This window comes from Sciurus vulgaris (genome assembly GCF_902686455.1).
Source record: "Sciurus vulgaris genome assembly, chromosome: 8".
NCBI lineage: Eukaryota > Metazoa > Chordata > Mammalia > Rodentia > Sciuridae > Sciurus > Sciurus vulgaris.
This window is the reverse complement of record NC_136468.1, coordinates 135,866,976-135,988,871: the sequence shown is the minus strand read 5'-3', so window position 1 is coordinate 135,988,871 and position 121,896 is coordinate 135,866,976. Positions and strand designations below refer to the sequence as shown.

Here is a 121,896-nt window from a genome sequence, read left to right as displayed (position 1 = left end):
GGCGCCACTTGAATCTGGAGGCAGGGGTGCCCACCAGTGGGTGCCATCCATCAGTGGACAGTCCCTGGTCCTCGGTCCCCCCGGAATTCAGGGCTTGGGAAAGTTCCTGATTTTATTTTCCTCACCAATGACTCTCCCCAGGCTTTGGAGGTGAGGAGGGGCTGACGAGACCACCCAAAGGAACAACCCAAACCTAGAGCCCCAGCCTCCGAGGTGGATCCGAGCTGCTGATTCCCGCTCCTGCTCCACGGCGTCCTGGGCTCCCGCCAGCCTCAGGCTTCAGCCAGGCCCCTGCGACTTCCCCAGCCTCTGCCCCCTGCCCTTCCCTTTGGGCCACGCCCCAGCCTGACTTGAACACAGCGCCTTCACCCGTGCTGGCCCTCCCGCCTGGACCGCCCTTCCAGGGTCTCCTTTTGCTCACAGGGATGATGTCCCTGGGGACCAGGCCCTCTGCCTGGGGTTCCAAAGCACTTAGTCTTGTCTCCTGTTTTGTAAAAAAACAATTTATGCCTGGTGTGGTGGTGCACGCCTGTCTTCCCAGGGACTCGGGAGGCTGAGGCAGGAGGATCAAAATTAGAGGCCAGCCTCAGCAAAAGCCAGGCCCTAAGCAACTCAGCGAGACCCTGTCTCTAAATAAAATATAAAAAGGGCTGGGGATATGGCTCTGTGGTCGAGTGCCCCTGAGTTCAATCTCTGGTATCAAAAAAAAAAAAAAAAAAAAAAAGCAATTCACATAGGAAGAGTCTCCTGTGAGTCAGTAGGTGAGTGTCTGGATGCCCGGGGCTCCTGGAAGCCAGGTTGTGTCTGAGTCTCCTCTGGAACCTGGTTGGCGCAGGGCCTGGTGCACTGTAGATGTGCTGGGCATCTGCTGAGTGGATGAAGGGAGGAAGGGAGGAAGGAAGGAAGGAGGGAAGAGAGGAAGGAAGGAAGGAGGGAAGGGAGGAAGGGAGGAAGGAAGGCGGGAAGGAAGGAAGGAAGGGAGGAGGGAAGGGAGGAAGGAAGGAAGGAAGGAAGGAGGGAAGGGAGGAAGGGAGGAAGGAAGGCGGGAAGAAAGGAAGGAAGGGAGGAGGGAAGGGAGGAAGGAAGGAAGGAGGAGGGAAGGGAGGAAGGAAGGGAGGAGGGAAGGGAGGAAGGAAGGAAGGGAGGAGGGAAGGGAGGAAGGAAGGAAGGAGGAGGGAAGGGAGGAAGGAAGGGAGGAGGAGGGAAGGGAGGAAGGAAGGGAGGAGGGAAGGAAGGAAGGGCAAATGGGTGGATGAGAGCGGGCTGAGGCCCACTGGATTCCTTGGTCAGCGGATATCCGGGGTCATCTGGGGATTGCCAGCAACTCACCTGGGGGACCTAGTGAGACCATTTGAATCCACGTGGCCTCATGTTCCCCCTCTGTGAAATGGGTCTATGCCTCCTGCTCAAGCTACCCGCGCTGGGGTGTTGTGAGGTCACACATCCCAGAAGGTCAGGGTCAGCGGGAGCACACCAGGCTTCCCTCCCAACCGCTCTGAGTGGGGAAGCAGCCTGGAGAGAGGAAGGGCCTGACCCCAGCCGGTGCCGGGACTCGGCTCCCCGCCAGGCCTGGACCCGCCGTGGGGCCTCCCCGAAACACAGCCGGCCTCCACTCTGTACCCCGGGCCTGGAAAACCTGAGTCACGGCTGGAATCCGGGCCGGGGAATTTTCCTTCTGACTTGCACCTCCCTGGCCTTGGCCCCTGTGCAGCGTGGGGGGCGGGCAGGACCCCCGCTCTCAGTGCTGGGAGGAGCCCCCGGGCAGCCCGTCCGTGCGTCCGTCCTCTCCGCCAGCCGGTCGGAGGGCAGGGAGGAAGCCCGCCTGGCCCGCCCGGAGCGGGAGTGCGAGCCGGGGTGGGATTGCGTGTGGCCGCGGCCGCCCCGCCCTCCCCTGTCCCCACCCCAAACCCTCTTAATGAAATCAAGCTGGCCCCGCGGCCGGCGGGAGGAGCAGGCGGAGCGGCCGCCAGCCAGAGCACCGGCGCGGCGACTCTCGGGGCCAGGCGCCCACTCCTCTCCACCGCCCGAGCTCCCAGGCCTGCGCGGACCGGTGAGTCCTGGGGCCCCTGGGTCCTGGGAGCCGGGCCGTCCTGGGGCGCAGGGCCGGCCGTCGAGCGCTGGGCCGGCGTCTCCAGGTGCGCGGTTGGCGCCCGGCGGGGCGCACGTGCGCCCTGGGCGAGCCCCGCGGGTGCCGGGGTGGCCCGAGGGGTGCGTTGGGTCTGAAAGGGGCGCCCGGGGGTTGCTTGCAGGATCGGGGTGAGGGTGGTGGGGACGGGGACCGCCAGGCCTGGGCACGGCTGTGTCTCCGGGAGGAGCCCCGCACGGGTAGTGTGGCCGAGCCGGGGAGCCCAGGGGACGCTCCTGCGCTCTGTGCCTGCCGCGTCTGAGTTGGTGTGCCTGCGTCGCCTGGCCGGATAGTGTGTCCCCGCTGCTGCGTGTGGGCCTGCCTGCGGCCCAGCCCTCAGGAACACCTTCCTTCCAGGTTTCCCCTCCGAGATGCCGGGGTCCCTGTCCTCGGCCGGCCCCAGACTGGTGGGGTGCAGGGCCTCGGCCTGAACCTCCCTCCCCCCAAGGCCACTAATTGAAGCCAGCTTTCCTGGGCCGCCCCTCCCCCTCTGGCCGTCCGTCTCTGGGTGGGGGTGGTGTAGCAGCTCTGGGGCCTCAGCCTCAAGTCTTGGGGTCCCCAGGCCTCAGGGGTGAATTTGTGCATATGCATATTCACAACTGCAAGTGGCTCTTTTAAAACAGCAAAGTCTGAGCCAGACAGTCTCCAAGTGGGGGGACCTGGACCATCTCCGGGCACCGGCTTGCTGACACCTACCATGTGTCAGGCGCTGCTATGCCTTATCCAGGGGGTGTCCCTTATCCCCACTGCACACATGTGGAAGCTGAAGCTCAGAGAGGTGAGCTGCCTGGCCCCAGGACGCACAGCTGGGCATTGCCTCCTGGGCCTTCCGAGCTGCCTCTCTGTTCAGGGCTCTGCTGGTCTTGGCCCTGACTTGCCAGGCCACCCTGGGTGTCTGCGCCCAAGTTTTCTTTTAGATGAAAGGAGAAGGGTGGGGCCTGAGCCCAGCTCCTAAAGGCCTGAGATTCCGAGCCCCCAACCAGCAGGACCCAGAGGTGGCAGTTTCCCAGGAGATGAGGGGCAGCTGGTGGGCAGAGGGATCATTGCTGAGCTGGCCAGTTCTACAGATGAGAAACCGAGGCTCAGAGAGGGCAGGGGCCCCACCCAGGGTCACACAGCCGTCTCCTGCAAACTGGCTGGCTTCACTTAGGCCGTGTCCTCGCTCTTTGTTGTCCCTTTCTCAGAGAGCTGGGAGGAGCTGAGGGCAGCGGGTGCGCTGAGAGTGGGAGTCTCCAGCCTCTGAGGGCCAGAGAGGGTTTCTGTGGCCTCCCTCTTGGTCCTCTGCCCCTAGCTCCCAGGTTCCAGGGGGACGGGAGCATTTCCTCTGCTGCCACCTGTGTGCATGTGTGCTCGCGTGTGCTTGTGCTTGTGCGTCTGTGTTTGGGTCCTGCATTCCTCGGTGGCCACAGCTGAGGAATTTTTACTCAATGGGGTTAAAAAAAAAAAAAAGTTGGTCTTTCCCTGCGTGGCAGGGGAGCCCCTGAGCAAAAGTCCGCATCGGGAGAGGACGATCGTTTGTAGGCAGAACAAGGAGGAATGTTGGCTGATCCTGGAGCATCCTGCTCCTGAAGTCCACCTTTCCTGGGTGAGCAGCCATCCAGGGCCAGGTACTTTAAGAAAGTCATCCAGTCGGGACAGCTTTCTGGGGATCGACCTGCTGCCACCCATTTACAGATGGGGAAAGTGAGGCAGAGCTGGACACGGTGAAGCCAGGATGGCCACCCCTGCCCAGCCGGTTTCCCAGCTGTTCTCAGCTTCAGCTCGAGGCTGCCTGGTGCTCAGCCACCCGTGGTCACAACACCCTCTGTGGCGAGAAGCTCCAGTTGGCACCGTTAAAAGTCTCTCCTGGGGCTTGAGGGAGGTGGCTGGCAGGGCAGAGACCCCCAAGCTCAGGGGTCTGGAGGGACCTCTGCAGCGAGGAGGGGCTCCCAGTGCCCCATGGAGCGTCTCCGCTCCTCGGCCCGGTTGGGAAGTGTCGCCTCTCGGTCAGGTCGGTCGGGGCCAGACGGGTGTGCAGGGTGTGGGGCTCCGGGTCGGACGGAGGAAGGTTCTAATCCCGGCCCGGCCACAGGCCAAACGCGTGTCCTCGGACAAGCCAGTGGAATAGGAGGCGGGCTCAGCTGTGTGAGGTCACCAGCTCCTTTTAAATGAGCCCTGAGGGCTGGGGATGTGGCGCAGGGTCAGGGTTTTTGCCTGCGGGCACGAGGCCCTGGTGTCTGTCCCTGGCCCTGCAAAAAGAAGAAGAAAAACAGCCAATGAGACTTTTGCTTTTTTTTTTTTAATGCCCTAGAATTATCGTTATTATTATCAGTAGTAGTATTTACTTATTTATTTTTTGCCATTGGAGCTGGTTTGGCCAAATTTGTATCGGTGCAGATGGCCTCGGAATCTTGTTCCCTGGCGGTCGATTCAACCAACTGCAGATAGGAAATAGTTAAAAAAAAAAAAAAATCAGCACAGCAATGAAAAAATACGGTAGAACAACTCTGTGGAAGCACTAACCGGGTCTGGGGTCTACCAGTCATCGGGGTGAGTTGACAGTGTCGGAGGACGTGGGTCGGTCCAGGGACGCACCGTGCCACTTTATGGAAGGAACTTGAGCACCCGAGGGCGAGCAGCCCTGGGCCAGTCGCCCATGGGGACAGAGGGACTGTCAGCCGTAGACCCCGACTCCTCCCTGGTCTCCTGAGTCCTCCGCTCCCTGAGAGGCAGGCAGGGTCGGATGCTGTAACAGTGGCCCAATCTGGAAATGGGACCTGCCGCCAAGGCGTGGGAACCCCGGCCTCCTGGTGCCGTGTGGCCTCGGGCCTGCCCCTTACCCGCTCTGGACCCCCGTTTCCCCAGAGACGACCTGAGATGGGCTCCTGAAGCTTTTCTGTCTGGGGCCTTCTGACCTGAGCCGGCCGGGTCCAGCTCTCCCTGGGCTGGGAAGGCGCCCCGGGGTCTCTGGGGTTGTCTGGGCCCCAGGCCCTGCGCTCAGGGCTGGGAGCCGGTTTAGAAAGCAGCTCCTCCGCCCGCGAGCTCGGCCATGAGGACTTTATTAACCAGGCGGGCTGCCTGGGCCAGATGGGGTCCGGGGCTTCATGCGGGGGAGGGAGGCTGCGCATCTGGTTCCCATCCAGTGGTGGCGGTGGGGCGGGGCGCCCCCAGCTTTGTCTGAGGCCCAGGGGTTTCCCCGTTGGAGCCCGGAGGTATGGGACCGGGTCCTGGGGCCACCAGGGAGGGTTCCCTGGGCAGGGGTGTCCCTCTGCTCCCTCAGTCCCTCAGCGTCTCCCTCGGCCGATCCCACCATTTCTCCTGCACACCTGGATCCAAACCCCAGCTCTTTTAGACAAATCAGTTAATCTCGCTGGGCCTCAGTTTCCTCACCTGGAAAATGGGGATGATCATGATTACCTCCCACTGGCCGGGGACTTAGCAGCAGTAGCACCCAGCACCTGGGTGCTGTGAGTAACTTAGCAGCAGTAGCACCCAGCACCTGGGTGCTGTGAGTAACTTAGCAGCAGTAGCACCCAGCACCTGGGTGCTGTGAGTAACTTAGCAGCAGTAGCACCCAGCACCTGGGTGCTGTGAGTAACTTAGCAGCAGTAGCACCCAGCACCTGGAAGCCATGGATGTGCACACTGTTCATTCACCCGCTTCCGCCCAGGTACATTCATTGAGCACTTGCTGTATACCAGATGTGGTGCTGAGATAAATATGATTCGGCCCCTGCAGTCCTCGGGGCCTGGAGTCACATCCTGACCCTTTCCTTCCTCCTTTCCCTGCAGGTCCCTGGGGCAACATGGCATCCTCAGTGGCCCTCAGCCTCCTCCTCTCTCTGCTGCTGCTCCTGAGGCCCGAGCCCGTAGGGACCCACTCTGTGTCCCTGACGGCTGCCTTCCTGGAGGACGTGGCGGGCAGCGGAGACGCTGAGGGCTCGTCAGCCTCCTCCCCGAGCCTCCCACCGCCCCGGACCCCAGCCCTCAGCCCCACATCCGTGGGACCCCAGCCCACGCCGCTGGGGGGCCCGTCGCCTCCCACCAACTTCCTGGATGGGATCGTGGACTTCTTCCGCCAGTACGTGATGCTGATCGCCGTGGTGGGCTCCCTGGCCTTCCTGCTGATGTTCATCGTCTGCGCGGCCCTCATCACCCGGCAGAAGCACAAGGCCACCGCCTACTACCCGTCGTCCTTCCCCAAGAAGAAGTACGTGGACCAGAGCGACCGGGCTGGCGGCCCCCGCGTCTTCAGCGAGGTCCCCGACCGGGCTCCCGACGGCCGACCTGAGGAGGCCCTGGACTCCTCCCAGCAGCTCCAGGCCGACATCCTGGCCGCCACCCAGAACCTCAAGTCCCCCACCAGGGCTGCCCCAGGCAGCGGGGAGGGGGCCAGGCTGGTGGAGAGCAGGCCGGAGGAGCCGGGCGGCCAGGAGGTGGCCCTGGGGGCCCAGGAGGCCGGGGCACACGGGACCCCTGCAGAGGAACCAGAGGTCCCCAGGGAGCCGTGCCTGGCGGGGGCCGAGGCGGCTCTGGCAGCCAGCGAGGGCCAAGGGGAGCCTGAGGGGTCTTTGTCCTTAGCCCAGGAAGCCCAGGGCGCGGCGGGTCCCCCTGAAAACACCTGTGCTTGCGGCAGCGTCTCCCCCAGCGACTAAGGCTCCGGAGCTGCTGGCCTTGACCGTCAGGCGCCCCGTGGTCACTTCCTCGGACCCCCAGAGCCATCCCCACTGCGCCCTGCTCTGCACTGGTGGGGAGGCTGCCTGGGGTCCCCGGTCACCAGGTTCCAGCAGTGGTCAGGCCTCGCAGCCCCGGGGGCCCCACCCCAAGCACGGTTCCTCGCGGGAGGTGGAGGACATCCGTGTCCCCGTTAGAAAACGGCCCGTGGGATCAGCCGCATCGATTGAGCGACGCGGGGCCGGGGTCTCTCAGGAGGGAGCGAACCCGGCTGCCTTTCTGTCGGGGCAGCAAAGAGACAGATACAGATGGACTGGAAGTTTCGCAAGGGGTCAGGAGGCCGCACGGACCCGCCACGCAGACCCACCACGCGGCAGCATCTCAGGAGGGTCTGCTCGTCGCCTCTCCTGGGCCCTGGGTATTCCCGGTGTCCCTGCTCAGAGCCACGGGGGCGGAGGTGGACCTGATGACCCCGGCGACTTCTGAGAGGGACCCCGGCGTAGATCATGGCAGGGCCTCAAGAGAGTCTTTCCCAAACAGGGTTCCCTGGGGTGCCCCTTGGAAACAAGAGGTCAAGGTCAAGTGAGTTGAGGCAGCTGCCTCTCTCCCCAGCCCCACCTGAGGGTCCCCGGGTTCTGACAAGTCCCCCGCAAACAGTCGGATTGGGTCTGGGCTTTTGCTTGGCCTTGGCTTTTCCAAGTTTTTATTTTCGTTTTTTACAGCTATAAAGTACGATCCTGTAGCCCCCCACTCTGGAAAATACGGTTTTAAATTTTCCCGAGGTGCCCCCTGTTTCTAGTTGGTCCAGAGTGGGGGGGCGCAGGGTGTGGGGACTCAAGTCCCATTAAAGTTGCCCCTGCAGCCTCCCTTCCCGTCGGACCCCCAGAGCAGCCTGGAAGGTGGGGTTCCACATTCCAGTTTCCGACGCCCAGCCCGGAGCAGGGGCCCACCTGCCCCCGCTCCCTGGTGGCCTGGCAGCCTGTCTCTGCAGCTTCCTCGGACCTCCCTCGGCTGGGGGCTGGGCCCTGTCCTGTCTGGGCAGCCTGGGGTCCCCTGCCTCGCCCCCGGCCTCCGCCCAGCCTGCACGCAGCATAATAAACCTTGGTTCCGGCCGAGGCGCACTGGCTTTCTGGGTTGGCCGTGAGTCTGCTGGGAAGGGGCCGTTGGTGGGCTGGGTGACTCTGCGCAGGGGGACACATGGGCCAGGCGCTAGAGGCTGGCGGGGCAGACGTGTGGGACAGAGAGGGCAGAATGGGCGCTCCTGGGTTGGGGCGGGGGCTCACGTCCCCTGAAGTGGCACCCTGGCCACACAGACCCTGGTTCTGCGACTGGCCGGGCGGCTGGGACCATCTCCCGGTTCCTGAGGCCGCAGGGGCCGTCCTGGGAGCCCCGGGTGGCTCATGCCCTGAGGGTGGTTGGGCTCCGGGAAGGGTCTCAGGACAATGCCACCCCCTCTGCAGGCCCTCCAGCCCGGCTGGGCCTCTCTCCCCACACTCCTGGCTGCTTCTCGCCCCGCGATGACAGGTTCCTATGGGGACTTCTCCCGCTCTGCCCTGGTCCTGGGAGCTGCCAGCTGGAATCCAGATGTGGCTGGGCTGGAAGCAAGTCTGGGTCCCCAGGGCGCTGGGGAGGGAGGCCGTGGCCTGCAGTGCCTCCCCGCTAACGCCCCACGTCCGAAGGGAGGGCCCTGGTTTGGGTTTCCTAACACACAATGGCTTCTGTCCTGCTCGGTGGGGAAGGGCCCTCCCTCCCGGCCCTCCCGGCCCTCCCTCCCGGCCCCTCCCGGCCCTCCCGGCCCTCCAGCTGCAGCCAAGGCGCACATGCGCAGCCTGAGTACCTGTGTGCTGTGTGGCTCTGGCTAAGTGGCTCCGCCTCTCTGCGCCCAGGGGCTCTCTCCCTGTCCCTGAGCTTCTGTGGCTGGGGAGGGCATCAGGCTTCCCTGAGACAGACCCAAGGGAGACTTCGGGGCCACCAGCTCCAACAGCAGCCCCCAAGAACGCTCAGCCAGGCCCTCGAGAGGGGGCGGCTGTGGCCTTAGGCTTCTGGAGTCCCCTGAGACGGGCTGGGCTGGCTTGAGGCGCTGACTGGAACCCCAGGGCAGGAGTCAAAGTCTCGCTGGTCTCTGGGCGTTTCCAGCTGCTGTCCCTCCTGCCCTTGGACACCTCGCTTCTACTCAGAGGTCCCCTCCTCTGGGTTTCTCCCCTGACAGCCCCACCCAGCTGTCTTCCACCGTCCCTGGACTCAGCGATGACAGTGGTCACAGTGAACAGCCTCTGTCACGGGCCAGCTCCCGTTTCAAGCACTGGACGTCTGAACTCACTGAGGTTCACAGCCGTGGGCCCTGGTCATTATCCGGGCATCCCAAATGGGGACACTGAGACCCAGGGCAGTGCTGTCAGGTGCCCACTCGGCCAGTTTGGCGCCTCGGCAGCCCCATGGGAGTATCTGGTCCACGCCGAGGGTGGACGATGGACGGAGGTCCCGGGCGGCAGCCGGGCTCCACCTCTGCTCCCTGCCCCTCCCACCTGCTCCCACATCTGTACGGGGTTACCCAGAAGAGGCCTTTGGTGGGTGTACAGCTGGCTGGCTGGGGCCGCCAGGGAGCTGGGAGGGGGACCTGGCTGGTGGGTGTGGGCCGGGCTGTCCAGGGGTGGAAGGGGCTTGAGGGTAGGGGAGGTGGCCCCACTGATCCCGGGCCCAGAGTCTGCCAGGGCTCAAACAGGCCCCCGCTGTCCCAGGGATTGTAAAACTGCACCTCGTCTGGAATTGGGCAATTGTCGCTGCTAAGGTGCAAAGGCCACGAGGAGAGGGGCCCGAGATCCGTCCCCTGGAGCCTCCCTGGCACTCGACATGGTACCCGCACACAGTCGGTGTTCTGTATGTGCGCACTCAAGGGCGTAGGCTGGAGGAAGGCCAGCCTGCCTGCTTACCCATAAGCCTGCCTGGCGCTCACCACGCTCCCTGCGGACACCTGAGCAACGCCGTCACCCTCAGTCACAGCGAGGAAACAGGCTCAGAGGGGTTCAGTGACTTGCCTGAGGTCACACAGCCCAGCAGAGCTGGGATTTGGACCCAGGGCTGAACCTACCACCTCATTTTAAATCATTTCTACGATCTGAAGCACAAGCCCCTCTGGGGATGGGGTGGGGACATGAGTTTAGTGTCCAGTACTTTCCACTGTGGCTCCTACTTCCTGATTCCACCCTGGTCAGTCCTCCTTCCTCTGAAGGTGCCTTGGTCCGAGCTTCCTTGGTTCTCATAGAGGTTTGCGGTCGGCGGATCGTCTCCAGTTGGGATTAAGTAACCCTCTGGGTTCTGAGGTGGCCTAGGAGAAAGTAACAGGTTCATTGACTCTTTGCCAACCATGACTATTTAATGAGCACCTACTATGTGCCAGATGTTGGGGACACATTGAAAACAGATCTGAGGCTGTGTTCTGGTGGAGGAGATGACAAGTCAAAGAATTGTCCAGAGGCCACCGCATGATCAGTAATAGGAATAACGCCATTTATAAATTGCCTGGTGCTGATGGAGAGATTTGGTCCTGCCTCACTGAGATACGCTGGGTACGCGGTAAAAAGCACATTCTTCAAGTGTAGAAGCTGATGATTCTCCACATACGTGTATCCCACGAAACCTTCACAACCGAGATAACCAACACACCTGTCGTCTCCAAAAGTTTCTTCGGAGCCCTCTGAAATCCCTCCTCACGCCTCCTATCCTTCCTCCTCCCTCCTGCAGCCTCAGGCCATCTTGATCTGCTTTCTGTCTCTATGACTCTTTTCTATTCATTTTTATTTTTTGTACTGGGGATTGAACCCTGGGGCACCTAACCACTGAGCCACCTCCGCAGCCCTTCTTCATATTTTATTTAGAGACAGGACCTTGCTGAGTTGCATTGGGCCTCGCTAAGTTGCTGAGGCTGGCTTTGAACTGGAGATCCTCCTGCCTCAGCCTCCTGCGCTGTGGGATTACAGGCGTGAGCCTCCGCGCCCAGCTTTATTTGTATTCTTTGGGTTTTTATATAAATGGAGTCATACAGCATGTTTGCATTTTTGCCTGACTGCTCTCACTCCACGTATTTTGATGTTTATTTTTGTTATCGTACGCATCAATAGCTCAGTCCTTGCTATTGCCGAGTAGAATCCCACTGTGTGACATGGCATGATTTTGCTTATTGTTCACCTGGATGGACGTTTGGGTCGTTTTCAGTTTGAGGCCACGGAAAACAAACCTGTGATTAGCTATTGGTGGTTTTGTTTCTTCCTCAAAAATTCCTTTTTTTAAAATTTTTTTAAAAAATTTTTTAAAGGTGCTGGAGATGAGCCGGGTGGTGGTGGGTGACAATTGTGTTGGGCACAACTGTCATTCCAGCGGCTAGGGAGACTGAGGCAGGAGGATCTCAAGTTCAAAGCCAGCTTCAGCCACTCAGCAAGACCCTGTCCCTGAATAAAACATAAAAAAGGGCTGGGGACTTGGCTCAGTGGTTTAGACCCCCGGGTTCAATCCTCGGTTAAAAAGTGCTGCGGTGGAACCTAGGGTCTCGCACACGTTGGGCCAGCTGTCTCCCGCTGAGCTACATTCTGGCCCCCTCACAACTTTCTTGACGAGATGGTCAGTATTTCACCCCATTTTATAGGAGGGGGAGAAAATGGAGATTCAGAGAGGTGAAGTAATTTACCCAAGATCACACAGCCAGGAGTTGGCTCATGGAGCCTCAGACCGCGGGAACGTTGAGCTGAAGCGACTTCAGGGGGCTCACCCGGGGCCCCTCTGTGGGGTCATCTGCAGCGGGACAGGGATCGGCCGTTTCTTCTGGAGGTTTTAGTTTCAGGATTCAGAAATAGCAGGAGGATTTGGCGCTGGCTCCGGCGGGAGGGTCCATCCCAGCTGCTCCGTACCCCCAGGACGGCCCAGGTCTTATGGCGGCAGCTGCAAAGTCAAAAATAGGCTGCTTGTAAATCTCCAGAGGCCCCAGGTGACCCCACAGTGCTGCAGCCACACCTGGGGCCCTGGGAGGCGGGAGGGCCGGGCCTGGGGTGGTCACTGCGGTTTCTCCCTTAGGATTTGGGGAGCCAGACTCAATTGAAGAGGCCTGAGGGGGAGGAGGGACTGGGGACAGAAAAAGGCAAGAGGGAGATGGGATACAGGGCCACAACCCCGGCCCGCCTCCTCGGGCCCCGCACAGAAGGCGTGAGGCTCACACCTACGGGTGTGCAGGGCAGTGTGGCTCGGTGGAGAGGCGTGCAGGCCTCCATGCCCCGGGTTGGAGCCCCAGTTCTGCCCTTTCCCGGCTGTGTGACCCTGGGCAAGTCACTGAACCTCTCTGGGCCCGGGTTTCCTCATCTGTGAAATGGGAATAATGGTGGCAGCTACCTCGAAAGGTTGATGGGAGTTGAGTCCGTTCACTTAAAGTGCTCAGAGCGGGCCCTCCCGTGGGGGCTCCGTGAACAGCGGGCGGCCTTGGCGGCGCCCAAGGGAGAGCAAAGAGGACGTCCCCTGTCTCTAAAGGCCCTGGTCCTCTAGAGACGGCTCTTCTGTCCAGGTCGAGTCTAAAGCTTCGGAATCATAAGACCAGCGAGTCTGAGAGGTTTCCCGGCGTTTCTTGGGCGTCGGAGCAGAGGGTCCTGGAAACAGTGGTGACGTTGGAACGGTGCCCACAGCCAGGGGACCCCCCAGGGGTGGGGTCAGGGGTCACATCTCACTGTTCCTGCGGTGACCGCACCAGATTGTAGATGTCATCGGGTCCCTGTGGCTGGAGGGGTGGGTGGGGGAGTCCAGAGGCCTGGGCTGCTTCCCGGCAGCGGAGGCCGGGTCCATCTCCAGGGGCCTGGGCTACGTCCCAGGCACATGGACCCTGGGTGGGAAGGTCCTCCAGGTACGGTGGCCGCAGAGCACCAGGCGGGCATCTGCCTCAGGTTCCCAGGGACGGGGTTCAAATCCCTGCGTTCGACTCCCACACCCAGGCCGTGTGACCTCAGGCAGCGTCTGCCCCTCTCAGAGCGTCACCTCTGACACCGCGCAGGTCCTGACCTGCAGGGGGCGCCAGGAGGCCCCCGGATCCGCTGCTCCTTCAGACCCTGCTGGTCAGATCCTGGTCGGGCTGGGCACCTAGTAGGTGCTCAGTAAATGCTGAGAAGGGAGCGTGAAGAAGGCTGGGCCCTTGCAGGAGAGCTGGAGGGACGGTGACACCGGGGGACTTTGACACCTCCTCTGACCTGCCCCGGTGAGTCATGACGCGAGGGTCTCCAGGGAATCCCCTCTGCCCCCTGAGTCTTTCCTCAGCGTCTGAACCTCTGCACTAGGGGCTTATCCCTTCTTGAGCACCACTGTGCGCCAGGCAGGGCACTTAGCGCTCTCTTTACATGGGTTCCTTGCAAGGCCGAGGGAGGAACTGACATGACCCGCTTGTTGCAGGGAGAGACAGAGAAGCTCAGAGAGGTCAAGTGACTTGCCCCAGGTCACACAGCCAGAAAGTCTCTGAGCTGAGCTTTGACTGTCCTGGGGCTGTTGGGCTCCATGGCCAGTGCTGCAATCCCAGCAATGAACGAACACACACCGCAGAGTGCACTGGGGTCAGGGACTCAAGGCCAGTGCGTCCAGACTTCCCCAGGGCCCCGCAGCTCAGCTGGGGACAGCCGGTGTCTTCACAGCTGCGGGTGCTGCGTCCGTCCTTGGAGGTCTGCAGGAGGAAGGGCGCCAGGAGCTCTGACCACAGCCAGCTGCCGGGTCAGGCCCTTCCTGTCTGCTCACAGACTCGGCCTGCTTCATGCCCCGGAGGGAACACACGTGGGGTGGCACGCTGGAGTTCGGCGCCCTGCACGTCCCCTGCGGGAGGGGAGGCCCTGAGGCGGCCATCCTAGGCGGCTGGTGGGTGACCAAGCTGCGTCTGCTGGACTCTGGTTGCTCTTTCTCCAGCCCACCATGCTGCACATGGGGAGATGCTGAGGGTCTGGGGTCTGGAGTCCAGGCCCACAGCCTGGGATTGTCCAGGGACATGAACATGAAGGTGGGGTCCCTGCAGTCACTGGCCCTGATCTGGGAGCCCCAGGGGGAAGGTTTTGCTTTGCCTCCTCCTTGGCTGTGCCACCTGGGGCAAGTTGCTTGCCCTTTCTGGGCCTCAGCTTGCATCTCCAACAAAGCAAAGGTTGGTCCTGAAATGGAGCCAGCAGGTGTGTCCCGAACTGTGTTCCCGTGTGAGGTGTTGTTGTTAATCTGGGGGTGAGGTTGCAGGATGCTGTTTTCCCCTAAATAGAAGGAGTCACAAGAAGGTCTTAGGAGAAACCACTCTTTATTCTTCCCAGAGAGATCAAATTGCTCCCCTCCTCAATTTTAAGAGATCCTTAGAAAAAAATCTCCTAAGACCTTTGGTTCCCTTTCTCCATCATCCAACAATCCTGCATCCTCAGTAAGTCCTTTTTTGTATCTAACCTAAATCAAGCACAGTGTGCCCAAAGGCCAATTTCCCCACGGCTTGGGAGAAAGGCTGATTAAAAACACTCTGGAGTCCTTCCACCAACAGGAGGACAGCACGTCTGTGCCCAGCCTGATTCCTTGCACTGTCAGACTCGGGTAGGTTTGGAGGGTCCTTTGGTGGTCTCTACTAATGTGCTTGTTCTTGCCTTTCACAAGAGGTTTTTTTTTTTTTTTTTTTTTTTTTTTTTTTTTCAGGAGCCAGCCTACAGCAATACCTGTGTGGGCGCCAAGGTGGATGGAGAGGATGTCCTGCCAGCATTATTTAGAATAAGTGCAAAACAGGAAACCGCTCTTGCTCATTGCTGTGGGAGTGTTGAAGAAACAGAGGACCCATGCGGAAAGGCTCGGGGCTTTGACCTTGAATAAGGCTATCAGAGAGAATTTGTTTAGGGTTAAGGGCCTGGAAGGGAAATACACTTGATAGTTCACAATTTGCTTCTCTCTCTCTCTTTTTTTTCCCCCGTATGGGGGATTGAACTCAGGGGCACTTATCCACTGAGCCACATCCCCAGCCTTTTTTTGTATTTTATTTAGAGTCAGGGTCCCACTGAGTTGCTTAGGGTCTCGCTGAGTTGCTGAGGCTGGCTTTGAACTCGTGATCCTCCTGCCTCAGCCTCTGGCACAATTCACTTTCCACATAAGTGATTTCATGTGAAAAATTGCTGCTAGCTGGATGCTGTAGTGCAGGCTTGTCATCCCAGGGACTCGGGAGGCTGAGGCAGGAGGATCTCGAGTTCAAAGCCAGCCTCAGCAACTTAGCGAGGCCCTGAGCAACTCAGTGAGACCTGTCTCTAAATAAAACACAAAAAGGCCTGGGGATGGGGCTCACTGGTTAAGCACTCCTGGGTTCAATCTTTGGTACCCCCCCAAAAAAAAAAAATCTCTGCGGAGTTGATTGGATCAGTTCCATTTCGCGAGCGAGGACCGGTCTCTGCTCAGCACACGGTTGCTGAATGCAGAGGCGGGAGACTTGCCGAGATCACAGGCGCGGCTGGTGGACGGGGAGGAGGGCCCAGCCTGGGCGTGGCCCGGGGCCCCGCTTCCGCGTGGGCGGGTCTGCTTGCCCGAGGGGCGGAGCCTCCAGCTCCCGCGGGCTGCCCTGAGGCGGTGCACAGGTCTTGGCTCCCGGGCGGTGGTCCTCCCTGGTACCCAGCCAGCTGGGGTTCCTCGGGTCAGGTGTGGCCACCGGAGCGGCGTGTGCTCCCCGAGGGAGGTCGCGGGCGGCGGAGCGGAGGCCCTTCCGCCTGGCTTCCTGCGTCCTGCCCAGCCTGCCTTCGCCCACACGAGGAGCGCTCCTGCCGGCGTGGCCAGGTCGGGGCGGACACGCGCCGCGCGGCAGAGGTGCCGCCGGGCGACTCGTGCCGGTGGTCACCCGCTCCACGACCGCCCTGCCAGCGCAGTCCGCCCTCGCGCACTGTGGGTCTGCCAGCCGAGCTGTAGGCGGCCCGCGCTCGCTGCTGGGGTTCTGGTCCCCCGCTGCGCTCCACAGAGGATTCCGGTGCTTGCTGGAGCCGCTCTTGTGCTGTGGCGTGTCTGTGATTTTCAGCCTTCCGGCCGCTGCACCCTCGGGGAAGGTGACCGCCCAGAGGGGCCTGCAGCCGGGTCCACCTGACTCTTCATCCCACAGACAGCAATGGCAGGTGGCCCGAGTGCCCGAAGCCGCTTCACCGCTTCCTTCCCCTGCGCCTCACAGCAGTTATTTGGTGGGGCTCTTAGGGCAATTGCCAGAGCGATACCCTATCAGACTGGGTATTGAGAGCTGGCTGCGGTGGGAGAGATGGTGGCGGTGGTGATCCCGGAAGTGGTGATGGTGGAAGCAGTGGTGCTGAAAGTGATGGTTGTGGTGGTGGAGGTGACAGCACTGAAGGAGATGATGGTAGAGGGGAAGTGATGGCAGTAATGGTGGTGACAGGGGTGGAGGTGATGGTGGTGGAGGAGATGGTGGAGGAGCTGATGATGGTGGAGGTGATGGTGGAGGTGATGGAGAAGGTGACGGTGGTGGAGGTGACACAGTGGTAGAGACGATAGTGGTGGAGGTGATGGTGGTGGAGGAGGTGGTGGGGGAGCTGATGGTGGTGGAGGTGACAGTGGTGGAGGAGATGGTGGAGGAGATGGTGGAGGAGCTGATGATGGTGGAGGTGATGGTGGAGGAGCTGATGATGGTGGAGGTAATGGTGGAGGTGATGGAGAAGGTGACTGGTGGAGGTGACACAGGGGGGTAGAGATGATGGTGGTGGAGGTGATGGTGGTGGAGGAGGTGGTGGGGGAGCTGATGGTGGTGGAGGTGATGGTGGTAGAGGTGACAGTGGAGGAAGTGATAGTGGAGGTGACAGTGATGGAGATGATGGTGGAGGTGATGGAGAAGGTGATGGTGGTGGAGGTGACAGTGGTGGAGATGATGGTGGTGGAGGTGATGGTGGAGATTACAGGGGAGGAGGTGATGGTGGTGGGGATGATGTTGGTGGAGGTGATGTTGGTGGAGGTGATGGTGGTGGAGGTGATAGTTGAGGAGGTGACAGTGGTGGAGGTGATAGTGGAGGAGGTGACAGTGGTGGAAGTGATAGTGGAGGAGGTGACAGTGTGGTTGTGGAGGGGGTGGTAGAGGCGGAGGTGAAGGTCATGGAGGTCTTCCTAGAGGTACTGCTCATCAGCATCCTTATCTCGATCCTGATATTAATGAGCATATTTCCAAAGCTTTGTCAGAGCCCAGATGTTTGCTGTGGTTTTCTGGTGAGTGTCCTTCATCAAGTTGAGGAAATGTCTTTCTTTTCTGAGATTGCCAGGATTTTGTGTCAGCCCTGGGCACTGAAGTCTGTCCACTGCTTTCCAGTCTCTACTGGAACAATACCGCGGGCCACTGGATGAGAACAGCCTTGGGCAGCGGCAGGGACCCTCCTCGCGTCCCCTGGCCCTGCCTGTCTTTCGCCCTCTAAGATGCAGACCCCGCGCAGGCCTGGGAGCCGGGCATCAAGTACAAGCCAGCTCCCTTCATGCTGGGTCAGCACTTTGCTGGGCTGTCTTCTGCTGCTGTTTCCGGTCCTAATCCCAGGGGGACACGGCTTCCCCCAGTTGTTCCAGACAGAGCTGAGACATTCTGAGGTTGGATTATAATGCTGGTGGCAGACAGTCAGGAGGGGACCTTGAGGCCTCCATTCCTCCCCAGGATGCTGGGGTGGCGGGGGCCGGGCTGGCAGTGTGCGGTGGGGGAGGGATTTTTTCAGGGGGTGGTTTGGTTTGGGGAGAGGGGAGAAGGGCCGGTTGCTAGGCAGGATCGGCAGAGATGAATCATGGTCTGGCGGGACCTGGTTATTGGCTACAGTGGGAGTTACCCGAGCCTGTGGAATCTTCTTGTTTGAGCTGGAAGGGAACATTGCTGCCGGGGTCCAAGTGCCTCATTCTGCAGACAAACTACAAGCAGAGAGGGAGAGAGAGTCGCCCAGGGGCTGGGAATGGGTGTCTTGCTCCTGAGCTTTGTCCAGGGCCCTGACCAGGGGCGAGAGCCATGGTGGGCAGGAACCCCCACCACAGAGCAGCTCCTATTATGCCAAGCTTCAGAGAGACTTGGTGTCAATCGCTCCGACGTGCTCTTCCACAGTGAGTTAGATCCAGAGTGTCAGGCATGTGGAGCAAACACATAGTGACTTGTGTCTCACCTTGGCCAAGGTGGTCCTGAACCTGCCTGGGAGATGACATTTAGGTGAGACCCAACTGGAGCATGCAGCCTTGTAAAGCTCCGGGGAAGAGGGTTCTAGACAGTGTGATGAGCAAGTGCAAAGGCCCTGAGGTAGGAACGAGCTGGGTGCGTTTGAGGGACAGCAGAGGAGGCTTGGTGGGACAGGTTTGGGCTGAGTGAGGCCAGAGGTATGCAGAGCCTGGATGAGTCAGACCTTGGAGGCCAGGGAGACAGATTGGGATGGAAGCTGTTGCTCAGTGTAAGGCTGGGGCTGGCCAGATCCTGACTTCCTCTCTCTGTGCCAGGGCTTGTCCTATGGAGGAATGGGCATTTAGGAAGCGCCTACTACGTACCTGGTTGCACTGGGCACTTTCTCCATGGAATCTCATTTGAATCCTGCAGGTAACCTCTCTGGGGTTTTCCAAACAGGAGAAATGAAAGGGCCAAGGCTGCTCATGACCCTCAGCGCAGGCCTCCCCGTCGCAGGCTGTCTCCCTTGAGGCTCTGAGCTCAGTTGCTGGACCAGGAAAGGTCCTTTGTTTTAGCTCCCTTGAAAACAGTGGGAAAGGTCAAGAGGAGACTCAGACCCCGGCGGCTGCCCAAGCAGGCTTTGCCAGGAAGCTGGGCCATGCTGTCCACAGCCTTTTGGGGGTTAGAGAGGATAAGCACCCCCTCGTTGGGAGGTAGTCCCCAGGGGCCCTGCTGTTGTGGGAAAGTGAGCAAGAGTCTATGGCTGAGGGGCCAAGGGGACAGTTCGAGGCACCCCCTAAAGCCCTTTGCCCCAGACGGCGAGCCCCGTGGATGCCTGGGATTCCCGGGATTGATTCAGTGCTGGTGAGCATCGCCCTGCTCCTCTGCTTGGAAACTGAACATCTCTTTGGGAAAAAGAGTGCGAAGATAAAGTCCTGAACCCAAGCCTGATGAATTTACAGAGCCTGAGGGCTAGAGGTCCCGCCGCAGGGGTGGAGAGTCGAATTCTGAGCTCGTCACCTGGTGGACTGAGGCCTTTGTCAGGCCATGGGGCTGCCCTCCTCCTCCCTCTGCCCAGTCCACAGAGGTGGGTCGCAGGCGCGCTCTTGGTGAATGCCCTGCATGCTGATCTCCATCTCAGGGGTGGCTTCCTGGGGAATTCCATCTGTACCAGTGATGGTGATGATGACAATGATGATGAGGGTGGTGATGATGATGGTGATAATGGTGGTGGTGGTGTTGGTGATGGTGATGGTGTTGGTGATGGTGATGGTGGTGGTGGTGGTGGTGGTGATGGTGGTGATGGTGATGGTGGTGGTGGTGATGGTGGTGGTGATGGTGCTGTTGGTGATGGTGATGGTGGTGATGGTGGTGGTGGTGGTGGTGGTGATGGTGGTGGTGATGGTGGTGGTGATGTTGGTGTTGGTGTTGGTGGTGGTGATGGTGGCGTTGGTGATGGTGATGGTGGTGATGGTGATGGTGTTGGTGTTGGTGTTGGTGATGGTGGTGGTGATGGTGCTGTTGGTGATGGTGATGGTGGTGATGGTGGTGGTGGTGGTGATGGTGGCGTTGGTGATGGTGATGGTGGTGATGGTGATGGTGTTGGTGTTGGTGATGGTGGTGGTGATGGTGGTGTTGGTGTTGGTGATGGTGGTGGTGTTGGTGGTGTTGGTGGTGGTGGTGGTGATGGTGGTGATGGTGATGGTGGTGGTGGTGGTGATGGTGGTGGTGGTGGTGATGGTGGTGATGGTGATGGTGGTGGTGGTGGTGATGGTGGTGGTGGTGGTGATGGTGGTGTTGGTGTTGGTGTTGGTGATGGTGGTGGTGGTGTTGGTGGTGGTGGTGGTGGTGATGGTGGTGGTGGTGGTGATGGTGACGATGATGATGGTGGTGGTGATGTTGGTGATGGTGGTGGTGGTGGTGGTGTTGGTGGTGATGGTGATGGTGGTGGTGATGGTGGTGGTGGTGGTGATGGTGACGATGATGATGATGGTGGTGGTGTTGGTGATGGTGATGGTGTTGGTGATGGTGATGGTGGTGGTGGTGGTGATGGTGACGATGATGATGATGGTGGTGGTGTTGGTGATGGTGATGGTGTTGGTGATGGTGATGGTGGTGGTGGTGGTGATGGTGACGATGATGATGATGGTGGTGGTGATGTTGGTGATGGTGGTGGTGTTGGTGGTGTTGGTGGTGATTGCATTACTATTCAGGCTACATGATAAAATACCAGACTATGTGGCTTAGATGATAGAGATTAATTTCCTCACAATTTTGGAGGCTGGAAAGTTCAAGATCAAGGCTCCTGCAGGCTGTTTCTGATGAGGACTCTTTCCTGGTGTGCAGATGATTGCTCCGTCCGCCCTTGGCCTTCCCTTTAAGAGTGTACGGAGAGGTTCACCAGTCCTATTGGATTAGGGTCACGTTCTTGACCTCATTTCACCTTAATTACCTCCTGGAGAACTTAATCTCCAAATACAGCTGCCTTGTGGATTATGGATCTGACTCGTGGATTTTGGGAAACACAATTCAGTGCCTAACAGTGTCCGATGACAATGACCATGGCAGCGAGTTGATGACTGTGATCATGAAGATGATGGGGACCCTGACGGTGAGGATGAGGACCAAGGTGGCGGGCATGCGGTGGTGACAGCTCATGTGTGTCGGGCGCTTACTGCCTGTGGGCTGCTGTGCTTTCCCCCTTGCACGGGACGGTCACCTGGCCCTACAGCAATCCTGTGACTTAGACGCTGCTGCTCTCCTGAGCTTGGGAAGGGGGAGCCCGGCTCAGGTAAGTACTTGCCTAAGTATCTGCCGTGGACAGATCACCAGAGTGGGGATGAGAATCAGAGTCCCCGTTGCTTAGCATTCTGTGTCTGTGGGATATTCACAGCACTCCGGGTTTCTGTGAAGAGGAACGAGGTGACCTATATAAAGCACCCAGCACCTGTGCCTGGCGTCCCGTCAGGCTGAAGTGTTACCCGTAATGATGGAACCGCCATAATGACAATGAACGCTTTTTATGTGCTCTACAGGCGTTACCTCCGCTCCCAGGCACCCCACCAGGCTGGGTAGTCACTATTACCATTCCTATGTGGCTCTGGGAGGGGGTCTCTTGTGCAGGGCCACAGCGGCAGCCAGCATCGGATCCAGTCCTGCAAGTGCGCTGTTTAATGCCCAGCTGTTGCCTGTCTGCGTGGAGATGGTTCCCTGGGGGAGGGTGGGCCTTGAGAGGCTGGCTGATGTCACTTTGGAGGGTGAGGAAAGCAAGCCCAGGCCACCAAGCGCCCCTGGTGGGGCTGTGCTCCACATCCACCTTCTGGTTGGGTTGGAGCTTCTCTGTGGGGGTCCCCCGCTTCCCCAAGACTCAGTGCGACCTCGCGGTCTTCTGTCCTGTCCTGTGATGAACACGGTGTCTGGCCTCGCCTCAAGTCCAGGGGCCTCAAAGGTGCCCTTGTTTGCTTGGCGTTTTAAGAAAACCCGCCACAGAGACACGTGGCTTTTACAGGCAATACTAAGTGTGAGCTTTTAACACCGCCCATTTCAATGTGGTCCCAAGTGGCCCAAATCCAGGACTAACAACTAGGAGAGGCGAGAGCAGGGAGGAGGCGGTCCTGGCAGCGGTGCGGTGCTTTGAGGTAGCAGAGCGCTCAGCCACCGCCTCCTTGCTGGGTGTCCTGGGCAAGTCGTTTCACCTCTCTGCGCCTGTTTTCCGACCACCCGCTTCTCCGCATCCATGTAGCTGCCCACTTGCCCACCCAGCCCTGGTGATGCCGGGCCCAGGCCCCACCTCCAGAGCTCAGATTCAGACGACTGAGTCACGGCCAGGATGGGGTGAGGGCCGCGGCGCTTGGCAGCAGCACGGGGCTCGCTGTGTGGATGAACAGGAGTCCCGGCTGGGCCCTGGGTGCCCGGCCAGTGGGCAGTGGGGCAGCAGCTTGGGCTTTGGGCCACGCAGCCCAAGCCAGCTGGTGTGCGAGAGTCGGTTGACCTCTTTTTGAAAAGCTTTAATCGGTGCACTATGGTCGTGCCTAACGGCGGGGCTCTTTTGCCACACTCCTGCGCGTGGAGCGGTTTGCTCTGTTCCAATCCTCTGCACTTCAGCTTTCCCTCAGTCGGCCTCTCCGCCAGGGTCCTGTTTGAAAGAACGTCCACCTGAGAGGGCTAAAGAGAAGTAAGGGATCCGGGTGCAGGTGGTGCACGCCGCCATCTCAACCTGAAGCCAGGCGTGGTGGGGGGGCGGCTCAGGAGGCTGAGGCGGGAGGATGGGAGTTTAGGTCGACCTGGGCAGCACAGTGAGACCCTGTCTCAAAATCAAAAGGGCTGGAGAGGCAGGTCCGTGGTGGAGCCTGGGGTTCAGTCTCGTGCTGGCAGAATCCCAGCTTGAGCCGGATGGAGGGCACACGATGCCCTCGTGTGGCTCCAACGAGATGTGTCTGGGAGAGGGACTCTTCAGGAGGACCCTCTGAAGAACATGCCGTCTCTTGTGGCTGCACCGTGCCGCCTGGCTGTGCCGTGCTGGGCGGGTAACACGGTTCTGCTGTCCACGCTACCTCGGAGGTGCGGAACGAGTGCTGTTCGGTGCTCAGCGGAACACAGATGTCGTTTTAAAAATCACGGAGGTGGGGACTGCGGCACTGCCACTTGTGAGGAAGGGAGCGGCCGCCCGGCTTAGAGGGCCTGCCACCCAGGTCCACCGGGTTCTTTTCCTTTTTCCTTTGACATTGTGCACAAATGGGCACGACTTTCGTTCCTCTGGCTGTCCACGAGTTCCACCGTTCCTGTGATGCTGCCTGTGCACAGGGTGATAACGGGTCTCGTCCTAGTCCCTCCCTGCCCCTCAGTTTCCCCTGCACAACCCATCCTTCCTCCATTCGTGCCTCCCTGCCCACTACCCCGGGTTCTAACTGAGTGTCTTATGGACCTGGGCTGCGGGCTCCTCCGGACCGTGGAGGGAACAGCCTCTGAAGTTCTGTTCTCTCCACTAGAACCCAGAGCACTTCACACATCTTTTTTTTTTTTTTTAATAAAGGAGGTGTATTTAAAGGCAGCCAGTCCGTCTGAATGAAAAGTCACCGTCAGAAAGACAAACTCATCTTACTTCATCAGTTCACTGTGGTGATCTTTCAATGAGTTGTCACTTGAGAGCAGAGCCTCCTTTGAGATTTGTGACTTTGGGTAGCTCAGGATGGAGGGAGCCGAGGGCAGGAGGGGCAGTGGGCAGGATCGCCTGTCATCCACGCCTGAGCCAGGGACGGCTAAGAACCCTCCTGGCACCGCTCAGTATTGCTACCTGAGCAAGATGAGTGGACAGGGCTCCTCCCTGTGGCCAGGCCCACCTGCCTCCACAACCACCCAGCAGGCTCTGGAGACCTGCTGAGACCCAAACAGAGCCCGAACCTGGAGATCTGCAGCATAGACTCATTCCCTAAGGGCTCTTTGCGCATTCGGTCCCCAGGTTAATGGTGCTGCCTCAGCCAATGTTTCTCAGATTTCAGTTTTTTTGCAGTGCTGGGGATGGACCCAGGGCTCTTGTGCGCTAGGCAAGTGCTCTACCACCGAGGCACGTCCCCAGTCGTTTCTGGTATCAGAGACCATGAGACGATTAAACGACTGTCAAGACTCAGCCTATTACTTTGCACAGAGCAAACAACCTTTCCCTCACTTCTGTTTCATAAAGCACCATGGCTCTGGAAGAATCCGATACAGCCTGAATTTACTGGCCAGCCTGCTGGGAAAGCTGCATGGCATTGTGGCCCAGGGCCTGGACATTCAGGGTGACGAAGGGACCAAGAGATAAGGCTCGCCACAGAAAACCCACTGTCGTACATTCTTTGTCTTTATTACACACACATATCTACACATGCAGCTGTTTTATGTATAATTATTTCTATCAAATAATCCGACTAAGGCATTCTATTGTAAATCTTCCCTAAAATAGATTTAGGTAAAATTAGGTATTTTATGCGTATCACAGGCTTCAAAACTTAAGACTTCGTTGCCGATTTCAGTTCCGAGGCCATACATATAATTAAAAATATGCATTAAGTGCATTAAGGCAACAAAAGTGAGCTGAAAGAAATCACAGGGCTCAGGACAATTAAAGGGTGTATTTTGCTTGCATCAGTCACAATGTGAATGGCAAATACTGTGCGGACCTCGCAGGGCTTTCCTCTGGTATCTCCAGGTGTGCGCGGGGCAGCGTGAGCAGCCGAGGCGCCTCGGAGCTGCCGCGAGGGCTCACTTCTCTGCCTCTCCTTTCGTGGGTTCTTGTTTCAGTTTGTAATCGGCAAGTGCAGCCTTGATTGCATCTTCTGCCAGCACTACAAGCACGGAAGGAAGAGAGCCTGTTTATAGACCCTGAAGGGCACAGGTGTTGGGGGGCCTTAGCAGTGACCCAGCCAGGTGGCCATCAGGTGTCGGGGTGAGAGGCCAGCTACTTCCCATGGTGACTCCTGTGGGTGGCTCTGCAAACAGACTGGGCTTGACATGCCTGGGACAAGAGGCTAGTTCCTCGGCCTTCTGGAATCTACTTTCTTTTCTAAACTGGGATAGTTGAGCTTTCCTTGCTGGGAGAGTGGATTTACAGGAAGTGTCTCATACTTGGGACACAACAGATGTTCTGTCTGTGTCCATGGAGTTTAGACTAAATGTAGCTGAGGCTGGTCAAGGCTAGCCGGCCTGAAATCAGTCATGCTGGGCTGCACATCACCCTTTTGTGATCTGTTTGAAAGCTTTTATTCAAGAATTGATATTAAAAGACCATAGGGAAGATAAAAATCAAGAGCGAGGAGCGACAGGAGAGAGCATCAGCTAAGGGTCTTGTTGCTAGAAGGCCAAACTAAAAGGCTGAGGTCAGGCTGAGGCCGTGGCTGAGGTCAGGTGGAGCGCTTGCCTCGCACAGGTGAGGCACTGGGTTCGATTCTCAGCACCACATGTGAATAAATAAAATAAGGGGCCATTGACAACTTTAAAAAAAAAAAAATGGCTGTGACTGTGTGTTCAGTTCACAGGTAACGGCTTTCTTAGTGAGCACGCACAATCCCAGCTGGAGTGGGAAGAACTCTCGGCAGGCAGCCCAGCACCCGGCCCTCCCGGGAGCCTCGCCCTGGCAGCGGCTGCTCTGTGCCGTTTCTAACTCGTTGTTGGTAAGCCCTGGCAGTGTGTTAGCGCTATTTACTGTTCCTTATCCCCTCCTTCCTTGAGAAGGTTGGGAGAGGATGGGACCCGCACTGGATCTGACCTAGCGAGGGAACTGGAAAGCCAGTGTCAATCTGAAGGCACGTGGCTTTCTCAGGACAGTGGAGGGGATTTGGTACAACTGGGCTTAGTCACTCCACACAGCCAGATGCAGGCCTGACAGGAGAGAGACCTAGACAGGAAATGATGAGACACAGGATGCACAGGACGTTGTCGAAAGCTGAGTTTTCTCCTCTGTTGGTCCTAACTTTGCTACAACATGGTGGGAACACCACAGTGATCAAAGATGGGGCTTGAATCACGGTTCTCCCACTGTGAGCTGTGTGACCTGGGTGCCTCCACCTGAGGGTACTGATACCTACTGTGGACTCGGGGATGTCTGAGGTTTTGTAACGATGCCCAGCAAGTGCTTGGTGCGGCTCCCAGTGCACACCACCTCCTGCCACGCCTCTCAAGGCCCCGGGCTGAGAGACCCTGGGGCTCTAACCCTCTGAACTGTAAAGACAGATTCCATGAGCTCTGATTCTCTGGTGCTTGTACAGATGGGCTCCATGACCTAAAAGGACTCTGTCACAAATACAAGTGGAAATGACCGCCAAGTATCCCTGCTGGACATGTGGACATGTGGAGAGCAGACTCACTGGAGCAGTGCAGTTTCACGGGGGGAAGGCAGAGCTCCTTGGCGATGTCTGTGTTTTTGATGGTCAAGGCCTCTTCCACCTGAGAGGCAGAAGGGGAAGATAAGCAGTTTAGTGACGACTTTATGAGGGTAGACAATAAAAAGGGCAGGCCCACGAGGCCCCCAAGGCAGGGTGGGGGGGCAATTTCTGCTTAATAACTGAGAATGGGACTGCCGGCCTTCTCGGGACTCCACTGTGAGCCAGAGCTGCAGCGGGGACCCTCAAATCTGATGTACACACACCTGCACTGCTTGTCTGGGTGAGCACAGAAGCCAAGGCCCCCACCAGCCAGTAGACCCCGAGAGGCGTCTCTGAGGGATCTGCTCAAGGTCAGCAACAGGCCTCTTTTTTAAAAGGCGGTCATTTTCTATGTGCTTATGCAGGGCTTTGGCTGAGAGCTCAGGTCAGACTCATGCTCTGCCTGAAGTCGAGAATCTCCTCCGGATAGGCTGACGAGGATGCCTGTGGCCGGGGAAGGAGCCCTGGGAAGACTGGAGGCAGGCAGATCCTGCTCAAGAGGAACAAGGCCCCACTGCAGAGAGAGAAGCCACACATCCCTAGCAGCCAGACTCTTTGGCTGGTCCTAGAAACGCAGATGGGAAGATCTAGGGGTTAAAGAAGGGGCCCCTGAAGGCCAGGGCCTTCGAGTGCATTTGCCTTGTCTCATTTCCCCTTTCCCTGAAAACAGTTCTTGACCAATCACTTTAGAGCCACCTCCTGCTAGAAAGGATTAGGCCTGTGCTTTCCTGGCCTACAGGAACCTGCCAGCCAAAAGGCCCAGAAGCACAGGAAGCAGGTGGCACGGGGCCTGGCGGCTGCTTTGCTGGAGAGCGGGCTCGTGTGTCGGGCATGCTCTTCTGTGACTCGGCTCCCGGAACCAGGCCCCTGCAGCACACTGCAGGTTGGTTTTGGTGCAGGGCTTTAACGGCAACTGGATTTTAGAAAGTCCAGCCCTTCACAGACCATTGCAGCTGCTGCGCAAAGAAGATTTGGTGGAGGGGATGCAAAAGATATTTTGGCCCTTTCTTGTCTTTCGAGGGCCTGTCGAGCAGTCACCGGGATCACTGCCCTGATTTGTTTACTGTGCTTCACTCTTGCTGTGTTCTTGGTTCTTAAATACCTCTTTTAACACAGGCTAGTTTATCTCCCAATCTTTGTAAACCACCTGGAGTCCTTCCTGAAACAGGATGGGAGGAAATAAACAAGAAGATAACTACTTCACAACACCCTGTTGGCCTCAGAGTCCTAAGAAATTACCAGAACATCAGCAGCCTTTGAGAGAGTCAAGGGTTTCTTTTCACTTCTGTTTTGTTGGAATGGACAGGCAAGGGACATTTTTTTCTACAAAATTAACAAAACACCACTCAAACCCCCAAATAAAAATGATCAACAACAACAAATACTCCCAAACACTTAACAAAATAGTCCATAATGTGAGGAATGTAATCAACATCTGGATGGGGAGAAATCAGAATAAAAATTTTTGGGTATTTTGAAGAAATCATGGTTACTTTCTTTTTTTGACCCACTAGACTCTTTGAGAGCCAGGGTTGCAGAGAACATGACTGGATTCTAACAAATGTGTGAGCAACTTTACCGTCTTCCCTTTCACCCACTCAGTGGCCAGCGAGCTGGAGGCGATCGCAGAGCCACAGCCAAATGTCTTAAACCTGGCATCCACAATCTTCCCCTTTTCATCCACTTGAATCTAGAAAAGAGACAAGAATTAAGTGGTGAATCTGTTGGCCACCTTCTGGAAACCCAGGAGCTGGGCACTCAGGAGTTCATTGATGCCTTCTTCACGAGCCCTGGGCTTGCTGTCTACACTGGAAGTTCATCAGCCACTTTGCTTAGTTTCAAAGAGCTCAGTGATGAAAACTGAAACTTAGAACAACTACATAGGCCTAGCTGGTAAAGATCACCTGGAAAACTATCCTAGTTTTCTTTCCAAACTCAGTCTGCCTTTTTTCCTTTTTTTTTTTTAAGCTATGAAGTCCTATTTGGGGAAGCTTGCTTATGTGTTTCCTTAAACACTCAAGAATCTGCAACCAAAGTCTCTGGTTAATACTTTTTTCTTGGGCACCAAATTGTACTTCGTGATTCTCTCTCAAGATTTTTCTGTTTTCCAAGACAGGTATGAAGACCTCTGGCAAGTCTACCCACTATAAAGGAGGAGACTATGGATAAAGCTATGGTGTACCCAAAGTGCAATCCACTACCTTCATGTTACTTTCAATTTGGGGAGATATTTCATTTACTGCATTTATTAATCTCATTGGGGACTGCAAAATCCACACGATGCTTCATTTAGCTGAAGGTGGAATTTAAACTGATACAGTGAGTAGTAAAGTTTTCTACTTCAGAAAATGGCTGCATACCATACTAGCGGAACTAGGATTAAGTCCCTGTTCTAAAAACGTGTAACAGACTCATCCCATCTCAACTGAATGAAGGAGGTCAAAAGAAATGATATATGTGCAAATGCTTTATCAGCTATGAAACACTGTGTAAGCAAAAGAGAATCCTATTATTGCCATTAAAGATGAACCGGCTGGTACCTGTAATTTCATAACATCACCACACGCTGGAGCACCCACCAATCCAGTTCCAACATTTTTTGATGTCTTGTCAAGGGATCCTACATTTCTAGGATTTTCATAATGATCCACAACCTGAAATGACAGGGTTGCGAGGAGTCATGATCACTCTCCTCATCTGGTCTACCTTGATGTCAGCAACCTGTAGCTGAACAGGAGGGTCAACACTCATGTCCATGCCATTTGTGACCCACACTCTTTTTGTACCTCCTCCCCTACCTTTAGAGATTAGAGATACTGTAGGAGATTAAAAAAATAAATCAATGAAGTCATGTCTTAGTTCCACAGGGTTTCCAACCACAATCAATCACTTGACTTGTACACATCTATACCAACAGACTGAGGCTCAAACAGTGTTTGTGTTATTTTCCAGTAAAATCCGATCTCAAAGGATAATGATTACTTAAAAATTCTAAAAATAACAGTGGTCCAGGAATGAAAGGCTTTCTTAGAAACATCAAGGTGACAGATACAGAAGGAACACGGCTACCGAATGAATCCGTCTGTGTTTATTTAAAACTGCGCCATTGCTCAAGTTCGGGCCCTGAACATCCTGGTGCAGCAGCGCGCCCTGGTGCCCAAAAGCTGGCCATCCAGGAGGTCAACAAAACACACCCCCCGGTGCGGGAGGAGAGAAGCCCTCGGCTAAAGTGCTGAAGCCAAAACAAGAATAAATATTCCACCCTGGCACAGACAATCCTTCAATAACCTTGAGGTTTGCCTGCCAGTTGGCAATAAGTACCTCGATCTTCTAATCGTCCCCTACTTTCCTGTGGACCAAGGATTTTGACTCCAGGTTCCCAGGACCCACAAGGTGGTCTTACCAGGACGTTTTGCTCCACGTTCATGCACGGCCTTCTGGTTCCCGAATGAGTCTCTTGTTATGGGGCTTTTACACCCCAAAAGGCAAGGGGGCTGCAAACGATGCATCTATCCCTCCTCCCCCGCACCCAAACCCCAAACAAACAACTGACATGCTTCCTGGTCACCGGCCTGACTCCTCCGGAGGCTCTGAGCTCCGATACAACAGCATCGCCAGAAACGGTCCCCCGTGTTGGGCCGACGTGGCCACCACTCCGCACACGGTGTCTCTAGCAGGGAAGGCCGGGCCCCCCACCCTGCCCATCCGGGGAAGCAGAGCAGCAGGCGGCCGTGGCTCGCGCCGGGCACCGAGCCTGGGCAGCGGCAGGCTGGTCTCCCCGGACTCGGGACAGCCAGAGAAACGGGACCCTCCCTCCCGGTCCGTGGCACGTTTACAGCTGGGACGCAGGAGGTCGCGGCCGCGTCGTCGGGAGCTGTTATTGGTACCGGAGCTGCGGACAGTGTCACGGCGCGGCCGGGAAAGGGCGTCCAGGCCGAGGCACCGGAGCCGGCCTCCCTTCCCAGCCGAGGGACACGTCGGGCGCCGGGCCGCCTGGGTCCCTTCAGTGGTCCGCGCGGCCCCTGCCCACCCGTACCTTCTTGTGATAGAGCCGGGCCGGGGCTGACAGCTCCCGAGCGGGCAAGCGCGGGCTCCGGAGCAGCAGGGCCGACGCCGCTCGCCTCAGACGGCCCGCTCCAGCCGCTGCCATCTTGCCGGCTCGCGCCTGCGCCGGACCAGAGCTACCGGGACGGGAGGGGCGCGCCCGCCGAGTCGCTCTGACGTCACCGCGCTTTGCGCCTGCGCCCTCCTGCTCTGCGGTCTGGCCCCGCCTTGGCCACGCCTCTGGGAGGGCGCGGACGGGTCGTGTAGTCCGAAGGTCTGAAGTCGAAGGGGGCTTGTCCTGGGTAGTGGATTCCGCACGAGAATTCTCAGGCTGCTGCAGTACTGGACCCAAGTCCACGTTCAAGTTACCCACCGCTGAAACGCGGCGCAGAGGACTATCGAGTCCGCCTTTCCTAACCCTATTTTTCAGTGAAGGAAACCGAAGTTCAGAACTGTTTAGTAACTTGTCCAAGGTCGCTCAAAGACTTAGGTTCGCTTGGGATTTGGGGTAGAATCTGGATTCAGCTCCTTACTAGCTCTGTAACCCTAGGTGAATGACGTCAGATCGCCAAGCCTGAATCTTCTCTTTTGTACTAATTCAGTGTTTTCTTCCATCATCGCAAATATGAGTACCTACTGTGTGTCAAGGTGCTCTGCGAGACCCCGGGGAATCCTACGGAAAGCTATTCTTGCCACAAAGTTTGATAATGAGGGGTAAAGGCAATAAATAGACAAACACCAATACTTCCCTACTTCAAAAAATGGGAATCTTAATCAAGGAGAAAAGGAGCACCATGATTTGATTAAAAGAAAAGGTATATATGTGTTTAATATTCCTATAAAATTACAGTAACCAGTCACGATTTACACGACAGTGCACGGCAATTAACAGTTTCTAAAGCAATGCTTATTAATTTATTAATATTGTCTTGCAAAATATGATCTTATAAAACCGGCAAATTCACATGGGTATTTAACGCCTACTAGGTACCAGGCATTACATAAGGGGGAGGAATCTCTTTGGGAAACGGATTTTTTTCATGAATAGTACAGCCGATCCTTCCCTGAAGACTTTTTTTTTTTTTTTTTTCTCTGCATTTGAGGCTTAGTTGCTGGGACTGAATCATGTGCCAGGGCGCACTAGGTATTAAGTAAAGCATTTGTTCTAACAATCATTTTGACCTCCTCAAGATGGTGTAAAACCCTTAACTACATACATCACGCTCCCTCTATAACTTCCTCTGTGACCTTCACTTCCCGTCCAAAGACCCAACTTCTGTCCGAGGTTGTGACGGAACACGCGGCTACTTAATTGATTGTTTTCTGACAGGGGCTTTTACAGATATATAAAAACAATACGAATTGCCTGTATTTCGTAATTTTCCAGTCACTCAAGGCTCCCAGTTTCTCTGTCGGTGGCAAGAAAGCGGGGTTTTGGTCAGGCGAACGCCTTAGGCAGCTTCTATTTCAGCGGGTCTTCGGCGGCCCAGGGAAGACCCGGGAGTCGCTGGAAACGCAAGATGGCGACAGCGACCGCAGCTTCGGCTTCGGAGCCGGAGGCCGAGCCCGCGGCTGGGCCCAAGGCTGAGGGGGAGGAAGATGAAGTCAAGGCGGCTAGGACGAGGAGGAAAGTGCTCTCGCGGGCTGTAGCCGCTGCGACGTACAAGACCATGGGGCCAGGGTGGGACCAGCAGGAGGAAGGTGTGAGCGAGAGCGACGGGGACGAGGAGTACGCCATGGCTTCCTCCGCGGAGAGCTCCGCCGGGGACTACGAGTGGGAGTACGACGAGGAGGAGGAGAAGAACCAGCTGGAGATCGAGCGGCTGGAGGAGCAGGTGGGCTCGGGCGCGCGGCGGGCTCCTGCCCCCAGGCTCCCGGGCCCCGGGCCGTCTCCTGGGTCCTCGAGCGGCCATAAAACCGCCAAGGCCGCGAAGCCGCTGTTCACCAATGTGGCGTGTGTGGCTTGGGCGGTGCGGGTCCAGTGCTTTGCAAGCGTGGTCCCATTGAGTCCTCTCCGGGACCCCGAGAGGGAAGTAGGGTTAGCCCGGTTTTAGGGGAGGAAACTGAGGCTCGTGGAATCTCAAGGCAGCAATTCCTGCAAGTGTTGCCTGTGCTCTTAAAACAACCCCGGGACTCGGGGTCTTTACCACACATTTAAGGTGGGCTGGACAGTCGAAATAAAAGCTTACTTGGCAGAGTTGTATTTTCCTGTAGGATTAACGACGATGACGAAATTCGTTATAGGAGGGAAAAATATTGACGCAAGATCCTAGTAGGAAGGGAAAGGGGTTTCGTGTCTGCAAGGCTAAAACTCCTCCACTCCTGCGTGTCCTTGGGCGAGTTTTTTAAGCCCTGCAGGTTGGGAGCAACAGGTTTTGCATTGTGTAATTGTCACTTAGTACAGAGTAGCAGTGTGGTTTCTGATCTGTGACCTTGTGAGGTGGTGAAATCTCCTGTATAATCCGGGGTCCTAGAAGAAAATAAATGGTAAATTCAAGTTAGCATGATTTGGGATCAATAAAGGGACGACTGTGTTTATAAAGGAGTGAACTGGGGAACCGGGGGCGAAGGCTTAGCACACCCCGCGGCTGGTATCAGCAGGACCTGTGTCTCCTTTAGTCCCGAAGAGGCGAGGGGAGTGATTGCCCGGATAAGTGAGTGGCCAGGGCACCTGGAGAGCTGTTGACGCCTTTGGTCGGGGTAGAGATGCCATGAACGCCCTGCTTTCCTCCTTCCAAACCTCTGCTGGTGTCTCCTGTTAGGCAAACCCAGCTGGGAACCAGAGAGCCAGGAAGCCCCAAAATGTCTTGTACTTTGTGTGTGTCGGGGGGTGTCACAGGACAGGGAGGAGAGGAAAGAGCAATTTGGAGGTGCTGAACCCAAAGAGATTAGAGCATGTTCTCATTTTACAGATGAAGAAATTAGACTCATAACAAATGATGAAATTATTTTATTAAAGTCACTCATAATGGAATTTGAAATCTTCAGAGTTACCTGAGGACCAAATGCCACACTGGGTGTGCTGTTGTCGTTCAGTGGTGTGAGGTTGTGACTGATCCAGGTTACTCACTAAACTTGGCTGAGAGTTTCCCTGTAGTGCCCCCTGTGGCACCGATACTTTTGTTGAGTTATGCAATAGTGATATCCGTTGTTATGGTTTGTCCAGCTTGTCATCCCATCTGATTGTTAAAGGAACCATCTGGCGCAGGCGCTAGCACGGCGAAGCACGTTTGGTCTTATTCATTCAGCAAATACAGTGACATGGGGTGCCAGACGACTGTGCCCTGTCCTTACTGAAATAGTTACCATTCTGTGCGATGGGAGAAATGGAATCACCTGTTCCAGAAGGAAGGGGAGGTTGGAACCAGAGAAGTCCTTGATGAGGCTGCTCAGTGACGCGAAGGGAGGGGTCAGAGCAGAGGTCTTCTGGCTACCGGTGCCCTGTAGCTGCCTGCTTCACCTCAGCTCACGAGGGTGGCGTGGAGCTCCGAAGGTGACCACGCAAGACGGGACCTGGCAAGTGATGGTGATTGGACCTAATCCTCTTTGTACTGGGTTTAGAAACGGACTTGTGGTTTTTCTCAATCCCTCCCACTTCATCCTAACCTGTGTCATCCCATGGCCTCTAGTTCCAGCTGTCACTGCCCTTAGGGTGAAGCCTGATTGATGACTTCCAAGTAGACTGTGAAAAGCTCAGCCCCGTTGTATTTGTAAGTTAGTTTCGTGAAAGCTGTCTGTTGAAGTGTATCTGTCCATTAACCAAAGCACGGATTTTCCATTATTTGTGCCACTAAAAGTGGCATCTCATGGTGCCTTAGGCGGATTTGTCCAAGCAGCCTGGTGCAGGACAGGCTGCCGCTTTGCAGGCCTTCCCGATAGCAGCGGGAGGACGTTGGGCAGGGCGCTTCCGCTGCTGAACCTGGTGTGTGCTTCCTCGTTGGTAAAGTGAATGTGTAAGTCTCCATAGGGTGGCTGGGGCCTTGAAGGACACAGTGCCTCCAAAGCTCTGGCACAGTTGGGCACATAGTAGGTGTTGTCCCGCCTTTGCCTTCATTGTGCAGTGGTGGCCTTTCCACCAGGCCTCTCATTTCTCGTTCCCATTCTAGGTGCAGATAGGTGTGGGTCTTTTTCACACTGGCGGGGAGTTGGAAATCAGCAGGTTATTTTGTGCATTGATTGGCTAAGCCACCTTCTTCTTCTTTTTTTTTTTTTAAGCATCTTATGTCTTTAATGGTGTTCTGAGCCTGGAATAGACCAGCATATGTGTTCTTTTGTTAGTGCTGATAGAACTAAGAGAAAACGTTACAGTGCATGTCTGCATACATTTGCCGTGCGTACTTTCAGAGTACTTCTTAGTACTCCCTGTAAGCACTGTCCTCAGTTTGGCCTACAAGTAAGTTGTTCAGACCAAAAGCCACCTTAGAGGCAGTGTCCCCAGTGGCCTTTCTACTCACGGTGTTGCTGTGAGGGGCACTTACGCAGCCGTTCCTGACGCCATCAGGGACTCCCCCACTCCTTTTCATGGCCCCAGGCACATCTGGGCTCAGGTGCCTTGACAGCTTGAACGTTCTTTGGTGAAGAAAGCGTGTCTTTACTAACTGCACATTGCCATGTTTTGTGTGACACACTTGACAAGCTTGGTTTTGAAACATCAGTGTGTCTTGATAACTCACATCAAAACCAGAGCTTGACTCTGGCTCCTTCATGGCACAGATAAGGAAACCGAGGACCTGCAGGAATTGGATCACTTGTGCCCTCACCTGGACCAGAGCCTTTTCAGGCCATCACGTGATCATGGGATGGATTGAGCTTGTTGTGATTTATGAATCATGAGCAGAATATTGCCTGAGTCTCAAGGTTTTTTAAAGTGATTGATTGTGTTCTTATTTGTGACTGATTTTCTTTGTTAATGCCTTTTTTGAAGGTTGTTTGATAAAAGCAGCTTCCCTCACATGTAAGTGTTTTTCTAACTCCTCGTTTTCAAACTGGGGGTCAGTGTTGTGGGTCGTGGATGCACATTAGCAGATACAGTCAGTCACCTCTGTCATGTGTTTTTTTGTCCACGTCGATCTGTGTCTGGGCTCTTGCTGCTGTTCCCTGGGTCATTTATCCTGTGCAGTTCTGCAGTCTAACTTCTTGTTGCTGAGACTGACTGATGGAAGAGAAATCCTTCTATCTGTTTTGATGTGTTTTGGTTTTTCCACATAATTTTAGATACATGTGTCAAGGTCTGTTGGGTTTTTTATTTGAATTGTGTTGAACTTTTGGATTATTTACACTTCATGCCCTTGCTATATTGATTCTTGAATCTAGGAATGGTGTATAACTTCATTTATCTAAGTCTTTATAATATTTTTCAATAAGATTTAAAAACATTTCTCAGTATGGCTCTCAGACATCTTTCATTAGGTATATTCCTTGGTGCTTTGTAGTTTGTCATATGCTGGTCTATTTCGAATTATATTTTAAAACTTACCTGTTTATACGAATATGATTATTTTATTGTGGTAGAAAACAAAGCATTTTAAAATGTTCAGTTCGATTGTGTTACATGTATTCATGTTGTAAAACAGATTTCCAGAACTTTCTCATCTAACTGATCTGCAGCCTAACCCATTAAGCAGCCACTTTGGGTTTGGAGCCTCTTTGTCTCCCCCCATCCCTGGGAGACTGTCCTGCTTTGTTTCTATGAACTCGACCCCTTTAGACACTGCACATAAGTGGAATCAGACAGTGTTGTTCTTTGTGTGTGATTGATTTGCACATTGCTTTCATTTTCACTTTGCTAATCATGTTTATAATTTCTAATAGTTTATTTGTAGATTAACTGGTTTATTCTTCAGTCATATCATGTATAATTCTTATCCCTTTCTCTCCTTACGTTACTTTTTTCTCATTGTCTGTTTCAGCCTCAGCTCTCTAGCATAGGGTTGAATGAAAGGTGATACAGGAATCTTTGTGTTGTTTTTAAAAGAATTTCTTCTACTATTTCTTCATTAGGTACATTGATTGTAGATTTTCGTAAATATTTTTGTTAGGTTAAGGAGGTGCTGTTCTATTTCTGGTTTGCTGATTTAAAATTTTTAATCATGAATGGGCATTTTTATCAAATGTCTTTGAAGCCAGAATTAAAGACAGGTGGTTAGTGTCTTTAATTCCAGTTGAATTGAGACAATGGAGGTCAATCTGAGCCTGGGAAGTTGGAAACTCTCCCTGGGAGATTGGCGTGTTCGGTCTCCAGACCTTGGATACAGACCCTCCCAAAAAGGTTGTTAGTGACTTTGCAGCTCCTGAGCAGACAGAGCTACCCTCCCACGCCCCTGCCCCGGGCTGCGCTCCCTTGCAGCCACCTGCTCCCCGCTGGCCATCCACTGGCTTCTCCTGGGTCTCCCGGGTGGCAGGAAGGAGAGAGGCGGAGAGCAGAACAGTGGAAACTGCAGTCTAAACAGGGCAGGGCGCTCTCACTTCTGGGGACAGCAGGACACCAGCCCTGGCCCTTTTTCCCTCCAGGAGGGTCTGCATTCCTTCATCCGCCTGCCTCGGCCTGCTGCCCGGTGTTCAGGCTCCAGCAGTGGAGGAAGCAGGACTTGTCACCCATAACCGGCGGCATCATTTTTTCTGCATTGAGATCATCACACTTTTTCTGTCGAATCTGCTTGCATGGAAATCACGGTCATTGCTTATCGCATGCAGAACGACCTTGTCGTTTCAAGAATGTCACGGGATCATGACAGCGCGTGATCTTTTGGAATTAACTTGTATTCACTCAGTAAGACTCCCTGGCTGTTCCTCGGAGTTGTGAGGATAATACTTATTTCTTTTTATGACTGAGTAGTACTCCAGGCTGTGGATGTGTCTCAGCTGCCACGGCCCAGGTGGTTTCGGTTGGGCTGTTAGGAGCCGTGGCCAGGCACTCGGGTACAGGTGTTGGCGTGGGGGCCTTTTGTCTCTCTGGGGAGGTAGCCAAGAGTGCGCTTGGTGCCATACGGTAGTTGCACGTTGGCTTTCCTAAGGAGCTGCTGAACTGTTTTCCCGTCTTATCTTCCAAGCAGCGCGTGAGGTTGTGAGCCATTCAGGTGTTTTGGGGTCTTCCCTGGCGTTTGATGTCGTCTCTGTGTGTGAACCATCCCCGCAGCTGCGCAGTTCTATTTAGTGTGGCTTTTAGGTTTGCACGTCCTCTATGGCATGGCGTCTAGAGCCGTGGTGTTCCAGGGTGCTTACTTGCTCTCTGCAGGGCCTCTTGGGTGAAATGTCGTTTTGCCTATTTCCTAACTGGATGCTAGGAGAGTTCTAACTATTGGGTTTGGAGTTACATCTGTTAGATGTGATTCGTAGTTCACTGCAGACACCTCCCCGCTTCTGTAGCTTCTCTTTTCATCCTCTTAAGAATGCCTTTTATAGAGGCAAAGTTTTAATTTCGAAGGGGTCCAATTTATCAATTTTTCCTTTCACGAGTTATGCTTTTGGCGTCAAGTCTAGGAACTCTGCTTAGCTATAGGTCTGACGATTTTCTTCTATGTCTTTTTTAAAGATTTTATAATTTCATGTTTTCCGTTTAAACCTGAGATCCATTTTGAGTTAATCTTTGTGTAGGCTGTGAGGATTAGGTCAAGTTTTGGGTTTTGCCTGTAGATAACCACTTGCTCTACCATTTATTGAAAAGGCCCCCTTTCTTCCATTGAATTGTTTTTTCATCTTGGTCAAGAATTATTGGGATGTATTTGTGTGGGTCTGTCACTAGGTTCTGTCCCCCCCGTTGACCTGTGTCTCTTGCCAGTCTTAGGATGTCATGGCCTCCTGGCTTTAGCATCAAGTAGAAGGAGTCTTCTCACTTGGTTTTTAAGACCAGTAGCTTTTCTAAGACCTGTGCTCTTCCATATGAATTTCAGAGTAAGATTCATATTATCTATAAATAAAACCTTGCTGGGGTTTTGATAGGAGTGTCATTCGGTACGTAAGTCACCCTGAGGGAGTTTATTTCTTGGCACGGTCGTCTTCCTGTCCACACACACAGGGTGCCTCTCCATTTTCTTAAGGCCTTTGATTTCTTTCATCAGCATTTCGTAATTTTCAACATATAGGTTCTTTACATGCTTCAGGTTTATACTTAAGGATTGACATTTTTGGAGTGAATGTAAATGATGTTTTTAAAGTTTCTACATGTTTACCATTTCAGGTATATTTATATGTTGCTTGGTGGTGTTGAGTTCTCATGTCTTCTTACTGATTTTCCGTCTAGTAATTGCTAGAAGAGAGTGTTAAAAGTCCTCAAATGAAATTGGGGTTGTGTCTCTTCTTTCGGCTCTGCCAGTTTGACTTCATGTAATTCAAGGTGTTGGTGTTTGGCACTTACTCATTTAGGATCATGAGCCCTGCCTGGTAGCGTGCCAGAGCTACGAGGTTCTTTTTATGTTTATGTCCCTTTTTTTCCCTTTTGTTTTTGGGGCCGAGGTCTTTTTTGCCCTGATGGTACGGTGATTGAACAGGGTGTTGTACCACTGGGCTCCAGTCCCAGAGCTTTTTACTTGGAGTAAGGGTCTCTTTGGTCGCTGAGGCTGGCCTCATGTGGTGATCTTCCTGCCTCGGCCCCTGAGTCCCTGGGAGTACAGGCTTGTACTCTGGTCCTCTTCTGCCTTTTAATTAATATCTGTAGATGTTTACATTTAAAGTAATTGACTGATGTGCTAGGAATAAAACCCGCTGTTTTTAGTCTTGTTGGCTTCCTGTTTCCCATTCTTGTTTCTCTTGTCTCGTCTTCCTGTGGGTCATGTGAGTATTTTAAGAAGACCGTCTTGATTTGTTTGTAATGGGTCGTAGCGGGTTTTGTGGTCCGGTAGTGGTCGCTTTCAGTGCCATTTCAGGGAGGTGTGGAAAGCTTCCCTTTTGGTCCTTTTTTTCACGCCACTTTTCACTGTCACTGCGCTAACATATTTGGTTTATTTCCTCATCACACACTGGTTAGAAGACTCCCGAGGAGACGGGGACCAGGGGACGTGTCGTTCACTCCTCCCTCCTTCCTGAGCGCCAGCACACCTCCTTTTCTCATTTCCTTCCTGTCGGAAGACCTTCCTTTGGCTGCTCTTCGAGGGTAGGTCTGCGAAAGACTTTCTTCAAGTCTTTGTCTCAGACATACGATAGCTTTAAAAAGTTTTAATTTGTTTGCACTTTTGAAAGTTTCAAATGTGAAAATAAATCTGTCACTCAGCTTGAGCAGATACCGGCTGTTGGGGAGAAACCCAGCGCTGGTGTGTGGGACCGGCTGCTGAGGAAGCACGCGGGGCCAGGAGGGCTCGGGGTGCACTTTACTGGGGACTTCTGGACAGGAGTGTTTCTTGGTAGTTGGATCCCTGCACCCCAAGGCAGGAGGAAGGTGCGTACACGCTGAGCTAGACAGAGGAGGTCCGTGGCATCCAGTGTACCTGGGCTCTCTCAAAAACTATCAGCGGGTCTCATCAGTTAGGAACTAGTCCAGGTGTGCATGGCGGGCACGGAGTGCTTGGCTGACTGTCTTACCATCTTTGTCTTCTAGGGGTTGATGGGCAAAGTGACCAAGGTGGCTGTAGTCATGTTGGATCTCCACACCAGCCTGTTATCATTCTTATTTCTTTAATAGAAATTTCCATCTTTTTTTGTTTAGTAAAATAAAAGAGCCCTAATAATGCAGCTGGCATGTACTAAGTTGCCTTTTTAAATCCTCAGAAGAGCGTACGAGCTAAAAAACTAACAGTATGCTCATTTTATAGATGAGGAAATGCAGGCTAAGGAACCTTAATAACTTGCCTCAGAACACATCTTGTTTGTTTCATTAGAATGTCGCCTTTATTTCAGCAAGAACCCAAGTGTCTTCTTTTTATAAAAAAAATTTTTAGTCGTAGATGGCAGACTACCTTTATTTTATTTATTTATTATGCTGAGAATTGAACCCAGTGCCTCACACATGCTAGGCAAGGGCTCCACCACTGAGCCGCAATCCCGGTGTCTTCTAACAGGAATGGGAAGACTGGCAGGGCCATGAATATCACAGAGATGCCTCTTCTGTGCTTTGTCTTCTTCCTGAGGGCAGATACTGTAGAGCCGTTTCAGCGACTGTCCCAGGTGGCACACTTACCTGGCTTCAGGTACACTACACGTGTGCTTGGTCATGGGTGGTGACATGAGGATAGCATTTTAAATTTCGACTTGTGCCTTTTCCCTCCAGCTGTCTATCAACGTCTATGACTACAACTGCCACGTGGACCTCATCAGGCTGCTGCGGCTGGAGGGGGAGCTGACCAGAGTGAGGGTGGCCCGCCAGAAGATGAGCGAGATCTTCCCCTTGACTGAGGGTATGGCTCTGTGGCACGGCTGCTCTGAGGAGCGGAGAGTTGGGAAGTGTGTTTAGCACTGAAAACGGGACGTGCTCCTTACAGAAAGTTTGTCACGTGTAGTATTGTGAGAAGAAGAAAGCCCGTCTTTCAGAGTCAGTGAGTTTTAGCTTATCGTCTTGTAGTTTTTACTAAACATGGTGTAATCAGATGATATAGATTCGCATTTCGAATCTTGATCTCTGTCTTTTTTTTGGGTACCGGGGATTGAACTCAGGGGCACTCAACCTCTGAGCCACATCCCCAGCCCTATTTTGTATATTTTTTTGGAGACAGGGTCTTGCTAAGTTGCTTAGTGCTTCTCCAAGTTGCTGAGGCTGGCTTTGAACTCTCCATCCTCTGCCTTACCCTTCCAAGCCGCTGGGATTATAGGCATGTGCCATTGTGGCCTGGCTTGAATGTTGATTTCTTTATCCCAATACTGGGACAAAATTTTTCTATGTGATTGAACTTTATCCTGGTCTCCATTTCCCATTCCAGTTTGTATGTGTTTAGCCCATTCTCTAAGAACCAGAAAATTATAAATAATAATTCAACTTTTATAGTTTTCATGCAAATGTGTCATCTTAATTGCTCCTGAGTAGGCAGTTTGCACATATTTGCTTTTTAGAAACATAGTTGCACTGAACCTCTTTGTAGTTAACTCTTTATGAACATTCAAAGTGATCATTTGGGCAGAAGTCAGAAAACCCTGGCCCAAGATCTAGCTCTGTCCCTGTTTTCCTGTTGCAGTGTAACTACGGATTATGAATGCTGAAATCTTATTGCTCAGATGGATTCCTTATGAGAGCTAAGCAAATCATGTGAACAGTCGAAGACTGAACTTAAGTCTTAGAAACTTGTAGTAAAGTGAGGTTAACAGTAGTTTCTGTCTTGCAGCAGTAACAGAACGAGATGAGCCCGGCTGTGTTCAGCACTTAACACATGCCTGACACGGTACATCATTAGGTAGTGCCATTATTATTAATGTTACTGTGTCACCGACTTTATAGGATTGAGGTGAAGATTTATGAGAAAATATACATACAAGTGTTTTGTAAAAATACAAAATGCCCAGCTGGTGTGGGCAGTTATGATTTTGATGACCATCTTATTTGAGAGCATAAAACCTATGTGCTCGGTTCAGGCTTTAAGAATTGAATTTCTGACTGGGCGTGATGCACATGCCTGTCATCCCTGCGACTCAGGAGGCCCAGGTAGAACGATTGCAAATTGGAGGCCAGTCGGTGCAACTTAGTGAGACCCTGTCCTAAAATAAAAATAAATAAAAGGTTTCCATCTTCAGTACCACCAGCTCAACTTCTGTGAAGTGGGCCAGGTTGTGTGATTAAAATGGATAAACGCTGGTCCCCGAGGAAAGCCCAGTCCCAGCCTGTCTGTGGGGAGGTGCTGACGCAGGCGCTGCTGTGTCTCCTAGAGCTCTGGCTGGAGTGGCTGCACGACGAGATCAGCATGGCCCTGGACGGCTTGGACCGCGAGCACGTGTATGCCCTCTTTGAGAAGGCCGTGGAGGACTACATCTGTGAGTTCCCGCTGCCCTGCGCTGCCTCGTGACCTGCTCCTACCCAGGAGGGAGAGCTCAGTCAGCTGTAGGAGGATCTCTGTCCAGTTTTCTTTGTCCCTGTCTTTTGGTGTTCAATGGAGGATGTTTGGTTTTTAAAATAAAAGTAGGAGAAATATTTATAGTAAGAGTAGGTATACTTAACACTCAGCATTTATCTGGCAGGGTAAGGTTTTTTTTTACGCATTGAATAGGTTTTTAGAGGTTTTGGACAAAACACCTTTTTGAAAAATATTAAAACATTAAAAAATCTTTTTGGAGTGAATTAGATTCATAAGAAGTTGCAGAAATACTGTAGAGCTGTCTGTCCTGTGTGTTCCATCTGGTTTCACCCAGTAATCTTATGTCTGCAGTACAGAGTCAAAACCAGGAAGTTGACTTGGGCACAGCGTGTGTGTAGTTCTGTCACATCTTGTCATGGGTAGACGTGTGTGACCCCTCTGCAGTCCAGGCACAGAACCACTCTTTCCTCATTGAGGATCTTGATTTCTTGATCCCAGTCCTATGACACAGATTTTCCATATGATTAAACCTCACCCTGGTCTGTTTCCCATTCCAGCACATATGTGTTTAAGAATGGTGGACACTTTAGCAGAAGCCCTTGCTTATCTTACAGTTCCTTGGTATTTTCTGTGCATGCGTTAAGGACCACGTCAGACAATGTTGTGAACAAATGCATTTAAAAAGCATTTTGAAATAGTCCCAATGAAAATAATAGGTATCTAGTGAACATGAAGTTCTGTCAAATGTGTTTTTAGACGAAGTCCTTGGCCTCTGCCTCGGTGTTGCCCACGAGTCCTCTTGGAATCGCTGGTGGAGTCGGCAGTGTTTGAGGTCCCCGTGTTGCCTGGAGGTCTTTGCCCTCTTCCTGGTGGTCTCAGAGTTCCTGTTAACAGCACTGGTTGTCTTTCTCTGCCCTCTCCAGACCTGGATGTTTTCGGTCCTTCGTGGTTTTGTAGTTATCTCTGCTGTCAGACCTTCACCGTCACTGAGTGTGGATCGCAGTGTGCCTTTCCTTTCCCTCACTTGGTCAGAAAGCCAGATGAATGAGCTGCTTAGATCATGCCTCAAGTGGTTTATTTTTTTGCTTTGTACTTTTCTCATTGGTGCACTATAGTTGTACATGATGATGGGATTTGTTACATATTCAAACATGCACACAGTGTCATTTGGCCAGTATCACTGCCCTGCACCTCCCCTTCCCTTCTCTGAAGGCATCCTGTCATTTTCAGGAGCTTTGTACATGGAGATTGTGTCCGTTGTTTTAAGCATTCAGAAGCCACTTTTGCCTGCTTCTTGGCCTGAGCTGTGTTTTGGACACTTGAAGATGTCCGATGTGGACCTCCATCTCTTGGCATGTGCTCAGTAGAGTTTCTCAAGCTGGGCGGGAGGCCTCTTTGGACCACCGACAGCATATGGCTATGGCCATTTGGCTTTGTGAGGGTTTTGAAAATCAGGTTTTCGGTCTATAGAGGAATCTGGGCAGAATCTGTGAGGCTGTCTTGGAGCCTGGAATCTGGTGATTGTTGTTTTGCTTGCCTCTGTTGTCGCGTGCCATTAGGTTTTCTGAGTTCAAAATGGTATTAATTTGGGGCTGGGGCTGTAGCTCAGTGGCAGAGTGCTTGCCTAGCATGTGTGAGGCACTGGGTTCCATCCTCAGCACTACATAAAATAAATAAGATAAAGGTATTGTGTCCATCTATAGCTAAAAAAATTTAAAAAATACTATTAATTTGGACTGGGGACTTGTAGATCAGCAGTAGAGTGCTTGCCTGGCACTTGGGAGGCACTGGATTTGATCCACAGCACCACATAAAAATAAATAAATAGAGGTATTGTGTCTATCTACAACTAAAACAAATATTTATAAAACGAAACAAAAAAAAAACAAGGTTAGGGTATTACCTCTCACCAACTCTTTTTAGCATAATGCTGGACGCCAGCTAATGCAAGGCAAGACAAGGAAGTAGAAGGTGTATAGATTGGAAAGGAGGAAATGAAATGGTCTTTGTTTTTGGATGGCAAGATGTTAAAAATCCAAAAGAACTGACAAAAACCCCTCTAGGAACTAATAAGCAGTTATAAAAAGGTTGTAGGCTACAAGGCTAATATGCAAAAATCTGTTGCTTTCTTATGTGCCAACAATGGAATTTGAAATTAAAAATATGTTAACATTTTTTTTTAGCATCCCCAAAACAAAATGCTTAGGTGTAAGGTTAACACATTTGTAGAAGTTCTGTAGGAGGAAGATTTAAAACTCAGATGAAACCAAAGAAACAAATAAATGAAGAGGTATTCCTTACCATGGACACGAAGTCTTGAGTATTGTCATGTCCTTTCTTCCCAACATGCTGTGCAGATGCAGTGCAAGCCCAGTGAAAATCCTATCAATTTGTTTTGTGAAAATTGATATTATGATTCTAAAGTTTTTATCATGAGGAAAAAAGACCCAAAATAGCCAACAGCCAGGGGAAGAATAGAGTTGAAAGACCAGCAGTACTCTACTTGAAAACTTACCATAATTCTGTGGTAATCAAGAAAGTGTGGTATTGCTAAATAATAGACCAGTAGATCAGTGTAATAGAATAGAGATCTCAAAAAAATCCACATAAATACAGTCAACTGATCTTTGACAAAGGATCAATAGTAATACAGTGGAGAAAGAAACCTTTTTAAAATTAGTTCATATTAGTTGTATACACATTAGGATTCATGTTGACATAATTGTGAAAGCATGGAATATAAATGGTTCCAATTCCGTCCCCACTACTTACCCTTCCTTCCTCCCTCCCCCGTTCCCTTTCCACTATTCTACTGGAAAAGATAGTTCTTCCAACAAATGGTCCTAGAACAATTGGCCGTCACGTGATCTGAATGAATCTAGATATAGTCCTTACACCCTTCATAAAAGATAACTCAAAATGAATCACAGGCTTCAATGTAAAAGCATGAAATTACAAAACTCCTAGGAGATGACATGGAAAATATGACCCAAGATGACCTGGGATTTGGAGACAGCTTTTTAGATCTAACACCAGAATCATGATCCACAAAAGAAAGAATTGATAAACTGGGTCTCATTCACATTTAACATTTTTGCTCTGTGGAAGGTATTGTCAAGAAAGTGAAAAGAGAAGCTGCAGACTGGGGGAAATACTTCTGAAACACATGCCTGATGATGACTGTTGTTCAAAATATACAAAGAACTTGTAAAATTTAACAATAAGAAAATGAACAACCCAATTTAAAAAGCGGTCCAAAGACCTTAACAGATACCTCAGCAGAGAAGATGCGCTGGTGTCAAGCTTATGAAAAGAGCCTCCATGTCGTAGGTGAGCAGGCAAATGCAGATCCAAACAGCAGCGACACGCACTGCGCTCCTGTTGAGTGGCAGAATCTAGAACTAGCAGCAGCAAATGCTGCTCTCATTTGTTGCCGGTGGAAATGCGAAGGCGCGGCCACGTTGGAGGGTAGTTTTTCATTTCCTTTAAAACTAAACGTACTCCTACCTCATCCAGCATGGTGCTCCTAAGTTAAAAACTTGAGTCCACATGAAAGCTGCCACATGGATGTCTATACAGCTTTATTCATAATTGCCAAAGCAACCAAGATGTCCTTAGGAGGAGGGTTGAGAAGCATACTGGTATATCCAGATACTGACGTACTGTTCAGTCCCAAAAGGAGACGAGCTGTGTAGCCATGACGAGGTGGAGGAGACCGCGCGTGTTACTAAGTGAAGAAGCCAGCTTGAAAAGGCGCCGCACTGTGATTCCAACTATGTGACGTTCTGAAAAAGGCAAAACCACAGAGACGGCGACAAGCTCTGGGGTTCTGAGGGTGAGGGGCGAGGGAAGGATTCGTAGGCAGAGTTCAGAGGAGTTTTAGTAAAACTGCCCTGGGTGATGCCACCGTGGTGGCCACAAGTCCTCAGAGCATTTGTCCATACTCTAGAGTGCACAGCACCAAGGGCGGGCCTGGTGTGAACTGGACTCCGGGCACGACGGCGATTCAGTGGTGACAAGCCTACGTCCGCCTCAGGTCCAGCAGCTCGCGCGGTTCCATTTTATTTCGTAGCCCTGTGGCTCCTCTGCTGTAAGCGGTGCAGGGTGGCTAACACGCTTGGCCGAGTTCTTTGAAATAGGTCCCCAGTGCAGCAGCAAGCCTCGGGGAAGCATGGGAGTGGTCTTCAAACTGGTTTCTTCATCCGCAGAGTGTTTTTATTTCAAAAGTTAGAGGATGGGCCTCTGAAATTGCTTTCAGATCCCTAAAAAGTGACTGAACAGGCCAAGTGTGTACTCCCGGCCTTGACAGGTCACACGGTTTGCGCCATCTGTCTGGTCTTCAAGGCACAGGAGTGCGTCTACACAGGGGTCGATGAGCACGTGGAAAACCAGAAACAAGGCAACCAGGTTGTTCTGTTTGAGCACCGTTAGAGGCCTCTAGTAAGAGGATTCATGCTTTTAATTTTATTCTTTAATTAGAAGACTTAGGAATGAATTGGGCTCAAAAGTTGAAAAATTCTAGGCTTTGGAATTTTTCTGAAGATTGACTTGAATTTGTAACTATTTTCTTTCTTTTTTAAAAGATTTTTTTGGTTGTCGATGGACATTTATTTTATTCATTCATTTATATGCACTGCTGAGGATGGAACCCAGGGCCCCACACGTGCCATGCAAGCGCCCTACCCCTGAGCCACAGCCCCACTCCTGTAACTGTTTTCACTGAAATCCATTTCTGGGTTCTTTCAGTTTTAATAAATAAACATCGTAAGCACAGTCATATTGCATGTGGCCACTTGGCATAGCCTGGTGATGCAGTACATTTTTTTTTTTTTTTTTGCGGTGCTGGGAATTGAACCCAGGGCCCTGTGCTTCTAAGGCAAGATGCAATACATTTCTAATGATTGTACATAGGAATATATTTTAAATTAGGTGAGTTGATGATGCCCCCCCCCTTCTTTTTTGCATGAATGAGCACTTTTTTTGGAGGGCACATTTCTTTTGTTATGCATCAAGCGTTTTTTTTTGTTGTTGTTGTTGTTTTTGGTACTGGGGATTGAACTCAGGGTCACTCGACCACTGAGCCACTTCCCAGCCCTGTTTTGTATGTTTTTTAGAGACAGGGTGTCACTGAGTTGCTTAGTGAGCCTTGCTTTTTTTACTAAGGCTGGATTTGAACTCAAGGTCCTCTTGTCTCAGCCTCCCAATTATAGGTGTGAGCCATCGCACCCGACTATGCATCAGTTTTGATATTTGGATATTTTATGTCTTGAGCTAATTGAATACTTCTCATTTCTAGGTCCTAACATTTGGCTGGAGTATGGCCAGTACTCAGTTGGTGGGATTGGTCAGAAAGGTGGCCTTGAGAAAGTTCGCTCTGTGTTTGAAAGGGCTCTGTCATCTGTCGGTCTGCACATGACCAAAGGACTTGCCATCTGGGAAGCTTACCGAGAGTTTGAAAGTGCCATTGTGGAAGCCGCTCGGGTGAGTGTCCAGGTCGCCAAGACCCAGGCTTGCCTCTGAATGGTCAGGGCCGCCTTTCTAAGTCTCGGAAGTATCACTTTGAAACAGACGTTCAGGATGAGTCTCATAGTGAACATAGTTACCAGAATAGTCCGTGCTAATGTGTTTGTGGATGGACAGTAAAATAAATAAAATTAGTAGTGCTTGTGGAATAGCACGGATGATTTCTTTGACTTAAAAGCAGATGGCTACTATTTTTTTCTGGTATTATAAAACTGCTTTAGTGACATGGTCACAGGTGAATGTGCAAGAATAGCCATTTCACTAAAGAAAACTGTGGGGAAGGAGTTTTACCTCGTACTCCATAATGATTCATTTTTTAGATTTTGGTTTGTAGGATTTTTAGCTACAAGTGTCTCCTCTGTGCTCTGTGTGCACAGTTATCACTGATACGTAGTGGAGCCCTGGGACAGGTCACTGCAGGTTGAGCGTCCCTAATCTGAAAATCTGAAAATGCTGCAAGATGGGAAACATTTTGTGACATGATGTCACAGGTGGTAAATTCCACACCTAATCTGTGTGATGATGGGTCACAGTCAGAACACAGGTGCATGAAAAATACTGTGTAACGTGTGTGTGAAACACACATGAATTTTGTGTTTAGACTTGGGTCCTATCCCCAGGCTAACTCACGGTATATGTGCAAATATTCCAAAATATAAAAAAATCCAAAATTCAAAACACTTGTGTCCCTCTCAGCATCCATGGTTTAAGTAGCTGCAGGTGCTTCCTGGGTACAGCCCTCTTCAGAGGCTTGTGCGTGCCTTCACTCGCCCTGTGTGTCAGACACGATCTCCGAGTGGATTGTGCGCCCGCTGTGCCCTGACCATTCTTGCCACTGTACTTTTACTGAAGTGGAAGTCCTGCCAATGCTTCCCAGGAGCCCAGAGAAGTCTCTGGATGTCTGCTGATTCCCTCCCTCTGTGGCAACAGCTCCCTCTAACAAACCCACGTCAGCCAGCCCTGTGACACTGTGATCCTTGCAGTACTTTGCTTTCATGGAACTGCAGCACTGTGGTCGTTCAGATGCGTTTTCTGTATTATTTTTTGCTCTTCCTGTCCTAAACCCTTAGAGGCAAGATCACATTTATTTTGAACCCCTTTGGGCATTTGACATGATACCTTATGGATAAGACGTCACAGAAATTTTTTTAACTTGAACCAAAAATTTGTTGAGATGTTTTTTGAAGCAGAAAGAACCAAAGTATGCCATTTACTACTAATTTGCTTCTTTAGCCCATAGCTGGCTTCCTTTCCCCTTTTGACCGGGAACAAACCTTTGATTCACAGCTTGAGAAAGTCCACAGTCTTTTCCGACGACAGCTGGCGATCCCACTCTATGGTAAGAGAAACTGGCTTGTCCACAGCCAGCCCTCTGATCTTAAGATGTGCTTTCTGAGTATGTCCTGTAGTTTGACCTTTTCCATCCTGTGAGGCAGATAGGACTGGGGTTCTCATTCTTATTGGACAGTGTCACCCTGGACAATGTCCTTGGTAAAAACCTATCTTGAGTTGTTAATGCCAAGAGGGTTGTGAGAGTCTGCAGGACTGGAAGTCAGACTCCCAGACGCCCCATGAGACCTCTTCCCTGCTTTAAGATGTAGTTGGAGGCTGGAGATAGGGTCTGTGAAAGGAATGGGAAAATGGACACCTGCATTTTCTGGGGAGACTATTGAATGAAAGTTGTGTTTCAAGCATTTTCTTTTCGTGAGCAAGCCTCATCAGCACCTGGGGGATCATGCCTCTGTGGGGTGCTTTGATTCAGAAGTGCAGCTGACTGGGCACACTTCTGTCTGAATTTAAAGCGCCTCCCTTGTGGCTGAATGTTTTGATGAGGTGAGCCTTTGGCTCTGGAGCTCTGAGCATGGGCAGCACTGGAGGGCTTTCCAGCGTGCGGGGCGTTTGCCGCTGTCCTCTCATCTGTCCCCTAGGCACGGTTACATGCTCGGAGCTCTGGGCAACTCTGCGTGAGCCCAGCTGTGATCCCCTCTCAGCTTCATGGTTTAGTTGGATTGTATTGAAGTATTAGAAAGAGCTGCCTAATTGGGTGACACACGTTAGAGGTCAGAACTGAACTGGTTTGTAGATTTGATCTCACACACCAGGGTGAGACAGCAGGCTTAGTGATTAGAGTGAGCGTGGATCCGACTGTCTCGTTCAAAGCCTTATTCTACTGTTCCTGTGGAGAGGTCACTTAGCTCTCTGCTTTGGTTTCTCCATTTGCAAAATGAGGATCACAGTAGACCCTGCCTGGTAGTGTTGTGGGGGCTGAGTGAGGTGACAACTGGGTGGTAGAACCAGCCGAGACGAGACGCTCTGGGCGAGCATGGCTCACGGTTTCACTGACTGACTGACTGACTGGTGGAGTTGTCTGGCATGTTGTTTTGACACAGATTCTGAGGCAAAGTGGGCTCAGCAAAAGGACTCAGATCAGTTAGAGCCGCCCTGGCCACGGATATGGGAGGGGCTCGTGGCACTTGAGTCCTGACTTTTGCTGTGTTCGGGTTGGTGAAACCCAATGCAAGACCCATGGGGCTGAATTGGTCTTTCAATAGATATGGAGGCCACATTTGCAGAGTACGAAGAATGGTCGGAAGACCCCATCCCGGAGTCGGTGATTCAGAGCTATCACAAAGCCCTTCAGCAGCTGGAGAAGTACAAGCCCTATGAAGAAGCGCTGGTGAGTGTCGACTGCTTCCTGCTACGCTTCTCTCCGCAGACCTTCCCTGATTGGTAGTTGCAAGTTAACGGTATCTTTAAACGTTTGTTTTATTGTGAAATATGTAGAGTATGAAATGTGTACCTACAGTTTACATCTAATAATAAAGTGAACGTCCATGTACCCACCACCCAGGTTAAGAAATAGAGCAGTGCAGTACCCTAGACGTCTCCTATGTGCCCCTCTCCGATTGCCTCCTCCCTCTCCCCAGAGGTAATCACTTTCCTGACTTTTGTGATGCTCATTCCCTTGCTTTTCTTTATAGTTTTACAACCTATGAACGTATCCTTAATTAATAAATCTGCTTGATTTTGTTTGCTTTTAAACTTACAATGTACTCATGCTGTATACCTTTCATCCAACATGTTTTTGGGTTTTATGTTGATGAGTGTAGTTACAGCACATTCGTTTTCATTGCTATAAAGTTGCCTGTGTAGACCACAATTCGCTTATCCGGGCGGTGGATAGTTGGGTTATTCCCAGTTTTTTGGTAGGAGGAGCAGTGCTGCTTTGAACATTCTTGTATGTGTCTCTGTACATGAAAGAGTTTCTGTAGAATGTATTGGGCATGAAATTGCTGGATCGCTGGGGATGCCAGAGTATTTTCCGGGTGGTCTGTTTGCACTCCTGCCAGCAGCATCTGGATTATTTGTTCCTGCCGATCTTGTGTATCAGCATACTTACATTTTAGCCAAACTCTGGTAAGTTTGAAATTATAGTTTCAATTTGCATTTTCCTTGATTACTAATGAAGTTGAGCATCTCTTTATATTTATTGACTTTTTTTGGCATTTCCTTTTCTGTGAAGTACCCATGAAAACTCTGACCCCTCCCCTTTTTTTTTTTTTTAAATTGTGGCTGCATCGCCAGTCCCTCCTCTGTCTGCCTATTTTCTGATTGATTCTTGAGAGCCCTGGGTCTTCTCCTTACTGTTGGTTGTATGTATTGCAGTTGCCCCCAGCACTGTCTGTGGCTTATCTTCTACCATCCTTTTTAATGGTATCTTTTGGTGACTAGTTCTTAATTTTAATCTAATTAGACTGGTCATTCTTTCCCCTGTGGCCTGTGCTTCTGTAAGAGTTCTGTACTCAGTCTGTAGTGCACTTCGTTCGCTAGTCTTCTCGTAGTTGTATAGTCTTTATTTCACGTTTAGGCCTTCATCCCCCAGATTGGTTCTGCGTGAGGTGTGAGGCAGTCTGCTTGCATCTTCCAAGGTGGAGAACCCGTGTTAGCACTGACTCCTGTAACTCCCTCACTGGACGTGCAGTCCACCTCTGTCATAGGCTAACGGTTCGCCTGTCCTCTGGTTTGTGTTGCACTGCCGTGAGGACTAGTTTTGTGATGCTTTGGTCTTGGGTTGGATGAGTCCTACCCACCTTGTTCCTGGTATAGAGGGACTTAGCTTTCGTTAGCTGTTGGTGATTCCCTTGAACTTAAGAGTTAGCTTTTTAAATTCTGTGGAGTTTTTAATTGGAATCATATTGAATCTGTAGATTAATTTGAGGAAAAATTTATGTCTTCTGATCTGTGAACATTAAATAGGTCTCTGCTAGTTAGGTCTTTCTGTAAAACTTTCAATTTACAACTTAATCCAATGTCTTAAACATTTTTAGATGTAGTTCTGTTTTTTGTGATACTTTTGAATGGTGTTTTTAAAGATTTTTATATTCTAGTTGCTCTTGGTGTATAAAATGCAATTAATATTTTGTATTCATTTTTTTAATCTACCAAACTTGTTAAATTTTTTTTTAATATGTATGTGGGGGAGTACTAGGGATTAATGCAGGGGTGCTTTACAAACAGTGAGTGATATCCCCAGACCTTTGTATTTTTTATTTTGAGCGGGTCTTTCTAAGTTGCTGAGGCTGGCCTCCAACCTGTGGTTCTCCTGCCTCGGCCTCCTGAGTTGCTGGGATCACACATTTGTGCCACTCTGTCCTGCTAAATTCTTACTGTAGTTTCCAGGGAGGGGGCTGGATGTTTGTGTTGACAGTGTTATTTGCAAATGACATTTTCCCCCATTTCTTGTTCTTAGAACCTTCTGGTGTCATTTACCACTCCTCAGGTTCAGGCGCTTGTTTTCTTGAATTTATCTTACCTTTTGGTTTCACCTGTCAGGCATCATTATTGATAGTGCATTTTGCACTCACATTTATTTGAATCTGCTACTGCATTTCCCGCTTCCTCTGCCCTCAGCTCTCATCTGAGGTCACTTTGCTTTCTCTGGACGTGCAGCCTTAGCCCCCTGCACTGAAGACGGTAGGCAGCAGGTTGCTCTCTGGTCTTGTCTCCTTCTTGGTCCTCCTCTCAGGCTGCAGAGCTGCATGCTGGCAGCTGTGTTCTCAGCTGAACACAGCTCGCTGTCCCTTGCCTTCCGAGATTGTCATTGGGAAGGGAACTGTCCGTCTGCCTCCTGCCTCCTTGGAGCTAATTGTTTTTCCTCTTCCTCTTCCTCCTCCCTCTTTTTCTGCACTGCTGCTGGTGGTGTTGCTGGTGGCGGGATGGAACTCAGGGCCTCACGTGTGCTGGCAAGTGTTCTGCCACTGAGCAGCCCTGTTGTTTAAAGATCTCATTCCTTTGGTTATGTCCTACAGTTTTTGTTGAAACTGTTTGAGGTTTGTTGGGCTCTTGATTCTGTTTTTTAATGGTTCTTGGCATGCTGAGTAAGAGCACAGGCTCTGCGATTAGGAGTCACGGTTCTGCTGCTTGCTCTCTGTCGCTGGGCTGGCGATTAAGCCCGTGTCTCAGTTTCCCTGAAGGCGAGATGCGGATGGCTTGAGGATTGCCTGGGACGTGGTTGTGAGGTCAGATCTTAGTGTGTGGTGACCCATCAGCAGCTTAACCCTCCCTTAGCATACTGCCCTCAATTAGACTTTATCCTTAGTATTTCCCGTTTCTTTGTCAGTTTGTTAATTTTTTAGGAATATTTAAAACTATTGAATCCAGCGGTTTTCATTTTCAATGGCATGCTATTTCTCTGAGTCGTTTGCCTGGTCACTGGAGAGCCGGTGCTGCAGCATTGTGTTTGTGTCCAGCCTGCACCCGCCCCTCCCTTGTCCTTACCTCAAAGGATTTTTTTGTGCTTGTGTTTCACAAAACCTTGTTAAGGAAGGGCTCAGTCAGTTGAATTTTGTTCTGGTCATCAGCGCAGTGCGGCTGAAGGAAAAAAGTAGGTTGAATAAGAGGATGCTGTCTGAAAAGGGTCTGGGCAGGAGCCCGTTCAGCAGGCTCCTCCACCTTTCACCTGTGCCTGTGCTCTCGTGGGGCTGGTGTTTGGCGTGAGCTGCCTGATGTACCAGAAGGTACGGGATTTTTCCAGTTGAGTTGTCTATGCTACTCAGTGAGCTCTGTGGTGGAAAGATGATTGGCGTGGTCAATGGCAGAAATGTTGCTCTTTCAGTCAGTTCCTGATTGGTGACCACTTTAAATTCCTTGTGGTCTAGAAATGTATTTGGTTTTGGAACCTTTGCAACTATTGCCTTGCTGAGGCACTTTGGACCAGATGAGGAAACTAGGACTGTAGTCATCAAAGTGTACATCCTGTCTTGAAGTGGTTCTGAGAGGGAGGATCTGGTGATTCTTATTTGGTATAGCCACTCTTTCCAACATTTATTTTATTTGGAGATGTTTTGTGTTTCCTGACAGTATCAAGTAACTGAATTAAACCTTTGTATGATTTTCCTGTGCTCCAGCTGCAAGCAGAGGCACCGAGGTTGGCAGAATATCAAGCGTACATCGATTTCGAGATGAAGGTGGGCGATCCTGCTCGCATTCAGTTGATCTTTGAGCGTGCCCTTGTCGAGAACTGCCTTGTCCCAGACTTATGGATCCGTTACAGTCAGTACCTAGTAAGATCACTGTTCTGAATTATTTTGTTTTTACCAATTTAGAATATGATATAGGGAATCATTAAGACTGCCAGAAGTTAGTTGCATGTGCTGGGCACAGTGATGCACACACCCCTGTAATCTTAGCCACTTAGGAGGCTGAGGCAGGAGGATCACGAGTTGGAGATAAGCCTAGACAAGTTTGTGAGACCCTGTCTTAGAAAATAAAAGGGCTGGGGATGTAGCTTACTGACAGAACCCTACTAGGTTCAGTCCCCAGCACCTCAGGAAAAGAAAGAAAAAAGAAAACGAAACATGCTGCCTTTCTTCTCCACCTTGCTCAGGGATTTCTTCTCGTGTTTGAAGTTATTTTTATCTTATTTTTTTGGTCCTGGAGATTGAACCCAGGGGCTCTTTGGGTTCAATCTAAGGTATTAAACTATACCCCCAACCCTTTTTATTTTTTATTTTGAGACAGGGTCTTGCTAAGTTGCAGAGGCTAACTTTAAACTTGTGATCTTCCTGCCTCAGCTTCCTGAGTTGCTGAGATTATAGGTGTGTACCACTGTGCCCGGCTTGAAGTTATTTTATTTTTATTTAAAAAAATTTTTAATTTGTTCTGATTTATTGTTCCTGTCAGTAGAATGCATTTATACATTTTGATAGATCATACATAAATGGAGGGTAATCTCTCATTTTTCTGATTCTACATAGTGTAGGATCACATTTGAAATTTTTTTTTTTGGGTGGTGGTAGGGATTGAAGTCGGGGCCTTGTGCATGCTAGGCAAGCACTCTATCAACTGAGCTATATCCCCAGTCCCAAAGTTATTTTAAACTGATCACTAACTGGAAGAAAAATTTACTCAATAGTAGCCCTACTTAATAGGATTTAATAATGGATTGTTCTTTTCTTATAACTTTTTATTATGGACAAAAATTAAACATACAAAAGTAGACAGTGGTAAAATGAAGGCATCTATATCTGTTTTCCATCTTCAACGGTGGTTAACTATTATGGGTCTATTCTGGATTCATCTGTATCTTTATCTGCTTTTCCCTTTTATATTGTATTGAAGCATATCCGAAAATGATATTGCATTGATAAATATTTCAGTATGTATGTACAAAACACAAGGTTCACACCTTAGGATTGGTTGGTGTCTTTTAAGACTCTCTTAACCTATAGGTTCTCTCCATCCACTCCTCTTATCTACTCTCCTGGCAAAAGAGAAACTGGGTCATAAGAGACATTTTAATGGAAATTTCTCGTGTCACTTGATTGTGCTGGCATTGTCTCGTTGATGATGACGTCTTTAGTTTTAAAGTTCTTTTAGTTGTTGACGGGCCTTGTATTTTATTTATTTGTATGTGGTACTGAGACTTGAACCCAGTGCCTCACACATGCTAGGCAAGTGCTCCATCACTGAGCCACAACCCCAGCCTGACGATGAAGTCTCAGGGAGAACATTTTGTCTTCTCACCCTGGAATTCTTTCTTCTAGGACCGACAGCTGAAAGTAAAGGATCTGGTTTTATCTGTACACAGCCGTGCTGTTAGGAACTGCCCCTGGACGGTCGCCCTGTGGAGTCGCTACCTCCTGGCCATGGAGAGACATGGAGCTGATCATCGAGTGATTTCTGGTGCGTGTGGGATGACTTCTAAGTTTTTCCTCCCTCGTGAGAAACTGTTAGGACTGGGAAGTCACTGAGTTAGCATTCCCCAGGGTTTTCTTTGGAATGCTGAGTACTAGTGGCCAAAAGGCTCTGGGTGGAGACGCAATGGCTGTGTTCATGGCTTCTTGGCTCTTCGTAACATGCTACGACTGGTTGTGATTTTTGAAGAAGCCCTGGCCTTTTCTCACATGGGGCTCTCTGGCAGGGCCGTGTGGAGTGCCATCCTGTGGACACCATTCGCGCGCTGCCCTGCGATCTTCCCTTTTGAGCATTTCCTCTAGCTTATTTCACTTTGTTGCATCTTACTACTTTATAAAGTCGTGAAGGTTTTGTAGTCAGTAGAGTTTGATGACCTTATGTGAGCATCTCCTTGAATTGGCTCTGAATCCTGACCTCTTCCATCCTTAGCGACCTTCGAGAAAGCTTTGAATGCTGGCTTCATCCAGGCTCCTGATTACGTGGAGCTCTGGCAGGCGTATCTGGATTACTTGAGGAGAAGGGTTGACTTCAAGCAAGGTACCTCAGTACATGTGCTTCCCTTGGAATTGACCTTTCCCCAGCACGTCCTGGTGAGCTGTCTCAGTTCCCCAAACATGTTGTGGTGTTTGGATGATGCCGCCCAGGCGTTGGTCCCCGCCAGCCCCCTGTACAGTTTTGTGATTTCGGACTGTCACGAGTCAGGCTGTGGACTGTGGAGAGAGAGGCTCCGTAGGTTTCATGTTGCTTCCTGTCGGCCTCTGAAGCCTTCTCTCTCATTTTTCACTTCTGTCTCCTTTATAAACCCCAGATAGTGTAAAATAAGACTGATGTTTTCTTTTAGCTGTCTGGATCTCTGCAGGATCCCCTGCTCCAATTCCGCTCCCCTAAAACAAAAGGCACCCAGAGCAACCCAAACATGTGCTTGTGTAACGTGCGGCAGTGACTTTGAGTGGTGACCTTTGACTGCACTACTCCTTCCTCTCGCTCTCTTGGGGAGACCCACCCGTCTGCCGTGGTTCCCCACATCCCCCCGTGCTCACCTCTGGCTTCTGCCCTCTGTCCACGCGTGTCCTTTGCCCCTCTCTTTCTTCCCTGCTGTGGGACGGATGGGAACTGAGGTGTTATTTGCCTGATGCCAAGTGCATAATCTCCAGGCAGGTGTAGGATTAAATGACACCAAAAAGAGGTGGCAGCCTGTGTGCTTTTGTAAAGTCCTTTCTGCAATTTCCAACAGACTCCAGCAAGGAGCTGGAAGAGCTGCGGTCCGCCTTCACTCGCGCTTTGGAGTACCTGCGGCAGGAGGTCGAGGAGCGTAAGTCCAGCCCGCCTGCCACTTTGCCCAGTCGCGCTGCCCGTTCTTGCCTGTCATACCTGCCCAGCTGAGCAGTGTGCCCCAGAATTTCTTTTTAATTTTCACTAATTCCGTTCTGAAAGGTTTCAACGAGAGTGGAGATCCAAGCTGCGTGATCATGCAGAACTGGGCTAGGATTGAGGTAAAAGCTTTGGACATTTCTTGAGTTTCCTCCATCTTTAAAAGATCTTTATTAATAGTGCTTTGTAATACAGTTGGAATCCCAGTGGGTGCTCTAGGACTGTGAGGATTTGTGGTGTTTACCTCGCGTGGTGAACATTGTTCTTCTCTTGGTGGAAGTGCTGTCTCTGGGCTGCGTGCCACAGATGTCCGAGTGCCGGCTGTTGGCTGGCTTATGTCTTTATCCTCCCTCGTTGCTCATTCATGAGATCAGGTGCTGGGAATCGGATAGAGGTGGTCTCTGCATGGCTGAGGCCTTTCATCCAGTGATGGATGATTTGACAAAAAAATCGGTGGATATAGCGATTGTTATTACTGGTCCAGGAACCCCAAACTGATTGAGACGTGGAGTCTGCCCTCCTGCAGTCGGCTGAATCGTAAACTTCTAATTATGTTTTGTTCTCTGAGGGGGAGTCAGGCCAAAGCAGCTAATATTTGTCAGGTAGTTTTTGTGTAGGAAGTCAGTCTTGTGACCACTTCAAGGATGAGGAACCCAATACTCGGAGAGGTTGGGTAATCTGCTCAGGTCAGGTGACCTATAAAGTGGCAGCACTGGCCTTCGATGCCAGATCAGTCGTTCTTCTATGCACCGCTCCTAATGAAGCACTTGTAGTTAAGCTCAGGGGACGTAGAAAACCAGCGACTCGCCTGTCCTGCTGTGAGCGCTGGAGTTTGCTGCTGTGTTCACCGGAGGAGTAGGCAGGGCCTTTGAGGCTTGCCCCTGTGCAGGGCAGAGCGAGGGCCTTTTGTCGCTGGTGGGAAGTAAACCTGTCTGGAATTCCTGCAGCACCGATAGCCACGGGGGCTTCTCTGCCTGTCTGTTGAAGTGGGCTTCGTGATGGGGACTGGTGTTGGAATGCCAGGTCCTTCCTGACAGCCTGCTGATGCATCGTAGGCTCGACTGTGCAATAACATGCAGAAAGCTCGGGAGCTCTGGGACAGCATCATGACCAGAGGGAACGCCAAGTACGCCAACATGTGGCTGGAGTACTACAACCTGGAGAGGTAACCGGCCTGGCGGGGGCGGGGGACGCTGGTGCTGAGTGTGGCCGACTCCCGCTCGCTCCTTGGGATGGCTCAGTCCTTTGTCTTGTGTCTCATCCGAGGGCAAGGCTAGAGAAGCAGACAGTGTTTTGTGTGGGGGCTGTTCAAGCCACAGATTTCCTTTTTTTTTTTTATTTTTTGTTTTTTATTTTTAGACATGAATATTCTATTTGACTTTTTTGGGAGAGTTTTTAAAAAATTATATTTGATTTTATAAGAAAATAGCACTAAAAAGCAAAGAGAAAATTCAAATTAATTGAAAGCTTCGACTCAAACTTAAGTACTGTTAGTTCCTGTTCGCCTGTTTTTGCGGTACCAGGGGTGGGACCAGGACCTCAGGCCTGCTAGGCAGGGGCTCTGTCCCTGAGCTGCATCTCCAGCCTGTTAATGTTTTGAGACTTTTTGATGCTTAAATTTCTTTAAAATGGAAATGCAGTTAAAGTGCACAAAATTTTCAAACTTTTAAAATTACAAACCTTTAAAAATGTAAGATTTAAAGATGTGCCCAGTAATATTCGTAAATATGGGGAAGGTACCAAGAATATGACCAGCTTTTCTCTTCAATACGTCTTAAACATTGTATGTCAAACATATTTCTGTACTACCTTTTTCCTTTTTTGACTGTTTTATTATTTCCCCTATTTAAAAAAAAAAAATTGTGCTCAAGTTGAAAAAGTACAGAGACAAAAATATATGATAGAAAAATATGTGGTGGAGGCTTGTACCAGGAATGGCCGTTGTTCAAGCTTGTTGACTGTTTCTCTAGATCTCACACCTTTTGGTCTGGGACCCCCTTACTCTGTTAAAACTTGAAGATCCCAAAGAGCTTTTGTTTATGTGAATTATATAAATATTTATCCAATTAGAAAATAAAAAATATTTTTGTTGATCATTAAAAAATAATATCTGTAACATTTAACTCTTTATAGCAGATGTTATTTATACATTTGTTGGAGAAATGATTATTTTCCAAACTCCAAAACAATTTAGTGAGAAAAGTGGTATGGTCTTACCTTTTTGCTGTATCTTCAGTTTGACTTAGTGGAAGACACCTGAATTTTCATGTCTGTTCTGTATCAGTTGTGACTGTTCTCACTGGAGAGTATAAAAGAATTTGGCCTCACATAGATGAGGTTAAAAAAGAAAGGGCTATTTAGTAGCCTTTCAGTTAATTCTAGATGTTCTCCTTCCATACTGTGGCTGAATGCAACAAATAATAGTGTTTTTTTTTTTTTTTTTTTTTTTTTTTTTAAACCAGGGATTGAACACTGGGGTGCTTAACCTCTGAGCCACATCCCAGTCCTTTTATATTTTGAGACAGGGCCTCACTAAGTTGCTGAAGCTGACTTTGAACTTGGGATCCTCCTGTCTTAGTCTCCTGAGTCACTGGGATTACAGGAGTGTACCACCATGACTAGCTTAAGTGATAGGTTCTTTTTTTTTTTTTTTGTACCAGGGATTGGACTCGGGCATTCAACCACTGAGCCACATCTCCAGCCCTATTTCCCTATTTTGTAATTTATTTAGAGACAGGGTTTCACTGAGATGCTAAGCACCTTGCTTTGGCTAAGGCTGGCTTTGAACTTGAGATTCTCCTGCCTCAGCCTCCTGAGTTGCTGGGATTACAGGCATGAGCCTGGCTAGAAGCTCACATTTTATCACTGGCAACAGATGACATCAGTGGTTTTCTCTGGCGTAGCAGACCTATGTCATTAATTTTGGGAAGTAATATGTGAAACGCAGGTCTCCGTAACTGTAGTTTGTCATTCAGCTGTTCCTTCAAGCAAAAAGTGCCCTGTAAAAAGTGACTAACTCAGGTTGCAACTCAAATGATAACGTATACTTTTCTCAGGAGGGGTGCTGTCTGTATATCCCCCATTTTGTCACACAGAATAATAAAAAGGTGTGCCCTACCTTACTTTATATGAGGAGCCACTGTTGCTTTTGCATCCCCCATGCAAATGTCAACACAGCAAAAAAGTCCAGTGACATCTTGGTGTTATTGTAAAAGGACCTCTAACTTTGCAGATGCCTTGAGGGGGTCCTGTTGCCAAGAGGTCTCAGGGGCACATGGATCGTACTTTGGGAACCACACTGATTTTTTTTCTGAGTGTCTTGATACGTACTTACAATATGCATGTACATTTTTAACTTTTAAAAAAAACAAATGAGAACATGACGGTTCTAACTTGCGGCGGATGAATTTCTTTTGTGACTAGTCATGTCTTTTTCCCTGTCAGTACAAAACCATCTGACTTGCGGCATGAACTCCGCCCATCTCCTGATTTAGTGGTTCTCCCCTCTGGTTGGACTCCATGGAATTTCTCAGGGACTTTATCAAGTGACGTAGACTTGCTGGACCTCTGCCCCATGGGTTGCACCTCCAAGTGCTATAGAGATGGAAAACCCAATGGCTGACTGCTGCCCTGTGCAGTTTTTGGGCACCGGCAGGGTGGTTCCCAGAATGCCTCCCCGTGTGACTGGAGACTGGGGGAGGCAGGGGGAAGTGGCTCCTGACAGCCGAGTCCCCTTGGAAACTAGTGTCCAGCAGGACTCCCACCTGGGAGAGCCGCCCCTCCCTCCCTGTGCCTTTGCCTCTCTTTTGGGGTGTGAGCCCCTGGTGGCAGCAGCTCTTTGTGTTTTGCCCTAGGGCCCACGGCGACACGCAGCACTGCCGGAAGGCTCTGCACCGGGCCGTGCAGTGCACCAGCGACTACCCCGAGCACGTCTGTGAGGTGCTGCTCACCATGGAGAGGATGGAAGGTGGGGCCGCAGCCCTCGGGTCTGGTTGTCTGTCAGGACTGCCTGTGGTCATGGCCACTGCCCGGCTGGGGGCGCTGTGTGACTAGACTGTCCCGAGCCTCACCCAGAGTGAGCCCTGTAACTGCTCCGTCTTCAGCTCCAGGCTGTGACGCGGCCCTGCGCAGGGCTGGCATGGTGCGTCATGCTGTCCTTGCATTGCAGGACACTTAGCCGTGTCCCTGGCCTCCACCTGTGGGAGGCTGCAGTGGCCCTCGCCCCACCCAGCCCTGACGACCAGACGTGCCTCCGCCGTCGTCAGGGTGCCTGGGGGCGCCTTGCTCTAGTGCACATCTGCATGGCTGAGGTGCTCGGGAGGCCCAGCTCCACGAGTCCCTGGGTCACAGTGCCAGCAGGGAGACGGGCCATGGTCTGGTTTTGGGGTGTGAGCCCCTCAGTGCTGGAGGTCAGACTCCCACAAAACAATGCTTCAGCGTTCGGGTGGCGCATAACATTCTTCAGTCTTGATATAAACGCCTTGTGGCCTTTTGTACCAGAATGTTTTCATGATCTTTGCATGGAGAGCCTGAAAGAGGTCATGTTCTGGCTTTCAAGTCAGAAAAGGGACAGTCGAAACACCTGTAGGACTGTGTGCATTCCAAACTTGAAGCCCACATGGTTAAATTTTCTTAAAATGGAGGAACTCTCCCGTTCTTCCTGGGATAAGGGAGAGATTGCTTCTGGAGGTGTGGGGAATTGAGACAAGTTTATGGTGTTAAGTCTTTCAAAAATGCAAGGAGTGAACGCCGTGCTTCTCTTCTGTCAAGGTACTTTAGAAGACTGGGATATCGCTGTCCAGAAAACCGAAACCCGGCTGGCTCGCGTGACCGAGCAGAGGGCGAAGGTAACTGAGTGTGGGAGTCCCTGGATCCCTTAGGCTCTGCTTGGTGTGGATGGTTCTTGTCAAACCTTTGAATGTTCATGAGAAACGCATTTCACATATAGGGCATTTATTGTAAAAGACTCGAATCAATAACCTTGTATCTCTTTTTAGATTAACTTAAAATTTTGGCTCTAACAGTAAATACTTTTTCATGTACTGGGGGAATTTTGGCCCTAAAATCAATTGGAATAGATGGAGAAGAACAAAAAGGAGGCTCAGCTGGCCTCTGAGCGGAGCGTGAGCCCCCAGCTTACTTAGGGCCCTGGTACCACAGGCTTGAGATCCAGAACCCTAGGAAGCCAGGGCGACCGGGGGCCACTGGGAATGTTCCTCATCTGGGGGTGACCTCCTGCCCGCCCTTCCATTTCACATCACTCCAGAGCCTGGTGGGGTCTGGGAGCAGCACATCCAGCAGGGCCTCTTCCCTCTCCAGGCTGCAGAGAAGGAGGCAGCCCTCGTGCAGCAGGAGGAGGAGAAGGCCGAGCAGCGGAAGAGGATGCGGGCTGAGAAGAAAGCCTTGAAGAAGAAGAAGAAGGCGAGCGGCGGCGACACACGCAGAGCGGACGAGGAGGAGCAGGGCGAGGTGGAGGAAGGTGGGGCCCCGCCTGCCTTCAGGCTCCCAGGCCTGCCGAGTCGCACAGACAGCAGGGGCTCCTCCCGGCCATACCCCGGGGCCACTTGGCCTGTGTCCTGCAGATCAGGGTGTCGCGTGCCTGCGTTCAGCCAGCAGGGATCAGGACCAGCTGGGCCTGGTGGTACACACCTGTGACGCTGAGGCCATGGAGTGCAAGTTCAAGGCCAGCCTCAGCAACTTGGCAAAGGGCCTGACTTAAAATGTGAAGCAGAAAGGGCTGGGGGTGGGCCCAGTCCCTGGCACCAAAACAAAACCCCCAAACCAAGAGTCAGGACAGCACCATCCATTCCTGCCTTCGTGTCCTGCCCTTGGTGCTAGTGGTGTCCTTTCCAGTAGATGGCTCTAGGTTTGTGCTTAACTGTCCTGTTTCTCGAGTCTCTTTTAGTCTGGAATGTTCCTTTGACTCCCATGACCAGAACACTTGAAGGAGGCCAGTTACTTGTAGAATATTCCTCAGGGTGGGCTTTTCTGTGTCCCCTGTGCTGAGTCAGGAACAGCACCTAAGGGATGTGTCCTTCCTGTTGAATCCCTTCAGGTGCATGTGATTTTGGTCACTTTGGTGATGTGACCATGGTGGTGCCTGCCTGGCTTGCTCTCCTTGTAATAACTTAGTATTTTGATGGCTATTTACCTTACTTTGAGAGGTAGGTAGCCTGTCCCCGGAACTTCAGAGCCACTCCTCTGTCCTGTGGATGTGGATTACTGTTTTCCTCAGCCATGACCTTAGGGTACTAATTACGCTTTCTTCTTGTCCCGGTTTGGGGCTCAGGTGCTCCCTCAAGCAGGCCTCGGTGCCCTTTGACCTGCCCTGGCCCTCTGAGTCCTTCCTTGCAGGCGCGGAGCCCCCCCGAGTTCGTCTCATCCTCCTGTGCCTTGGCCTAGAGCCCCTGTTCTCCAGGTGTGCGTGGTGCTCGGCAGGTGCCAGGTGTTCTCACTGCCGTTGGGGCTTGTGCCCCAGGCCTCTGAGTGGCTCGTGCTAGGGAGCAAGCGTCCATTCACATGGAACTGTGCACGTGTGGCACCCTGGACAGCCTAAGCCCACCCGGGCACCCGCATCCCCCACCGGCTCCACGGGGTTTCCTGCTGACAGTGCCCTGCCCCCGGCACCCTCAGCACGCTCTCGGGTGCCGCCAGTCCCCAGCTCTGTGCCAGCTCCCGCCTGCTGCTCTCCTTGCCCTCTGGGCCGCCCATGCCCGCACTGGTGCTGCCCTGCACAGATGGTGTGCCCAGCACTCAGGCTCCGCGTCCTCTGCCAGGCATTACCAGGTGGCCCTCATACCTGGGTGTCATCTCCTCACCCTGACAGCCACCCCCAGGCTAGGTCCCTGTCACCACCCCATGTGCCCATGTCCACCTCATTGGGTTCCAGTGCCACCCCACTGCTGTGTCCCCACTGCCATGGCCCCCTGCCCAGGTGCCTGGCTTGCTCAGCCCCACTTGATGGTTTTGGGTGGTGGAATTTTCCAGCTAGTGTTTCCAGGCAGGTGTGGGTCAATTTGATTCATTTGTCAGTCAAGGTGAAGAACTGTCCCGAGACAGTGAACGCTGAGCGTTTCCCTCGCGTAGCTGTGGCCGCCAGAGGGAAATGGAAAGCAGCCTGCCATCAGTTGGCCTTTCTTGCACACACTTGGTTCGGGCCTTCAGGAATGACCCAGGGTGGTCCCTGCCCCTCAGAGCCCCCAGGTTACCAGGATGAGGTGAATGGGACTTGGGAGATGCTGTGCTGTGTGGTGGAGGCCAAAGGCACCAGGCTCAGCTTCCTGCCAGGAGGCTTCATGGGCCTGGACGAAGGAGCAGGGACGGCCCGGGAGGAGTCCCTTGGGCAGAGTAGTGAGTGAAGCACGGATGCACGTAAGGGCTATTCTCTGAGCGGCACGGGATTGAGTCTGATCCCAGATGCCAGGCAGAGGGACAGAGGTAGTGGTGGGGCCGGGCCAGGCAGGCCCAGGTGGGCGTGTTGTCGGGTGGAGCACGAGGCTCGGATGCCCTGGGGAAGCAGTGGGGAGTTGATGGAAGGTCTGTGAGCGGAGGCGGACGCTCGCTGGGCTTTGGCCCTTGTCCTCTGCGGGCCACGGTGAGAAGGGTCGAGTGGAGTGTTGGCGAAGGTGCCGAAGGACAGGACACCCAGAGTGTCTCGCAGTCAGGCCCTTCCTTGTGCTTTCCAGCACGTGGTCCCGGAGCTTGTGCCCACCCCGGATGTGGTTTCCCTGCCTCGGTCCCTGTGCTGCCTGGGCTTTGTGGCAGAGGTACTAGAGCCCGCTGGCCTGAGGCGGGGTCCCTCTGACCATGCGCATAGCTAAGAGTGGACAGTGGCACTTACATTACTGCTTCCACTTAAAGTAGCCCACGCACTGGAGGATAATCGGGGCTCAGAAAATCATGGGGCGGGTCAGGAGGGTCACGGAAGCCTTCCCAGGGGCGTGGGGCCTGCCCCTCCACATGTCCGCTGCAGACTGGCCACTCGTGGTGCAGGGGTTTCTGTGCACATGCACATTCGCAGGTTGCTGAAGGACCGAACGGCACGCTGTCTAATTCTCACTGCTTCTCTTTTGAACGCCTGCAGAGCAGCCCTCCAAACGAAGAAGGGTGGAGAACAGTTCGCCCCTGACTGGAGCAGTGCCACACGGGGAGGTGGACAAAGGTCTCTCTGGGACACCTGCACCTGTGGACGTCGGTCCCCCTTCCAAGCAGAAGGAGAAGGCCGCCTCCCTGAAGCGGGACATGCCCAAGGTGCCCCACGACAGCAGCAAGGACAGCATCACCGTCTTCGTCAGCAACCTGCCCTACAGCATGGCGGAGCCCGATGTGAAGCTCAGGCCGCTCTTCGAGGCCTGTGGGGAGGTGGTCGAGATCCGCCCCATCTTCAGCAACCGCGGGGATTTCCGAGGCTATTGCTACGTGGAATTTAAAGAAGAAAACTCTGCCCTGAAGGCCCTGGAGTTGGACCGGAAGAGCGTAGAAGGGAGGCCGATGTTCGTTTCCCCCTGTGTGGATAAGAGCAAGAACCCGGATTTCAAGGTCTGTGGGGAGCACGCCTCTCGGGTGGGGCTGCTCGGCACCCGTCTCCCCTGCAGGGCTCACGTGAAGGCACGCGGCCTCAGTGGGCAGTGCACCTGGCTGGGACTGACCTCACTTGGGCCCTGGCCACTCTGAGCCTGCACTAGTTGACATAACGATAGGAATGGCGCCTTGCCGGGGCCGCCGGGTGGTGGGTGACCAGAGCTCGCTGTTGCTGGTCGTTCTTCTGGCTCCCCACGCCTGACTCTGCAATGGCTGCTTTTATTCCTGCTGTTTTTCAGAGGAGGAATTGAGGCCTGAAGTGACTTGCCAGGCGACTCTGTTACCAGTTCCCATCCCGGCTGGGCTCTGGGCTGCTGGTGGGGCGTGCCTGTGGCGGCAGCATCTGCCTGCTGCAGGGCCTGACCGTGGCTGCTCCTCTCGCCTTCTCCTGCAGGTGTTCAGGTATAGCACTGCCCTGGAGAAACACAAGCTGTTCGTCTCTGGCCTGCCCTTCTCCTGCACCAGAGAGGAACTGGAAGACATCTGTAAGGCTCATGGCACCGTGAAAGACCTCAGGCTGGTCACCAACCGGGCTGGCAAACCCAAGGTCCGTGCTGGTGCAGATGGTTGGTACCTGGTCTTCTGAGGCTGGAGGGGGTTCCTAGCTTGTCTCCTAAGATGGGATGGGAATTGGAAGGAAGGATAAGCTCACTTGGCTGCGCTTCCATTTGAGAATCAGGTTAACCTTATGTAGCTAAATGTACTAAAAATGAAAAAGGCGTTTGGAAAGTGAATTATTAACATTCACGGGGGCCACAGTGCGGGTGCCTGGCTGAGTGGTCTCCATGTGCGCACTCTTCCTCAGCTGGTGCCATGAGTCCCATCCCCCTCAACTAGACTCCTCTTCACCCCTTCCTCTTGCCCCTCCAGGTCCTGCTTTGCCCTTTTGCACGGCATGCATGCGCATGCACACGTGCGTGCATAGGTGTATACGTGTGTGTGTGTGGTTTCTATAATGATGCAATGTGTTTTTTGACACAGTACTTTTATATATTTATGTTTATGTGGTGCTGAGGTTGGAACCTGGTGCCTTGCCTGTACTAGGCAAGCGCTCCACCTTTGAGCCATGATCCTAGCCCGTTTATATATTCTTTTGAGACGGGGTCTTGGTATGTTGGTTAGGCTGGTCTCAGCTGTGTGCTCAAGTGACTCAGCCTCCTGAGTGGCTGGGACCACAGGCGTGTGCACCACGCCTGGCCCTGTGTGCTCCGTTTCAAGTAGCGTTGTTTTAAGCATGATTTTGGATTTCTTTTGAACCTCACCCCCAACCAGGTTGCTGGAAAATTGAAGACTAAAGGGACTGAAGGGCCGCTGGGCCGCTGACCGCCCCGTGCCTGGCCCACCTCTTTGGCACCTCCTGTACTTCTGGTCCGCCTGTCTCTTTCTTCCGGAGCAGGCACGGGGTGTGCTGAACCCAGAAAGGTTCTTCTGATGTGAAAATCAGTAACTGCCACAGGGAAGCAGAGTAGGGCCTGGAGTAAACCTGTAGCCAGGGCAGCGGCGGTGGGGAGGTGACCAGGTAGCGGCCGTCTGCTCTGCCACTTTCCTAAGGAAGCCAGGCTCCCTGACCTGTGTGAGGAGGCTGCGTCCTGGGTCTGCACGGCTGACCGTGGACCTCTTCTCTCCAGGGTCTGGCCTACGTGGAGTATGAAAATGAGTCTCAGGCGTCGCAGGCTGTGATGAAGATGGACGGCATGACCATCAAAGAGAATGTCATCAAAGTGGCGATCAGCAACCCCCCTCAGAGAAAAGTTCCAGAGAAGCCAGAGGCGAGGAGAGCACCAGGTGGTCCCATGATGCCGCGGCAGATGTATGGAGCGTGAGTGTCGCGTGCGCAGCGGGCGGGGCTGGTTCTGGGCAGCACTGCGGTGTGGCTCGGCTGGAGGAGTTCCGGGTCATTCCTGGTGGTCTGGTGAGTCGGGACAGGAAGCCAGGCCCTGCTGCTCCTCCAGCGACCGTGGTGGTTCTGCTGGAGCAAGGTGTCCGGAGCAAGCCCCAGGAGGGCACCTGGGCAGCAGAGCTGGTGTCCGCCAGCTCACCCTCAGGCAGTGATTGTCTTGAAGTCCCCTTTGCCGATGCATCTGTGAAAGGAGCCCGCTGATGTCATCGTGCCGCCATTCTCGTCGTGGCCGTGAGCTCTCAGGGCTGTGCTTTCTCTTCATGGGGACCAGCCAGCAGAGGGGCGCGATTATATGGCAGGGGCCAAAAGATGGCAGCCGTTTCTGTCCCCCAGTGGCTGTTGCACGGGTGGTCTTCGCCCAGTGTGGACAAGGCAGTTTGTTGACATGCTTTTCCTTCGCTAGTCACAATTAAGGACAGAGGATCATCTTATCAGTCCTGCTTTTTATATTTCACCTCTTAATTTTGGTATTTAAGCAGCTGGTTTTTTTTTTCTTTTCTTTTTTATGATTTTATTTTGTGGTGCTGGGGCTGAAACCCAGGAGGCAGATGCTATAAACCGGGCTCCGTCCCCAGTCCTTAACTTGGGGTGCTTTAAAGCTGCCTGGCTTATTTTTACAGTCCGATCAGGAGCCACAAATCCTTGTTCAGAGGGTCTGTTCTGTGTCTTGCAGGCGAGGAAAGGGAAGGACCCAGCTCGCTCTGCTGCCTCGTGCCCTGCAGCGCCCGGGCGCTGCCACTGCTCAGGCTGAGAACGGCCCTGCCCCATGTCCAGCGGTCTCCACCTCTGCGGCCACTGAGGCTCCCAAGATGTCCAACGCTGACTTTGCCAAGTTGCTTCTGAGAAAGTGAACACGATGCTGTGAGAGACAGGAAATGCCTTACTCCAGGCTGGTCAGGCGGACCACCCACCGCCCAGCAGTGCCTGGGCGACGGAGGGCCGTGCCGCACCCACGTGCTCCTGGACTCAACGGGCGTAGACAGAAGGGGAGAGTGTGTTCCACGTGAAGAGGCGTCGAGTGCTCCCTCACATTGAGGGCAGTGGGGGAGGGGTGGCCCCGCAGGGTGGCTGTCCCTACGTACTTTGGTGTCCTGAGAGTGAGGAGCAGAGGTGACACTGGAACATGGCTCTTGAGACCCACTTGTCCCCATGCTTTGGGCCACCTCTGGCCCCTTTTGTAAGACGTTTCTCTCACTTCCCGCACAGCACACATGCCCGTCATGCTCGTGAAAGATGAACAGTGGCAGATGCTAGTGACTCACCAGAATGGCCTATTTTAGTAAGGGGTGGGGAGGGGGAGGCCCCAAAACACATTGGACGGGCTTTTGTTCACGGGGATTGTGTTTTTCTATTATGTATTTGTAAAGGACATGTCAACTGTTAAAAGCAAAATATTTGCGACGTGTTTTCTATGGGAACTCTGCGTGGACCATTTTCTTTTCTGGGCCTGACCTTGGCCTTCAGCCCTCCGGTTTGTTTACGTGCTTCGGTTCCCCATCTGGCTTTGCGTATTAAATGACGTTCTCGGAGCGCCTTGCCGTGGTCCTCAGCTCTGCATCCGGATGGGGCGTTTCGTAGGGGGCTACGAGGCTTTACCTGATAGGTGTGTAAATGGAAGTTTTAAGTCGGGTCTCCTCGTTGCTTCATTTCAGCAGTGATGTGTCTTCAGTCTTGAGCTTAAGGTTTCCGCAGCGTGACACTTCAGCTTTTAAGCTTTTCCCTCCACCTTTCACCAGGCACTTACTGCCGTGAAAGCGGCGCTGCTGTGCGGTGGGGAGGCCCTGTGTGTGTGGAGATCGACTCCTCACCTGTTTTGTGAATCTTAGTTTCTGTGCATCCGTCAGGCTTTCTGACCTTTTTTTAACTTGATATTTTTCTATGGAAAATTTTGACGGATAAAGTAGAACCACGAAATGAAGTCCTGCGTGCCTGGCGTTGAGTGTCGGCCTCCCCCCCCAGGCAGGGCCCCACTCCGCCGTCCTCGCCACCACCTGCTGCCTCACCTTGGGGCTGAGCCAGCATCAGCTCGCTCATCTGACCTGGGAGAGAAGGACCTTAAGGCCAGTTTGGTTTTCACCTTTGGAAACATTAGCCGTGATGCCCCAATGTCCCCAACTACCCACGTTGACTTTAAGTGTCTGTGTCTCTCCCTGGGAACAATCACTGTTATAAGGTCTGAAGGCTTGAACCGCAGGGTCGCCCTCCTTGGTCTTTCTGTTTTGCACAAAACAAACTCCCTTTTCTTGGCCTCACTTCTGATGAAGCTCTGGCAGCAGCTGTTGGCAGTAGGAGCCTGGCTGTGGCCCAGGTGCCTCCTGGGTCCATCCCGTGGTGGCCGCCGTGAGGCCTACCAGCTGGCTAGACGGCTGGGGGCTCGGAGGGAGCCTGTGCCTGCCTGACGCCCCTCCCACTGCAGGTGCCAGCCTGCCTTCCGGCCGCACTCCAGGCTCTGCTCTGCCCGGTGCTGCTGGCCAGAGCTCCACCTCACTTCCGCTCAGCGTGGCTTGTGATGGAAGAGCCTTTGGACACTCGGCAGGACCCTTGTGTTGCTGGCTACTGACTGCCTGGAAGGGGGTTTCCAGGAACACAAGGGGCATCAGAAATCAAGGACTGGTGGTGACGATAAACAGGAAAAACCATTTTGAATCTTAGGAAGAAAAATAAAGGAAATCAGCCCTTCTGCCCATTAGCCTGGGAGGGCAGTGCGTGCAGCTTGCTCTGTCCTGCTTGCCTCTGATGTCACCTCTTGGGTCTGTTTTCCCAGAATGACATGAAGAGCCCCCAGCCTTCATCTTTATGAATGGAAATACCCTTTGAGAAAGACAGCAAGGTTGCAAACATTTATGTAATAAAATACTTTATTAGAACCAGGAATTGGTTAAAATAACATCCTTCACACATGGCTAAAGTGCAATTCTCTTGCTAGAGGACGGAGCACGCGCTCCTGCCAGGCTTCCTTGGTGTGCTTCTAAACCCGTGGGCGCGTGCGGGTGGACTGAGCCGGCACACATCCTTTCACTCATCTTTCCAAACCTCAGAAAACGACTGTGCCATTTATACAAGTGGGTCACTTAAAGCGCTGGCTACTGTCTGCAGGACCCAGTCCTAAACTCAGAGGTAGCACAACGCTGATTCTCCCTGCCATTCAGACGCCGCCCAGGTGCAGTGCAGCGGTAGACCCAGCAGGCTCCATCCCTGGGAGAGGAAGCTGGTGATTTTCAGCCATTCTGAGGCTAACTAGCAGTAGTCCACTTGGCACTTGGGCCGTATGTGATTGAAAGAGAAGAGTCTATTTCTGAACGATGACAGCTGGGAAACCTGGCCACCTTACATATGACACTATCATTTTGCAGGCTGCTAGGAAAGTAAGGCCACTCGGAGGCAGTCTTCCACCTCCTCCAGGGGAGGCTGTGCGAGGTGGGCGGGGCTGAGTGTGAGAGCACATGACGGAGGGACCCATCCTGAATGGGGCAGGGCTGCAGCTCGTTGTCAGAAAAGCTTAATGGGTTGATGTGGCACCTTTCTCAGATACGCACTCTCAAATCTACGGAACTCGGAGAGGGAGGGCAGGGCTGACCTACCCTGCAGCGTGGCACAGTGGGGTGGCAGCCCAGAGGGGGTCAGCCTGGAAGAAACCTCTGGTCCAAGCTGCTGCAAAGGAAGTGCAAGAGAAAGTGACGAACAAAGGGAACCAGGCTGGCCGCCACCTCTCCTGAGTTAGAAAGAGTCTCAGTATGAAAAAATGGCTTTGGAACTCCAGCCTGCAAATTAACTGTGGCCCAAAGAGTCTTCCCGGAGATAAGCAAGTGTCTTAACCAGGGACGGCAGTGCCCGTTTCCTATCTGGGACGTCTGCTCTCCCAGTGAAAGCTGCCACGCTGGTCTCTTGGTAGGGAGCAAAAACCCAAGAAGACAGCTTTCATCACACCTCAGAACTGGGATGGCTTCTCCCCAGGACTGCTGACTTCCCTGTTAAAGTCACAACCGCTCACAGCCACTTTCAGAGAAAGACTTGGCCTCTCCCCGACCTTAGTGCAAATTCTGCTCCAGAACCTGCGTTCTGGCCTCTCAGGAACATCGCTGCTCCTGCCGTGTGCTGGGACCACCACCCAGAGAGCGGCCACCAGCACAGCCACAGTGGACACCACGCATAACTTGCTTGCTCAAAAGAAGTAAATAAATAACTCCGTTGAATTAAATTATCTTAAAGAGCCTAAGGCTTAATAATTTAGTCTTTTTTTTCTCTTTTAACCAAAAAACATTTGGAGGTAAAGAGTGTTTAAAGGTCTCATTTTGCTTTTGGAGATGACTAGGTTTCTGGAAATGCTGAGTTTCTTTGACCCCAGACTTCCTACCTTCCTGTGTCACCAGGAGTTAGGGCTTCACAGGAAGCGTCTCCTGGAACCCAGAATGGTTGGGGTTGGCTTCCGGCAGCGCCACCGAGTACTCAGTCGTGGCAAAGAGCAGGGTGTCCAGGGTGGTCTCGGTACACTTGGCGATGAAGCGGATGAATGGCCGCACGTCACCCTCGTTGGCGACGTCCAGCACGTGGTAATACTCAGACCTCTGCTCCTTGCGGATGGTGATGGGCGGGTAGCCTGCCTGCATCAAGATGAGGTTCATCAGCAGGCGGGAGGTCCTCCCGTTGCCGTCGATGAAGGGGTGGATGTAGACGAGTTTGTAGTGCGCCAGCGCTGCGAACTCCACCGGGTGCAGGCTCGCTGCGTCCTCCGAGTTGAGCCACTGGATGAACTCCTGCATCTGCCTTTCCACCTCCTGGGGATGGGGAGGGACGTGGTGTCCAACCAGCACCTGGGTCGTCCGGAACCTGCCGGCTTCCACTGGATCCACGTACCCCAGCACCCGCCTGTGGATCTCCAGCACGTCACTGGTGGTGACGGAGCCGATGCGGGAGACCAGGGTGGCGTTGATGTACTTCATGGCCGCGTGCATGCCGATGACCTCGTTCTGCTCCTCCAGGCTCTTCCCTGGCACGGCGTAGCGCGTCTCCAGGATGTGCCTGATCTCGGAGAGCGTGAGCGTGTTGCCCTCGATCGCCACCGTGTGGTAGATGTGGTGGTAGTAAGTCTCCTCCATGACCCTGCGCAGCGCCGAGCTCCCCTTGGGGATGGACATGACCTTCTTCACTTTGCTGTCCAGGATGCTGAAGTAGCGCTGGTCGATCTCCTCCACGAGCGGCAGCGTCCTATCCCGGCTGACCAGTGCTTTCTCGTGGAAGGGCGAGATGGTCAGCGCCCTGGTGTACAGGTAATCCGCCCGGATGATGTCCTTGTCCTCTTCCGAGAAGATGCCGAACTCGGTGAGCGCGTCCACGAAGTCTGGGTCCATCTTGAGGGCGTGCAGGAAGAGCTTGTGGGCCTTGCCCCGCTTGCCCTGGCGCTTCATCTCCAGGGCTTGGTTCAAGGCTGCTTTGGCCTCCAGCTTCCCTGCTGGGAGAGAGCCCGCCAGGCCCGGTCAGCGGCGGTGGCAAAGGCTGCTCGGGAGCTGTCCCCGGCAGGTCTCCCAGGGGAACAGGACTGGCCACGACCCCCGCCTCGGGGTGCTGGTCAAGTCTGTGTTCAGCATGTCCCATGCCGTAGCTGCCCACAGCCCTGGGTGTCCCTCGCCACTCTCTGCACCCTGGAGGCACCAGCTGGGCTCCCTCGCCCCTGCCTTCTGCTGGACAGTCACCGCCCCAGCCCCGCTGCCGAGCTGCCGCCATGGAGGGTGCCTCCCCTCCAGGCACGACCCTGACCTGGGGCGTCAGCTGCTCCCACTCACTGGACCCTGGGGACTTCATCATCCCTGAAGCCCCAGCAGTAGGACTTTGCCCCCCAGGGGACATCTGGCAATGCCTGAGGGCATGTCTGGCTGTCACAACTGGGGGGTGTGTGCTGCTGGCCTCTGGTGGCGAAGGCAGCCACGCTGCTCTGTCCCGGTGCACACAGGACACTGGTGGAGGTGTGGACCCACTGTGGATCCCCCTCCTTCTCCAGTCCTGTCCTGGCACAGGTGGCAGCCATAGGCACACCACCTCCGAGTTTCTCTGGTGTCCCCGAGCTCGCTCTTACCCTCGGGTCTCTGCCCAGAGCACGTTCTCCTCCAGCCACACCTACTTAGCGTCGGGTCAGGACTGGGCTCAGGCCTGCCTCCCACAGGGGGCCTTCCCGGTGCATGTCCCCATCACCACACCTGTAACACGGTCTCAGTCACCTGTCGGCTTGCCTGGCTGGTGCTCAGGGCTGACCTGTCACCTCCTGCCCCACCCCTGCACCTGGGACAAGTGGCACTCTAGAGGTAACTATTCAGTGTCTTACCTGGAGACGCCTTGGTCTTGATCACCAGCAGCCCTGCATCCCGGGAGGTGACACTGAGCTCTGTGGACGGGCTGGTGCACTTGGTGACGGCATGCTGCACCCTGTCCAGTTTGCTCCTGAGCAGGAAGAAGCCTTTTAGCACAGCCAAACACTGTTCTTCCATGGTCTCCAGCGGCAGCAGCAGGGCCAGCAGCGACCCCAGCGCCATGCTCAGCAGTGTCACCCATAGGAAACGGCCCCAGACCGGGACCCATTTCTGTTCAGTCACCGCCATCACTGAAGCCATTGGCATGAGCGTCATCTGGACTCCGGTTGGCCCTAGGCACGTGTCAACAGTTGGTGGAGAGAGAATAGGATCTGCAAGGAACCAAGAATTGCAGATGAGGCAGGGTAGTGGACGTGTCCTAGAGAACGTGTGACCTTGGGAGGGGAGACAGGCCTGGCAACTCCCTGAACCTTCAAATTCAGAAGGGACCAGGAGTGGGGGAAGGCAGTGATCTGGAGTGGGAGGGGCCAGGCTGGGAAGACTGGTGATCCCTCCAGGGCAGTGTAACTGGAAAGCCCATCCTTTACTGAGCATTTACTATATGCCAGGGCCTGCACTTAGTAACCCACACGTATCATCTCCTGCAACCTTTACCAGCAACCTGAGGAAGTGAAGTCTGTCCCCCACTGTCTAGATGAGAATACCGAGGCTCACAGAGATGAAGTCCCCTGTCCAAAGTCACCAGTGAGCAACTGATAGCCTTAAGACTTAAATTTAGGGAACTTACCGCTCTAAAGGACCCCTTTCACCACAGATCTGGGTGGCCTCTGAATACCCAGTGTTTGGGACACACACACACACAGATTGGCCATGGCGTTTCTGGGGGCCATTCTTTGATGAACATAACTGGTGGCTTAATTTAATGCCACATTAATTTAATGCCTCTTCCTACCCGCACCCTGATATTCAGCCACGATGCCCACAATGCTGTTCCACTCTCTGGTGTTCCTTTTCTGTCCTGCAGGGATCCCACTAAAATGTCAGGAAGCTGAACATCTCAAGAGGACCCAAGGTCCTGGGCCAGAGTAGGTGACTACTCCACTTCAGTGACAGTGGCTAGTAGTGGGAGTAAAAGGATCAGGCATGCAAGCTAACAATAAGCATTTATTTGCCAACTATGGTGTGCTGGGCCCTGAGCTAGGTGCTGCATAGCAGTATCTCATTTAATCCCCAAACCACCCTATAAAGGAAAAGCCAGCTACCTGTAGCTTCATTTTATAGATCGGAGAAACCAAGGCACTGAGAGGGCCAGTTAAGTTCCTGAAAGTCCACAGGGGGTCAAGAGCCATCAGGAATGAACCCAGGGAGTCTGAGTCCAGAGTCCCCAGGTCTTAGCCTTCAGTTACTGCTAACAGGAGCCTGTGCACCTGCTCTGGGGTGCCCTGGCCCGGGGCTCGGGGCCCCTGACTTCTGAAATGGCTGGGTGTGCTGTGCGGGTACGGCGGGTCTGGGTGGGCTTCCCACAGGCAAGGACAGGCTCCTCCACCCAGCTGAAAAGGCGAAGAAGAGTTCGCCGGGGCCAGCGGTGTGTGGAGAAGCAGCTGCGCGGCGGGAGGCACCACCTCTCAGCCCTCACTTCCCCAGAGGCGGGACGCAGACCCCCGAGAGGCAAAGGGGCTGCTGTCAGGTCACCGCAGAACCGGCCCGTGGAGAATCCCGCCCAGAGCTCGCGGCCCTGAGGCACCCTCAGAGCCCCTCGGGCATGCCCCCTCCTCACCGCGCGCGGTCGCCGGGCCTTCCTGCCACCCTCCCGGCGCTCGCAGCCTCGGCGGCTGCAGTTTCCCGGGACATCCCTCGCCGCCGGTCTGTGGCCCCGCCCTCTGAGGCTCGCCATTGGGCGGCCCGCCTCCCTCGTCGCGACGGATTGGCTTTCTTCACTTGTCAGTCCCTCGAATTTCCGGGTTTCCGCCTCGGCGTCTGCTTCCTCGGTAAAGGCGCGCCGTGGGCCACTCCCATTGGCTGGCCCTTGTGTTGGTCTCGTGCCGGCAGCAGCCAATAAGCAGCGGGAGGGGCGGAGCCTAGGTCGCTGGCGGGAGGAGCGTGAGCGCAGAAGTGAGTGCGGATGGGTGTTTGGGGCGCGCTGCGTGTGAAGGCCAGAAACTCGCATCTGCATCCGCGGATAAGCGCGGCCCTTGGCGCGGGTGCACTCGTCCGGGGCCGGCATGGGATGCGGGTTTCTTCGGGTGTAAACGAGGCTCGCCACTGTTGTCTTGACCAGATAGTCCCCGCTTTTAGCTCCCCATCCCGTGCTGCGCTTTCTTTTCCCTTTCTGTCCTTCTGTGACTCTTCCCTCTTGACTTAATTTGCATCGTCATGAGAACGCCTGGCTGGTTCTTCTGGCTTCCAGAGAGGTGGATTTTTCCATGAAGCAGAGAACTGAAAACTAACTCCATCTTAACCCACAAATACTGAACCTGAACATCTCGGGACGCGCCCCAGAAACGCTTCACTTAGATGTTAGCAGCTCTGATTCTGGAGTCTGCTCAGGTTCAGACTTTGCTATTTACTCTCTGATCTTGAGCAAGTGACTCTGAGCCTTAATTTCCCTATGTGTAAAATGGGACAAACAGCCCACTTTCCTTTTACCCTCAAATTTGGGATTTGCAGAGCAATTGATGCTTTAAGATCAGACCCCCACGTGCTACAGATTCCCCGTGGAAGCCGTACCAGAAGGTGGTTGTGTGTGTCGCCGTTGGTGCCACACAGCCCTGGGTTCACATCCCAGTCCTGCCACTTGCAAACTGAGTTACAGTCAGCAAATGGCTTGACCTTGCTGATCCCCTGTTTGTGTTTCTGTAAACTGGGGATAAGGTGATGGCAGTAACTCTTCCAGGATTTTTTTGAGATTCTGTGCATCTGGTACAGAGCAACTGCTTGGTAAGTGTCAACTCTCACAATTATTTCTAGAAAACACACCAGGAAATTGCTGCTGCTTATCTGAAGAAGGTGCTAGACCTGCAGGCTGCTCCAGCAACTAAGAGGAGATGTTACTGCCCCTTGGGTAGCTTTCATCCTGATTCTAGTTTAGGAGAGCTACTGACTCACAGCACAAAACAAAGTGTCCAGACCCAGGCCAGACTGGGGGGACATTGTGAAACGAAGGACCAAACAGCTTCCACCTTTCCTGTTGGATTCCCTCTTTATGTCAGGTACCTGGCCCCCATTTCCTTCCGTTCCCAACCATCAAACTGGAGTAGGGCACTAAGTAGATGCTCAAGAAATGTTTAACTTGAATCTGAAGGATTCAGGGCAAACTGTATAGTTAGTAAGAAACAAAATCAGAGTAGGACTTATTTTGGCGACTTCTTGTTTTTAAATTTTTGGACGTTGTTCTCTCAGAGTCCTCTGAATTTTGCTTCTGACAGCCCAAGTAGTGGTATCACTGGAAAAACCTTCCCCAGAGTAGTGTCTGCTATGTAACCGGCTTATGGGAGTCAGTTAGTGTAGTGTTGAACAGGAAGGCTCTGGGGTAGACAGGTAGTTCAGGTGCAAGGCTTACCACTGTGAGCAAGTCATCCTCCCGGAACTGGGGATTATAGAGCGAGGGAGCTCTAGCTACATCTAGGCATAAAGTATTATAATCACCACCTTCAAAGACACCCTCCTGCCTCCACTCCTTGGGTTGCCAGTGTAACTTCTTTGATGAGCTTAGCCAGTGGTAATAAACCCAGAGGCAGCTAAGGAGTAAAAGTGCCTGGATGCGAGACAGTAGGGAGAAGTGGGGAGTGCGGTGAATTTGAGAACACAGGCTTCATGCAAAGTGGGCAGCAGCTTCTCATTTGTAGCCCACAATTTACCACATTTATTATTCTGAGGTGTAGTCCAGCAGTGGACAGATTTTCCAGTTTCTCACAAGAAACGTCAGGTCTAGATTCTTGAGTAAATCTCCAGATTTTTAAAAAGTCTCGTCTGCCTGCTGGCTACAGGGGCTGCCAGATCGTAAGCCATGTGTTAGGCTGTTAAGATGGGTTGGAGCTCTCTCTTCTTCTTCTCTTCACATTCATGCTTTCTCTCTCCTCTCCTCACTTTCTCTCTCTCTCCTCCTCGCTTTCATGCTGTCTCCTGCATTTCACTCTCCTGCACGCACGCCCTTTCTCTTTTCCTCTCATTTTCTCTCTTGCCCTGCAGGGAGACACTCTGTCGGTGTGCTTAATAAACTCCCCTATGTTGGGAAAAAAAAAAAAAAAAACAAAAAAGATGGGTTGGAGAAGGTGACAGGGGAAGAATACAGGAAGAAAACACCACAAATGACCATCTCAGCTATGGAGCCTGTTGCTGGTGGTGGACACCAGGGGGCAGTAATTCACCTGTTTGCGCTTCTTTTTATTCAACCTCCTTGTTCGGAGATGACACTCGATTTTTTGTTGAATGCACAAAATATGGTCCCTGAAATGCTATTGAAAAGTTGACTTTCCCGTCTTGAGCATGCTGTCTTAGGTGGAAATGACCTCTTTTTAGGAGGGCTTTCCTAAAAGCTTGCCTAGAACACAGCTGCATGGGAAATGTGTCCATTACACAAGTGAATCAATCAAACAAAAACCCTCCTGTATCTTTAAGAAACAGCTGCCAAGCACTTCTTGCTAGCAGAGGCAGATCCTTTGGCTTAGGGAAAAAACCGGACTCTCCAACTTGAGGTTCCATTGCATTGGGTTGGCTCCGGAATGTCTCAGTCTCAACTTGATGAAAAGGAAATAAACCAACCTGCTCCCAGCTTCCGCTCCCCCCACCCCACCCCCTGGCCTGCCTGGATTCTTTTTTCTCCTTCTAACTTAGTGCTGCTGGGGAGGAGACCCCCGCCACCCCGCAGCCTCTCCCTGAGGAGTTCTCCTGTCTGCTGGGGTCACACCCCGGTTCTGAGGCATTCCCAAGAGACAGGGTCTTAGGGACCCCAGGTGAGTGTCCCTGGGCTGATGACCCATACTGGACCTCAGATTGTTTCCTGTGTCACGTGGTGTCAAGTTCATCTGCACTAATATTTTAGAACTCAGGCACGCAAGTGTGTTCAGAGCAGGTTGCTTGGTGGGAGGGGGAACGATCCTTCTTACTTTCAAAAATTGTACGTGAGTACTTTTTATTGTTAAATAACCAACTAATGTATTTCTTCACAGCAAGACTAGATTGTTACAGATACCCTCGGAGACACATGCAAACATAACATGGGAAGAAAAATACCTGTCTACAGTTTCACTGGAAAATTTTCTACACTCATTTTTTTTTTTGGTACCAGAGATTGAACTCAGGGTCACTGAACCCCTGAGCCACCTCTCCAGCCCCATTTTGTATTTTATTTAGAGACAGGGTCTCACTGAGTTGCTTAGGGCCTCACCGTTACTGAGGCTGGCTTTGAACTTGAGATCCTCCTGCCTCAGCCTCCCGAGCCACTCTATGCACATGTATTTTTAAATGGTGAAATATTTCAGATATACAAAAAAGATAGGTATTACAGTGGGCACCTGTGTGCCTGCCAGCCAGTTTAAGGATAACTAACACCAGTGCACCGATACCCCATGGATCTGCACCCCCACCCTTTTCTCTTGTCCAGAGCTTCCATCTTGAATTTAATGCTTTTATTCCCAAGTACAGCCTTTGATCAGTATGCATATATTTCTAAATAATACATAAGACTTCTACATGTTTGAACACAATTATATATATGCTGTATTATGTTTCTGCATTTTTTGAGTTCAGAATGATATTTTAGAGATTTGTTTTGGGGTTCAGAATTGTATTTTAGAGATTTACGTCCATGCTGACTCCACAGCGTTGGTTAATTTCACAATTCTGTGTAAGTATCCCGTGTACGGTTTATATCCTGCTTAGTCGCTGATGGGCATTTGGATCATTTGTAACCTCCCTCTGTTACAAACAGCCCTGCAGTGAAATTCTTCTAGGATTCTGGGGCTTGTGTGTGGAAGTGTTTCTAGGGCAGAATGTCTCAAAGAATCATGGGAGGAGTTTTTAAAAAGACCTTCAGAGTAGGGCCTTGCTTCAGTCAGTGAAGGCGTCAGTCTCCGATTCTCCTGCAACTGAGCTATAAGTGGAAATCACTGTAGCCACCATGCTATCTCATTATTGAGTGTTTACTGTGTGATTTTTTTTATAATAGTGCTATAAATACATATTATTAGATTTACTTTATGGAAGGCAAAACCGAGGTTCAGAAAAATTAGGTAGATATCTTAAAGTCCCACAGCAAGCCAGCATCACAACCAATCTCCCTGACTCCAGAGCTAGGGTCACGAGACCCCAAGACTTTGGAGATGACAGGTAACATTTTACCTCTTCAGTTACACAGGTGGGAAAACAGGCTGGTAGATAGTAAGGACCAAGGAAGGATAAAGATCTTTCTCTATTGCCAACGTATGCAATAATGCTCTGGGGGTAGGAGGTCAGAACAGGGAGGGAAAATCCTACACAGTCATCTTTTCTTCTCCTGACAGGTTCTGGACATCTAAGGGCACATGTATCTTCCTTTTGTCAGTTATCCATTGCTAAACAACAAATAAACCCAACAGTTTGCATCTTAAAACAACAATAAGCAGCTGGGCGCAGTGACACATGCCTATAATCCCAGGGGCTCGGGAGGCTGAGACAGGAGGATGGTGAGTTCAAAGCCAGCCTCAGCAACGGGAAGGCACTGAGCAGCTCAGTGAGACCCTGTCTCTAGATAAAATACAAAACAGGGCTGGGGAGGTGGCTCAGGGGTGGAGTGCCCCTGAGTTCAATCCCCGCCACCCCCACCCAAAAAAAAAAAAAAAAACGCAGTAAGCATTTACTGCCCACGTATTTTGAATGAAGAATCTGGGAGCAGCTTCGCCGATGGGCCCTAACTGGTGGTCTCCCCTGAGACTCCAGCCAGGATGCAGCTTTCGGAAGAGTCCGGAGTGGCTGCTGTGCCGTATCCCAGGTGGCAGGGCCTTCTGTGCTTGGCGAGGGCGAGTTCCTGGGGCTGCTGGGCCTCCTCCCGATGCGGTGGCCCACTCCTCCCAGGGTGAGTGATCCAGGAGTGCCAGGCCTTGCGTGACTGAACTTGGGAAGTCACACACTGTCACCTTTTTATTCTCCATTGGCCCCAGTGTGTGAACCTCGGCTCAGCGTGGGAGGGGGCGCCTCAGGAGTCCCTGGGGACCATCTTGGAGGCCCCCCCTTCCACCAAGGCCTGGTCCCTCTTAGTCCCAGGGTGAACCCCAGGCCCCCTGCACCTGTGGGCTGTGTCACCAGGGCCCTCGAGCCAGGGGGTGGCCCTGGCCCCCTGCCCTGCCCCAGGTGTGCAAGGCGGGAGCTCCGGGCCCAGTGGCCCAGCAGGTGGAGGATCCACGGCCACGGTGACCTGGCCACCAGCTCAGGTGCTTGCCTGCTGATCAGGGTGATGGCCTCGGAACAGTGCGGCTGATCTCTCTTCCTCCAGCCCCGGGACAGGGACTTGGACCGGCTCCTGGGCCAGGTCGGCGCGGGGCCCCCAGGAACCAGGGCCCGTGCGCCCCTGTGCTTCTGCCTCACCGCGAGGCCAGGTTGCTGGCCGGGTCTGCAGGCAGCCTGGGGAAAGCTCTGGGTGGACGCTCTCTGTTGTCATGGCAACGTGCAGCCTGGGAGCGCCGGGGCCAGGCCAGCTCGCTCTCCTCCTCCAAAGAGAGGGGTTCCCGGCGGGCTTTGGCCGGACACCAGAGGGTCTATCTCGGGAGCTGAAGAGGCGTCCTAGGACAGCATCGTGGGTGGGTGCGCCTGACCGCAGACGGCGACAGCTCCGCAGGTCTTGAGGAACCAGAGAGAGAGGTTTAGAGGCAAGGAGACCAAAAAATAATCAAAATAGATACCAGCTTTATTGAGACACGACCCACCTACCACAGCCCGGCCATTTGGAGCATACGGTTGAGTGATTTTTAGACTGTTCGCTGAGTTGTGAAAGCACGCCTGGATCCGTTCTAGAACATTTCATTACCCCCGAGGGAAGCCCACGGCCTCCAGCAGCCATTTCCGCTTCTCCCCAGCCTCCCTGCCTCCGCCCGGCCGGCTCCTTTCTGGCTGCGTGGGTCTCTCCATTCTGGACGTTTCTGAATGGAGCTCCCGGCTCTGGGCTCTGTTCTTTCGTGACTGGCGTCTTTCAGCACCTGGAGAACAGTTCCTTCCTCGGCGGGCGAGGCTGCAGAATCAGCACGTGGCTCCCTTCCACCACCCTGGCCTGCCTGTTCCTTCCTGAGCCTCCCGCCTGTTCCCAGAGGGTGTTGGGAAAGGGGCCCTTCAGGAGCTGGGGTCGAAGGGAGGCCACCCTGGCACTGAGCCCAGAGGCTTTTGGCAACTTCTTTTTTTCGGCAGACTTAGAATCAGGTGCAGGCGCCGGGCAGGGAGCATCCCATGGGTTAAGATTAGCTCATTTCGAAGCCCACAGAATGGGAGAACATCTCTGCCACCTGCACCTCAGATAGCATGGATCTCTGGGCCATACAAAGAACTCAGAAAACCCGGACACCGAAACAATGAACCCGATCAATATATGGGCTGAGGAACTGAACAGATGCTTCAGAGAAGAAATGTAATCAATCAAAAACCATGGAAAAGTGTTCATCATCCCTAGCAATTAGAGAAATGCAGATCAACCTCATACTGAGAGTCCAGCTCACTCCAATCAGAATGGCAATTATCACGAATGCAAGTAACACCGAATGCTGGCCAGGATGTGGGGGAAAAGGTTCACTCGTACATCTGCCGCTGGGACTGCGAATTTGTGCAAGTACTGTGGAAAGCAGTATGGAGAGTCTTCAGAAAATTTGGAATGGAATCACCATGTGACCCAGCTACCCCATTCCTCGGTTTATACCCAAAGGACTTAAAATCAGCCATAGCACAGTGACACAGCCACATCAATTTATAGCAGCTCAATCAATAAGCTATGGAACAAACCTAGGTGTCCCTAAGCAGATGAATGGATAAAGAAAATGTGGTATGTCTACACAGTGGAATATTACTAAGCCATAAAAACGAAATTATGGCATTTGCCAGTAATTGGATGGAACTGGAGATTATCATGCTAAGTGAAATAAGCCAATCCCCCCAAAAAATGAAGGCCGAATATTTTCTGATATGTGGATGCTGACACACAATAGGTAGGGTTGGGGGAGGGAAGAACAGAAGTTCATTGGATTAGACAAAGGGGAAAAGGGGAAAGGAAGGGGGTAGGAATAGGAAAGACAGTGGAATGAATCGGTATAACTATCCTATGCTCATATAAGAACATAACCAGTGAAACCCCACATCATGTACGACCACAAGAATGGGATCCTAATTAGAGAAAGTTACACTCCATGTATGTATGATATGTCAAAATACGCTCTACTGCCATGTATATCTAAAAAGAACAAATAAAAAAAAAAGAATCTGGTTTCTCTAGGCTCCTCATCTGTATGGGCTCACAGTATCTGCTCTTCTGGGGCTGGTTTATTTTACGGAACGTAGTATCCTCAAATTTCATTTGTGTTGTAGTAAGTGTGAGAATTTCCCTCCTTTTCCAGGCTGAATACTATTCCTTGTGCTTACTTAAAAATGTCCTTAGGTACAGCAGAGAGTCCATCCCAACGTCTGGTGAGTAAGTTGGAAAACTGGTTAGAATAGAGAAACCAGGAAACTTTATATTCTAAAATTTTATCTTATCCTTTAACTTATACTACTAGTATTCTGTATGTTAATTTGTATCCTATGTGTTCATTTTCCAATATTAATGGAATAATTAGTAATCAATGTTGTGTTAATCAAAACCATTACATCTTAGGTTAATTGATTCCTAATAATGGAATAATTGATTGAACTCTCATATCACCTTTCCTGCACAAATCAGGTCCAACTTTCCTCTTTTGATTCATTTTAAATGTAAAGAGAATTTAAAAGTACCGGCAAAGGAAAATACAGAATTCTTCCAGATTGGAATAACCTCTCTCCTCTGCCTCTCTCTTACCCTTACAATTAATTCCTCATCAATTTCTATCTAGGAACTGGCTGTTCTCTAGGCTTTCTAAAACACTCAAAATTCTTTTCTTTTTTTAAAAATATTTTTAGTTGTAGATGGACACTAAAAATATTTTATTTACTTTTATGTGGTGCTGAGGATGGAACCCAGGGTCTCACTACTGTCAGGCAAGTGCTCCACCCCTGAGCCACAACCCCAGCCCTCAAATTAGTTTTCAGAGAACCAACTGTTTCCCCCTGGTATTTTATCCTTCTACTTAACTAAAACACGTAAGTGCGATGGCAGGTCAACTGACGTACACAGGTTTGGGAGCGCACGTCTGATTTTGGTGAGCGTGCAGTTCAGTGACCGGTGGCGTACTTGTCTCTGGGGATGAGTGTGCAGCGGCTCAATCTGATTACATGACACCGGACAAATCCGAGTGGAATGAGATTCTGCTAGTCCTTTTCAGTCGCAAAGACCGTAAAAGACCCAGCAAGACTGAAGGGCTCTGGGGACCTCTGACAACCCTAAGTGGCTGATTCTAAATTTTATCCTTTTCCTAGAAAGGACTTTTGGGGACAATTGGTGGAACTTATGCGTGGCCTGAGGATTGCTTCTTAATAAGTATATGGGTGTCATTTCCTGGTTTCCATGGCTGTGTTGTGGTGCTGAAGGAGAATTCTGGGGAACGTGGGATCTTGGATTGGTCCTGGACCTGACAGAGGACATTAGTGGAAACTAGCGGGAAAGGCTGCGTGTCCGTGATGAGCTCCTCATCCTGCATCAGTATAAATTTCCTGCACTGTGATCGCGTTGTAAGGCCCCCAAAAAGGAAACCCCAACTCTGTCCCATGGATCCACGGCAACCCCAATCAACCGCAGGAGGCGTCACTTGATGCAAACTGCAAGAGGTGTTTATTCCAGCGCGCTGGGACCCGACTCGTGACTCACGCAGGGGTCAAGGAGTCGAGTCCCTAGCAGAAAATCTTGTAGGTTTATAAAGGCAGAGACCACACATCGGGAGGGGTCGCACATGAAAGGGGGAAAAAGGGGGAAAAAAGGAAAAATGGGGAACATAGCTGCTGGGCTTCAACCCCAAGACCCTTGGACTGGGCAGCTCAGGGCAGGGTCTGAGATTCTGCATTTCCTCCCGGCTCCCGGTTGACGGCGATGCCGCCGCTGGCCCCGAGGCCCCGTTTGGGAGCCCTGCGTGGTGGCTGGTGTTAATCAGTATTCGTTTTCTGGGTCGGTGAAACACGCCCATGGCCCCAGGGGTCAGAAGGCCCCAAAAAGTCGTCCCAATGAGCATCTCTCCTTGGGCTTCTCCCTTCCACCCCGGGAGTCTGGAGTTTGGAGGGTCTCCTGGCGAGGAGCCAGGGGCTGAGGTCTGCAACCTGAGGGGGCTGATTTGGTGGTTGTCTGGAGGGAAGGGTGTGGCAGGCAGGGGGAACAGCACATGCGGAGGTCCTGAGGCAGGGAACTGGCTGGTGTATTTATGGACTGGCAAGGAGGCCCAGGTGCCCGGAGAGGGAGAAGGAGGGGAGGATGCGGAGATGTGTCCAGAGAGACGCCGGGTTGGGGCCGGTCAGGGTCTTGCAGACCCCATGGTAAGGGTCCAGCTTTTGTTAGAGTCAGTCGTTGGGGTGACATAGGCAGACTTCACGGGATGAGACTCTGCAGCTTCCTGACCCGGAGGCCCTGTAGGAGAGTCGTGGCCTCTCTGGGCCTCTGTTCAGCCTTCCCTTAAGCGGAGGCAATAACAAGATCTGCGCTACCTTCTGGCCAGCGCTCTTGAGCCCTTGGCCGGAGCAACACAGATCTCAGCCTCTGTCACCACCGACATCATTACTGTCCTGCAGATTGACACGGGCCTGCCGGCCTCACGCCTCTCCCCCAGCTCAGACTCCGGGGCAGCCAAAATGAATCCCCTTCATCTCCAGAAGCACCTCGTGGGCGTCTACTGAGTGCCCAGGGTGCTGCCGGATGGGGGTGAAATCCACAAGAGCGCCCAGGGGTCTCGCGCACCTCCAGGACCGTCCAGCTGCGAGCAGCGGCAGACGCTGCAACCCCAACTCCTCGGAGGCAGAGGCAGGAGGAGCCCAAGTTCAAGGTCAACTTGGGCAACTTAGCAAGACCTTGTCTCAAAATTTAAAAAAAAATTTTTAAAGGGCTGGGTGTCCCTCGTGGTAGAGCACCTGCCTAGCGCTCAGATGGCCCTGGTTCCCTTCCCTGTCCGGGGTCAGGGACCGAGCCTGGGGTGTTCTTTCCTACGTCCCTGCTTCACAGAGCAAGGTCCCGCTCTCCGCAGAGGCCTCTGTCCGCTCCTTCCCCAGGGGCCCGCCTGACCCTCGCTGGGGCGCCCTGAGGATCCCACTGGTGTGGACCTCGAGCCACCTATGGTGACTCCCGGGCACAGCCCCGTCTGCAGCCCGGCACCTGCAGGCCTCCCTGACATTTCAGGTGCGAATGGAACATTCTCCTGCTCGAGGGCAGCCACCTTGTTTGGGGGCTGCTCAGACTCCACGCGGGAGGTCCTCTGGCTGGTTCTCCTGGCCGCCCCCGCCCCTTTCCCAGGGCGCCGGCCTCTCTGCCCGGGAGTCCTTCCAGCTGAACACGGAGGGCCAAGAGGGACGCTTCAGGCGTGGACCAGCAGGCGGGCGTTGGGTGGCCAGAGAAGAACGGACGGTGACAGGAGTCCCCGTGGCTCCTGGGGAGTGGCCACAGCCCCAGAGCAGTCCACTGGGCTCTGTGCAGGGGTCATGTTGAAAGTCCCCCTACTAATCCTCACCTCACAGTACGAGAGCCTGGTTAGAACATTGACTCGGGAGACGGACCCGGGTTCAAATTCGAACTCCACCATGTCTCCGCTGTGTGACTTCAGGCAAATGACTTTACCCCTCTGAGCCTCAGTTTCCCTAGCTGTAAAATGGGACCAACAATAATACCTCCAGCAGCGTCGAACGGGAGGAGAACCCCGGCTGCCTTTTGCTCATCTGGGAATCACCTGTATCATTATTGACTTAACACTTTTCTTGGGATCGACTTTGAAACCAGCGGCTTCGTCCTGAGGTGATGTGTAGGTGGTAACACGGGTGGAATGACTTTTGCTGACATATGTACATCACAACTGGACTTAAAGAGGCACCACCAGAAGTTAAGACCTCATGAGGCCGAAGGGTGTGCGTACGTGTGCGTGTCCCGCTTGCCAGGATGGCCCCGGGATAGTGCCCGGCCCGTAACAGATGCTTAACAATGTTTGTTGAGTGAATGAATGACTTTCCGTCTTCCTCCTCGCTCTAGAAGACGGCGGGATAACACCCAGCTCCCGGCCTGCGCTCTTGTTTGCTCTTGTCGTTATCAGTGTGGAGTCAGGAGCACGGCCGGTCTGGCTGGAGAAGCCTCCACTGCTCGGTCAGCAGCCTTTGGATCCCGATGGCCAGAGCCAGGCCCAGGGAGCCGGGGACATCTTTTGGCCATTTTCGAGCTCTCGGCCAGGGTTGGACTGAGCTGATTTTGACAACTGGAGGAAAGCCGGGGGGTCCTGGAGGAGAGGTTCACAGCGTGCAGAAGGTCGGGGCACGCAGTGGCCGGCTCGGTCCTCAGCCGCAGGAGGAGCGGGCACGGCTCCAGCTGTCCCCCACCAGCAGGCTGCCCTGGCCGTCAGCGGGCCTGCCCGGAGGCTGCGTTTGCTGTGCTTTTCGTTCTCGCTTTGCTGCTACGTCGTCTCCTGTGATCACAGGGCTGACAGCTGGTAAGGATTTGCATATGGCATGAAATTAAGTGGGTTCGTTTTAATGTCTAAACCGAGCAGGGCACGGATTTGCCTGGCGAAAACTCCGTCTCCCTCGCCTCCGTGGGCACATCTGCCCCCGGCACGCTCCTTGAGTGCCTCCCCACTTCGCCCAGGAATAGAGGGCATCGGCTTCCGCCTCTGGAAGTCCAGAAGGGACTCCGCCCCTGGGACTCAAAGCTTCCTGTTTTAGAAGCTTTTCATGTGGAATGAAGCCTCAAGGGAGGCTGCGAAGCTCTCGGTGTTCTAGCCCAGCGTCATGACTTTCTTGCTGTGCTTCCTTGAGCCAGTCACTTTCCCTCTCTGGGCCTCGAGTTCCTCATCTGTTAAATGAGGGATTGGAAGGAGGCCAGCGTCTGTCTTTATTTGGGGTGGGACAGTTTTTCGTTTGGCGAGGTACTGCACTGTGTTAAACGCCTCTGGTCCTTGGCAACAGGCGTCATCAGCGTCCCCAGGTGGTGACAGTGAAGTCCGGCAGTCCGGCCTGCCTAACACAGGGCGCTCACATCCCTACGTCCTTTCCTTTTTTTTTTTTTTTTTTTGGGCAGTACCTCCTGGAATATGTGTTCTTCAGCCACCAGGGCCTGTGTGTACCCGCTGGGGACAGTCTCAGCCTGCAGTTTGCTGTGGACAGCTCTTTCCCCGTGACCAGGAGATGAGTGTGGGATAAATACTCCAGCGCCCTCCTCTCAGACCCCGCCTGGCCTCAGATGAGACCCTCCCGGTCCTCAGAGGGCCCCTGGGGGACTCAGCCAAAGCTGCCCTCTGTGGGACTCTGCCGATTGGGTTGTCATGGGAACGTACCCTCATCAATCACTTGGATACAGATTTTTCTCTTAAGGTCTGTTTCTAGAGACCCCAACCTTTCTCTTAAGGTCTGTTTCTGGAGACCCCAACCTTTCTCTTAAGGTCTGTTTCTGGAGACCCCAACCTTTCTCTTAAGGTCTGTTTCTGGAGACCCCAACCTTTCTCTTAAGGTCTGTTTCTGGAGACCCCAACCTTTCTCTTAAGGTCTGTTACTAGAGACCCCAACCCAGGACAGCCTCCAGGAGGCCCTGTGACTCCCCAGTGACCACCAGACTAGATAACCTCACTGACTTGTGCCTCTTACAAATCTTTGGTGTCTAATTAGTACCAGGTCTTGAGCTGGGTGTGATTGTTAAATTTATTTTATTTTTTGGTACCAGGAATCGAACCCAGAAGTGCTTAACCACTGAGCCACCTCCCCGGCCCTTTTTATTTTATTATTTGGAGACAGGGTCTTGCCAAGGCTGGCTTCGAGCTCACGATCCTCCTGCTTCAGCCTCCGGAGCCGCCGGGATTACAGGGGATTACGGGCCCGCACCGCTGCGCCTGGCTAGTGACTGTTACTTGTAGATGCCAACTTGAATGGGCTAAGGGATGCCCAGATAGCTGGCCAGACGTTATTTCTGGACACGTCTGCCAGGGCGTTTCCAGAAGAGATTAGCGTTCGAATTTCTAGATGAGTAAAGAAGATCTGGTGTCCCCAGCGTGGGCAGGCAGCACGGAGCCCCCTGAACACAAAGGTGGAGGGAAGGGCGCTCTTCTCTTCTGGAGCCGAGAAACCCGTCTTCTGCCTTCAGACGTCCCCGCTCCTGGCTCTCAGGCCCTCTGCCCTGGACGGGGTTTCGCCGCCAGCTCTGCTGCTTCCTGGCCGTCAGCGTGGCCTGCACGCTGACTGGTTTTCCTGACTCTCCAGCCTGCAGGGGGAAGACTTCTTGGCCTCCATACTTGCGTGAACAGATCTCTTCCTTCATAGACGGTCTCTCTGGAGAACTCCGACGAACATGCTGGACGTTCACCGCCGGACATGACGTGGTCTTCCCTGTGGAACTTTCCTAGGGAGGCTGACAGACGAGGGTCAGTGAACTCTGATGATGTGCCAAAGTGGAAGCATCCGGTGTCTAATGGATTAGAAAAGGGGTAGTGGGCTTTATGGGGATAACTGGGAGGGGGCAGAGGGCTTCTCTGAAGAGGGACATCGATGCAGAGAGGGAAGGGCATGAGTGAGCCAGGTTGAGCGGAAGGAAAGCTCTGTCAGGCATGTGCAAAGGCCCTGAGGCCTTCATTTCCACTGAAGGCCAGAGGGTCTGAAGAGCACGCCTGGTGGGCAGGAGAGGGGCCCAGGAAGGGCTGCTTGAGCGGTAGGCAAGGGTGGATGGCGAGCAGCGTGGTGAGGACCTGGGATCTTATTCTAAGGGTGCTGCGCAGCCTCTGCAGGGTTTTAACCGGGAGCGACTTGGTTTCGTCCATAGCTGAAAGGCTCGCTCTGCTCCTGGGTGGAAGAGGGGCTGGAGGGAAGCGGCATCAGCCAGAGTCTGACACAGGTGTTTCCTACAGAGGGCGTTTGATGCAGGGAGGTGACCACACAGTGTTGGGAAAGCTGAGAAGTCATGTAGGGGACAGTGAGGTGACCCAGAAGTGATCAGTGGCAGGACAGATGGGCCCGGTGATGAGGCCCTGTGATTGGAACCGTGGTCATATGATTAGAGCCACCTGGCAGGAAGGAGGACCTGCGGGGACGGAGCGGGTGGAGCCCTTGAGCAGCCGCGGAGGCTGCGTGACGTGCCACCCGAGGCAGATGGACCCAGTTTCTTCTTCCGTCCTTACCTCTAATCTGCTGGTGCGACCCGCCGGTCGAATTTCCCCAGAAACCAGAGGGCCAGGAGCCTGGGAAATACCCTCCTGGGATGCAGAGCGGGGTGGACATTGCGTCTGAGCACGGGCGGACAGACAGCCAGCACCAGCCACGGGACCTGCCGCAAGAGCACAGGGCAGAGATGGTGGTGGCCCCAGCTGCCACTCTGCATCTGGATCCCAGGGGGCTTGAGGACGGTAGCGGGGGAGGGAGGACCCGCACAGGAGGCCAAGTTGTCTTTCCGAAAACGGGAACTTGTGTTTGTTAGGACTTTCTCATGCCTAGTGTCAGCCACGCAAGGGTCAGGGTAAAAAACGTCCCCGGGCTCTCGCCCCACCTCCTGGCTCAGCTTTTCTGCGGGTGTTAGTTTGCATGTTTCAGGGTTCCTCTGGAGAGCAGGAACATGGGCTGGCAGACCCAAATTCCAGCACCGTGACTCCAGAGCCAATGTGCAGTTTTCCTCCTGTTCTAGAAGATTGCCAAGGAAGAGTTCTGGCTGGCCCTGCGTCACATAACTACCCCTGAACCAGCCCGGTCTGTCTGGGGGTGGGGATCTCTATTAGACCATGCCGGTTGCTATGGTAGCTGTGATTGACAGCTCCAGTAGAAGCATAGAGAGTAGAGGAGGGTGGCTCCAAAGCAGAGCACTGACTGGGAAGGCCAAGACTACGGTGTCCCCTACGGCTCCTCCAGGGTTGTTAGCAAGCACAATGGCCTCGAGAAGTGTCAGCAGGATTTTGTGCTTGTTGTAGAGGGAGCAGAAAGGAAAACCCAAGACCGCTTCTCATTCTGCAGGAGACCAAGGAAATAGAGGAAGATCAGGTGGAAGCCGTGACGGTATTAGAGAAGAAAGAGAGTGACCCGCGTCGAGTCCCAGCCTCTTCGAGCAGCGGGCCACCGGGGACCTCGGTGCAGGAGAGGGGTCCTGCCCCTCCTGGACAGGAGAAGCTGCCAGCAGAGGCTGTGCTTCTCGGCTGAATGGACCCACAGCCCCTCCAAGACCCGGGCCTTATCCTTGGGGGGTGGCTTCTTCTTTGACAAGCCATTAGACAGAAGTGACCCCAACCATGAATTGCACAGCCAGCCTCTGCCTGGAAGTCACTCAGCATGGAAGGCCAGTTTGCTGTGGCTTGTGATGGGGCTGCATTTTGGCCATAATGCTCTGACCAGTTCTGAGCAGTCTTCTGGCAACTTCTGTGCAGGTGGCCCCGGCCTGGGTGTCTCCGATGCTGCCACAGGAGACTGCCCCAGGCGCTTACTCAAAAGCTTCGCGTGTGGTCCTTGAGGCCCCAGGGTGGTCCTAACCCAGGGGAGACAGGAAATGGGGGATCAGTCTATCTCTCCCTTCCCTAGATGGAAAGTTCTTAGATGCACTTCACAGGCTCCTCGGCATCCTTCGCAGGTGGCTGGAACCAAATGGATGCTGTACTGTGCTCACTCTTTCTTTTCCCCCATCCACATCCCCATTCTTGCTCCCTAAGATCACGTCCCTATATCAACAACCTGCACAAAAGATACACCTTCAGCGAAACTGCTTCTGGTTTTCACTATTATGCACAGCGCTGCAATGGACATCTTTATTCATCCAACTTCTTAGGTTGTGAAAATAATTCTGGGGAATTAAATTCCCTGAAGTAATTGCTGGGTTAAAGGGTTTGCCTATTTCCTAGCTGGATAGCTATTGCCAAATTGCCTTCCAAAGCCGCTGCAGGAATTTGCATTTCACGTCTTCCCTGATGTTGAATATTATTGACCTTTAAAATTTTTGACAAGCAAATGAGGGAAAAATACCACATCATGGCTTTAATTTATAGATCTTGGATTATTAGTTTAGAGGCCATTTTTATACTTCTGAAATTGCCTGTTTAGGACTTTTCCTCAATTTTCTTCCTGCCATGTTTCTGAATTTTTTTCTTAGGGATTGAAGGAGCTCTTTCTTTTTAAAAACCTCGGTCATGCAGATTACAGATTTTTCTTCTCAGTGTGTTATTCGCGTTATTTTTATAGTTTGTAGATGAAGTGTCCCCCGATAAACTCATCCCTCAATGCAGGGATGCCCAGAGGTGAAAGGATGAGATTACGAGAGTTATCACTCCATCTGTGCACTTATCAATCTGATGGTTTCATAATTTGAGTGGATTACTAAGTGGTAACTGAAGGCAGGTAGGGCATGACTGGAGGATGCTGGGTATTCTGGTCACATTAATGGAAAGCTAACTAACACATAAACTGGTACCAGGAGTAGGACCTTTGCTGTGACTAACCTGACCATGGGTTTCAGAAGCCTTTGGAAGTGGAGTGCAGGAGAAGTTTGAAAGAGTTTCAAAATGCAGACTGGAAAGACTTAGAAGGTCGCAAGTAGAGCTTAGTTCGGAAGCGCCGAAGAGCAGAATGCGGATAGGAAGGTGGACAGTAAGACTGTGCTCATGAGGTTCCAGATGAGAATGAGGACTCAATTAGGGACTGGATGAGAAGCCATATGAGTTACATTCTGGAAAAGAACATGGCTACATTTTACCCATTTTGGAGATTTTCTGTGAGTCTGAATTTAAAGGCGATGGACTACTTAATCTGGTAGAGGAGATTTCAAGGCAGCACAGCATTTGGGCAGTGGTATGGGTATGGCTGGCAGTTTTTAGCCAGGTTTACTGTGAGAATTGGGAGCAGATATCAGAAAGGAAACATTTAAAACATTTTCTGTTTGACCAGAGAAGAAGTACATGTAAAATTGGGACAAAGGAAGACGTAGTTGCTGAAGAGACTAACACCACTAAAGAGGAAATAAGGAGTTTGTACAGACAATAGAAAAGATGTCTTGAGGACATCTCAGAAATGAGCAAGATTACACTCATCACAGCTTCAGTGGTGTAAAAGGGAAAACCCCTTTGAGAGGAGACCCCGGGAGCACGCTGCTTGCATGCAGGGGTGGCCAGGGAGTTGTTCCCTCAGATTGGTTTTCCTGTGCTCAGCTGCCCAAGCATGCAGAGGCTGCTGAGGCATGACCCAAGGGAGCTTGGCTAATGCTCGAGCTGGCAGCGGATCTTGGCTTCATCCATGTGGTGCTGGTTCTGCAGGACTGCAGGGTGCTGGAATTAGGGGGTCATGGAGGCTCCCTCCAAGGTTTCAAAGGAAGGCTTGGGAGGCCAGGTGGGGTGCAGATGGTGGGAAGCCCCTGAGGGGGGGATGCACGAAGCTAGGAACACGAAGCTGAAGCTGTAGGGGAGACCCCCCCAACCAGTCAGGATTCAGAGATGCCAGTAATGAGGAACATCTGCCGAGGAAAGCTACTGGCTGAGGAGAGAGCCAGCCTAAGGGAGAGGCCACATGGATGCATTTTTGGGGGGTTTAGACTGTGCCTTTAATTAGTTGCTAACTTTAAAACACAATGTCACGTACAAGCGCCTATCTCCAGCTTCTCTTGAAATACTTAGACCAGCTGGCAGCCCTGGCCTGCACTTCAGCAAGGCCTCTGGGGGCCGGAGTCACACAGCTGCCTCCCTGAGGGAGAGGGCAAATGTTTTCTGGAGCATTCCATCCCTCGTCTGGTCTGATTCAGTAACTCAGTACCTCTTATCCTCTGCAGGTATTAAGATTTGTGGCTGCTGTTTAAATAAGTACAAATGTAATTGAACAGACAGATTCTGGTCTCTTACTTTTCCCATTTGGAGAGCAAGGTCAGGAGAATCTGGTTTTCTATTCTTTCCCCCCTGTACCCTCCCGCCCCCCGGGCTTCAGATAATTGAATCTGAAAAGGGTTGGAGTGAGGGGGGCAGGTGGGAGTTGGGTGTTGTTTTTGTGGTAGGCTGGCTGCATTTGTGCCCCAGGGAATGTCCTTCCTGTATGGATGCCCCTTCACCCTTTCCCCTTCTGGCTCTGAGCATGACCATGTGATTTGCTTCGGCCAATGAGATTTAGTAAACGCAATGCAGGAAGAGGTTGGAAAAAGCGCTTTTGCACCTCCACTTGATCTCTTGGAGCCGTGCCCATGAGAACATGCCCGGGTTAGCCTGCTGAGGGACATGAAAGACACGGGCATGTGAGAGACAGAAATGAGAGTCCCGTTGTCTCAACTGAGGCCATTGGTCAGCAGCCAGCAGCCAGCAGCCACATGGTTAGTTAAACCCAGCTGGGCCAGAAGAACTTCCATTCAGCTTGTGAGCACCAATAGAAAGAGCGACTTTAAATCATTGTACTTTGGCATGTTTGTTACACAGCTCTATTGTGGCAGTTGATAACTGATGCATTCACGTTTTATACAGACTTCCTCCCTCCCTTTCTTTCGCTTCTCTTCCTTCTTTCCTCCCCCTTCAACCCATATTTGTTGAGCACCTAAGTGCCAGGGGTGCAGTGGTACATGGAACTAGATAGATACCGTCTCTGCTCTCAGGCTTTTTACAATATTGTCCTTAGTTCTACTACACACCTTGGAAGATGGAATTTTGTTGGGACTCATGACACGTTACCTAACTCAGGCTGACTCCTTCCTCCCTGGCGAGTGAGCAGGATCAAGGCCTCAAAGGCGGTTTCAATAGTTAATCATGATAAGTTGGACCACCGTCAGGGATTGGTTAACAATAGTTCCGTGAACGTGATCAGCTCGTGCTTGCCATATAGTCCTACGGGACTCTCACCTGCGTGAACCCCCCATGCCTTGCTGTCCTTTAAGCTGATTGGTTCCCGCCTAGCCCCCACCCTACATAAAAGCTGTGTGACTTCCTCAATAAACGAGATTCCTGCTGTGCCTCGTGCGCTGACAGACCTCCTGGCTCTGGTGTGTTTCCTTTGCCACCGACACTCATCATCCTGCTCGGCCCCGTATTCTCCTCAGGCAGGCCCTGAGGAGGTACATCGGACCTTGTTGCCCGACAGGGAGCAACAGAATTTAAATAAGGAGGTGACAAATTTTGTGATTAGAATGACTCACTGTATTCTAGGTTGACCTGGGATAGTTTTTTTTTTTTTTTTCCCCAGGGTGCTTCATTGCAGTTTCTCATTTCCCATTTTAATTATTCCCTCAACCATGGCAAAAATTGCTACTGGTAGAGACAGCTCTTCCCAGTCATGGAAATCCTTTCAAAATGATGTGGAAACCTGGGGTGTCCTGAAGTAATTTATGCAGAGCAAGCCATTCTTTGTATGCTTTAATAAGGTAGGGAGAGTTTCATGTACTGAAAAGTTTGATATATTGTTATAAATTATGTTTTCGTCTCAGGTCTATGCAAAAAAAAGCACAATATTTCTCTGAGTTTTGTGAAATACACTGTAAATAGAACTGGTGTTTTATTTCTTGGCTGGGCATTTCCTGCAATGATGTAAAGTGGTGTCAACACCCATATCTTAAGGGCAAAATATGAGCTTCTCTCCCTTCTCACCACAGGGAAACTGAACGGAGCTTGCTGGCTTCTCTTCAGGGAAGCAAGGCCTGTTCTAGGGACTGTGTCTGGAGGGATTTGTGGCCCTTATCCTTCTGGATGGCCCATCCGAGTGTAGGTGAGTCTGGGAGTTCCGGGAGTTAGCACCGTTTGACCTGGGCTCCTCCCCGCCCTGTCTTTCCCTTGGGTGTCTTTCCCAAAGGCACACGTCCAAACTAGATTGCTGTAACAAAACACCAGAGACTAGATGGCTTTTCAACAACAGAAATTTCTCGCTCACGTTCTGCAGTCTGGGAAGGCCCAGGCCAAGTTTCTGATAAGGGCCTGTTCATAGAGATCTCTCTCGGTCCTCCCTTTTTCCGTTAGTGCACGTTCATTCAACAGAGTAAGGAGTTTCATTGTGGCATATTTGTTCATGCATATCGTGTATCTTGGTCCCATCCCCCCTACTCACCTTCCTTGCTTCCTCTCCCCTCCCCCACTTCTCCTACAATAGTCTCCACGTCCATTCTTGCCATTTTTTCTAGATGCCACCTCTGAGAGAAGATGCAATCCTCGTGGTTCTGAGTCCTCCTTTGCTTAACATGATGATTTCCAGTTCCATCCGTTTTTCTGCCGATGATATGATTTTCCTCTTTTTTCTGACGGAGCAATTCTCTGTTGTGGCTATATGCCACAATTTCCTGATCCAGCTGCCACTGACGGGCCTCTAGGCTGGTCCCAAAGCTTGGCCCTGTGCATAGTGCCACAGTTAGCCTGGCCTCCAGGTATCCCTAGAGGATGCTGGTGCTCATTCCTTGGATACATACCCGGGAGAAGCAGAGCCGCATAGAGGGGCAGTTCTATTTTTAGTTTATTGGTTGTGGGGAGGGTGCTATACTGATTTGCGGGATGGCAGTATTCATTTGCATTGCCACCAACAGTAGATAAGTGTTCCTCCCCCCACATCCTCTGCAGCACTGGCCATTCCTGTATTCCTGATGATTGACTCTCTGGCAGGGGCAAGATGGAATTTCAATCGCATTTCTATTTGCATACTGGAACATTTTTTCATATAATGATTGGCCATTCACACTTCTTTTGTCTATTTATTGATTCGGTAGTTTGATTATGGGTGCCAATTTTTTTTAATGTTCTTGACCTATTCTGGATATTAATGCTCTGTCAGAAGAGTAGCTGGGAAGATTCTCTCCCGTTCTGTAGGTCTGTCTCTTCACGCAGATAATTGTTTCTTTTGCTGCCCAGAAAGCTTATTAATTGGATGCTGTCCCATTTGTTGAGACTCACTCATATTTCCTGAGCTATTGGAAGCCTCTTTGGGAAGTCCTGGCCCGTGTCCATAGCTTGAAGTGCTTCTCCTGCGTTTTCTTCTAGTGATTTTGAAGTGTCAGGTAGGTCTTACATTTAGGCCTCTGATCCATTTTGAGTTGGCTTTTGTGCAAGGTGAGAGATGGGATCCAGTCTCTTTCTTTTACATGTGGATACCTGGTTTCCCCAGCAGCACATGTGAAAGAAGCTGTCTTCTCTACAACATATGTTTTCGGCACTTTGTGAGAAATCATTTAGCGGGAATGGCTTGGGGTTATTTCTGGGTCTTCTATTATGTATCAGTCTACATGTCTGGCAAGAATCTCACCCCTGGGGGCTCTGTCCCCACAGCTCAGTAACTTCCCAGTGCCTGCCTCCTAACACCATCAGGCTGTGGAGGGGGATTCAACATGGGAATCTGGGAGTGACATGTACATTCAGGCCATAGCAGCAGGTGAACTTGGCTTGCAGACAAATCTCTCTGGGAAGGTGGAAAACGAATCATGTTCCTCTCCTAGCCTGATCCTCCATCTGTAAAGTTACCCAATGAGAATTCCCAGCCACTGTCACCCCAAGATTCCACCAATAAGCTTAAAGTGGAAATCCCTTCCCTGGGTCTGTGTCCCTCTTAGATGCACCTTGGTGACAGAAGACAGCCAGGAATGGGTCTCTCATAGAGGCATTTCAGGCAGTGTGACGGGGAGCGGGGAGGTTATTTTGGTGTGGTGTGTGAAAGTGCTGTTTGATGTCCCTCCAGTGACACACAGACCCGAATGTGCTTGTTGCCTGCAAGTCCAGGAGGGAACTGTGGCCCGGGTGCAGTCACGGGACCGTCTACCACCCTCTTGGCCTCAGTTTTTTCCTGTTCTGTGAGGATGACTTTCCAGCTGTGACATTCTGGAATTTTCTAAAGCTAGTAATGACCTTGCCTATGTGTCAGAGAGTCTAAGGGGGTTTCCCTCCAATTCCTCATCCCTATTTTGGAAGTAGAATCCAGAGTTTGTGAATCAAGATACTTGGGATTGAAAGCCCTTGGAGTGCAGCTCAAATTGACTGAAATAAGGTTAATTTTATGACTCAGGGGACTGAAAAATTCTGAGTCCTGGACTGAGGCCTGGATGAAGCCAGGTGTGCATCGGGGGACACTGGCATTTGGTCTGTTTGTCGCTCATCTCTGCCTTCCTCTCGGCTGACCCACGCTCTCAGGCAGCTTCTCCCCACACAGTGGTGACCACGATGGCCAGCAGGACCACACTTTCATCCTACCTGTTCAGCGATGCTGGCACAAGGGAGGGCCCTGTCCACGGATGGGCGGGGAAATGCCCATGGAGGAATCTCATTGGCTTAGCTTGAGTCACGTGCTCACCCTGGCCCTCTATGATTGGCTAGGCCTGGGTCACGTGCTCACCAGAGTCGGCCCCGCTTCAACACCATCGCCAGAGCCGGCTTGAGCTTCCCTGAAGGCAAAGCGGAGCCTGGAGCCAGAGGAACGGGGAAGGGTGCTAAGCAGAGTCCAGGAGGCTTGTCCATCTCCAGGAAAGGCTGCGACCTTACAGATGGACCTCAGGTGGCCGGTGGCAGTTTTCCTCGGGGTTCCGCGAGGTCGCAGGCACTGCCAGTTCAGTCCTCTTCCTCCCGACCTCGTGCTTTTCAGCGGAGAAACTGAGGCCGAGGAGACAGCCACTGGCCAAAGTCCTGGAGTCCGACGTGGTGGCGCTCTCCTCAGCCTCGGCAGGCCGGCGGCCACTCCTGACCCGTTGATCGCTGCGTCAGCTCTGCTGCTCTGAGCCGCTCAAACCCGGTGCCGCGAGGGAAGGACCTTTGCCAGCAGCGACCCTTCTAAACCCGCGCATCCTGGTAAAGATGTCACTTGTCACTCAGATGCTGTCTGGAGACCAACGGCATCAGCAGTGCCCAGGAGCCGGTCAGAGAAGCAGAACTTCAGGCCCTGCCCTGGATCTACAGACCTGGATCCCGCAGGGGGACAGTCCAGGTGGGGTCCCCAGGCGGATCTGGAGTAGTGCGGGTCTGCACGATGGCCGGCAGGTTTCCGGGCGGCCCTGGCCTTTGGCTAGGTTTGCAATCGGTCCTGAAAAGAGGTCCCCTCCGTTCGACCTCGCACAGAGGCCTTGACCATTCACAGGTATACAGCGTTGAGTGCTGTAGAAGGTTCTCGGTTAGGAAATCTTCCCGGAATTTGAGCTACCTCCTGCCTGCTGCCGTTCAAGCAGCCGCCTTGGCATGCTCGGCCCCACCGGAGACCCTGAGGCCTGGGCCCCGGTGTCTCATGTGCTGGCTTCACTCCCGCGTCCAGCAGGTGGAGGCAGCAGGTCTCCATTCGCTCTTCTCACAGATCCAGCGCGAGGATCCCGCGAGATCCAGGATCTGGCTGTGGGATGCAGAGAACAAACTGCCGCCCTATTTCTTTACTCTGTAATGTGTGTGAAGACCGAAGAGAAGGGTCTCCCCTTTTTCTTCTCTGGACAGGACCCATCGGTGACAGGCTGAGTGACTGCTGTCATTACTGATTTGGCCACCAACAACTCAGGCCTTTGGAAAGGGCTCTGCCAAATGACATTACGATGCTCTGTGAATTCCAGTGAGGGCTCCCAGCGGCTTCTTCTTGGAACCGTTTCTGGCCAACAGGAGGCCACATGGAGTTCCACCAGAGGTTTATGCCTCTGGGTTTAGGAGGTGAGCTTCAGGGCTCTGCGAGCTCTGGGCTGGGAAAGTAAATTGCTTGCCTTTCGGCTCAGGCCTAATCCTGCCGCCAGCCAGGGGATTTATGGGGCCATAAAGATTCGATCCCATTTCTTGCAGAGGCCCCACTATGGCTGCCTGCCTGCGTCCTTGACAGGAAGTATTTTCCAGCAGCTCCAGGCTCAGGGGTTGGTTTGTTCAACAAACACACACCAGGTGCCAACTGTGTGCAGGCCGCTGGGGAGACCGTGGTGAATGAGCAGACCTGGGGTCCTCTGGTTGCCTGCAGCTTCCGGGGGAGACAGGTGTTGCCTGATAATTTCACAACAAATCTGAAATTGCAGACCGTGGTCAGGGAGGGGCCAGGAAGGTTCAAGATGCATGAGAAGGTGTGGGGGGCTAAAGGGTCCCCCTACCCATGTCCATGTCCAACCCCGGGAACTGTGAACATGGCCTGACTTGGAAAAATAGTCTTTGCAGATGTCATTAGTTAAGGATCGTGAGGCGTGATCATCCTGGAGTGCGCGGGTGGCCCCTGAGGGCGGTGACAAGTGTCTGTAAGGGGACAGAGCATGTGAAGACGGAGCCGGATTGCTGCCCCAAGCCGAGGACAGGTGGAGCCACCAGAAGCTGGAAGAGCCAGAGAGGGATTCTTGCCTATAGCCTCCACAGTTGTGAGAGAATAGGTTTTTGTTCCTCAAAGCCACCAAAGGTATGAAGATTTGTTCTTCCAGTCCTAGGGAACTAATGTAGAAGGTGTAATAGGGAATTCTGACCTTACTTGGGAAATCAAAGGAGTCTTTCCTAACAAGTGACTTCTGAGCTAGCAAATATAGGTTCTCTAGGACTTCAGTTGGCAAAAGGGACTGGGCTGACAGAAAGGTGGACAGGGAGGGGAGAAGCAGTCTCTGAAGAAACAGCAGGTGCAAAGGCACTGTGGTAGGAGGATTTGCCCTTGCTCCCTGTCTGGTCTGTCTCAGCCATTCTCCCTTCAACTTCACAGAATTATCAAGCTCTGTCCCACCCCAGGACCTTTGCACTTATGGTTCCTAGCAAACTCTCACCTCCTTCTCTTCTGCATGCCTTCTCTTCTGCCTCTTCTGGGTCTCAGCTTGAAATGGACTTTCTAGGGAAGCTTCCCATGACCTCCCTAACTAAACACATGCCCTCTCTCATTCTTTGTCCCTACAGCAGTTTTTGCCTTCATGGCAGCATGATTGTAATGAACAGAGCTGAGACTGGTTGAGTCCTCAGGATGTCCTAGGCTCCGTGCCCCTTTCTGGGTATCATCTCATTTGATCTCTGTGAACTTGCTGTGAGATGGAAGCCAGTTAGTTGTTGTTAAATCCCCATTTCTCAGGTGGGGAAACTGAGGCAGAGAGAACCTAGGCAATGTGACAAGGAAACGGAACTGGGATTCGGACCCGTTTGGGTCTGTCTCCAGAGCCATTCTCTTGAAAACGATGCCGTGTGGGGACAGGTGGGGACAGTGAGACAGGGAAGGGAAGGAGCAGATGAGAGTGCATCGCCGGGTCTGTTAGCCCTGTGGGCAGCTGGCCTTCCTCCCCCGAGGGGCTCAGGTGACAGGTGGAATAGCATCGCCTGCAAGATGGAGAGCGTGGATGCTCACACGCCACCTCCTGCTAGCCGTTGATGGACAGCTGCCCTGGGGTGCTGCCTCCTCAGTACTCCTGTCTGCTGAGAGTGTGGCAGGAGGGTGGGTCCTCAGCACAGAAGCACAGGGGGTGGACAGCGGGAGGAGGGCCTTCCCGTTGGTCCAGGGAACCAGCTGTTGAGGACATCAACATACCATCAGTTGAGGACAAGGCAGGGCGCTGGTTCCATGCTGTGCCTATTGAAGGTTGTCTCCCTGGAATTTGGATCTGGAGCACAAAGATAAAGAACGATCAGAGTTCATCAACCCCGAGGCCAATCCTCGAAATGTATTGCTTCGTTTCTGCCACTTACCACCTCTCTCTCCTCCACCCCATTCCGGAGCCTGGAGTGCCAGTTTTCCCTTCAGTCCCTTTATTCATTCAGCATGTGCCTAACTGAGCACCTACTGCATTCCCTGCCAATCCATGGCCAGCAACCGAAGGACGCTGATGGACACGGTGGACCCATGACTGTCCATCCCAACATCCCCCCGAGCGGAAAGCGACTCATCTAAACATCAGAAGCAAGTCTGAATCTGCCCCATGACACCAGGTTGCACACGATGTCTCATTTCTTCAGTTTTTGAATCCAGGGTAACCTGGCTCAGTCCTGCCCTGGGCCGAGACCAGGGAGCTCATGTGCATCCCCACACGAGCCTTCTGGACTTCCTCCTGGCTCCCCTTCGCAGGGTTCTGGCATTGTGTACCCCGCCTTTGCTGGATGGGCTCCCTGCCTCCCTGGTGGGCTGGGAGCCTGGGCAGCCAGAACTGGGTGGATCTTGCTCATTTCCGACTTCGCAGCTGTGCTCAGCATAGAGTCGACTCTTTAAAAATATTTCGTGAGTGGCTTTCCTGGAGTTGAGCAGAAGTTCCAGGTTCGCGTCACCCTGCTCTGTGCCCACTCCTCGCTGGGCCTCCGTTTCCCTGTGGCGGAAAGATCATCCATCTCTCAGATCACTTGCTGGGCTGACCTTCCTTCTGCATTCGGGACCCAGGAGAGGCTTGCTCTTCCTGCCCTCTTGCCGTTGGTTGGGTGGCTGTGACTGTTGGCCAGTGAGTTGTGAGTAGACCTGGTGGATGTCACTCCTGGGCAGGAGCGTGGCATTGCCCACAGAGAGAGTCCAGAGCTCTTTCCCTCCCTCGCAGGCGGTGGCGACTGCCAATGTTGGAGGCGTGGCTGGGTCCTGCAAGTGGGGTCCTGTACCACATGTCCTAGTTCAATGGGACACGAGCAACACATAAGCTGGTAGTTGCACGTCGCTCACTTTAGGGGACTGCTTGTTACTGCAGCACAACGTGGCCTGTCCTGCCTGATACAGGTGGTGGGGGATGTGCTGGAGGGCAAGAATGGGAGTCTGGGGACCCTCAAGAAGGCCGGGTCAGGACTCTAGGTGACATGATGGTGCCTGGCTGGGGTGGTAGTGGTGGAGGTGGTCAGCGAGGATGAACTCAGTTCCACGTGGGAGCCAGAGGGGCCATGACTTGATAATGCATGTGAGGGACGAGGGGAGGAGAGCTCATGCTCAGGGTGACCTCTGGATGAACGTCCAGACCACGAAGTGGGCCCGAAGCCCCTCACACAATCCAGAGAGAGAATAAATTCCACTCATCTTTTACAAAATGGGTCTCTGCATTTTCAGGGGGGAAAAGGGTCACGTAAAGTGGCGGGGAAGCTAGGCCTGCCTCTCCACGCCTGGGTGCTTCCTGCTGGTAACCACAATCGACCCAAGCGAGCGGTGGCCAGCTGGCCTCAGGCAGTGGCAGGAAGCGGTCTTTGGCTTGACTCTCTTCCTGGATCTCCCCAGAGAGTCGAGGACACAGAGGCCTCCGTGCTTCACGCCATCCTCAGTGCCTCCCGTAGGTCTGGGCTCAGCGGGAACCCGGCTCTTGAGGACAGCCGCCATGGACGTGGGTTGTCCAGGGGAAGTCGTGTCAGAGGAGGGGAGAGGAGAGCATTTAGTACTGGACGGTCTCACTACAGTGACCAGCTTCTTTGAAAAGGAACAGCACTCTTTTTTTTGGGTACTGAGGATTGAACTCAGGGGCACTCGACCACTGAGCCACCTCCCTGCCCTGTTTAGTATTTTATTTAGAGACAGGGTCTCCCTGAGTTGCTTAGGGCCTCACTTTTGCTGGCTTTGAACTCTCGATCCTCCTGCCTCAGCCTCCTGGGTTGCTGGAATGACAGGCATGTGCCCGGCAGGAATAGCACTCTTTAGACAGGTCAAAGGGGAGGTTCACCTTGAAGATGGGTCCTGGGGACCTGAGGGCCATGGACATAGGGCAAGCCAGCCCGGGGCGTGTGGCCTGCTGCTCCCTTTGGCCAGCTTAGAAGCTGGGTAAGGGTGCCATTCCGGTGGGTCGTGCCCAGCACTTTGCCTCCGGTGTCCGGTGTCCAGCCACTAGCCAGCACGAGTTGATAAACTTATTAAAACTAAATAAAATGAAAAGTTAAATAAAATGAGCAAACGTGGTGGCTTAGTTACACCAAACGCACTTTAGGACCTCGACGGCCCCAGGCGGCTGGTGGCTACCATGTTTGAAAGCACGCTTCTGTGTCCCCTGCACGGGCTGGGGCAGGCTGCTGGGAGATGCGAGATGGGAGCTCTTTAGACAAAAAATCAGGGCTCTCCACTGGCTCTGGCTCAGGAGCCTGCGTGTCCCGGACCCCTGTCCCCTGTCACCCACCCAGCGGCGGAATTGCGCTGTGGACCAGATCTCACGGGACCCCAGAGCGGCTCTCCCTTTCCGGGAGTGTCTGCGCCTCACGGCATCCCCGTGGCTGCTCAGAAGTGGCTCATTTCGCTACATATTTACCGAGCCAGGATAAAGTGCCAGCCACCCTCGGTACTTGCCCACCACCGCCTGCCAGTCACCAATCAAGGGAAGCTTCCCCAGCGGCGAAGGCAGCACTCGTTCCAGCCCCTGCCGAGCTTCCTTGGGCAACCAGGGGTGGCTGCGGGCACCCGGGAACCTGCCACAAGTGACAAGGGAGTGAGGCCAGGCAGATGTGGGCACACCGGCTCCACCCCAGCTTGTTGGCCCTACAGCGGCTCTCCTAGCCCCCAAATCCCTCCCCACAGTTAGGGATTCCTTTAAAACAGAAAGCAGGGCCTGTCCTTCCCCTGGGTGAGTCGTGTCCTTGACGTCCCACTGATTCGGAACGAAGTCTCAATCTCACAAAGACCTCAAGGCCTCGCGTGACCTGGCTGCTCCTCTCCTCTGCCACGTTATCTTCCCTGGCAACCTCTCTGGCCCTCAACACCACCTGGAACGATTTCCGTTCTTTTCTTCCACTTTCCTGGCTGTACATACAGTATGGTAACGACTTGGCCCACGATGCTTTGTGTATCTTGGGACCTCAGTCTTCTCATCTGCAAAGTGGGAACCAGAGAGAAGGATCTTGTAAGGTTACTATAATTAGAAGTGGGGCTGTGAAAAGCACAGAGCAGGCAGCACAAACCGGCTGTTACTACTGAAAAGGAGCAAGTTCGCTGCGAGTCGTTTCTCTCCCCAGAGCCAATGGAGAGATGCCAAGTTGGATGCACTGTCGCTCCCAGTACAGTCGAGGCCCTTCACTGAAAAGAAGGACTAGCTTCTGGAGGAACATAGAAACTCCACCGGGATTGGGACATTAGCCCTGGTACCGTCTGATCCTCTGACGCCATTCATGTTTCTCTGCCCGTCCCTGCAACGTCCTCGTTAGTAAGAGAATCCGGGTCGGGATCACCATTGTGTGTCATTGTCTAGTCCCTTAAGTTTCATTCAGCCCGGAACCTTCCTCAGTCGTCTTTGAATCTCGAGCCGGACACTTTTGAAGGGGACAGGCCCTCGTTGTGTAGACTGTCTCTGGTGCTTAGGGTCCCAAGACCTCCAGGGGGTGCCTGAAACCACTCACTCATTTTTATAAGCTCGTTCTTTGCGTTTTATTGAGTTGGTTATGATCCAAACTATTGTCATTTGTCCCAGGGCTCGGATTGCCTCACTTTGGCTGGGAAGGGCCCTGGAAGCTGGGCTGTGGCCCGGACAGGACCCCTCTGACACCGTGGGCAGCCCTTTGCTTTTTGGCACAGTGAGAAGCTTGGGGTTCATCTCACCCCTTCCCGAGAATGAGCGGTGGCTCGAAGGAGCGCTGACCCAGGGTGGCGGAGACTCTCTGGAGACAAAAGTCTTGGCCTCAGGTGGCTTCCTTGCCGGGTTTCTTGCTGTTGGGGTCTCGCTGCTTCCGGGCCTCGGTGGACACCCGAGGGAACGAGCGTGTGTTCGCGCCTAGGCGTCTCTACCTGTGCACATCCGGGCAGGTTCCAGAATTCTTTCTTTAAACCCCAAACCAGAAGCTTGCATGGAGGGTCCTGATGCTAATCTGCCGCCGTGGGCGTCACTCTGCCTTTCTTCCTGTCCATATTTATTTCTCCCCTCCCCCCCTCTGTTTTGACAGCGAGAAGTCCCTTTATCCTCATTATATGTCGCTGCAGCCCTGGCGTGGGGGCCCTGGGCACCCTGCCCCTTCCTTCCTGTGTGGGTGTCCACGTGCTTCCTGTCCCTTGCTTCCTGTGTGGGTGTCCACGTGCTCATCTTGGTGTGGGCACCTCATCCCGCTTGGGTTTGGAGTTGGCTGTGGGGTCCCTGTGGTCACTGTCATTGTCCTTCCTGGGGGCCACATGGAGTTCATGGGTGCTTCTCTCATTTAGACCCTTCGCCCTGGTCTAGCGGGGTGAGGGGGGGGCTGGTCCTGGAGCCCCCCGGGCGGCGCATGCGTGTTTATTTTCCTTAGGTCGCTTCTGCCCAGCCTCCTCTAAGAGGTCAAAGCAATTAAAAAATCCTTGATGATCACCCAACGCTCAGCCATCAACGGATGGCTGATTCCAAGTACCTGGCCTTTTCTTCTCTCGCGTCCCCCACAGAAATTCGAGTGTGGAAAAGCGAAGCCGCAGCTGAAATGATCCCCACTCGCTTTCTGTAAAGAGGAAAATTAGCTGCTCTGATAATCATGAATATTAATGTAGAGCCAATTTCACTCAATTACCCTGATGATCTATAATTTTGCCTCCGAACTTCATGGAGGCCACTTCAATGACTGAGTGGGGCTGGCGCCTCCGCACATTCACAGGTTTGGCTTGACTCCCTCGTCCCTGTCCCCAGCTTCCATCTGGGCCAGACCCCTGGTCCCTCCCCTCCAGCCCCGTCCCCAGGGTCTCTGAGATGTGTACCCAGGGCCCTATCTGTCCAGTGAAGCTTCACTTTCCCGGCCACACCTAATTGGCTAACGGGGAATTACCTTCCCTCTAAGTCTTTCCCCAGGGAATTTGGGGTTGGGACTAAGGACTCCAGAGGGACACTTTAGGACGAACACGTAGGTCTCAGGACCGTGGGCGACTGTCTGCTATCATAGGCACCGACCAGCCCACGCACAGAGAAACTGGCAGAGGGGACAGAGTAGCAAAGAAGCAGGGTCCCCAGGGCCTCCTGCCCATTCGTCAGGCCTCTCCGGAGCCGGGGGGCCTTGAAACACTTCCATGTCCTTATAACAAAGCCCCCTTCATTTCTAATGTTATTTGGGGGGCGTTTCTGTTACGTGCATCCTCAGAGCTGGCAGATGTGGCTTTGAATCCCAGCTGCGCCCCACACTAGCTGTGGGCCTCTCGGGTCAATTGGTAACTCTCTCCATATTGTGTCCCTTCATCTCAGATGGGGGACAATAGCTGTTTCTGTCTCATTGGATGGTTGTGCAAACTCAAAAAGCCAATAACATTTGCTCAAAACCGGGAATTTTGACTGTAGCTCTGTTATGAGACACGGCCCTATTGTTGAGTAGCACTGTTTGTTCGTTGGTTCATTTATTGGTGAGCTGATGGGTCAATTCAGCCAATGCGCACTGAGTATTTGTGTGTTAGATGCCAGGATGTGGCTATGAAGACATCTTGCCATTCCCAGAACTCGGAAAGATGGCCTCGGGCATGATGTTCAGGGCACCCTGAAGCCACTAGCACGAGTCCTCGAGATATGGCTTGGAGGTGGGGCCTAGGGAAGCCCTGGGTGGTTTAGAGAAATCGTGCAGTTGGTAGGTTTGAATTTTGTTTCCAGCTTGCTGTTTGGACTTGGGAAAGGTGCGTCACCTCTGTGAGCCTGTTTTCCCACCTTAGCAACGCGGGCTGGCCGCAAGCCTGAATGTGCGTCAGAACTGCCGGGGGGATGTGTTCAGAGGCGTCTTCCAGGTCTCTGCCTTGCAGGTTCAATAGAGGCCAGAAGGTGGCTCCGAGGCAGGCGCCCGGAATACACTTCCAGGAAGTTGATGTCGATGGAAATTCCCTTTTTGGTGCCTGAGCTCTTAAACACAGCATCGTCCCCACCTTTAATCCTCTGCCTTCTGTGTAAGTTCAGGAGATGGGACACAAGGTTTTCCTCCTCGCCCAGCCCCGCCCCACCCCCTGGCTCTCCGGGGAGCTGTCCACGGTCCTGAAGGCCGTTCAGTCCTATGGGCTGTATACAGAGGGAGATAAATAAGGTCTCTTTCTGCCCTGGCATCTCCTGCCTTTCCTCTGCTTGCGAGAAGAAGAAAACCATGCTTTTTAAATGTCAAGTTGCCAGCGCACTGGTTTCCATGACAGCAGAGCAGGGGAATGAAAGCCAGGCTGTCACCTACCACGGAATTGAAAGCCACCCTCTTGGAGAACAAATACCGTTTCCAGGAGGCCCTGCTAAATCGGAGGGATTCAGTCATCCTTGAGGGGGAGAGTTGTAGGAAGGAGGAGGCGGGCACGGGGCCCGGTGCCTTAAGGATTTTCAGGGTGGGCAGGGTGCAGAGTAACATCAGGACTGTGGTAGCTACGGAAGGCCTCAAAGGGCCTCTGCTCCTTAAAGTCCGCGGCGGCCACTTTAGAGCCCACAGAGGACCTGCGGTTTGTGTGCAGGAAGCAGCTCGGAGCTCAGGTGGAGAAGCGAAGCCCTCCGCGGGGCTGTGCTTGTCACCCGATGGGGATGCCTACAGCACTGCCTGAGCCGGACCCTTCTCCCCCTCGTTTCAAAATCTACTAGCCCCCTGCCTCCCTGCCTCCCTCCCGCCCAGGATAACCGTGCACACCCGAGAAACCCATCCTGGCTGCGGAGATGGACAGGCTACTCTCTCAGGCCGGGTTTGCTTCCGGAGACAGCACCCTAGACCAGATGGGTGCCTCCGTGGCGAGCGAGTCAGCACCCTTCCACATCCGGGAGGGAAAGGATGTTCCAGTTCGTGCTCTCCTCATTCTGTTGAAGGGAAGGGCAGCACCTATTCCCATAACCCGGGCGGGGGGCTGGTTTCATGCATCACCCATCGTCAAGGCGACCCTAAGAAGTAGGCACAGATGTTACCGCATTTCGTACCTGGAGAAGAGCAGGCTCAGAGAGGCTAGGTAACTTGTCAGGGTCCTCGCTTCTAGGAAACGCCAGGGCTGGCTGGGATCTTCACCCAGGACACCTGTTGCTGCCACTGGACAGTGTTAAGTTCAACAGACCAAGAGCCACAAGAAGTCTCCCAAGGCACGTAGCTTGCTTTAAGCCCAGGGGCAGGACGCTTCTGGGAAACTGCTGTGGCTAATTTCAAAGTTGTTTCCTTATTCAAGAAGACTTTGAACCGGGCATGATTGGCGATGCATACCTGTCGTCCAGCTGCTTGGGAGGTTGAGGCAGGAGGATCTTGAGTTCAAAGTCAGCCTCAGAAAAGTGAGGTGCTATGCATCTCAGTGAGACCCTGTCTCTAAATAAAATACAAAACAGGGCTGGGGATGTGGTTCAGTGGTTGACTCTCCCAGAGTTCAAGCCCTGGGACCAAAAAAAAGAAAAAGAAAAAAAAAAAAAAAAAAAAAAATAAAAAAGAAGATGACTTTGGGATAATGGAAAGGCTCATGGGGTGATGGGCTTTGGGTTGGATTCATTTACAGTGGTGGCCCGGCCCAGGCTGAAGAGCAGCTGGCAGGAGGATGAGCAAAGAGGCCTCTCAGGCACAGGGACGCACCCAGTCTCATGCTCTGCCATCCTGGGAGGACTTGGCAGCATCTTCAGACTTATCTCCTCACACTCCTGTGTGCGGCCCTGTCAGGTTGAGATTTTATCTTTGAAGAGACTCCCGAGGTGTGATGTGATGAAAGAATTCGGGTCATGAAATCAGAAGAGGTTAGGATTGTCAAGTCTCAGATGAACAGGACCTCAGAAACAGTCAAGTCCAATGTGTCCCAAGGTGGTATTATGTGCACCACCAGGGATAGGCAAGATGACACAGGGCTTGTGTTAGTCAGGATAAACTCAGTTATGCTGCTGTAACAAGCAGGCTCGGAAATCGCTGTGGTCTAACCCAACAAAGCTTTAGTCCTACAGGGTGACCCCCCAGGGTGACGGTCCTCCAGGAAACATCTCAAGGACTCAGGCTACTTTGGATTTTTTGATGCTGACATTTCGTTGTGGAGCTTCCAGGCCATGAAGGCAGGAAGAGAAAACATTGACGGTCTGCAATCTGCGGCCACAGACGCAGAATTTACAAACCACTGTTCTGCAATTGGCTTACTTAGCTTTTTGTTATTGGTCAGGGTGTAAAATATAAATATGGGTAAGATTTCAAAAATTAAGATGATTTCACAATATTGTTTATAGAGCTCAAAGATGCGGCTATCACAGGTCCATTGAGGGCCAAAACTACGGCATAAATAAACTAACTTGGATTGAGCATTTTGCAGTAATAAAAAAAAATCTTTGCTTTAAATAAGAGCTGATTTATAAGGAGGAAGCATGAGAGTATCCACCAGCTATGGGCTTGGGACTGCCCGCCTCGTTTTGTTAGCACATCGTAATTATGGACTTTTATTTATCTCTGAATATAAACCAAGACCACTGCCAAAATTCACCTTGTGGTCAGCAGGGGAGAAGGCGCCTTAGTAAGAAGGATGAGGCACCGTGCTGTTCACGGAGGGAGACTGATCTTGTAGAGAACCCCCAGCAGGCTCTTAGGAAGGACTACGCCGCGCACGGGAAAGAGGCAGCTGAAGTCAGAGACACAAAGAGTGTGCACAGGACACACAGCGCACGGAGCCAGATGTGGCTTACACACGCGTCCAGTCCAGTCACACCCAGACACACCCGCAAAGACCAAAGACGCTCAGGCACTCGCCTCTGCTGTGTGACTGGCTGCCCCAAGGCTGAAGAGACCGGAATGCCCCCAGGCCCCCTGGGGACAGCGCGCTAGGCCCAGGGTGTATCCATCAGGGACTGGCAGTGTGGGGGGGTTCAGCCTCCCCACTTCCTGCCCACTGGTGCCCCCTGAGTGTCCCCCAGCCCTGCCCACCTTCCTGCACTCCTCCTTGCCATCCCCCTGGGTGTGGGAGATTCAGGTGCCTGGCTGGTTTGTTTATCCCCAGCTGGGCAGGGCCTGCTTGATGGGGGCAAATTTACCATCCGGGGAGCTGCAGAACCAACATTCTCCGTGACAGAAACAGTTGGATTTGGAGGGACTCGGCCACAGTGGAACTGAACTGGGCCATTGTGCCCTTGTAGAGCAAGGGGAAGGGTTTCTGACACATGGTCAAACAGGCCCACCCCTGCACCAATGTAGACTGTCGAGTCTGCTGTGGCTTCCTGTGCTGTGTGACCCTGAGTTACTTACAGGACCTCTCTGAGCCTCGTTCCCCCATCTGCAAAATGGGACATGATAACAGTACTTCCCTCGCGGGGACATCGTGGATATATGTCATGTAAAGCATTTTAGTATAGGGTCAGACCCCGGGAGACAGTTTGATAAGTGTTGTCTCTTTTTCTCAGATTTATTATAATGCCATGAAAGTCAGGTAAGAGACATCAGCCTGGCTCAGAGAGAAGCATTCAGAAAGATTGACGACTTCAGAGGATCCATGGCCCTCAAGATCCACCTGCCTCATCGGAGATCCAGGATGCTCCAAATACGCCATGACCAGGCATCCTGTGGGCTCATGCCCAGCAGCGGAGGGCAGGTCAGTTTCTGGGCCTGCTGGCCTTTTTGGTTAGTCTGCTCTTACCTGGGTATGTGGGGCTGTGGGCGTGGATGTTACTGGAAGGAGCCCACCCCAGGCTCCTGTCCTCCCCCTCTTCCTTCCTCCCTCCCTCCCTCTCTTCTCAGAGATTTATTGAGCACCTAATATGTCCCGGGCACTTGAACACAGCAGATCTGGCCCCTGCCCAGCCATGTTTGTGTCCTAGCTGGGGAAGACTGGCACTCACCCAGACAAGGACATCTCAGATGATATGACTTCTCCAAAAGAGTAATGCAGGCTGATGGGACAGGAGGGACGGTGGTGGCATTTTAGTTGGGCCCCGGGAGGTTTCTTCAGAGGTGATGTCTGAACTGAGACCTGAAGGAAGAGGAGGAGCCCGCTCTGCAGAGCCCTGGAGGCTGGGAATTCCAGGAGAGGGCATGGCAGGTGCAGTGGAGTGGGGGAGGGGAGGAGGGGGCGGAGGTTCCCCAGGGACGGAGGAGGAGCGAGGCGCGATGCAAATGCAGACAGCTAGCTCTGCCTCATCCACCGGGCTGAGGAATGAGGGTGTCATTTTAAGTATGGCCCAAAGTCATTCTCTGGAAGCTCCAAGCTGGGGAGACACGTGGTCCAAGTTACATTTTAAAAGGAGACCCGTGGAGGGGGTGTTAGCGCGCAGCAGGGAGCTGTGGCTCCAAACCTCCTGGTCCCCGGCCGGTGGACAGAGCAGAGGAGGGCCGGGTTCCCAGCCTGGGTGCAAGGACCAGCCGTGGGACTTGCTGATGGATTGGGTTGGATCTCAATGTCGGTACTGTTCTGTTTCAGCATTAACCTTCCTTGATGATTGACGTCCTGGCTCCGGAGGGAAGGCAGGATGAGCATGCTGGAGACCCCAGTCTCCACTCAAGATGAGCGATGTCAGAGACCCGAGCTACCCACTCGTTAATCGGCTACCCACCAGCTCATTTTCAAAGTCCCTTGTCTATGCATCTGTCACACAGGTGACAAGAGACCAGTGCCTTATTCCTCTGAAATATTTAACAGGAGTCTCCTTGCACACAGGAAGAGGAACAGAATAACTTAGGGCCAGGTAGTACTCCCTGTTTATAAAAGTGATGAGTGCCCGATTTGCAGCTTGTGGAAAAAAATCACAGAGAGATGCACTAGAAACACACACACACACACACACACACACACACACACACACACACATTATGCACCCACATATATATGCAAAATAGCATACTTTGCATATTCTTTGGTAGCTCATCTTTTCAAGTAATAATACACTGTTCGTGTACTGCCATAGCTATAAATAGTCATCTGCATCATTATTTTTTTTCCCAAATGGAAAAATGTCAAATAGCAGAAAACATTAAAAAAAAAAAAGTTGTCTGTCTGAGTCGGTTTCCTGTTGCTATAACAGATGCCATGGACTAAGTAAGTTATAAAGAATAAAGGTTGGGGCCAGGGTTGTGGCTCAGTGGTAGAACACTGGCCTAGCATGCATGAGGCCCCGGGTAGGATCCTCAGCACCACATAAAAAATAAAATAAAGGTATTGTGTCCACCTACAAATAATAATAATAAAAAAAGAATAAAGTTTTATTCAGCTTATGGCTGAGTGCTTGGAAGTTCAAAATTGAGTGACCATATCTGATGAAGGGCCTGCTACTTCTTCATGTGATATTGGGCTGCTCCTGGCAGGACAGCAGGCATGCCAGCCTGGGTCTGTCGTCCCCTCTTTATTTAAGGCCCAGTCTCATGACCTCATCTAACCTAATTACCTCCCAAAGGCCTCACTTGTCCCTCCTCTTAATATCTCCAATGGGGATGACATTCCAACCTGTTTTAGTGGGGACATTCAAACCATAGAAATCTCTCATTATCAGGATCCTCAGGGATAATCACTACCACTGAAAAGTAATTTCTAGGCTTTTTCCCTCTGCATATGCATGCTAGAATAGGCTCCCTCCTGGATCTTGGCTTGCTTTATCCACTCAACACCTGAAGGAATGTCTGGCAGGTAGCTGGGGCTTAGAAAATATTGTCGAATGAATGAAAAATACAAACGCATCTTTAGTAGGGTTCCTTAGACATTTTTTTCCAAAGCCCAGAAAACTCACATGTAGTACATCATATGCTTTTTCTGCTTTTCTGGAAAGGGACTGGAGTTTCCCTTTAAAGGGGACCGTCCTGGATCTGGGCGTGAGCATTTGATGAGCAGAAAATTAGCAAACCAGCCATGGTTCTTGGTGGAGCCTGGAAAGCCGAATGAAAGCCGAAGTTGCAGACGGAGCTGTCCTTTCAGCAGAGAACCTGGTGCAAACCGTGCTTGCAGAATGTGCCCCTGCAGGGTTGGAGAGAGGGACTTCCCACTGGGAGTCAGGCTGCCCCAGGCCTGGACACGCTGGCTTGCTCCTGGGCCATGAGGTGTGCATTCTCATTCAGACCTTTGCTTGTTCCAGTGGGGACCGAGGACCGAGGGTGGCTGCATATTCCCTTCCCCTGTGCTGGAGGAGAGGAGGTAAGTTTGGCACCGAGGACCCTGATCTCCAATTGCTATCGTTTGGATCTGGAGTATCTTCCAACGGTCCAAGTGTTGAAGGCTCAGTCCCTAACCTGTGGCACCACTGGGGTGTGGGAAAACCTTTAGGGGGTAGGACGTGCCCTTGGAGGCGATTTTGGGACCTTAGCCCCTCCTCTTCCTGTCTCTGCTGCCATGAGGTGAATGGGCTTCCACCCTGTGCTTCCGCCATTAGGTACTCTACTCCTGTAAGATTCATGTTTTCTTGTCTATCAAAGTTAAACCTTAATGAGACACTGACATGGTTATTGTAAGTTAAGGTACATCTTAAGTTAGGGAACCCTATGGTCAGAAGGAAGCCATCTTGAAATTAGGGAATCATGTGACCAGAACAGCGCCATTTTAAAATTCCCCAGCCAATTTCCAATCAAAATTGTAGCCCTTCCCTTTTGCCCACCCCAATTTTAAATTAGCTCATCACATAAATCATACCCGCCAAGCTCTTCCTATCAGGGTGAGGGGCAATACCTTGTTAGGGATAAATGTGGGCAGACTGCCTGCCCAGGTGTGCTGGCTCTCTGGATTCCCTTTGGGGAACACACCCTTCTGCAGAAGTACATTTGCCTTGCTGACCGGCTCCCGGGACCGTGTTTGATTTCTTGTGACACCTCATTATTTCTAACACTACCTCAGGCCCAAAGCAAAGGGTCTGAAACCATGAGTCAAAATATACCTTTCCTCCTTTAAGTTGATGAGCTCAGGTTATTCTGTTACAGTGACAAGAAACTGAGGAACACACCCATATTGATCTCCTTCCCAGGGGTGACATACTGGACTCAGTAAGCAAACTGGAAATGTCGCGCTGGGCTGTGCGGTTGTCTCCTCTGGGCTCACTGAGCACTGATCCGTGTCCCCTGGAGGGGAGATGTGCCTGTGGGTCTCCAGGTGATGCATTTGGCCTACTGAAAGGGAAGTCTTCTCTGCTGTCTCTCTTGGTCTGGAGGAGATGGGCAGGAACTCGGAGGAGTGGAGACCCCTAGAACTTCTTCAGGGTTGGGTGAGAAGCCCCATGCTCTATCAGGAGTGCTCAGGCAGGAGCTTCTGAGTAAAGAGCTTCGGGTGTGGGGTCTCTGCAACCTCTCTGAGCAATGGTTGTGCATGAATCTCCGTGGTGTTAAGTACCTCTCCTTTTACCCTGGTGTCTGTAGTAATGCCTCACAGGCTGAGAATCTGTCGACATTTTAAATGCAAATACCTGAAGACCCCAGAAATACCACTGGTAGGAATCTCATCTATAGAAATGTTAGTGTAGCCAGGCATGGTGGCACTCAGGAGATGGAGACAGGTGGACTGCACATTCAAGGCCAGCCTCAGTGACATAGTGAGGCCCTGTCTCAAAATAAAAAATAAAAAGGACTGGGGATGTGGCCCAGTGGTTCAGCACCCTGGGTTCAATCCCCAGTAGACCCCTCCCCACTGATATAATGGTGACGGACACAGAAATATGTATTGACATTCTCTGCAGCGCCGAAATAGCATAAAACTGGACATACGCCTTGTGCCCTCCGTCTTCAGACTCTTACATAAACCTGGGTACATCTGCTGTAGTGTGAGGAGACCTGTATACACGGATGTGGAACTTCTCTGACAAAGGTTGTTGGGGGAAAAATACATAAAGAATGGTTTTAGCCATGCAAGAAAAAAAGAACATAAAAACGTGTTTCTATGTGTAGGTAATTGCACATGAACATGATGTAGGTGTGCTCGCTTAAATAGCTGGGCTCCTTTCTAAAGAGGGCGGCAGGATTATGCGAATGGACTGTAAGTGAGGAATAATGATGATAATTAAAATACCCGGCGACATTTCTCCAGTGCTCGCCCTGGGCCAGGCGCTGTTGAAGGGCTTGACTTGAATCAACTCGTTCAATTCTAATAGAGACCCTAGGATTCTCGGTCTCATTTCACAGACGAGGAATCAAAGGTGCACCTCCAGGGGGCGCTCTGTTCAAGGCACACAGTGGGAGCCGTGGTCCCCAAACTGCACAGCACAGGGCGGGTAACCCAGCGGGGAAGGCAGAAGCGCCTGATGGAAGGAAGAGGTGAACTCAAGATTCTAACCACTGTCCATGATTACCGCCACTTCCCCGTTGAAGACTTATTTTTACACTGGGATTATCTTAATGCATTATGTGTGTGAGATTAAACAGGCAAGAGACCACAGGCTGGGCTCACCTGGCTCTCTGTAAAAGCCCTGGGGTGCATTTGGGAGCAGCCCCTTGGGTTGGGGGTGGGAGCCAGCAGGATGCCAAGGCTAAAAGGCCCCCGGGGGGGCACATTCCTGAGGCTGGGATGATCCCTGGGGAGCTCTCAAAAACAGCTGGAGCTAATTCCCAGCAATTAGGCTGCTGTGAATTTGTTCTTTAATAATTTGGGAGTAAAAAGAAGTTCTTTTTAAGGAGTAAAAGACGTGTATTTATTAGCTGTTCACAAGGGGCTAAGGCCTGGGGCCTGGGGGTTGCATAATAATGCTATAGAGAAAACAAAGGAAGGGTTATCCTAGCCTATTGGTTAAGTGCTTTCTTTTTTAATGTCACGAAATGCGGTAAAGCCTTTGGAAAAAAGATGAGGTGGCTGCTGTTGGCGGGGCGGGCCATCCTGTGGGCGGATTACGCTTTGCATCTCTGATCCCCTTGGGGGCGCCAGCGTCACTGTGTAAACACGCTCTGGCCTGCAGTGGCTCTCAGACTTGAGTGTGTGTCTCATTTGCCGAGGGAGCTTGCGAACATGTAGTCTGGGTTTGCTGCCGCACAAGCAGTTACCCCCAAACCCAGCAGCTGAAAACAACAATGAACGTCCATTGCCTGACATGAGGTTTGAGTCAGGAATGAGGCAACGTCTTGGTTGGTTGGTTGTGGTTCGTGGTCTCCCAGGACCATGCGGTTAAGGTGCTGGTCAGTGCTGGGCGAGGGTTGCAGGGTTCAGCTCTATGGTGGCTCTCTCACGGGGCTGTCAGTCTGTGTTGGCTGATGGCAGAATTTGGTTCCTGGGTATGTGAATTTCCCTAAGTTTGCTTGAGTGTCCGTATAACATGGCAGCTGACTTGTTCCAGGATGGGTGATGTGGGAGAGAGGGCAAATCAGAAGTCATGATTTCTTTTGGGGCCTGGCCTCAAAAGCTACTCAGGCACTTCTGCAACGCCCCGTTGGTTACACAGATTGGCCCTGTTCAGGGTGGAAGGGGCCTCTACCCAAGTGTGTGAAGACCAGGGATGATCCCTGGAGGCCATCTTGGAGGCTGGATCCACAGTTACGGGTTGCACCAGAGTGGGTGGAGCTCAAGGGTCCCCCTTTGATATCAAGTGCCCAGGTGATTCTGTCGTGGGCACTCCAAGTACCACATTTCGAAGACACCAGCGTATGGATCCTTACATCCACCTTTGAATGTGTTTGCAGGATAAATACAGAAGTGGGTTTCCTCCGGGAAGGTTAAGGCTGCTGGCATCTTGCACACACTGCCCCCTCAGAGAGGGACCTCAGTCCACGCTCTGCACACCGAGCCCCGAACACCCTCCAGCCCCTCGACGGTCATTTCTTCTGCCACTCCTGTTTGCCTAATTTTAGGGTGGAGAGTGAACAGGGCGGGGTCGCCCGAAGAAGGGGGACAACTGTATTTTGCGCTTTTTCCCTGAATCAGCCGAACCCCAGGATTGGTGGTGGTGGTGGTGGTGGAGCCGACAGGAAAGAGCAGCACCCCTGCACAGTCACTGGCTGCGTCGTCAGTTCCCCTCAAGGTGGCTGCACATGGACTTGAAGTCGGCTTGGGACGTGGGACGAGGGCGAGGAGGTGAGGGGTGCTCCCGGGGTTATGTCTACACAGCAGAGTTTGGACGCTCCTGAAAATGACCCGCTGGCCCATAAGGACTGGGCAGAACGGCTCAGTGGTTATGGACCCCCGTTTTGAAGTCAGACAGCCTGAGAGGTGGGACCCCCAGCTCTTCCCCGTTTGATCAGGGGAGCTCGTGTTAACTGACCCCTCGGGGCCTCAGTGTCTTTGTCTAGAAAATGGAGGTAATTATGACGATAAGTATATTTAACTTTGAGAAAAAGAGACCCCAACCCATCACGTTCGAGGTCATTTTGAGAATCAGATGATGGCTCTGGGTTGTATGCGCCACTCGGCAGGCTTTTCCCTTCTGGTGACAGCACCCGGGTTCATGGTGCAGCGATGGTCACCCACTCCGAGGCAGTGCGGCTGGGGTAGCCCTATTCCAGCCCGGGAGAGGCAACGTCAGTTGCAGCCAATCGGAGACCTTATTACATCCCCCGGCCACAGTGATTGGTTCAGGGGAGGGGGCGGGGACCCAGCTCGTCCAATCAAGGGGAGGCACGGGGTCCCAGCTCGTCCAATCAGGCTGAATTCCAGAACTTCTACAAGAGAGGCTGATAACCCGGCCTTCTTTCCTGCTGCCGGTGTCCTGAGCCGGTGAGGTGTCAGCCAGGCGCTGCTGTCAGTCATTTCGTCACCTTGGTGGAAACACCTACGTGAGAGTGAAGCCGATGTCGAAACAAACAAACAAACAAAACAAAAACAAAAACAAAAACAAAAAAGAGAGAAAGAGCCAGTCTCATTGCTCTTTTGAGCACCTTCTCCAGCTGCACCTAAATTTCCAAGTTATGGCAGCCAATAAATTCACTTTAGGCTGACGTCAGTCTGAGCGGGGCTTTTAGTACTGGCAAAGCCTTATATAGCATCATGACCGAGGGAAATTCACTCTGGAATGTGAAGGCCTCCGAAGCAGACATGATCTGTATTAAGCTGTCATGCATTTGATATGTTTGAGGAGGATGGAGAAAGTTATATTTTTGTGGGACGCTTTCCCATCCCTGTGGGGAAAAGAACTGTTTTATTTGTTATGCAAAGCCAGGCATCTTGTGACTCCCGAGAAATAATGGACTCTGTTTCTCCAAGCAGGGACATGTTCTAACTTTAGAATAGTATGTCTGTTCTTCTGGGCTGAACATGTACTGAGCCTTTACTCTCCACCAAAATTAGCTTGTTTTCAATTTACAAGAAAAAAAAAAAAAAATCCCCAACGAAATGCTGAATGAATAGAATTTATAGTTCTGGCAGTTTTTTCCATTCCTTTTCTCCTAGATCACTGGTTCTTGCTTCTGGCTTACATTAGAATTTAGTATGAGATGATACTTGATTTAGCATGAAATTTTATGTGACAAGATAATTCATTGAGGTATTAATTTGTGTTTTGTTTTGCTGCAGGAAAAGAAGCAGAAGAGATGGGAGTTATTTGTAAATTCTCCTCTGTGTTGGAGACTGTTAGGGGAGAGGAAAGAGGAAGGATGCTGGGGAGACCTGCAATGCCCAGCGTGACTGCTCCTTGATCAGTGTTTGTTTCCAGCTCTCTTCTGTCTTGCTGGAACCTCAAGGCAACGAGAAGAGTAGTCCTTTGTAGCAGAGGGATTCTCCCAGGCTCCATCAAAACCGCCTCCATAGCCAGTGACCAAAAGACAAAGCTTGTGGATCCGCATCAGGAGAAGCAGGTTCGTGAGCACCTTCTGGGCTGCTGCAGCAGCTCAGGGGCTCAAGTTCTGTGACCTGTCCCGGGACATCACCAAAGATCCCTGAAGTGCAGCCCAGATGAGCTGACCCCATTCCAAGCAGGTTCTCCATTATCGGGGAACCTGACCCTGCTGTTCACCCTTCAGTTGCAGCCCGTGGCCGAGGCTGAAAGCGGGTGAAAGGGAGAAGAATGACTTTGGAGGTGAGAGCAAGGGAGGAAGGGCAAGAATGGAGGCAATGCCTCAACACCAGAGGGGGTGGGGCCTCTCAGTTGCTTCCATCCAGCCCATCCCAGGGTCCACCAGCGGTCAGGAATGGGAGGCGTGGCATGGCGGGGTGTGCTGAAAGAAGTTGGGACATTGGGACCCTCTGCTTCCACAAATATCCCAAACTTCAGGGCTTCTGAAGAGTTGGACAGGGAGCCCACCAGTGAGGCTGTGGGAGGCTGGAGACCAGATCTTGCCTGGGTTTCCCAGCCGGATGCTGAGCGACTCAGATCCTCATGTGCCTTTAGAAGGACTGCCTCAAAATATGGAGGTGGAATTTCTTCCCAACTCCACAGGACGAGGATTCAGAAGTGATTTTAAAAGTGAGCTGGGGTGGTGGCTCAGTGGTAGGGCGCTTGCCTGGCACGTGCGAGGCCCTGGGTTCAATTCTCAGCACCACATGTAAGTAAATAAATAAAATATAAGATCCATCGGACAATTAAAAACTATTGTTTAAAAAGTGAGCATGGCACTCATTGCAGATTTAATTTGCAGGCTGCGTCTGGAAAGCCTAGCTCCCACTGGTTGCATGTGAACTTGGGTCAGGTCCTGGGCCAGCAGTTTAAATTTATGGTATTGTCTTTAACTTTTGGCCCCACTTTAAAACAGTGGTACGTGTGAGAGAGGCAATACTATGCAGACCCTGCCCTGCCTTTACCATCCAGTGGCCGAGTGGCAGTGGCCAGTCCCAGGGCGTAATTCTGCCCTTTCGAGCTAAGGAAGCAGCAGGCTAGTGCTCAGGGAGCCTGGTTAGCATGCCGCCCGAGTCCGCCTCCTTCCCGCTGGCCATCTCTCCGCTGGGCGATAAAGTAATTTAACCAGGGCTGTCCTCCAGGCTGGAGCTCCTGGAGATTGCTCCCCATTTATCACCGAGGAAGAGCCGGGATCCGCAGCCCTGCCTGCCAGCACCGTCTGGGCCGCGCGCCATTGATCTTTGGACGGCCGAGCTCTGCAGCGGGTAAGGGAGCCCCAGTCTGTATGCTGCAGCCGCCGGGGAAGCTGGTCTGCAACCAGTCCTCTGCCTGACTTACTGCCGGAGGGGTGGGTGTTGATGGGCCCCCGGAGGGTTCTTCTGCCTGCAGATGCCTGCTCTGCTGGTTGGTCATTATTCCCTCAACAGAGAAGAGAGGGAGAGGGTGAAGGAAGTACTTTTGAGCACCACTGCAATGGAAAGACGCTTGCTCACATGCAGGGTCTGCAAACGTTCCTGTGAAGGCCCGGATGGTATTTCCAGCTCTGCAAGCCAGATGGTCGCCTGCAGCTTGTCAACCCTGCCGCTTAAGCAGCCAGAGGCAATATACAGAGACCAGTGAGGGGGGCAGGGTTCCAATAAAGCTTTATTTACAAACACAGGAAGTGGGTTGGATTTGGCAGCCAGATGCTGACCCCGGCTTCTGCACCCATTCTCTCTGACCCTCTTTCCTTATAGTGCCTGATTTTCATTTCACCTTTCCCAAGTGTGTCCCCTGTGCTCCTGGGAGACTGACTCCACCCCAGCCATCAGGGGCTGAATTTCATCTGGCTTAAGCCAATCAGCATATTCCATGTCTCTGGATAGTGATTGGTTCAGGATTGGGCATGTGACCTGAGTCAGCCAATAGGAATGAACGTCAGGACTTTTGATTTGTTTTAGAATTTCCTGAAGGTGCCTTTACTTATTTGTCTTTTGCTGTGCTGGGGGTGGAATACAGATCTTGTGTAGGCTAGGCAAGGGCTCTACCATGGCTCCCGCACTCCTTCTTGTGACATTGGGAGGAAGCCGCTCTCGTTTGTGGATTGTGTGGGTTTCAAATGTGAAGGCTGGAACTACTGCAGCTCTTTTGCCTTCCTGAGTGAGCCACCGGTGGATGAAGTCAGCCACAGCGAGGAAGAAACAGGTGAATTAGAAAGGAAGAGTGAGCCCCAAGATTTTGTAATTAAATTTCTTTTTAAAAATGCCAATTGGAGATGAGTTCTATGTAGCAGTAAGGATTTTAATAGACTTTCATGTGCTTTACAAATATCTGATGAATAGCCATAACATCTCTCTGCAGCAGGCCTTCAAATCTCTATTGAGCAAATGTTGAAATTGGGCATGAAAAGATTAATGGGGACACCACCCTGGTTTCCTTTTGCAGGAACCACCCTTTCCCCTCTGAGTTCACATGGATTAGATAGAACTGACTCCTCACCAGAGCTTTCAGGGTGAGAATGGAATTTAGTAGGTTTGGCACCTATATAAAGGTCTTCCTGAAGCAAGCTCTTTGACCTAAGTGTCCCCTTCCCATCTTTTCACACTAAAGCAGGTTTAACTTAGGTTTTACCTACACGTGAAAGACGAGAAACAGGAGCAGAAATGAGAACACAAGGAGAGGAAGAAATTTTCGATGACGTACAAATTCCTGGATCTAGCTGTTCCTGAAACCCAGCCAAGTCTCGACTTTTATAACCGG

The 121,896-nt window shown here is 52.3% G+C and overlaps 4 protein-coding genes across 10 annotated transcripts; 2 read left to right on the top strand and 2 right to left on the bottom strand.

Moving 5' to 3' along the window:
• The first annotated feature begins 1,842 nt into the window (after positions 1-1,842).
• On the top strand, positions 1,843-7,127 carry TMEM119 (transmembrane protein 119). Its single transcript, XM_079151368.1, has 2 exons — positions 1,843-2,135; positions 5,896-7,127. The coding sequence occupies exons 1-2, from the start codon at positions 1,916-1,918 to the stop codon at positions 6,756-6,758; spliced, it is 1,083 nt and encodes a 360-aa protein (XP_079007494.1). The 5' UTR covers positions 1,843-1,915; the 3' UTR covers positions 6,759-7,127.
• A 1,127-nt stretch (positions 7,128-8,254) lies between these two features.
• Positions 8,255-75,519, bottom strand: FICD (FIC domain protein adenylyltransferase). Of its 5 annotated transcripts, none has more exons than XR_013765758.1 (3): positions 73,652-74,414; positions 71,363-72,784; positions 8,255-8,270 (listed from the first exon to the last, which is right to left on the bottom strand). XR_013765758.1 is itself a non-coding variant. In XM_079151364.1 (3 exons), the coding sequence occupies exons 2-3, from the start codon at positions 73,950-73,952 to the stop codon at positions 71,709-71,711; spliced, it is 1,377 nt and encodes a 458-aa protein (XP_079007490.1). In that variant the 5' UTR covers positions 73,953-74,008; positions 75,415-75,519; the 3' UTR covers positions 71,233-71,708. The 5 variants fall into 5 exon arrangements, 4 of the variants coding, with proteins under 4 accessions (XP_079007490.1, XP_079007491.1, XP_079007488.1 ...); XM_079151364.1 differs by lacking the exon at positions 8,255-8,270 and adding an exon at positions 75,415-75,519 and having other exon boundaries at positions 71,233-72,784; positions 73,652-74,008; XM_079151365.1 differs by lacking the exon at positions 8,255-8,270 and adding an exon at positions 74,425-75,092 and having other exon boundaries at positions 71,233-72,784; positions 73,652-74,008.
• ISCU (iron-sulfur cluster assembly enzyme) lies at positions 23,723-29,996 on the bottom strand. Its single transcript, XM_079151465.1, has 5 exons — positions 29,831-29,996; positions 28,335-28,448; positions 27,374-27,484; positions 25,738-25,816; positions 23,723-24,219 (listed from the first exon to the last, which is right to left on the bottom strand). Exons 1-5 carry the CDS (start codon positions 29,942-29,944, stop codon positions 24,137-24,139), a joined length of 501 nt encoding a protein of 166 aa, XP_079007591.1. The 5' UTR covers positions 29,945-29,996; the 3' UTR covers positions 23,723-24,136.
• SART3 (spliceosome associated factor 3, U4/U6 recycling protein) lies at positions 31,317-68,753 on the top strand. 3 transcript variants are annotated; one of them, XM_079151310.1, is made up of 19 exons: positions 31,317-31,673; positions 40,037-40,163; positions 41,620-41,724; positions 47,062-47,246; positions 48,522-48,627; positions 49,841-49,965; positions 53,696-53,755; positions 55,334-55,472; positions 55,914-56,021; positions 56,719-56,796; positions 56,919-56,977; positions 57,911-58,020; positions 60,710-60,822; positions 61,626-61,702; positions 62,175-62,334; positions 64,939-65,393; positions 65,830-65,982; positions 67,064-67,254; positions 68,009-68,753. In XM_079151310.1, the coding sequence occupies exons 1-19, from the start codon at positions 31,359-31,361 to the stop codon at positions 68,184-68,186; spliced, it is 2,844 nt and encodes a 947-aa protein (XP_079007436.1). In that variant the 5' UTR covers positions 31,317-31,358; the 3' UTR covers positions 68,187-68,753. The 3 variants fall into 3 exon arrangements, with proteins under 3 accessions (XP_079007436.1, XP_079007435.1, XP_079007437.1); XM_079151309.1 differs by having other exon boundaries at positions 31,323-31,673; positions 48,576-48,627; positions 53,696-53,851; XM_079151311.1 differs by having other exon boundaries at positions 31,324-31,673; positions 53,696-53,851.
• Positions 75,520-121,896: the final 46,377 nt, after the last annotated feature.

Excerpts from the sequence above, each read along its gene's own strand:
- TMEM119 (XM_079151368.1), top strand. The coding sequence starts at position 1,916 with ATGAAATCAAGCTGGCCCCGCGGCCGGCGGGAGGAGCAGGCGGAGCGG. Across the intron at positions 2,136-5,895 it reads CGCTGGGCCGGCGTCTCCAG|GTCCCTGGGGCAACATGGCA; the intron begins GTGCGCGGTTGG and ends CTTTCCCTGCAG.
- ISCU (XM_079151465.1), bottom strand. The coding sequence starts at position 29,944 with ATGGCAGCGGCTGGAGCGGGCCGTCTGAGGCGAGCGGCGTCGGCCCTG. Across the intron at positions 28,449-29,830 it reads CCCGGCTCTATCACAAGAAG|GTTGTGGATCATTATGAAAA; the intron begins GTACGGGTGGGC and ends CTGTCATTTCAG. Across the intron at positions 27,485-28,334 it reads GTGATGTTATGAAATTACAG|ATTCAAGTGGATGAAAAGGG; the intron begins GTACCAGCCGGT and ends TCTCTTTTCTAG.
- SART3 (XM_079151311.1), top strand. The coding sequence starts at position 31,359 with ATGGCGACAGCGACCGCAGCTTCGGCTTCGGAGCCGGAGGCCGAGCCC. Across the intron at positions 56,797-56,918 it reads GCGGCAGGAGGTCGAGGAGC|GTTTCAACGAGAGTGGAGAT; the intron begins GTAAGTCCAGCC and ends CCGTTCTGAAAG. Across the intron at positions 61,703-62,174 it reads TGACCGAGCAGAGGGCGAAG|GCTGCAGAGAAGGAGGCAGC; the intron begins GTAACTGAGTGT and ends TTCCCTCTCCAG.
- FICD (XM_079151362.1), bottom strand. The coding sequence starts at position 74,231 with ATGCTCAGTAAAGGATGGGCTTTCCAGTTACACTGCCCTGGAGGGATC. Across the intron at positions 72,785-73,651 it reads CAAGACCAAGGCGTCTCCAG|CAGGGAAGCTGGAGGCCAAA; the intron begins GTAAGACACTGA and ends GCTCTCTCCCAG.